The sequence below is a fragment of the Gossypium hirsutum genome, chromosome D08 (assembly GCF_007990345.1).
Source record: "Gossypium hirsutum isolate 1008001.06 chromosome D08, Gossypium_hirsutum_v2.1, whole genome shotgun sequence".
Classification (NCBI taxonomy): Eukaryota; Viridiplantae; Streptophyta; class Magnoliopsida; order Malvales; family Malvaceae; genus Gossypium; species Gossypium hirsutum.
The window spans coordinates 4,188,320-4,289,621 of record NC_053444.1 but is presented as its reverse complement, the minus strand read 5'-3'; the positions used below and the strand labels follow the sequence as shown (position 1 = coordinate 4,289,621).

Sequence of the window (101,302 nt, the reverse complement as noted above, 5' to 3'; positions counted from 1 at the left end):
AGATTATGTTTCCATATGCATCAAGCTTGTAGATAGACCTTCAACCTTTTCAAGTAATGAGCCATCCCGATCGGGCCAAATGATATAATTTTGGACTTTTTTTTTATTATTTTGGGTTTATTATTTTTTATGAGCCCGGGCTAAATTGGTCTATTACATTCATTATAGGTTCTGATTATATTTGTTCTTTTTGACACAATGCCTATAACTACCTATAGCCCCTTCTTAACCCATAAATACACTACACCAAAACAGGCTTTTAGCGGCGCTTTTTTAGGCCTTTAGCGGCGCTTTTTAGCGCCGCAGAAACCTTTAGCGGCGCTTTGCTAAGCGCCGCAACAGAAGCTGCTAAAGATTGCGCCGCTAAAGGTGTTGGTCTATAGCGGCGCTTATATCAAAAACGCCGCTGAAGAATAGGAGCTTTTGCGGCGCTTTAGTAGAAGCGCCGCTGAAGACTAATACATTTAGCGGCGTTTTTGGTAAAAGCGCCGCTATAGATCAAGGTCTTTAGTGGCGTTTTTGCGCTAAGCGCCGCTATAGATCAGGGTCTTTAGCGGCGTTTTTGGTAAAAGCGCCGCTATAGATCAAGGTCTTTAGTGGCATTTTTGCGCTAAGCGCCGCTATAGATCAGGGTCTTTAGCAGCGTTTTTGGTAAAAGTGCCGCTATAGATCAGGGTCTTTAGTGGCGTTTTTGCGCAAAGCGCCGCTATAGATCAGGGTCTTTATCGGCGCTTTTACTAAAAACGCCGCAATAGACCATGATCTATAGCGGCGCTTCGGTCACAAACGCCACTAAAGACCCTGATCTATAGCGGCGCTTTTTACCAAAAACGCCGCTAAAGACCAACACCTTTAGTGGCGTTTTTTTAAAAATGCCACTAAATTTGGCAGATTTGTAAAATAAATTTTTATATATTTTCAGCCCTCCTGTAAAAAAACAAATCAGAAGAAATCATATCTAAACCAGCCAAAAGTAATAAATCTATATATTAAACAAATAATATAATAAATATCAATAAATATAATAAAATTCGTATTATTCTTACAAAAATGTTAAAACTTAAAATGATAATTCAAAGTCAAAATTGAAGTATATTTACACGATAGTCTAAGACGGCAGCGGTTGCGACTGCTGAAACATCTTCATCATACTCTGGAGCTGCTGCTGGAGTTCATCGAACTTTTGACGTTACTCTGCTTCCCTCGCTGCAGCCTCTACTTCCCTCGCTTTAGCCTCTGCTTCTCTCGCTGCAGCCTGTACTTCTCTCGCTGCCGCCTCTGCTTCTCTTGCTGCCGCATCTGCTCTAAGCTGCTGCTGGAGTTCTTCATACTTTCGTTGAACCTCAGCTTCTCTCGCTGCTGCATCCGCTTTAAGTTGTAGCTGGAGTTCTTCATATCTTCTTTGAACATCAGCTTCTCTCGATGTTGCCTCCGCTTTAAGTTGTGTAATTTGCTCAGCTGTTGTCGCTTGCATCTGAGCCATCTGGTCTCTTAACCTCTGAACTTCAGCTTCAGCTCGACTCCCCAAAGGCATATATTGTTGCGAGCTAGATCCAAAATATTGGGATGGGTTAACAAAAGATCCTTGAAATCGAACCCGACCATACCTTTCAGGACCCAAAACTTCAGTGATAATCCGGTTATCAATGTCGTCAATATGAACAGAACTATCACTGGAAGCAATCGCTTCGTACTCCGCCTTTTTATCCTTCAATTTTTCCTAAAAAATAAATCATATAGTTAGGAACGCAATATATATTAAAAAACTGAATGCAACATAACTTAACAATATTTGCATTACAATAAATGAAATAAATAATTAGAAAGTAAACACTATAAATAATTAAAACAAGTGAAATTGTATTAAGCAAACGTACCATAATTTCTGCAGCTTCAGGAGTCATAGGGTTTCCATCTTTCTTCCTATGTGTAATGTCAAAAAGTTGAAGTCGTCCAACTTTTTGACCGGACGACAGTTCCTACAATACAATAGTAAAAATATTAATTGATAGAAAGTAATAAATATCTGCCAATATTAAAAATTTAAAATACCTCTGCATGAGCTACACACGCAAAACTTTTCGACCCAGCTGTGTGAGTGAATTTTTGTTGCTGCCTACTTTGTTTTCCAACTTGTTCACGATCCTACATTATGAAATTATTAGTACGTTAATTAGGAAATACTATACACCAAAATAATTACAAAATTTTATAAGGGACACATACCTCTCCTTTCTTCGAAGTCCAAAATCTAACGACCTCTTCCCACTGGTACCTCAACATTCCCAGCGGGACATTTTGTAATCTCTCGTCGAGTGTTGTTTTTGTCTTAAAATATGCTTTCTTTAAAGTGCTCTTATGGTCTCTCCATCTTTTCCCCAATGCCTTCTTTACATAAGCATCGGAGACCTCTAGAGCAAATCTCGCCTACAAAAAACACAACTTAAGAAATTAATCGTAAACGAAACTTAAACCCAAGTTTTATAAATGACATAATACACGTTTTGTTACCTTAATGTTATCGAGAGCTTGGTTCTTGTTATTCTCGGGCACTTTATGCCATGACTCGAAGTTAATTGGCAACATATTTGCATTCCGTGCTAGAATGCCCATGTATCCTGCTAAAAGGCGGGCTTCTGATCCAACAGGCTGACCAAAGCTATTACTGGATACTTGGACACGCTCGACTGGATCTAGGTCGTATAAATCGCTCAGTACTGTACGTCCGCGAACTCTCCACGTCCCACCAGTTTCATCTGAAAAATAAAAGTATTGTAATATACGAAATTACAAAAAAACAAACAAGAATTCAACACACGTGTAAATTAAATGTTAAATTACTTTGATCTTCTATAGGTTCCTCAGGTGTAACCGGAACATTCGAAGATCCAATAGCAGTCTGTTGTTCAGTGCTGTTTGTTTTCGCCGAGTTTGGAGTACCTTGAACAATGCGGTGCGATCGTACTTTTCTTCTAGGCATTTTATCTGCAATACAAATAAATTAGTTCAAAACTTAGTATACAATTGCAACAATAATGTCACATATAAAATAGTTGAAATATCATCATTCGTAAATATATACATACATATTCGTAAAAACTTACTACATTATAAATCGTAAATATCTTCATCCGTATCCTGGCGGACCCATCCAAATTGTGTACTAGTACTAGGGATGTTTTCGTATAAGTTCTGTTCTGGAAATGGTAAAGTTTGTGTTCTGTCGTCAATGTCATCTCTACTTCCACTGCCCATGTCAAACAAGTTTCTAGGGATGTTACGGAGTACAACGTACCAACCCTCATCAGTTGGATCTTTTGAGTAAAAAACTTGTTTGACTTGAGAAGGAAATACATACGGCTCATCAATCAGTTATTGTCCTGTGTAAATCAATCGAGTGAAGTTTACCATTGTGAAACCAAATTGATCTTGCTTGATTCCACGTGCAGTATTAACATCTGCCCAATCACCTCGAAATAAGACAACTTTCCATTTGTCGTAGTAATCCAACTCAACTATGTCAGTAAGAAGTCCAAAATATTCCACATTTCCCTCAACAGGATTATTGTCCCTAGCACTAACATAACTTGTAATTGAGGAATTAACAACTATTCCACAATTTTGCGTTCTCCTCAATCTCTCGCGATATTTTGTATGAAATCTAAATCCGTTTATGAGGAATGCACTATATCTTTTAACCACCCGATTTGGACCTTGGGAAAGCCATTTAACTTCGTCGGTGACGTTCTTCCCACTCCAAACCTATTGAATGGAAAGTAAACTGAGTAATTAAAATTGTGAGTACTCAAATATTATTATTTTTCGGTGAAAGAGGCCATTTACATACCGTTTGGCTTAACCATTCATGAAAAGATTCTGTAAACAACTTATTGATATCTCGATGTTGTGTTCTTCGGGAGCGCGAACGAGATCTCAATATTTGTTTGTACTCACTATGTTAAAAAAATGTTCAGTTTGTTAGACTATAAACAATTTTTAAATGATGAATATTTACCAAATTTCTAGAACTTACTTGCGTAAAGGTTCCATTGATTCGTGGTGAAACAGAACATATCGATGTGCTTGTACCCACGATAAATCATCTAATTCTGTAATTTCAACTTTACCGATTGGTTCTCCAAAACTTTGGAACAAATAATTGTCCGCAAAGTTATGATCCGTGAGTCCAACATTTCTATTTGGTCTGTTCAACCGTGTTTCAACATCTTCCAAATATCTTGAACAGAAGGTCATACATTCTTCTGCCAAGTAGCCTTCAGCAATCGATCCTTCCGGATAACGCTTGTTGCGGCAATAAGACTTTAATTTGGATAGGAACCTAAACACGATATACAACATTATCAAAAGTTGTAACTAAAGGCATATAGGTGAATTAAGGAAAATTTTAAAAATTGTAATTAACACCTTTCTATGGGATACATTCATCGATAGAAAATGGGTCTGCCAAGAATTGCTTCACGCGGGAGTTGGATTATCAAGTGAACCATAATAGTGAAGAATGAAGGTGGGAAGATTTTCTCCATGTTGCATAAAGTTAAAGCGGCTCGATCATGTACCTTCTGAAGTTCTTGAACATCCAAAACTTTGCCACAAATGGCTTTCATTATATTGGATAGTTCAATTATAGAAGACGTCACCTTCTTCGAAATACAACATCGTAGAGCAACTGGAAGTAAATCTTGCATCAAGATGTAATAGTCATGTGATTTTAGCGAATATAGTCTTCGATCTTTAACACTAACGCATCGAGATATATTTGATGCATACGCATCTGGAACCTTTATATCCTTCAACACCATGCAGAACACTTCTTTCTCTGTCTTCGACATTGAGAAAATAGAAGGCGGCAACCGATATTTACCATTCGGAAGTGGATTCGGATGAAGATCAGGTCGAATTCCCATCTGAACTAAATCAAGTCGACTCTGAAGATTGTCTTTTGATTTTCCGTCTACATTCAAAATTGTACAGACAATGTTCTCGCAGACATTTTTCTCAATATGCATAACATCAAGATTGTGTCGTAAAAGGTGGTGCTCCCAATAAGGCAACTCAAAAAAATACTTCTTTTCTTCCACAAGTCCGCCTCATTAGGATCATCCTCTTCATCGGAGTTATCATCAGCTTCATCATTTGATCTTCTATTTCTCTGCGTGTTTGCCGGTTGATTCATCTTCCCATAACTGAAATTCATATCTTCCAATATTAACAAGATTTCAGATCCACTTGTCTGCGAAGGAGCTTCTCTGAACTCTTCAGTACCGTCAAATGCCGAACTCTGAAATCTAAATCTATAATTTTTCGGTAACCACCGACGATGCCCCATGTAAGAGAACTTCTTCCCATTGTATAACCATTGCGAACATGTTTGTGCAGCACAACAAGGGCACGCATAACGACCCTTGGTACTCCAACCGGATAAATTGGCATAAGCGGGGAAGTCATTAATGGTCCACATCAAAGCTGCACGTAAATTGAAGTTCTCCTTTCTCAGCACATCGTATGTCTCGACACCAGCCCATAATTGTTTTAACTCTTCAATAAGTGGCTGTAAATAAATGTCGATATCATTCCCGGGCCCTTTCTCTCCAGGGATAATCATAGACAAGATAAGGGAAGATTGCTTCATGCAAATCCACGGAGGCAGATTGTAAGGAACAAGCACTACTGGCCAAGTACTGTATGCAGTACTCATGATCTTGTAAGGATTAAATCCATCAGATGCTAGGCCAAGCCTCACACTCCTTGGATCACTTGCAAAGCTTGAAAATTTATTGTCAAATGATTTCCAAGCCAAAGAATCTACCGGATGCCTTAATAGTCCATCATCGGTTCGTCCTTTATGGTGCCACGTCATTGACTTCGCTGTCTTCGATGACATGAAAAGCCTTTGAAGCCTTGGTATCAGCGGAAAATACCGCAAAATCTTGACCGGCTTCTTTCTTGGCTGTGCATCATTTTTATCGTCGTTCCCATCTTCTGTGTTTCTATTTATCCAACGGGATTCGTCGCATACATGACAGCACTGTTGGTTTCTCCGATCGCCCCAATACAACATGCAATCATTCGGGCAACTATGGATTTTGTTGTACCCAAGACCTAAGTCTTTTATAATTTTCTTCATATCTTTGCAAGATTGAGGGATTTTTGCAAACGAAAACATTTCTCTCAAAAACTCTAACAGCATTGTCAATGAGTTCCCGGTCCACCCTCCCAAACATTTTAACTGGAAAAGACGAATGCAGAATGACATTTTTGAAAATTTCGATCCCTCATATAGTTCTTCGTTCATCTCATTAAGTAGGGCGTAGAACTTTGCCGCTTCTCCATTCGGCTCTTCATGATGCACACTTCTTCCGGGTTGGGCACCAGCATTTCGAACGAGATTACAATCATCAGATGGCAGAAAGTCGGGTGGGAACGACTGTAAACCATGACTCTAAATATTAAATGCTTCACGCAACATCCCTTCCATGTCATCCCCTCTAACAGACTGATGGTAGGCACTACTATCATAAGATACATCCATCCTTGAAGAGGAAGTACTAGGCGGGTATTCTCCATGAAAAAACCATTGTTTATAACCACGAACAAACCCATCAACAATTAGATGCTCGTATACAACTTCACGATAATGCCAGTTTATGTTGACACACTTCTTACACGGGCAAAGAATCATGTTCTCTTGGCTTGCATATTGAAATGCAAAATCTAGAAAAGTTTGTACTCCATTTCGGTAACCGTCGCTTACCCTTGACAAATTCATCCAAGACCGGTCCATTTCTTATTTCTTGAAGCCTAATCTTGAGAATAAATTGCACGGGTTTAGGATTTAGGAATAAGTATAACTAAGCTACGTAAGCTATGTATTTTGTAAGTTATTTATTATGAAAATTATGTAAGTTGTGTATTAGTCAAATTATGCTATGTAAGTTATGTAAGTTGTAAGTTATGTAAGTTATTTATTATGAAAATTAAGTAAGTTATGTAATTTACGAATAATTAAAAAATTGTAAGTTATGTAAGTTGTAAGTTATGTAAGTTATGTATAACATTAATTAACTAAGTTATGTAATTTATGTATAATACTGAGTAATTAATTAAGTTATGTAATTTATGTATATTAACTAATTAAGTTATGTAATTTATGAATAATTAAAAAAATGTAAGTTTAGTAAGTTATTTAAGTTGTAAGTTATGTAAGTTGTAAGTTATATGTATAATATTAATTGCAATTTTTTGTAATTTATGTATCATATTAATGTAAGTTATGTAAGTTATGTATATTAATTAATTAAGTTATGTAACTTATGTATATTAATTAACTAAGTTATGTAACTTATGTATATTAATTAATTAAGTTATGTAATTTATGTATCATATTAATGTAAGTTATGTAAGTTATGTATATTAATTAATTAAGTTATGTAACTTATGTATATTAATTAACTAAGTTATGTAACTTATGTATATTAATTAATTAAGTTATGTAATTTATGTATCATATTAATGTAATTTATGTATATTAATTAATTAATGTAACTTATGTATATTAATTAATTAAGTTATGTAACTTATGTATATTAATTAACTAAGTTATGTAACTTATGTATATTAATTAATTAAGTTATGTAATTTATGTATCATATTAATGTAGTTTATGTATTATGTATTATGTAAGTTATTTAAATTATTTAAGTTGTGTAAGTTGTGTAAGATATTTAAGTTATGTAAGTTTTGTATTATGTAAGTTATGTATGCTATGTATAATGTAAGTCCATATGTTATTATGTAAGTTATGAAAGTTTAAATATAAGCTTGTAGATAACGTATGTAAGTTAATATGTAAGCAATGTATTATGTAAGTTTATATAAAAATTTTATATAAATTATGTATTATGTAAGGAAATGCAATATAAGTTTGAGTAAGTTATGAATGTAAGTTATTTAAATTATTTAAGTTGTGTATGATATAAGTCATGTAGGCTATGTGTTATGTATGTAAATTATGATTTATAAACGCTTTGAATTTTTCAAATATATCAATATAATTTTAATTATTCATTATGTAAGTTAAGATCGATAATTAATCATTATGTAAGTTAAGATCGATAATTATTCATTAATTTGAAGTAAAATTTATAATTGCAACACAATATCGGAAATCGATGATTTATAAACGCTAAACCGATAAAACGATTCGCCCATAATTTATTCAATTACTGAAATATATAAATTTGTTTAAGAGTTGTATTCCAAATTTTAATAGTTTAAAACAAAGTGATCTTTGCCGAATATCTTGAGCAGAAAATTTAGACATCAAAAAATGTAATAAGATGCAAAGTAAAATGCAAATTTAGCTAAAATGGTAATTAAAACTCCCATACAAAAATGAAATATAATAATTAAACTATACAACTAAAATATAATAACATATAAAACTTAGTATACAATTTGACTTTTTTTATAAGAAACCTAAATAGAGAAAAATAGGAATAAATACCTTAAATCCACTCAATTCCGAAGCAAATCCTGGAAAAAAAAAGACAGAAATACATTAGTACATACCGAAAAAACATAAGTAATTAAAGCCAAAAAACTTAAAAAACCGAAAAAATATATATGAAGATATGTTGAAACATGACAGTGAATTAGATGATATTAGAGGTTTAAAAGTGAACATATATATATGTTCCCAAAATAACATGACAGAAAAACAATCCATTAAATCCATTAAACTAACAGCAATAGTCTACCTACTTGTCTAATGATTCCCCATCATCTAATGATTCCTACATTGATACTACATTATAATCAAATTAGAATCAACCTTGTCTTCCATGTCGTCCATGTGTTGAAATGCCTCAATTAATCTGCATTTTTGGTGTGGAAGTTTTATTAACCAAGTTTTTCGATTTGCAGATAAAGGGAAAAGCACTAAAGTTATTGTTATTACAGCAGTAATTGTGGGTATATATAGTAACCATTATGATTATTATGCTATTCTTATGATGTTGGATGGCTAAAAGAAGAGGTAATATCTCTATCTTTTTTTATTGGTTATTAAGATATTCAAACTCAACTCCATTACTCTGTTTGAAAATGATTGAACATGTTTGAGATTTTGCTTTTTAATTAGGTAACTCTGAATTCAGTGTATCTCTAATTTAGCAATTTGCATCTCAGGAAGGAAACAAAAACAGAAACAAATCAAACAACAACTCAATAAAGGAAATGCAATGACAAAATTTTCTAGTGAAAATGTGGGAGAAAAATCAATGGGAGTTAAACTCCAGCAGCTGCGGCTATTCAAATTCGAAGAACTCGCCATTGCGACGAGCAACTTCGATCACTCAAAAAAGCTAGGGCAGGGTGGTTTCGGTCCAGTTTATAGGGTAATTAATAATGGCGATTTCCAGCTAATCCAGAGTCAGTGAAATGACATTTTTCTTTTTGCAATCAAGTCTTGTGAGCTGAATATTGTGTGCAGGGAATACTACATTTATATCATATCACCCCATCTTTAAAAAGAAATAAGTCACAGCAAACAGCAAATTATTTGGCAATTGGGTGATGAGAAATCATTACTGGGTTAAAACAGGTCAAATTCACACCAAAGAAATAAAACACGTCAAATTCACACCAAAATCTAACCATCATATTCTTCACCTGAAATCATTAGTGGGTTAAAACCATTCTAATTAAATCTGGAAAAGAAAACGGAGGCAATTGGGTGATGAGAAATAATTAATTTGGCATTTTGTAGCCTTTTATAAACCAAAAATACAAATTGAGTTTTGGCAGAAAGAACTGTAAATCAAAGTCTAAAACTTGTTAATCACTCTATTATTCTCCTTCACTCTTATACTTATTTGTCTAGCTATTGAGAATGCATGTCTCATTCATGTATTCGACAATGTTTTCAATACAACATGGACAGATTCAATTCAAGCCATCGACAACATTGCCTTACCTTTGCCTTGCCTTGTTCTTGTTCTTGTTCTTGCCTTGTTCCAGTTCAAACAAATTCCGCTTTTTTCTTCTGTAAAAGAGAAAGAAGGGATGGCGAAGACATGAGTAAAAATCAGGAACATTCAAACACAGTTCCAAGACGACAGACGGCTTACCTATTCCCCATCATCTAATGATTCCCCAGAAATTATGTTGTTTAATCGAAACCCTAAAACCCCAAATAACTTAGACTGACCTAAAACCCCAAAAATTTAATCGAAACAGAACTGGATGTGCTTACCTATTCAATCGACAAATCTCGCAGCTGTGCCCACCGTCTTTCAAGATCGACTCCGACCACCTTTCTTCCCTTTCTATTTTTCATGATAAGTTTTTACACACTTCTCTCTGTAATTTCGACACTTAGAAAATTTTGTTAAGGGTTACTGTAACTGGAGGACGGAGGCAGAGATGTAAGTGAATTTGTCCGCTGACGAAATGGCGTCGTTTAAGTTAAGTTATAAGTTTTGCGGCGCTTCCCTATAAAACGCCACAATAGAATCTGATTCCCTAATTCACAGAACGACGCCGTATATTGTAATAATTGTGGCGTTTTTGACTAAAACGCCGGTAAAGGATACCTTTTGCGGCATTTTTATATAGAAACTCCGCTAAAACTCTCATTTTCTTTTTGTCTTACTTTTAAATAATTAATTACCAATTTATTTAACAAATAAATAATTACTAACTTATTTATTTGTTTATTTATTTATACCAATTTTAGTTTGGTCCTATATTTACAAATTAAATATTTAATAACTATATATATATATCCATATATATTCATATATATCCATATATAAGTAAAAATATATACAATGGACGTTAATTTGGGTTAAATGTTTTGCCAGTTATAACTATTATTAATTATTAGTTATATTAACAAGTCTCAAATTATAAATTAACCTTGTAATCTTCATATTAACCATTCAATTTATATATGTAGCTACGTACATGCATAAAGTGATCATCTTATACCTATTATACTCAAAACTTATCTTAATATTAAATTTATTCTGGATATATATTTTACAAATATATAAGAACATATATATTTACCTCCAAAATTAATCAATCTAATATTAACCTATTAAGAAACCCTAAACCCCGGCCAAACCCCTAAAACATCTATAACCCTCAGTAAACCCTAAACCCTAATAATTAACCCTATACCCCTAAATTCACATAACCCCTAAAGCATAACCTAGCCCCTAAACCCTAAACTATAAATACCAAACCTTAAATTCATATATACCGGCCCGTACTCCTTAGAATACCATGCATCGACCAAAAAATTCCCTAAATATTCTTTAATAATAAAAAAATATAGTGAAAATCTATTAAAATATAATAACTTATATTTATATAGTTAAAAATATTGTATAAAGTTGAAATAAGGAAGCAATATTATCTTTATGACAAATTTTCGTATGAAGCTTCGAATGTCCTCTTAACAAATGGATGAAATTTGTTATAATAAACTTGGTACAACAAATTTTGTCTCTTTGTATAAAAAACAATTTTTTATTATAAAATTTGGTATAGAAAATGCATTTTTTTCGATAATAAGTTCGTAAAGGATGAGGACACGGGTTAAATGGCCTTTAAAGAAACGGCGCCGCTTAAATTAATTTTAGGTCACATTTGCGGCGTTTGGCGTAAAAACGCCGCTATTGCATGCCTTTTGCGGCGCTACCGGAAAAAACGCCACTAACTTTTCAATTACAGAAAGAAACGGTGACGTTTTCACAAAATTGTAGACATATTTGCGGCGTTTTACCTTAAAACGCCACTAAATTTTCAATTACAGAAAGAAACGGTGATGTTTTCACAAAATTGTAGACATATTTGCGGCGTTTTCCCTTAAAACGCCACTAATAGAGTACACATTCAACTGAAACGACGCCGTTCTGACACAGTTTCAAGAATATTAGCGGCGCTTCCCTATAAAACGCCATAAGAGAAACTGATCCCTAACACGTAACGACGTCGTATTGATCCATATAAAACACGAACTTTAGCGGCGCTTAGCAAAAAATGTCGCTAAAGAACAGAGAATTAGTGGCGCTCAGATACAAACGCCACTAATGATACGAGCATTAGCGGCGCTTAGACAAAAACGCCGCTAAAGAACAGAGAATTAGTGGCGCTCAGATAAAAACACCACTAATGATACGAGCATTAGCGGCGCTTAGACAAAAACGCCGCTAAAGGTTTAAAAAATCGCAAAAACGACGTCGTTGGTTTTAGCCTTTTTGTGGCGCTTTACATAAAACGCCGCTAATACCTATTATTGGCGGCACTTGTTGGAAATCGCCGCTAATGCTCGATTTTTTGCGGCGCTTTTCTTTCAAACGCCGCTAAAAGTGTCGCTAAAGGCTTATTCTGGTGTAGTGATAGGAGGATAATGCGCTTCAACACACTCAAACTCATGTGCTCCTACATTGACAACAATACTCATACCAATCAAGTTATAACTCAATCGACCCCTTTTACAACTATTTGTTAAAAAGGAAAAAGACTCAAAACATTAATCAATCAATTCATTAATAAAAGAAGATATTGTAAATGAAAAGATAACTTCACTCTATAAACAAAATAATAATTAGAAAAATTTTTAAAAATCAAATTAATTAATTAAGATTTTTGAGAGTAAAGTATCATAGAGACCCTTGTACTAATATTTAAATTACATTTTGTCCATTCAATTTCAAATGGATAATTTAATCATTATACATTAGATCATAAAGCAAACAGGTTATTCCTTTAAAAATTCTATCCATTTCTACTTTTGAAAAACTGGTCCCTATATATCAGCATCAAGTACACGTAATTGTCTAGTTATTTCGGTAGTCATAACGGTTTTTAGTAGTAAGAATGGATAAAAATTTTAACAGAAATGACCAATTTACTATTTGATCTATCGTATAGAGACTAATTTTTCCATTTTTAAGTAAAAAGATATAAAATACAATTTGAATCTTAATATAAAGGACTTTATAATATTTTTACTGATTTTAGAATTAAAATTTTAAAATTAAAACACCTTTTGCATGGTTTCCTTAGCAGATTAAGGCCAGGTCTTCATTGCTTAAAAAAAGCACTTTTGACTCCAAAAACACTTTTGGAAGAAAAGCTGTGCAGAACAAGCTGTTTTTGGCTGAAATTTTTAGCTTTTCAGAAGTGCTTTTGAAAAGTACTTCTGAAAAGGAGAAACTAAAAATTTTAGTTTTTCCTCTCCCAAAAGCACTTTTGGTGCTTAATTACTTTTTCACCCCTCCAATAACATATTGCTTTCCTTTTGTTTTTCTTGGTGCTTAATTACAAATATGTTAAAATCATTAATTAAAAATAAAAAAATATTTTTTAAAATACTAATTATAAATATTTAATGGTTATATTTAAATATTTAAAATATAGTTTATATATTCTAATTAAATTTTATAAATAATTAATATTTATTGCTTAAAAATATTTAAAATTTATATTTCATATATTAAAATATTAACAACAAGTTATAATAATTTTTTTATATTTTTACTAAAATATAATAATATTAACTAATTTAAATATTATTTAAATGCATATTTGTTACTTGATAATAACATGTCTAAAATGGATATTTTATTTCTCAAAAGTACTTTTTGACAGCAATGCTAAACACTTAAATTTTAAACCAAACTTTTCAAAAGCACTTCTCAAAAGCATTTTTCCACAACACTTTTCAAAAGTAATGAAGAACTGGCCTTAAGCGGCATTGGCTGCCCTATCCATTACGCCACTAGCTTTTTCCTTAAACAATTAATAATAATAACTACATTAGTCACTTAATTATATTTTTTATCACACAACTATGAAAAGTTACAAATTAGTCATTTAACTATTATTCAATTGTCTTTTTTTAGTCATCTGTCGGCTAACATAAAAATAGAATCATTGTAAAATTCAAGATAGTTGGGTGATTAAGAAAGACAAAATTGAATAATTAAGAAACCAATTTATAACTTTGCATAATTAGATGACAAAAAAAGAAGAAGAAACAAAGCATAGTTAAGTAACTATTAATGTAGTTTAATCCTATAATTATATTGGGAATTAACTAAATAATTGAAGGAGAAAATGAAATGAGACTTTGGCTTGGCAGGTTGTTTGATCAGCTTGGTGGCAGTGGCGAATCCAGAGAACTTGCAGGGCCTAGCCCTTTTAAAATGATTGTTTTTATTTAGGCTCATTTATAGTTTATAAAATTTTAAATTGGTAATGCTAAAATTACACTTTGGCCCCTCAAAATGATAAAAATTTTATTTAATCCTTTAAAAATTATAAAGATATGTTATTAAAATAATAAAATTATATTTTTACTATCGTAAAAATATACAATTTAATTGAGCTTTCGTAAGCTAGATTAAGTCTCGGAAAAGATTGTATAACTTACTTATGAAATTTTTTTTTTATTATGAATGCTTGTATTATGGTGTAAATTGATTATTAAATGTTGTAATTGTTCTAGTATCGACTGTAGCATCCCGTAACTCGGACCCGGTGATCGGGTTGGGCGGGGGGTGTTACATCTACTTGGGTGAATACTCATTTCCACATCTGTTATGCTTTCATATCTCCTAATGGTGTGTAATCATCATTATAAATTTTCGATTACTTATTTCCGCATCCCTTTAACTATTACAAACTTTCCAATTTGAAGATCCTATTATTTAAGACCCTAAGAAGCCTGAATCTTTAAATTATTGGGTTTAATAATTCTTGGGTTTTGAATTTTTAATATAATTTTTTAGGTTCTGAACAAGAACTCCATGAGTTTTGAAATTTTAGAAAATAATGTTTTAAATTTATGGAAAGAGATAAAATATAAAAAGTAAAATTGTAATTTAAAATATGTTGGGAATCAACCCGATTAAGCAACGAACAAGTAAAAATAGCGAAATAAATTGAGAAATTGAACACGCAAATTTAACGTGGAAAAATACCTCCAAAGAGGATAAAAAACCAATGGTAAAGATAATTTTACTATAATGACAAAAGAACGAATCTACAAAGATGGAGATAAAAACTAAACCTCGAAACCCGAAAAAAAATCCTCAAAACGTAAATACAAAATTTTCTAGAAGTGTTATGAGTTCTAATCTCTAATTAGTGTCTTTTCTAAGGCTGTAAAAGAGTTCATTTATAGGCTAAATTCATAGGTCAAACAATAATAAAATAATATAAACTAATTAAAATTTGATTGAAACAAATAAACACAGTTTAACTGGAAGGTTATTTCTCAAATTTGACTAATATAGAAGTCATACTCAACAAATCTCCACATTGACTCATATTTTCACGTCATCTTTGTCAAAACCAGCCGCAAGCTTATCTTGAACTATATAGGAAATTAACTGAGTCGAATTTGTGTTTAGAAACTGGAAAAACTTCTAGCCTTCGACTTGTACATTGTCAAATCAAAACTAACCCGGATCTGATTTTCACAAACATAGTGTCCTAACTTTTCAAAACATCCAAAAGAGAAATCTCTTTAACAACGCGATCATACATTTTTCCCTCCTATGACCAAGTTGTCTCCGCTCCAAACGAGTAGACTTCGACTCCGTAACAGATGAGGGACGTCCGATTTCATCAGTCACTGTAGAACCTTCTAGAATATAAAGACTGTCGGTTCTTTTACTTTTTAACAAAATGAGAACCCCACGAGACACCTTAATGTCGCTCGACTCGATGTTGATTCTGCATCGAGTCTAAAATACTTAAGGTGATGAGATTCTTTCGTAAATCAGGTACATACCTGACATTTGAGAGTGTCCTAATCATCCCATCGTGCATCCTAATTTAACAGTACCAATACCAATTACCTTACTGGATGAATCGTTTCTCATGAGTACAAATCCACCTTCAACCGAATTGTATGTGGAGAACCATTCTTTATTGGGACACATGTGGAAAGAACATCCTGAATCTAGGATCCACTCGGATGTAAGCTCGGAGCTTTCGTTCGTTGACACTAACAAAAATCATCACTGCTTTCATCGACCAAATTAGCACCAACTGCATCTTTCTCGTTACTCTCAGTAGCCATTTTATTTCGTAGTTTATAACAATCTGCTTTGACGTGACCTAACTTCTTACAATAGCGACACCTTTTGTCTCGCTTCCTTGATGCTACCAAAACGGAAGTTTGCCTATCTGCCTTGCTATCCGAACCAAACTCATTGTCGAGTTTGTCTTTACTCAATAAATGACCCTTCACATCCTCGAACGAGAGTTTGCCTCTGTCATAAATCAATGTTTCCCTGAAAGACCTGTATAAAAGGGGTAAATAACAAAATAATAGCATAGCCTGATCTTCATCGTCAATATGAACCTTAATGTTATTTAAATCATTTAAAAGGGTAATGAATTGACTGATGTGATCTCTAAGAAGCTCATTTTCGTTCATGTGAAACATAAATAGACGTTGTTTCAACACTAAACGGTTAGCCACAGACTTAGTAGCATAAAGAGTTTCTAACCTTTTCCACAAGGCGGATGAGGTCTTCTTTATCAATATCTCCTATAATACCCTATTCGCGAGGTACAACTGGATTACAAACAATGTCTTTTCATCAATCTCTTCCCATTCTGATTGATTTAGATTCTCAGGTTTTTTTCCCGGTAATGACCTTTTTCAAGCTAGTCTGAATTAAAATTGCCATCATTCAAACTTGCCATATATTGAAATTTGTGACACCATCGAACTTTTTAATGTCAAACCTTATTGTTACTATCTCTGAACGAGCTGATCTACGAAAATTAAACTAGCTCTGATACCACTTGTTGGGGACAGACCTGATTAAACAACGAATAAGTAAAAATAGCGAAATAAATTGAGAAATTGAACATACAAAATTAAAATTGAAAAACATCTCCAAAGGGGATAAAAAACCACAGGTAAAGATAATTTTACTATAATGGCAAATGAACGAATAGTATAAAGATGGAAATAAAAACTAAATCCCAAAACCCGAAAAAACAAAGAATCTTCAAAACGTAAACAAAAAATTCTCCAAAAGTGTTATGAGTTCTAATCTCTAATGGGTGTCTTTTATAAGGTTGTAAAAGAGCCTATTTATAGGTTAAATTCATAGGTCAAATAATAATAAAATAATCTAGACTAATTAAAGTTTGATTGAAACAAATAAACACAATTTAATTGGAAGATTATTTCTCAAATTTGACTGAAATAGGAGTTCTACTCAACAAAATAAAACTCCAAAGCCATCAACACATCTCCAAAGGTGGAGAAGCAGCAAAAGGAGCTCATTGTCTTCACCTTTTTCTTCGTTGCCAAAGAGAGGTGCAAAATCAAAAGGCTTTGTTTACTGTAAATGTGTTGCTTCTTTTGTTTGATTGTATTCAACAGTTATAAAACCATGATTTTATTGAAATGGGTGATTCTAAAATTACATTGGAGAGCGTTTTCAACAAGTAAGGTTAGTTCCTCATTGCATTAGATAGTTCTTATCAAATCGAGAATTTTATTGAAAAATGGAAATGACTCCCATTATTGAATGAGAGTTCAATTTTTCAAAAAGAAAAAAAAAACACAATGATTCACCAACAAAGAGCTTCTTTGAATGTGAATTTTGGCTTTTATAAAACTTGGTTTGATTTTGTTTTAATGGAAACCTAACTTTGATTTTTAAAGGGACAGTTTGTTTAAAAAAAGAACTAAAATGACAAATTTTATAAACATTGACGACTAAATTTGTGGAATTTTTAACATAATTTTTAATACTTTTAATATGATTTTAATAATTTAGATTTATTTTTCAGATTTTTTTAATTTTTTAGAATTATTGTTAATTTAAAAAAACCAAAATGATATCTTATCTATAATCTAGATATCAAATTAGTAATTAATCATTTAAATTAACATTCCACTGATCATTAGAAAAAATTTAACAGATGAACTAATTTGCACATTTCAAAATATAAAGACTAACTGAAGAGCCAAAATGCAATCCACCCCTAATTACAGGGGCTTCCTTGGTATTTTCCCAGAAAATGCTACAGTAACAACAATCCCACAATTTATTCTAGTCCCATTTGCCACTCAATATCACTGATAATTACATTTATTCAAAGATAAAACAACACAGACAAATATTATTAAAAACAAAACATAATTTCAGTTCAACATCCTTATCCTTCTGGTCCCTCACCTTTAAAGCTTTAAAGCCAGTGCAATTCTCTTTTTCCAGAAACAGATTCAATCCAAAGCTATAGAGCACTCAAATGGTATGGAGCAGGCCTAACCCCAACACTTTGCTCATCCTCATTCCAGCTGCATGATTTCAGAATTGACCTAGGGGACACACACATGTCACCCCCAACAAAGCTGTAGTACATGACCGAACCCCCATTCCCGAGCTGTTCAAAGCTCCTTTTTTCGCAACAGTATCCATTCACGTAAGATGGCATCCTACACCTGAGGTCATCTCGGGTCATGTTAACATGCAGAGATACAGAGAACTCAGTTGGTTTGAAACAAGCCAAAACCCTCTCGATCAGTTTATTCGAATTCAGAGTTTCAAAATCATAACCAGATGCCTCGAAACTAGCATAACTGAAACCATCTTCTGGAGTGACATGGATTGTTGAGATTGCACCCTTTTCAATCGAATTCATGGAGTAACCGCAAGGGTCGAACTCGAAATCGCATATTTGCGAGTGTGGAAGAATCTTTCGGATTCCTGAATGCTCGGTCATTGAAGCTGCTGAACTTGCATGAGTTTTGTAAAAGATAGAGGCTTTCTTCCTGTCCAAACCGGTCATGCACATTTCTAAAGTATACACCGGATTTGAATGACTACTCATTCGTGCAGAAGCTGAATAAACATGCCATGTCTTTGTTTTATCAGAACCACCCATAATATAAGCCTTTCTATGAGAACCAAGCTTAAGAAAATAGCGATCAAGGATCGCTACTTCCTCACAGAAGTTACGGTGTGGAAATGGTTGAGCCCCAGGAAATATGAAGCTCCCACGAGTGTACCTCACAGACTGTACAGAAAGTGAAAGGCTGTTGGCCAGTTTCAGAATAGCAGGGATCGAAAAGAGCAATTTCGTAGTGCCACAAGTCTTTATGATGATTTTGTATGGGTAGACAAAGAGGCTTGATTCAGAAAGAACATATGAATCGACATGATTGTTTGATAGTGAAGAAACAATTGTGCATTCAGCCGGTTTTAGGATTTCATCCAATTGTGCTTTGGATAAGGAACGGAGGCCCATCCCTCGAGGATCAACAGAAAAACCAGGGTCAAAAAACGAAATCTCAAGTCTTTTTTCATAGCCTTCATATCCGATTGCAGAGACAGGGAAGGCCATCTTGGATTAAAATAAACAAGCATACAAAGAAGGAAGAACTAGAGAATAAGGAAGCAAGCAAGTAAACAAACAAACTAGATATAATTGCAGTGTGGTTGAGGCTTTGGGACTATCTATGAATCTCGCAAATCTCATGATGGCTTTCGGACGCACTGCAAAAACAATAAAAAGCATCAGAAGATGTCAGTCAAAAGATTCTATCAGTATATTTACGATGACCACAAAATCCAAGTAAAAAACTCACGTTGGAATAAGCAGCAGATCGGAACTTCTTGATTCCACCGTGAGGTCGAACGTCTTCAATGCTGTAACCTAAAGGAGCTTCATAGAAAAAGGATTTACTACTACTATTGGACTTAGTCTTTTTCCCACCCTTGGTCTCCATTAGATCATTCAGTCTTTCCTGATAAAGCCACCCAAACACAAAATTAAGCACTAAAACAACTTTAAATAATCAAATATACACCCAAATACATAATATGCAAACAATGAACCAATCAAATATGATACTCAAAGAGAAATTCAAACAATTGAAGATCCACCAACCAACATTCAACAATACAATGAAACAAACAAAGAAGAGCCTCGGACATCAGCTCAATTTCCAAAACCCGTCATTGAACAAGATAATTAACAGGATAACATTCCGTTTCCTTGTAACGGTTTAATCCATGGTTTACATTAAAAAAAAAAAAAACTTATTCATCATCATCACGATTCCAGGTCTGTTTGGAAGTATCATTATTTTCTTTATGATTTTTTGGACTTCATTAATTTGTACTAGAATTTACAGACAGATATATATATATGATTTCAAAATTTCAAATCAAAAATTTAATTCAAGCTTCAATTTCTCTTTCCTTTTTACTCATAAATTCCTTTTCTGTTCCTGATAATTAGTCAACTATATGAATATATACTCAGTATTAAGAAGCTTCAGAAAGGACTTTTCCAATATTAATATGAAATATATATACATATAATCTTCTAATTAACTTTTATTAACTTCATTGCAAAAAATTTTCCAGGCTCTTCAGTTCAATAACACAATACATAAACATATCCAGTCAACAACGATTAATCCATCAAAAAGAAATAGTAACATAAAGAAAAAAAAAAGTTTAAAGGCTTAAAAGAACATAGGAATCTCAATTTGACAAATAAATATAAATAATAATGAGCGAAAGGTAACACTCACAATGTAAATACCCCTCCTTTTGAACCTTTTAGATAAAACCTGAAAATCAAAAAAGAAAATCAATTAATCTACCAAAAAATGCAGCAAAATTTAAACAAAAAAATTAGACAAGAATTCTCTTTAACTTACCAGTTTAAATTCAAATCTAAGGAAGTGTAGAAAACCTAAAAAGAATCAGAAAAAAGATCAACAAAATACCCAAAAGGAAGCTCAGAAATTTTCTTGTTCTTTCCTTTTTGTTTTCTATTTTGAGGTTTTGCGAAGAAAACGTCAAGGGCATGAAGAACAAACCAAGACGGATTGTTTTTACATACTTCCCCTTAGTCTTGCTTTAAATTACGGTCATACCCTTTGCTTCGGTTCATGGATTTCTTCGAAAGATAAGTTTGATAATAACTTTTTTTTATTGAGGACAAAAAATTAATTTATAATTTCACTATATATTAATATATAATTTCTTCCTTTTGGAAGGGATAAAAAGAGTAATTTCTTATTTTTTGAGAGGCAAGGTCCTTGTCCCTATTGATACACGATGCCAACAGAGGTCAAGATAGAGAGGAATGGTGTTCTGGTTTAGAACCCTCAAATGAATTGCCTGAGGTTACTTAAACTATAGGTGTTTTGGGTTAGAACCCTCAAATGAATTGCCTGAGATTACTTAAATTATATTTTTATAATTGTATAACAATTTGTCCCCTCTCTTGTCGAAAAAGAGTTATAAATTGACTCTTCTGAAACAAGTTTACAGTTATGATATGTGTAATTTGGGGCTTAATTCTTGTACCACACTATCGAACAACAAAATTTGCTCAATAAAGTTTGAGGTTAAAACATATATAATAAGCCCCAAATTACACACATCATAAGTATAAGCTTATCTCAGAAGAGTTACTTTATAACTCTTCTTCGACAAGAGGGAAGATAAATTACTATACAACTAAAATATATATATAAGAACCCGACTCGAGATCTGACTCGAAATACCCATAGTTTAAGTAACCCAGACAATTCATTTGAGGAAGTTTCTTCTTTATTTTTTGGACCAGAACACCATCCCTTCCATCTTGACCTCTATTGATATCATGTATTAACACCCCTAAATGCCCTTAGATACAAAAAGCTTTTAAGAAAAAATGAAAGAAAAAGAAAAGCCAATTGAGCTCATACACTAAATTCTCATCAATTAAGCTCCGGTCTTTAATAAAAAAAATCAATTAAATCATCTCATTAATAATTTTCATCATTGACCAATTGCTAAAATTAATTGATAGATGAATTAAATAATTATAAAGTTTGGATTTTGTTTTCATCTTATCATATAAATTATTGAGAATGACATGTGATGCCTTTGAGGGCAGTTGAGTCAATTGGAAAACAATATTAATAGTAAAAGGAAAAGGAAAAAAAATAAAAAGCAACTTTGAATTATAAATAAATGACAAATTGGGTCCTTTAAAGAGGGAATAAAAACAAATAAAATTCTTTTTTGGGTATAAAAATAATAAATAAAAGTGGGTAAATGGTGAGGGTCCAATAATGATATGTGGGCAAGTTGGAAGCTTTGGTGGATAAGAATTAAGAAAGGATCACAATCTCCACTCACCCGCCCCTATCAACTTTATTTCTAAAGTTCATCCATTCGACTTTAATTTGTTACAATTTGATCATCATATTTTACAGAAAATCGAAAAGTTAAATCTAATTAGTAATATTATTCAATTATTGATATAAAAATCGACGGTTCAACAATTTGTATGTAATAAATTAATAAGAATCAATAAGTTAATGATTTATGTAATAATTTAAAAAAAATCGACAAATCAAATTTATGTGTTAACCAACTGTATTCGCTTTTTAATTTTTTCTTAATAATGCTTGTGAATTAAATTTTGATAAATTAAAGTAGAAACTAGAAAGATGAGTTTTTTTACCTAAATAATATAACAAAATTAAATAACAGGTACATTATTTATGAATATAGGTAGATTGCATAGTGAACTCATGGTGCTACCTAACCAATTGGCTGCACTAAGTTAGCCTGTCACCAATGATTGTGTTGGTGATTTGTAGTGTAAAGAATAATAACTTTTCTTTGGTGTAGCTTGAGCAATTGGCAATATCGGTATTGTATTGGTCCCCTATATTTGTGTTGTATCAAGTAAAAAATATATTTTTTAATGGTGTCGTTGACGTGTCAGGAGGTATCGAAATAATTTAATATATATAAATTCTTTTTTTATTAAACTTAAAAAAAAGCTGAAAAACCCGGTTTGAGAGTCGAACCCGTGATTGACCGATCACGTCGCTGGCAAGCCGTCAGGCCAGTGCCGCCGACAACTAGATGGCACCGGCCTGACAACCTACCACCGACGTGACTGATCAATCATGGGTTCGGCTCCCAAACCAAGTTTTAGCTCTTTTTTAATTTTTTTAAAAAAATATTAATTAATTTCGGTGCCACCTGACATATCGGCGATACCATTAAAAAATATTTTTTTCGGTCTACTAATATAAAATACAAGTATATATTTTGTGATAAATACATACCAGTGTTGCCGATTGCTCAGGAGATTTTTTTCTTTCGATCATATTCCAATTGTTAATACGATATATAAGGACCACTACTACAAATAATACTACACCCTTGATCGTGAAATATCTATTGCTTGTTGAACCCTATGAATTGCGTGAAAATTGGATACTCCAAATTCAGGGGTCCAAGAGTTCTATAAACGTTCTTGGTGGAAAAAAAATGTGAATGAAAGATTCCACTGAATTGAATTGGGTCCATGAATCTAAGAAATAGTGAGGACTCTTGATCTCTCTCAATTCGAAAATCCAGGATTTGAACTGATGTCCTTTCATTGATTCCTCCTAAATTGCATTGATTTATTCTAAATATTTCATTTCAATTGGAATTTAGTTATTCACCATGTACGAGGATCCCCGCTAAGCATCTATGGCTGAATAGTTAAAACGCCCAACTCATAATTGGAGAATTCATAGGTTTAATTCCTATTGGATGCACGCCAATGGGACCCTCCAATAAGTCTATTGGAATTAACTTTGTATCAATGGAATCTCATCATCTATAGATAATGATTTGGTGTGGTATATTCATATCATAACATATGAACAACAACGAATTGCTAGCACCATAAAAAAATTTATGATTTTTTTAAATTCTAATCAACAACGTAAAAAACCCTAGTGAAAATATAAAACTCATAATTACACTAAATAAGGATAATTGCATATTTGGCCCTTATACTTTATTAAATCTTTTAATATGGTACTTTTACTTTGAAAATATCTATTTTGGTACCAAAATAAACATTTTCAAAGTAGAGATATTGTATTAGAAGATTTGACAAAATACATAAAGTCAAATTTGCTATTTTCCTACTTAAATAAATACAAAATTATCTTAAAATAAAAAAAAATTAAGAAGGTATCGAAATAATAATTTTAAAAAATACTAATGATTAGTATAAGATACTTTCAATATAACGTGAAAATGACCTTTAAACAACTATTTCGATAAGAATAATGACAAGACATGAACGTACTTTCCACTCTGCAGTTTTCCAAAGATATGATCCTTCTAGGATGGTCCAATTGGGTTAAATTGCATATTTAATTTTTAGATTTGCATCAATACTTTTTGGGTAAACTATATTATTTGTCCCTAAATTTTAATTAAAATTTCATTTCGATCACTCACTTTTTAAATCGTACAAAACTGTCATTAATATTATCAGGTCGTTATAAGATGATCACTTAACTGTTAAGCGTTTTTAATGGAATAACGTTTATCTAACGTAGCACTTTAAATATGAAAATTATTTCCCATCTCTTTTTTTAGCATTAAACTATACTTCTAGTTTTTTATTTATTTATTTATTTTTTCTTTATTTTTTTTTGAGATAAAAAAATCAAATTGATAAAAAAATTTAAACATTAAGTGCTAAATTTCACATTATGCCTTAAGCTTCTTTTTTTTTTTTAATCTCAATTTATCTCATAATTTACATTCATTATTATCATTATTGGAATGCCACTATAAATTCATTTACATAAAATATTTTAATAATAAATACTTAATATAATTAAAATCAAATTTAATGCACTCTAACATGATTCCAACAAGATGAGCATTCATTTGACAAAACTTGTTAACAATAGAATGGCATATGTTTGTTTTAAGTGCATATCCTAATCTAAGCATAAAATTTAAAAGTAAAGAATCATGGAACCTATCACTTTCTGAGAGATCAAATCAGTTTCTCGAAAGTACCGTGTCGCAGTTTGAGTTGATTCTTCAGCGTCTCTCTGAACCGTTCCATTCCCTCTGCAACATATCCGGCATCAACCTATCGGCAGAAGATGCTCCTAGCCTTTCGAAACTTCCCCATCAATGCAAAAGGCTTGAATCAAACACCCAACAGTCACAACATCAATATCGACCCCAACACCAGGTTCTACCATATCCTGATATAATTTCCACATAAGATCATTCCTACCAACCTTAAGACAAGCCAATAATGCTAAATTCCACGTCTCTATTGATGGACAATAACCAATCTCAGTCAAGATGGAGAACACATCTACACCTTCTTCAACTGATTTGTTTTCACAAAGACATCTTAAGTAGCGTTCTAAAGAACCTGGCTTGGGTTCAAAATTGGTCTGATGAAAAAAAATTCTTTCTGATATGCAACTCAAAGTCCGGAGAAAACTCGTATTCCGACCACAGCCAATGAAAGAAACGCAGAGCGAAAACCACATTCTCTTGCTGCCTCAAAATCTCTCAAAAAAACCAGGTCCCGAAAAATTAAAAGAGGGGAAATGTGAAACCAAGAGTTCTAAACAAAGATGTGATGACATGAGAATTCTCACAAACCAAAGAAGTGCATTGGGGTATTAATATGGAAAAATATATGGTTCCATCATTTAACAACAATTTACAGAGCAAACTAAGCTAAATGTCAGGTCCCAAACCTCCATAGTTCTTGCAATTAGGATGCAATAAGAAGTGACAAGCTTGATTGTTCATAACCTCATGTTTTCCAAACTCGAACAGTGCCATCCACGGAGGAGGTTATCATACAGTTGTCTTTCGGGTGGTAACTCACACTTGTTACCACTGATGAATGAGCTCGAAATTTTGAAACCACAGATGCATCTACTAAATCCCAGAAGAAAATCGAGCCATCCTCAGATCCACCAGTTACATGCGCATCACTGTTGGTTAGGCAGCAATCCATTTTGTAGGACTTGCAAGCATGTCCTTTATATTCTTGCAATAGTTCACCTGTGGACCTATCTAAAAGTCGTAAAGTTGAATCCAAGCAATTAGCTAATATGCAGTTATTGTCATTTGACAATGAGATACAGTTGACAGGTTGCCCTAAGTCATCTGATATTTCTCGACCGATACGAATATCAAATGTTCGAACAGTTCCATCAACACTCCCACCAATAATTTCGGTCTTGGTTAAACATACAGACATAACAGTGTCCAAAAACGAGTCAATTATCTGTATGGGTTCAGTGCTGTGAGACCTACAGTCCCAAGCACGCAACGATCTATCATAACCAGCAGATACTACCACAGATGCATACTCGTTAAACTTCACCGCGTTTACCTCACCGTCATGGCCACGAAACTTGCGAATAACACGACCGGTGGAAACATCCCAATAGAAAATCTGTCTGTCTCCACCACAAGAACACAGCTTAGAGTTATCCAGGGTGACATGGACGTCGCGTACTTCGCGGCCGTGAGATTTGTAGGTTTTGATGTGGATGCCACGGTGGGGGTTCCAAAGACGGATGGTGCGGTCTTTGCCGCAGCTGAGGCAATAATTGCCATCGCTGTTGAATCTGGCCGCTAAAACTGCACCTTCGTGGCCTTTTAGGACATTGGCTTCTTTCCTTGGCAGCTCCGATGTGCTCATTTTTCTCTCTTCTTTTTCCCTTTCTACAAATTCCATAACCATAAAACTAGTTAGTTTTTTTTTTTTATTCTATAGTGAGATTTCTGATTTGGGTATTAGGGTTTTGGCCAGTTCTAGGGTTTAGCTTAACATAAATGATGAAGCTTTAGCCATGGGATATCAGTTCTAGGCACTGTCTAGTAATCTTGCAAACTTGTTTAACAATGTCTAAATTTGATTGGCTTACGGAATCATTCAACTGTTCTTCACATTGCTTTTGATTCTCTACAAGTTCCTTAACCATAAAACTAGTTAGTTTTTTCTATTCCATAGTGAGATTTCTGATTTGGGTATTAGGGTTTTGGCCCGTTCTAGGGTTTAGCCTAAGGAAATTTAGGATAAACGACGAAGCTTTAAACATGGGATATCAGCTTTATTATCTAATTTCATCAACAATAGAGGATTTAAGCTCAAAAACTGAAAATAAAATGGATTAAAACTTACTGAGAAATGAGATTCGGAATTCCTTGGAACCCTAATTGAATTACTTTGTGAAGATTGAGATTGCAGCAGCTCTTACCTTTCTCGTTATTATAAAGACGCTAAGTAGATTTTCTTTTCTAAAACATAGAAGGGAAGGGAAGGACCATTAGGATAAATTTTACTTATTAAGAAGGGTAAACTATTCTTAGTAACTTTACATTTCGATCACTTAACTTTTTAAAAATTATAAAATGATTATTAAACTATCCAAAAATTTTCATTTAAGTTATTAAACTATTAGAAAGTTTTTTATTTAATTCATTCAATTGTTAAGTTTATTTAAAAAAAAAAGGTTCAAACTAGCGAGTTATAAGTGACAATTCGACGATTATTATGGTAGATCAATACCCATCGACGAGTAAAAAATATAACTTAGATTCAAGTGGATCTAACGGTTAATGTCAAATACCGGAAAAGAAATTTTTTTTTTTAAATTTTGATTTAGTTGAAGTTAAGTTGGTTTAATTTTTTTTTCTTGATTTCCTATTTATGTTAAATCTTTTCATCTTTACATAATATAACTATATAAGTACCTAAATCTAAAAATATTAATTTTTTTAAAAGCTTTTTATAATATGGTATTTTTAAATATATTTTATATATTAAAATCACCAAAAAGATATTAAACTAATTTATTATAAAACGTGGCATATTATAAGTTAGTATATTGATATTTAAAACAATTAGTATAATGAATTTGAAATTTAACCTAAAAATACATTATAATTTATATTATGTAAAAACATAAATATAGATGTAGTCAATAAAATTTAAATAAAAAATTCAAGGAAAAAAAAGAATTTTTAGCCCTAGTCCATTCCGAATCAGCCTAAACTTTCTTTTTTGTTGTTATTTTGTTGCCATTTTACTATTATATTACTATTATTTTGTTGTTATTATGACTCTTGTTTTATTGTTCATTTTTTTATTATTTTAGAAGTATTTGTTTGCTAATTTGTAAGTATTTTTAGTGTATTTAGCGCTTTATATTTTTTAAATTTCTTTTTTATAAAAAAATAACCTAAAAAGTTAATACGGACGGGCCAAGTGAAGCCCGAATTTAACATTTTTAATCTGGACCGAGCTTGAGCAAAAATGTAAACCCATTTTCGGGCCAAATCAAGCTTGGACTTAAAAAACAAGCCTAAAATTTTACATCAATTCAACCCGACTCATGATCAGGTCTAATTGTACTATGAGTACAATTATATTCTCTAATTGGATTATTCTAAATCTTTATATTTTTTCGAATTTTGAAATTTCAAATTTGATGCAATTGATAGTCGTTAATTTCATTAAACAAAATTGAGTAATATGAAAATAACGAATTAACATGGCATTACACATATAATTATCACATCAGGTTTTGAAATTAACAAAATGGATTTAAAGGTTATACAGTTTGGTGAATGACTGAAATTTTAAAAATTAAGCAAGCAGAATAAAAAGATCAAATTATAATACATGGATTAAATCCACAATTTTGGTAAAATACAAGAACTGATAGCAGAATTTAACTTTTTTCTTTTTACAATTTTATGCATATCATCTCATTAAAAAGAAAAAAAAAGAAAAGAACACCATGTTTAAGTAACTAAATAGGTCTATAAAGAGGTCTGTATATGCTTCTTCTTATAACACAATATAAAAGCAAAAGAACAACTGAGAATAAGAATGTACAGGCAGAATGGTTGCTTAGATGGACAACCTTCAATGCACTTGTTTATGCTTCAATCTTTGGCTTTCTATTTTGCTTCTCGTACTCGATTTTCGATTCTGCTAAGCTCCGGGATACCTAATCACCATTCAAACATAAATATAAGAGTACTTAATTCAAACTCATTACTAGAAAACATTGATAAAAGTATCATGGAGGTCTCTGTACTAGGAGTCGGATTGCATTTTGCCCTTCTACTAAATATGGGCAAATTAATCCTTTTAAATTAGATCAAGGAGCAAATTGATCTTTTTATTAAAAATTTCATCTATTTTTACCATTAAAAACTGATCTTTGTACTTCAACATGAGGTACAGGTGACATGCCATGTGTCATTATCCGGTTATTCCATAAGCCACACTAGTTTTTAATAGTACAGATGGATAAAATTTTTAGCAGAAACGATCAATTTTCTCTTTGGTCTAACATACAGGGACTAATTTGCCCATTTTTTTAGTAGAGGGGGCAAAATATAATCTGAATCCTAATACAGAGACCTCAATGATACTTTGACCTAAAACATTTAAGTCGCGACGTTAATTTGTTTTTACCACAAGAAACCGTTAGCAAGGTTCTCACTTCTCATTGTTTACAACATACACTTGAGCAAATTAACCAATAGCCTTTTGAGCAAAAATTATATTAACTAATCAACAGGTGATTCAAGATCAGAAAGTTCAAGCACATTACATACATTCCAGAGCAGCTCAGGCACCTGCTATTCGTAAAACCAATATAGATCAAGTACATAGCTCAAATAAGTGTTCATGGCTAAAGACCATCATGCCATAAGAAAAGGTGCATGCGGATCTTAAAAATGAATGGACATGAGAAATTTTAAAGTACTTAATGCCATAAAAACTTGGGTTGAGAGAGACAGAACCTTGATTGAATAAGCCATGGGCAGCAATATATCAGGATTCATTGCATCCTCCGGGAAGTTACGCAAAGCATGAATGAGTTTCTCAAAGGATAAATTTATCTGATGAACAATGTAACAATGTATCAATGCAAGATAAAATGGTTTGTTGGATCTCGAGAAAATAAAGAGGTCTTGAACTAATTACCAAATCATCATGGCAGTACTTCAAAAGGGCCAAACCAACTTTAAAGACAATCTTAACACCCTGAAAAATAAAATAAATTATTTTGTTTGTCTTTTTCTTTTACTGCAAACCAATTTCCAGGCCATGTAATTAATTCAACAGCTTGAACCGATATCATATTTCCAACCACTAACCTCAAAGAGAAATACATCCCAAATTCGAAGAGCCAAAGGAAATGGGAAAGAGTATGAGAATACAGTTATGAACCACTGGCTAGCATACATGCTTGGATTTATCATCTCCCGGCTAAAATGCTCACCCAGCTTTGGCAAGTGCTCCCTCACTAAGTGCTCAAACTGAAACAGGTATTGCTGTACAAGAGGCAGCCCCACCTATCAAGCGCATACAAATTTTCAGAGAAATGAAACAATATATATTTGATTGAATGCCTCAAGAAAAATGCATCAAACGCCAGGGATAATATATTCCAAGGAAGTTGTGTTACAATCAATTATGAAAAACAAAGGACGGGACCAGCCAGTTCAACCAGGAACAGTTGAGTCTCTGGAAGCGGAAGGAAATGACAACAACAGTTGAGACTTTTGATGTGTAACAGTTTCAATGGGTTTTAGTCTTCGCTAGATGTTTCAATAATTTGGGCTAAAAACCACATTTGCACAGAAGCTTGGATTGTCATTGAAATATAAGACGATTTAACCTAAGGAATACATTGATGCCTCTCTATCTTTTTTTCTTTTTTTTTATATTCTTTTTATCTTCTTTCTTTGCTGGACAATGATAGCCAAACCAAGAAAGAAATGATTCACAGTAGTGCCTCGTCCTCTTTCGATCACTGGCATCCCAGTGCCATTCTAAAGAGATACATTTAGTATTGCTGTCCTGCTTTCTTTTGAGCAATCAGTTGGATCTTGTCCCACTGTACCAAAAAAAGGAATAAAAAAGCCAACACTCCAATTTTAATGGGTTATTTCCAAGTTAACTGGTTCCCTCTTGCTAGTTTAAACTGGATGGCAAAATTTCCAGTTATATTAATATGATTGAACCAAGGACCAGCCGATTCCTGATTGAACCAGCCAATCTGGTCTGATTCAAAGATCTAAGTTCTCATCACTTAATGTTCAAAGCCGGTTGTGTAAGTTAGCATTATGTCTCTACTATGGGCAAGTTATATGTTCGTAATTGGCTACTCGGCAGTATTCTTATCTTTGTATTTGTACCTTGTATTGGATTTCTATGCTAGTTGTATAATTTTTTTTTGTATATTTTATTATTTTATGAAGCTTTCCAAGTTTTCAGGTTTTTTCTTTTTCTACTTTTTAATTTTTAGATCTAGTTAATATTCGTCTTTAGATTTTATTGAACTGGTTGGTTCAAATAGTTGAACCGAAAACCGCAGGTCTCTCATTGCTTACCTCTGGTTCGGTTTTTTGTTCTTTGGTAGCATTTATTCCATCAAGACGCTGTTGAGATTACTATCCTAGAGTAGAATGCCAAATGTGCTAAATTACCAACCAAACAGCAATATGCCTATACCAACATGAGAGGAGATTACACTGGAAGAAGCTGAAGCGTGGAGCGTAGTTCTTAAATTTTAGACCGCTACAACTTGTATCATTTCAACAAAATGCTCTGTTCACCAAGAATGCCTAGATATATGCACTATAAGCATGCTATGGGATCAAATAAAGATGTAAATCTATAGATTCAATTTATAATCTAAATATAAAAGTTCCCTTGCAAATTAATCTAGGAAAAGTTCATGATTCAGTCAGAGAACCCATAATAAAATCAACATATGAATTTAAAGCCTAACCCCAGAAGCTAATATAAGCTGCTATAAAGCCATATGTCAATGCCTGAGTAAGAGATAGTGGTATCACAATCTTTTCTAAGTCCTTAATGAACCATTAACAACATAAAATAGTCAATTCAGCATTGTAGATAGTAAAAATAGGTTTTAAATACAATAATACCTGATATAATCCTTCCATAGGAGCATGAACAGCTCCTTTTAGTAATGCAACCAATAACCAAAATGCATCCTCTTCACTCATATAAAGAAGTAAAAGACCTGCTAAAAAGCCCATTCCCTGCATTTTCAACAAAAACCGAGAGCACAATTAACCTAGACATATAATAATATGAGGCTCCCCAATGACATGAGACAAACCTGGACATAGCCAACAGCTCTGTCGAAGACAGAGTATGCCTTCAAAACATTGTAAAGGGACCTCTGACCAGGTCCATGTCTCTGCTGAAAGAAAACATGCGTCGGAAAGGTGCGGGATATATCTCGGATTATATCTAGTTCTGAAGCAGATGTCTCATATATTACAAGTTGCTGCAACAACATAAACATGTGCAACGAGAACATTTTCATTATAAAAGAAAAAATCTGAAAAAAAAAACGAAAGAAAAGAACCCGTTAAGCTAAGGAACAGTTTGAGTCCAAATAAGAAAAACATTCTCCCTAAAGAAATCAAATGAGAGAAGAACTTTTCCAGCAATTCAAATCCTGATCATCAAAACAACATTACATTAATCATGCTCCCTTGACCAATGAGCAAGGATAAATATGAGGACAAAAATCCGATTTTATTAACCCAAAAGTTATATAAATGACACCAAACATAATGCCAACAGTCAATTCATAAGCATTTCACGATGAAGTTAGAATTGTCAATATTGATTTTTACATTCACTCAATAAAGTTATACGATATTAATGTCAAGGCTGGCGTCCATAATGATTCAAAATAAACAAGAACATTACTAAAAATACTAAAAACAACAGGGAAACTGAAAACTATTCTCAGATCTTCAGAAGTCCATTCTCTCATGGTCACCCTGCAGAAAAATAATACCCTTGTTCCCAAACCTTCTTAACAAGCCTTTTGTTTTAAACCACAACAATTTTATAACCCCAAAATGAGCACTTGGAAACTGTTTTTGGTTCACCACCTAGGTGCTGAAAGATGTCTGGATGGGTTTGGTCCAGACAGTTGAACTTCAACTCTACCACTGAAATCCAAATTGGATTCAACCAGAGTATTTCTCAAACAAAATGGCATGTTATACAAGGGATAGAGCTCCAACCATAATGATTTCATTCATGGTATTGTTCAAATCAAGAATATTTTGGTGGACTAGATAGAATCGCTACTTAAATATTTAAACCTCATCCTCATGAAATGATTGAGAGAAACCTGCTTAAAAGACTTAAGATGAAACTGATCAACTGGTTTAGGCAAATTTCAGAATACTGTGATATATTATCCCATCAGACCCATCCTTCTATAGGAACTTCCAAATATACCCAATACGATCATATTAAAAACTTGGTAGAAGTTTTCCTTCTAATTTATATTATAAGTTCCGCTGCCATCAGTTCCAATAAACTCAAACACAGGCATTAAAACCAGTTCTGTTACAAATTGGAAGCAATGCTAAAATTCACTAGTGCTCAGGTTATTGGGTGCATTTTAGCAAATAAAATAACACAAGTCTCCAGTTGGGGATCAAGTCAAAAGAAAATAGTATCCATGAGGTTAGAATTAAGCACCTAAAGGTTGCATTTGGGATAGAAAACAGAGTGTAAAATATAGGATAAACAAAAATTAATAACGAGGCAGGAAGAAGACCATTTTTTTTTTTCAATTCCTGTTAGAGAACTTAGCAGAAATAAGTAATATTGCATGTTAAGACGGAAAGGAAAGTCAAGCGAAGGCTATAGCATTCAGAATAATATACAGTTTGTTAACGAAACAATGCTAAACCCTACAATAAATAAAAAGAAGTACCTCATAGACCCCCGGGTTCATCAGCAAAAGGTCTCGGCTTCCAGAGATCAACTGCCAAACAAGACCCCTTAAACAATCGGGAATTCCTTTCCTTATACGCCTTTTAACAACATGAGGCTTTCTCCTTACATAATGTTTCCAATCACTCCCACCAACCCCAATCATTTTCCTCCATTTCCTAACTCTTCTAGCTTCCCTGGAAATTTATAATCACCATAAAACACAATCAAAATTAATGTTTGTTAGCACTAAGTATAAAATCATAAAGACAGCTACACTCATATCACCTTACAGAGCTTGATAGACGATAATTAAAGAAAAAGATAACCTCTCGCATTTGAAAACTAACCTACTCTTTCCTAAGCCTTCTGCAGCACTACTATTACTAACATTCTGCTTTATAAACCCATATCTGTCCACACGGCTTTCTGAAGGAACCGGTCCGGGTTCATAGTCGTTGATTCCTCTACTCCTGTCCATTTCACTAATTCAAGCATGCCAAGAGGCAAACCAGCTAACTCTCTTCTAACCTTTGAGAAGGAACAATCTGAAAACAGTCAAAAGAAATCAATGATGAAGCTTACAACCACAATTAACCAAGAAAAAAGTAAGTTAACTTTGAAAGGGAAACTCTATTTATCACAAAGGAGACAATCTAAAACGATGAAAGTATCGAATCAACAGACCTTGCTAGCAGGCTGAAGCTATTAAAAATGATATCTACAGCATAATACGAGAGCTTTGGTTTCTGAAAAAAGATTATGAGCATATACCATAAAATAATAGTTATTATTAAAATAATAATCATAATCAATAAGAAAATATGCCAAATTCATTACAGACAACACAAGAAAAGTATAATCCAGCAAAGGAAAAAAAGGCTATAAAAAAAAAGATGATAAATTTGAACATTCGTTCATCATCAAAGCAAATAAATGCAAACAAGAAGATCACGAGGAGAAAATCAAAACCCCACCAATATTTCACAATAATATGAAACGGGTAAATCCCAGAATTGCCAAATCAATCAATGAATCACGATTGAAAGAAAGAAAAAAGAAAAACAAAAAAACCCATATAAGAAAATATTAAAAAATTCAATAAACCTGGGAGTTTTTGGAGGAATTTGAGGAGTAGATCGAAGAAGAGTTGATCAATTGTGCAAAAATCGATGGATTAGTAATAGAATAATTTAAAAAGAAAAACTAAGAATGGTGGTTTAGTTAAGGGTTTCTTTCTGTTGCCATTGTTTCACCAAACGAAACGGAGCTCAACTAGACCGTACATGTAGAACGGGCTAATCCCATCAAGCATGAAGCTCTTCCCATCCTAGTATCATAATTAACAGTGCTTTGAGATAAATGTTTTTTAGTTATAAATAGGAGACGATAGCATCCAATTATTATTTTTTTAAACTATTATACATGTGAATATTGTTATTAATAATTTATTTTTCGAATTTTGGAAATTGGAAGTTAAATGATCTAATTTTGTTAATATAGTGTTGTTATTTATGGCAAATGCAACAATAAATTGATACATCTATATTATATATATAATATGATTAATTGAGTTTGATTTAATAAATTTAATCACAATAATTTAATCCATTCCCAACAAAATTGAAAAACATAAAAATAAGAATACAAATGTTATTGTTTGAGTCTTACCTTGATTGACATGAACATTGTTGCCAATATAGTATGATGTAGGTTCGAGTGCATTGAAGCACATTATCCTCCTATTTATAGATTGGGGGCTATATGCAGTTATATGCATTGTCTCCAAAAGAGTTTATCAGAACCTATAATGACCTAATCATGAGTTAGATCACCTATCCAGACCCAAAGGCTAGCTCGAAAAGTGGAAGGGTTTGAAGAAAATTATAGGCCCAAAAAATGAGCTTATACAAAAAATAGGCCCGAATCAACCTAAACTTTCTTTTTTACTGTTGTTTTGCTGCCATTTTGTTGTCATTTCGTTGTTATATTGCTACTATTTTATTATTATTTTGTTCGGATATTGTATAATATTGTTAAGTTTGCTACTATTTTAAAGGCATTTTGCTTACTAAGTTGCAACGATTTTAGTGTTATTTAAGTATAAAACCTTTTTTTAATGTATTTTCAATTTGTTGGGAACATTTATTTTAATGTTTTTAGTGTATTTGATATATTATATTTTTTTAAATTTATTTTTATATAAAAATAATAATCTCAAAAAATTTTAATACAAGCGGTCTGAGTCAAGTTCGGGTTTAGCATTTTTGTAACAGCCCAATTTTCAGTAGTGTCAGAACAATGATTTGAGATCACTAAATTCGATGAAAAAGTTAGAAAAAAAATATTAATTAATAATTATAAGTTAAGTGTGATTTTAGAAATATTTTTGAATTAGTGAATTTTGTGATTTAAAAGAAATTATTAGGTAAATTGGGTCAAAAACGAGGTATCGAGACCTCGATATTATAAACTGAGTCGTAAATATTTTTATAAATATTTACGGAGTGTCATTAGGGTAGTATTAAAGTTTCGTTAAGAAATTTTAACATTTCGATGGTTAATTGATTAAAAAGGATAAAATTGAAAAAAAAATATTCCCGAGACTCCATTTCGGTAAATTGGACTCGTAAATATTTATCATAAATATTTACGAAGTTAGTTGTGTAGTTAATTAGGTTTTAATTAAGTGAATTTGTCTAAATTGAGGTTAATTATGAAAAAGGATTAAATTGCAATAGAGATAAAAGTTTAATTATAGATTAAAGAAAAGTTAAAAGGACCAAATAGGAAATTATGCCTTTTTCTAAAGTTGAGGCGGCATAATTAATATTTTATTTAAAAATCTAAAGTTAAAATATATTATAATATTATAATAATATTACTTAAAAGTTAAGTATATATATTATATTATATTATATTATATTATATTATATTATATTATATTATATAATAAAAAGAAACAATGAAATAAAAGAGAGAAAAAGAGAATAGAAACATAATAGCAAAACGAAAACAGGGGAGAAAGGAAAGAAAAAGAAAAAGGGAAGGAAAGAAAGAAAATTTGGGATTTTAAGGTTTAAGGTTTGATTGGTAAGCTAATTTAGTCCATTTTCCTATAATTTTGATGTTTTTAGAATTCTAGAACAAAATACTACTTGATTTAAGTTGAAATTTTGAAAGTTAGTAAATTTTTAGATGTTGTTCATGTTGAATTAATTGATGAATTAGGGGTTAAATTGATTGAATTTCAAGTTAGAAGTTAGTAAAAGGTTGATTTGCAAAATAAATTATACGCTTTGAATTAACAGGGACTAAATTGAGAGAATTTCAAGATTAGGGATTTATGGTGAAAATGAAGAGTTAAAATGAGTTTATAGTAAGAATTAAGAGAGAATATGGAGTTAGATTGTGACAATAAAATTAGTATTGATAAGGGATTAAATTAGAATTTAGGTAAAGTTTAGGTATAAATGGAAATATTTTGATGAAATTGTGTATTATTGATTTTTAATTGTTTAATTACGTAGCTAATGTCGTGCAAGAGTCATTGTCCGAGAAAGGAAATGAGAAGGTGGAGAAGGAGTGATTCGAGAAAAATTTTGGTTAGTATTACCATAATTCGAATTTAATTATTAATTGTTAAAAATTTAAATTAATATACATGATAAGCAAATTGAGGTAAGTATCACGATTGAATTGAATGATAAATACGTATTGGTATTGAATTTATTAATAGCAATTGTTGAATCTTGAATAATATGTTTAATAAATAAAAATAATGTGAATATTGATATTGAATTAAATGATATTGAATTGTTTGTGAATTGAAATAATAGATGTTTTGAATTGATTGAATATTTGAAATTGTTGTGGAAATGAATTCGAAATTGGAAAAGTAAAATAATACCCTATTAACTTATCGGACTAGATTGGATACATATGGCATGCCATAGGATTTGTGATGTGATAAGGAGATTTGTAGTTTGGCCGAGAAGATGATTCTGTTATTATATGTTTCGGTTTATCCGTAGAGGCATCTAATGCCTTATTGGTGTGTTAGGGAGGATATGATATACTGGTGTGTTAAGGAGGATTTATATTATTCCGGGTATGTTAGGTTGGATATTCTGGTGTGTTTGGTTGGATCTATGTATCCGTCAAGGTCCGAGTCTTGTTAATAGGGGTAAATAATTAAAATGAGAAAATTTTAAATAAGTGTGGTTGATTGAGCTATGAAAAGAAATGAGAAAGTGAAATTGTAAATTGATAAGTGAATTGGAAATCGAGATATGAGATTTGAAGATATAAACCCAAAGTTCATGATGTGATTAAGAATAAATTTTTGTTATATGGTATTAGTGAGTACAAATTGCAATAGAATTGATATTGAATATAGTGATAAGTTGAATGAATTGTATATGAATTGAAATGAACTATTGGAATGAGATGTGAAAAATTTAATGGAATTGAGATACTGAAATAAGGTATGAATACAATTAAATACAAGATTTGAAATATTGTTTATTGTTATTAATTATCAAGTTGATTTAAAGTATGAGATAATTAATGAATAATTGTAGACATAAATTATATGTATATAATTTATCGATTAATGTTATTAATTTGAATTATGGTAATACCATTGAGTATACCTATACTCAGCGTACGGTTGTTTCCGTGTGCAGGTTAGTAGAAAGCCAGTGTCCGGTCCAGCATCCAGAGCAATCCTGACCTCAGAGAAATTTTAGTGATGTACCTTTGATTTGATAATGTGGCATGTACCTAGGTGATGTATAGGTTAAGTATAAGAGTTTTGTGATTGCGGTTGTAGAATGATGTTTAAATTAGTTATAAGTATGAAATGGAACTAAAATGACATAATTTATACAAATACGAAATGAAAATGATTAAAGCATGCTATGTCTGTTATTTATTTGTGAATAGTTATAAGTTATTAGATATGTCTGGAAATGCTTCATAACCCTATTTTGATGACAGTTTGAGGTTAGGGGGTGTTACAATTTTTAAATTGGCTTGGGCAGAATTTTAGGCCTATTTTCTAGGTTAGACTTGAGCCTAGAAAACGGGCCTAAATTTTTACATCGGCTCGACCTAGCCTGATCCATGATCAGGTCTATTCCCAGCTCAATTGTAAAAATACCAAAATTTTATTATTTTATAAGACAATAAATATTATTTTAAGAGTATTTTATTTTATAAAATAATAAATATTATTTTAAGAATATTACTATTAAAAATTGTTATTTTCACATCATAAAGTGAGTTCTATTAATTTTAGTTATTATAAAACCTCTAAATGAGTTAATCTCCACACCAACCCAATTACAAAAGTATTAAAATTTTGTTATAATACACTTGAATTCAATAGAATAATTTAATAGTTCTAAATATTTTAAAATTTGAAAAAAAAATAAAAGAACTAAATTTCTAAAAATAAAAATAACAAAATTTCCAATGAGTCTTCTGCCCGATAATAAGGTTGAGGTTATCAAAACTTTAAGATCTAGGTTTGAGTCACGCTTTATATAAATGTGTGGGTTTTTTTCAAATTTATTCTAATTAAGTAGTTACGGTTGAGTTAGTTATTTAGTAGAAATTGTTAAAAAGTTGACAAATGAATAGTGTGCACTACTAGTGGTTCTACGAAATTAATAGAATTCATGAAAATTTTAGGATCGATGGTGTTTAAGAAAACTTTAGGCAATCAATTTCTTATTATTTTTAGAAGGATGAGACTAGGATTAAAATGAACGAACTGAGTGATCTCAGTTGAAAGAATAATTTATTAACATTGATGAATGGTTGACATCCTCTACCATGTAAAATCGGGTGATTTGATGGACTTGGACAAATAACCTGACCAATGAACATGTTTAATATAGTCTATATATTTTAGTTGTCTAGCTTATCAAACTATCTTCTTCTTCTTGTTTTTATTCAATAAATTATTTGATTTTTTTGAGAAAAAAAGAGTATAATGATAAATTTAGTCATTAACATTTGTATTTTTTGTCAATTTGATTATTATTATTATTTTTGAGTTAAATTTGATCATAATATTTCAAAAATAGTCAAGTCGTTTTTTTAACAAAAATGATGGCTGAACTACTAAATTTTTAAGGATATTGACATGATAACCCGTGTGACAGTCTATGTGTACTTTATATTGACATAGTACTATTTCTTTTTCTTTTTTTCTCATGAAAGATAATAAAATTTCATTAGAACCAGAAAAAAGATGCAACAATTGAAACAAAAATATGAAATCAACCATCACCTAAAAACAAAGAAATTAAGTGTCGATTGAGTCTTAGCTCGATTGGGGCATTGTTGCCAATGCAGGTAGATGTGATTCGAGTGCGCTGAAGCACATTATCCTCCTATTTGTAAATTGGGAAAGGACTATGAGTAATTCTAGACATTGTGTCAAAAAGAACAACTATATTAAAAACACCCAAGGCAAGATTGTAGATCCCAAGCCAATTCAAAAACTTACCACAATTTACATGAACAAACAAGCAATGTTGAATCTCCATCCAAACCCTTGCAAACATAACACAAATTCAATCAAAATCTTAGCGCAGTAAATCATCGTCATTACTCCCAAAAAAATTAACTCAAACATTCATTATTTGTCCTATTCGAAGAATAGAAAATATCCAAAAAAAAGTTTTGATTGTCATTTTGAATGGAAATGCTGATTAAAACATTTTCTTTGACAATGTTAATATGGCAATCTGTGTGACAGTCCACGTATCATGTGGAAATCATATTGTTTATCTTATATGACACGACAACAAATAATTTAAAATTCTAAAATTATTTTTAAAATAAATTTTAAAAAAGTTCATAAAAATTCAAAAAAAAATTAACAAGAGTACATGTGGATTACCATGCAGGCTGTTATGTTTAACATTTTAACATTTTAGTAAGTAGCAGTGATAACGGTTCAATTCAATTAGGGTTTTTTAGATTTTTTTAACTATCCATCATAATTCGGTTGGCTTGGTTCAGTTATTGGTTTTTCCATATTATTTTTGTTTTATTTTTTAGACTTATTTTGATAAAATGAGCTTTGTTTTATGACTTTAGAATATTATTCGACAAATTTTCAAAGTTTTTTTATAGATATTTCTGAAAAACAAAAAAAAAATTCAAAAATTTTAAATTTATTTTCAGTATTTTAAATATAAAATATTTTTTATATCATAAAAATTAAATTAATTATATATTAAATAAAAAATTGGATTCGATTTTGGGCAACTGTGCTTTTTGAACTTGCATTCCATAAATCGTCTAAATTTCTCGGTTTGGTTATTTTTTTTCTTACAGTATTTTCATTACAATTTAATTGTTTTTTGAAAGGTTGATTGATGGTCAAATTTCATTCTTTTAAAAAGGTTGAGAGCTAAATTTGACATTATGCCATTTATTTTATATGTCATGTCAACGGAAAATTAAAAAATTATAAAAAAAATTAATTTTTTTATAAATTAAAAAAAATGAAGTACACGTGAATTATCACGGGAGTTACCATACTTGAGGAGTGTTTCAGTAGTATTTTTGTTAAAAAAAACAATTCAACTCTTTTTAAAAAATCGAGAGCCAACTTTAGCTCAAAAAAAAGAATAAAGATCAAATTGATAAAAGATATAAACGTTAAAAGTTAAATTTATATTATACCAAAAAAAATATTATACATTATTTATCTTTAAATTATACTTGTTTTCTTATTTTAATAATTAAATTTTTATTTTATTTTTTAACACTTAAATTATCCTTTTGCTTGTACAAAATTAGATGATTTTCAAACAATATTTTAATAATTTTAATATTATTATTTATAGTATTCATTGTATTTCATGATTTTCAAACAATATGCAATAATTTTAATTTTATTAATTAAATATAGTAAAATTATATTTTTATAAATATAATTTAATATATTTAATAGTCATTTTGCTTTCTCATTATGATTTGTCTCACGTTGTTTGCATCTAAACACATATCCTAACATAAATTTTAATCTCACCGTTACACTATTTAATCTCACTATAGTATTAGTAATTAACCTCATACTACAACAAAACAGGTCAACAATGACATGCCGAGAACTCTAAAAAGACAGGAAATGGTGTCATTATAGAGTTAATATAAGTATATCTTATTAGGGTTGGCGATGCAAAAACTCACACATCTCTATAACTTAGTCAGTGGAGATGCATCCATTTTGTACCTCTACCATTAAAACTTTTTACCATCTCAATATTTCTATTAATATATAATTATAATTATAATTATAATTATATTAAAATATGTATTTATAAAATAAAATAATAAAATGAATATAATAATATTTTGTATTATTTATTTTCAATGGATTAGATTAGTTACAATAATAGGTTACATTTATTAAATTATTATTAATAAAATAATTAGTTATATTTATATTAAAAAGATTTAATTTTTAAATATAAAATATATTTAAAAAATAGGTTTAAATATTCATTTAGCCTTTGAATTTGTCACTTTATCTCAAGTTAGTACTTATGTTTTTTTTTTGTCCCAACCTAATACTAAAATTAATTTTCCGTCCATCATTTTGTTACTTTTCTGTAACAACGTAAGTTTTTGATGATGTGGCAATTCGACCCAATAAATAAATATAATATAGTAGATAAAATTTAAAAAACCTTAATAATTAATTGTCATGTCATTAAAAACTAACACCGTTACAAAAAGGTACTAATATAGTAGGCGGAATAAAAATTTAAATATCAATTTAGGACAAAAAAAATCATAAATACCAAATAGAGAAAAAATGATAAATTTAGGAGCTAAATGGGTATTTAAATTGAAAATTTAATATGCAAAATACTTCCATGTACTATTATATATAGGAGGATAATGCACTTCAGAGTATTCAAACTTATATCTTCTTACATTGATAATAATGTTCATACCAATGTAATTAAGACTTAAACGACTCCATCGGCAAAAGCTTTAAATATGTACTATTATAAATAAAACAAAATAAAATAAAATTAAAGGCTGAAATTGCCATCCCCGCAACTAAAGCTACTGTCCTGTCACCTCGCTAAAAGCTTTTCATTTTACTGTGTGCCCATTCTACCTTCATGCAACTCTTTGGTGGCACATAATTAAATTAATCTTGCACAAATAAATCATGAAAAGTTAGAAGAGTGAAGAGACTTGAATATGAAGAGTGAAGAGACTTGAATATGAAAAGTTACACACAAGCATGAATAGCCACAACTCCTAGCATTTAGTGATATAGATGAATAGTCACTTACAACTCCTATATAAAGAGTTGTATGTGATGAAGATTTTTTGTGTGATTGAAATAAAAAAGTTTATTAGAAAGAATTTTATTTCTTCCATACAAAATTTATTTCTCTTCTCTATTATATTCTTTATCATTTTCTTTGTTTTATTTCTCTAAATTTTAATCAATCTTCTACAAATTGGTATCAGAGCCTTGTTCGATCGAAATAAACAATTCTATTCCTCTCTCTTCCGTTCCCCAATTAACCAAAGAAAATTATGGCAAATGGAGTATCCAAATGAAGGCTTTTCTTGGATCTCTAGAAGTTTGGGAGATTGTTGAAAAATGTTATAATGAAGTTGAGGCTGAAGAGGAGGAAGGATTATCACAAGTTCAAAAAGAGAGTTTAAGAAAATCAAGGAAGAAAAATCAACAAGCCTTATTTTGGATATATCAAGGAGTTCAATCATATGAAGCGGCATGGGAAAAAATAGCTTGTGCCACCACGGCAAAACAAGCATGGGAGATTTTACAAAATTCTTTCAAATGAGATGAAAAGGTGAAAAGAGTTCGGTTGCAAACTCTTCGAGGGGAGTTTGAAAGATTGCAAAAAATAGAGTCAGAATCAGTTTCTGATTACTGTTCACGGGTTTTGTCTATAGTCAACCAATTAAAAAGAAATGGTGAAATTATGGATGATATTCGTGGTGTTGAGAAAATCCTCTGTTCTTTGGATTCCAGATTTGACTACATTGTGGTAGCCATTGAAGAATCAAAGGACTTGAGTACCATGACTATTGATGAACTCACAGGTTCGTTGCAAGCCCATGAAGAAAGATTAAACAACAAGAAGAAGGAAGTAGATCTAAATCAAGCACTCCAGTCAAAGTTGTCTCTAAATGAGAAGAAGTGAGATTTTAAAAATCAAAGAGGGAGAGATTGTGGTCGTGGAAGAGGCTCAAATGCTCGTGAAAGAGGTGAAGATGCAAGGAGAATGGATGGAAAGAAGCCAACCAAAGTCAGAATTTTAGAGGATCACAAAGAGGACGTAGACGTGGCAATTAAAGAGGAAGAGGTCGTGGCTATTTTGAATGTTATCATTGTGGCAAACCTGGTCATTTGGAAAGTGAATGCTGGTACAAGAAAGAAGAGAAAAATGAAGCTAATGTAGTACAAAATAATCAAGAGCAAAAGTAAGAAACTTTGTTGCTCGTGTCTCATGGTGGAGAGATTGATGATGTCTGGTACATAGACAGTGGTGCTAGCAAGCATATGACAGGTAACAAAAATTTATTTTTGAAGTTCTTTGAATCTAATTGTGGAGAAGTAAAAGTAGGAGATGGCAAGACTTACAAAGTTAGCGGTGTTGGTGAGTTGGAGTTTAAAACAAAGCAATGAAGGGTAGAGAAAATATCTGAAGTTTATTTTGTTCTTGGTCTTAAAAATAATCTACTTAGCGTTGGGCATCTTTTGAAGAAGGGGTATGATATTCATTTTCGTGACATGGCTTGCTATTTATCAAGGAAAAATCAGGTTGTTGCTAGAGTTTAGCGGTGTTGGTGTGTTGGAGTTCAAAACAAAGCAATGAAGGGTAGAGAAAATGTCTGAAGTTTATTTTGTTCCTGGTCTTAAAAATAATCTACTTAGCGTTGGGCATCTTTTGAAGAAGGGGTATGATATTCATTTTCGTGACATGGCTTGCTATTTATCAAGGAAAAATCAGGTTGTTGCTAGAGTTGGAGTGGCATCAAATAATCTTTTCTCTCTCTCCCTTCAAAATCAAAATATGTCTTGTTTTATTGGTGCTCATAAATGAGTTTCAAAGTTATGGCATGATAGATATGGACATTTGAACTATGGAAATTTGGAGATGCTTTCAAGGAAGATGATGGTCAGAGGTTTACCAAAAATCAATCGGCTTGATGATATTTGTGAAGCATGTCAACTTGGAAAGCAACACAAAATTACTTTTCCTTCTCAACCCTCGTGGAAAGCAAGAAGACCATTGCAACTTATTCACTCGGATCTCTGTGGTCCAATGACAGTTTCATCTTTGGGAGGTAATCGTTACTTTATCTCTTTCATTGATGATTACTCAAGAAAGTTATGGGTGTATTGTGTAAAAGAAAAATCAGAGGCTTTTCAGAGATTCAAAGATTTCAAGGTAGAAGTGGAGAACTTTACTGGGCTGAAAATTAACACCTTACGGACAGATCGTGGAGGTGAATATTTTTTAAAAGAATTTGAGAAATATTGCCGAGATAGTGGCATCCGGCATGAAATGACATTCCGCCATACACCTCAGCAAAATGGTGTGTGTGAAAGAAAGAATAGAACAATTATGGAAATGGCTAGATGTCTTATTAAGAAGAAGAGGTTATCAAAAAGATTTTGGGCTGAAGCTATTTTCTGTGCAGTTTATCTTATCAACAGATCGCCGACAAGAAGCTTAGAGAATTGCACACCACATGAGGCGTGGTATGGTACAAAGCCTAGTGTTCGACATCTTATAGTATTTGAGAGTGTTGCTTACTCTCATATTCTAGATGCAATGAGAAGCAAGTTAGATGACAAGTTAGAGAAATGCATTTTCATTGGCTATAGTGAAAGAAGTAAAGCATACAAGTTGTACAATCCGATGACAAAGAAGATTGTGATAAGCCGAGATGTTCGGTTTGATGAAAATTCCATGTTTGAATATATAGAAGTTGAAAAGAAAAATTTGCCAATTTTTCCTTTTGAACTTGAAGAAGAAGAAGAAGAGGCAGTAATTGAGAATGTTGAAGATGATGCTCAAGCAGGAAATCCTCCTGCTTCCCCAAGTTCTTCATCAAATTCTTTTTCATCCAGCCCGATCCAGAAAACGAGAAGCATCCAAGAGTTATATGATGTAACTGATGAAGTTGTGCAAAATGATGTTGTATTCTTTGCCTTCTTTGCAGAAGAAGATCCAATTTCTTTTGATGATGCATATCAAGAAGAAATATGGAGGAAAGCCATGAAAGAAGATATTTGCTCAATTGAAAACAATGATACATGGGAGCTTACAGATTTGCCGCCGCACAAGAATTCAATTGGAGTCAAATGGGTGTACAAGACAAAGATGAATCAGAATGGCTCTATCAACAAGTACAAGGCAAGACTGGTTACAAAAGGATACAAGCAAAAGGAATGAGAAGATTTTACAGAGGTATTTGCTCCAGTTTCAAGACTTGAGACTTATTTCTCTTGCTGCCCAAAACAATTGGAAAATGTTCCAAATGGACATAAAATCCGTGTTTTTGAATGGTGTTCTCAAAGAAGAAGTCTATATTGATCAACCACCATGGTTTGTCAAAAAAAGAGAAGAAGAAAAAGTTTACAAGTTGAAGAAAGCTTTGTACTGGTTGAAGCAATCACCCCGAGCTTGGTACAGCCGCATTGATTCTTATTTTTAGAAGTGTGGATTCCAGAAATGTCCATATGAGCATACTCTCTACATCAAAGACAATTCTCAAGGAAGATTCATGGTTGTAAGTCTCTACGTTGATGATCTTATTTTCACAGGAAATGATGTGAAGATGTTGAAAGAATTTTAACACTCAATGATGGCAGAATTTAATATGAAAGATTTGGGAGAGCTTCATCATTTTCTTGGCATTGAAGTTCATCAATCCGAGAAAGGAATTTTTATTTCACAAGAGAGCTACGTAAATGAAGTTATAAAAAGGTTCAAGATGGAAAATATGAATCCAGTCTCTACTCCATGCATTACAGGTCTGAAGTTATCTAAAGAGGGTGAAGGAAAGCTAGTCAATTCCACCATATTCAGAAGTTTGGTTGGAAAGTTGATGTATCTGACTTCGACAATGCCTGACATCGTGTATGCTGTTAGCTTGGTGAGTAGATTCATGGAGAAACCTTACTCCAATCACTGGGAGGCTGCCAAGAGAATATTGAGATATGTGAAGGGAACCATTGATTATGGAATTTTCTATAAAGCTAATACATTAGTTGATCTCATTGGTTATACGGATAGTGATTTAGCAAGAAGCATTGATGACAGCAGAAGTACTTCTAGTTATGTTTTTCACCTTGGTAGTGGTGCAGTTTCATGGAGCTCAAAGAAACAATTAGTTGTGGCGCTTTCGACTACAGAAGTTGAATATATCGCTGCATCTTATGCATGATGTCAATTGATTTGGTTACGTGGAATTTTGGAGAGTCTTAAGCAGAAGCAGAGCAAGTCAACAATTTTGTTTTGTGACAATAGTTCTACTATTTCGGTCACAAAAGATCCAATTCATCATAGAAGGACAAAACACATTCGCATTCGATATCACTTCTTGAGGGAACTAGTGAATAATGGTGATGTTCAAGTTGAATATTGCAAGACGGAAGATCAGATGGCTGATATCTTCACAAAGCCGTTAAGTGGACAAGTCTTCAAGAAAAATGTTGAAAGGTTGGGAGTTCAAAGCAAGTTTAATTTAAGGGAGGCATTGTTGGCACATAATTAAATTAATCATGCACAAATAAATTATGAAAAGTTAGAAGAGTGAAGAGACTTGAATATGAAGAGTGAAGAGACTTGAAGATGAAAAGTTACACACATTATGAAGAGTGAAGAGACTTGAATATGAAAAGTTTCACACATGCATGAATAGTCACAACTCCTAGCATTTAGTGATATAGATGAATAGTCATTTACAACTCCTATATAAAGAGTTGTATGTGATGAAGTTTTTTTGTGTGATTGAAATAAAAAGTTTATTAGAAAGAATTTTATTTCTTCCATACAAAATTTATTTCTCTTCTCCATTATATTCTTTATCATTTTCTTTGTTTTATTTCTCCAAATTTTAATCAATCTTCTACACTCTTCCCCCTCATCTCTACTTACCAAATTCCAGGCTCTTTATTCTTCTCTTCAGCTCTTTCCTGCACAAACAAATCCATGGTGTCTCAATAAACATCACATCACACTTTACTCTTCTATTAAAAACCCTAATTAGCTGCTGAAGTAGTTACAAGTAAGATTAATTTATCATTGAAGTTGAAAAATGCTTCAAAAAAATTTGACAGTGTTTAACGTTGCTGGAAGTTGATTTTAGATTTAATGTTATAAAGTAAGAAGTATGTTAGACTTTCTTTTAGCAAAACTGTTGCAAATTGACACTATAAACCAAGGTTCAAACCATTTGCATCCCATCTGCATGGATTTTGGAATCCGATCAGACTGATCGGTCGAACTAGTTGTACAAAAATTGGTTGTAATATCGGAACAAGAGGTTAGACTGGTTAGCCCACCAACCAATATTTTAAAATCTGATTGAAAGAAATCCTAATTATCTCTTACCACATGAGTACTCTATCAATATTTGAAGTAGATAGCAATCCTCTATTCTCTTCAGCCCTCCTTAAAAGATAAGGCATTACCATATCCACAGGTCCATATGGCAAATACTTGCTTACTTGAAAGCCTGCATTTCTCAACCCAAACGAAAGTGCTTCCGACATTCCATATAACTGTGCAAATTCAAGCCTCCGATTCCCTTTCTGAATCCCCAAATTTCTTGCTCTACATGCCGCCAGCTTCCCTGTTTGATACACACACCATTTGTTTATTTTTCAAGAACCCCCCACGCCACTAAAATTGAAAAGGACAACTTAATTTAGTACCTGAATCGATATTATGAGTTGCAAAGACGACTGCATCATTGCCATTAGCAATCCTTTTTAGCAGGAAACCAGCATAATCGTTGTAACATGCATGAGTCTCGTCGATGCTATTATGAATAGGGGAATCATAGCCTAACGAAGAAGCCGATTCAGTTTCGCTCGACATGTAAGCGCCTCTTACTAGCTTGAACCCCATCGGAACTCCTAGTTTTTCAGCAGCTTTGGATGCCATAAACAACCTCTCTTTCGCATCTTTCAAGTAAGCTTGGACCGTGCCGTAAACGATAGGGTTACCGTCTTGGTTGTGCTTGATGGCCGAAGAGTAAGTGAAGTAATCGATGGCGGGTTGCAAGGACGTGTACTCGGCATCGATTAATAGAGGTACGCTTTCTTGTACGCATTTTTGGCAGAGTTTTTGGAGTCTTCGGTGAGCCAGTTCGAGGTCAAGCTCTTCTTCTGGAGTTAGTGGTGGAGGCTTCTGAAGAGTGTGGTAAAGAGGACTTGAAGTGGAGAAAATTGGGAGAGTGTGGAGCTTCCATGGAAGGTTGAAAGAAGGGTCTTTGTATTGCCATCTCAGCAAGTCGCTAACTCTTCTAAGAAGGCCGATGGGACATATTGCTGTAATCTTTGCAATGAGGAAACTTACCTGTTGTCACGGATTAATAGGATAGTTAAAAAAATAACGTAAAAAATGCATTGACAACATTGTATTAATAGTACAAGATAAATATATCTATATCCTAGAATCCGACCCGTACAATGCACAATAGATGATTAATCGAAAAAATTTAGACTAATACAAAAAGAGCTAGACAAAATTCACATAAGGGAAGAAAACTCACACATCATAATTGCTGATGATGAGATTTGAACTTAGGGTTGAAGATTCAAATTACTTATTAATTGTTGAAATTATAATGAAAGTTTTTAAAAACAATTAGGATAAACTACAAAAATAGTCATTTTTGTTTGTCTCAGATTACATTTTAGTCACTTATCGTTTTGTTACTTCCCTAACAACAATCTTACGTGGCAGTACAAATGTGTTTTAAATGCCAACTTTAGTATCCAATTGCTAGGATGAAAATAGGTTTTTAATTAAATAAATTTAATTTGGACTGCCACGTAGGACATCCAAATTAACATTTAAAACCCATTTAGACTGCCACATAGGTCTGCGGTTAGGGAGGTAACGAAGCTTAACAATATAGTGACCACTTCGTAACAAAATGATAACGTGTCTAAAACGTAACATTTCAAATATAAATGACTAAAATGTAATCTGAAACAAATAAAAGTGAATATTTTTATAGTTTACCCAAAACAATGTAATTATTATGGATGATTTATACAATTAATTAGTTTATTGCCAACCAGCTAAAATGATACCAACTCAACTATTCAATTTATAAAAAAATTAATGTATAAAATATTAAAACCATATGATAAACATGGCTAAATATTAATACAATTCTAAAAGGTGCCTTGTATAATTAATTTAATTAGAAAAGGAATTAAATATAATTACCTTTTTGGCCATTTATAAAGAAGGGGACCAAGGAAAGGTTATTGAAAACTAGTGGCTAAATTGACAAATATAATAATTTTAACAAATATAAAATTACAATATTTATTTTTTAATTACAGAAAAAGTAAACAATCACTAAAAATACTAAAAAAAAAAGAATAAATTACTTTATCATCATCCTAAAAAATATAGTTTTTAGGCACCAATAAAATAGTGCTACGTCATTAAAATTTAAAGATAACAAAGTATAATTATACACTCATCTATATCTAATATCTTCTCCTACTTAATTTAACTTTAATTAAATTACTTAAAATAATTATTTTTTTAAATTATAAATAAATTTATTTATTTATTTTTACAAATTTTAATCATTTTGTTTTTTTCCATAAGTTAATATTTTTTTTATTTTTGTGCAACAAATTTTAAAAAAAAATTAGTAATTTTTGTTTAATTTTTTCCATGTCATTGACACATAATTTTGGTAATTATTTCACCCTGAACCTTAAACCACAACCTCAAGGTTCGAGGTTTGGGTTTGAGATTTAAGGTTCATTGCTCGAGTTTGGATTTTGGGTTCGAGGTTCAAAGGTTCGGTGTTACAGGTTTTGCGCTTGGGGTTCGAAATTCTAAATTTAGGGTTCAAAGTTAGAGGTTAGGGTTAGAATTCAAGGTAAAAAAATTAACAAAATTCTGTGTCAATGACATGGAAAAAATGATTGATATGTTATGAAATAATTGAAAATAGACCATGAATAATGTGGTGGGAAAGGTCCATAAAATAATTTCTCTATAGATAAGTGTATAATAATAATTTTATGTGATGATGTGGTAAAATTTTATTGGTGCCCAAAAAATAATCCTAAGTTATTAGAAAAACAACTACCCACGTTTAATCTATTATTATTTTTACAATGAAGTACTTAAAAAGTAAATATTAAAAAAAACTTGATTTACATCACAATATTTTTATTTAGGTGATTAAATAAAAAATTAATGGTTCAGTATTGAAGCAAATAAAAATGAAAAAAAGAACACTTACAGAAGAAGGTGGGAGGGACTTGGAGAATTCAACACAACGAAGAAACCCTTCCAAATTCCGATCACAACCGGTGTTATCACCGGTGTGTTCGACGGCGTATACAAGCATCCCTCTTAGGCCAGCGTCGTGGATTTTCCTCACGCATTCCCCCGCCTCCTCCGTCGTCTCGCCGGCGCAAAAATGTTCGAACATCGTGTGTTTCACGGTCTTCAATATAACATCACGTACCAAACTGGTTTCCATAAGCCTAGAATTCATAACCCACATTCCGAAATCAACGAACGTCTCGTTAGAGGCCAACCCAAGGTTGATCGATGAACGTAGCAGCTTCGACGTCGAAACCGAAGCGAAAAGCTTCCGGTGATCATCGAGGTTGACGATCGTCAAAGCTGCTGGTTCGGGTTTTAGGGTCTGTAAAACGGTAGCCGTGGAGACGGTGGAGTTAAAACGCCTGTTGAAGAGGCGGAGGGTGGTCGCCGGCAGCAGCCTTCTGTCCATGGAAAGGGATGGCTAATTCTACTAAGAAAAAGATAAATAATTATATGATGAAATGTTTGAAAAAAAATGGGGGAACACTAAATATAGGCGAAAATGTACGTAAAATCATAAATTTACTATAAACACCGACAAAATTGGATTAAAAAACGAGATTGACGGCTTTTAGACATGTTGATGACTGGAAAACAAAGCAAAAATCTTTGTCTTAGTTAAGGTTTCCAAAACTTGTAAAGATTTTTTTTTGGACCGTTGACTTTCGTTGAAACTATGTGTTGTTTGAGAATGATACACATGTTGGATGATGAGAGTTTCATGGAATTTTGGAAATAAATTTGACTTAATGATTCTTATTAAGAAGCGAAAATTTTGGAAATTTTGGATTTAGTTTGATATAGTTGATACTCAATTTAACCCTACTTTTCGATTTCTATAATTATTGTTAATTTACTTGATGTACTTAAGTTGAGCTAAGTAGGGTTTGGATTTTGAATAAGGTTCTGTTTGTTTCACTGAAACTGATTTTTAAAAAATAACTTATTTTTCTAGAAAAAGATAATATTTTTTGGTGTTTGGATGAATCTGTGTAAAATATTTTCTGTTGTTTGGCAAATTTCTTGAAAATATTTCATAAATGTTGTTTTCGATGAAACAAACATATATTTAAGCTTTTATTATTTTTTCATTGTTTGAGCTTATTTCATAAAGCTCATTTATATTTTAATTAATCATGTTTTAGTTTTAATTAATCTTAATTTACTTAATTAAGCTTAATTGTTAATTTCATAAATTAGAGAATATAAATTATGTTTAATTAAGTTGAGAGTGGTAAATATTTATTTTGAATATTATTTGGATGAATAAGTTGAAAAATGATTTAATTTGATAAAAAATTGAAGGACCAAATTGAAGTAAGGGTTTGAGTAATGAAATCTGAAACATTGATGTAGTAACTAAATTATATGATTATGAAATATGAAAATTTGAGCATAAAATAGTAAAGTTTGAAACTCTAGGGGTTAAATTGTAAAGATTTCAAAACTTGAGTTTTAGGACTAATTTACATTATTTTTGAATTTACAAATTTGAAAAATAGAATATGAAAGTTTAACTGTTCAAATATCAAGGACTAATTTTTTAAAATTTTGACAATTTTAGTTATAAGGACTAAATTATCAAATCTGGAAATTTTAGAAAAGGGTCTATTCTACAAAACTATACAAAACAAGGTTTAGGACTGAACTGTAAAATAAAAAAAATCTATTTTTGAGGAATTATATTGTAGACTAGTAAAAATTTAGATTTCAGGGACTAAATCGTAAAAAGTATAGAATTTGAATATAAGGATCTGTTTTCTTCGACAGTGAAGATAGTGTGAACAGAGCCTTATCAGTTTGGAAAGCATCTTCCGGAAAAAAATTTGGTAAGACATTTTCCTTAAAAGAACTTTGATTTTACCTTCTTTTTTTTTTTTAGAATGATTTCCTTTGGTAATTCATTTTCCACCAAACAAACACAGTAAAATAATGAAAATATTTTACATGCAAACAAACGGACCCTAAAATGATAAATGTTAATTTTTTTAACATTATTCTTATTATAGGTTCTTATCATATCCACTTTTAAATAGGAAAATAATGCGCTTAATCGCACTCGAACCCATGTCCTCTTGCACTGACAACAATTACTACACCAAAACAGGTTTTTAGTGGCGCTTTGATAAGCGCCGGAAAAAATACCGCTAAAAACCAGGACCTTTAGCGGCACTTTTTCCACAAACGCCACTAAAGACCAGAACTTTTAGCGACGCTTTTCCCACAAACGCTGCTAAAGAACAGAACCTTTAGCGGCGCTTTTTCGAAAACGCCACTAAAAGCATAGCTTTTAAAAAAATTTATTAAATAATATTTATTTCTATAATAAATATTTTATTTTATTTTATTTTTGAAATTTAAACTTTAAACTATATAATTTTAAGGATAAAAAAATTAATTAAATTAAATTTTCTATTAAAATTTTAACTTTAAAGATAAATATAAAAATTAATGAATTTAAATTTAGAATTAAAATATTATGTTTAAATAAATCAGCAATCTACCTCACAGCTCATCTGATCTATATTAACTCGGCCAAATATAAAAGAAGCTCCAAAACACGTAATAATTAACAATCATGATTAAAGAAGCTAGTACACAAGGTAGCTACAAAACCCTGTTTCAATAACACCTAATTCAAGTTCTGACTAAGATAAACGACCATGGAATACAACATTAAATAACACTCTACTTTGAAAAAGTGCTAAGCCTTGGCTTTTCCAGCTTGAAGAGATTGAATCCACCACACCTTCAATATCTAAAGGATGCAAAACCAAATGATCAAATAAGCCAACCAACTTGGTAAACAATAGAGATGTTTAAAATGAAAAATATATATAGCCATTAAGGCTCAAAAAAAAATATATAACAAACAATTATGTGCAGCTTTAGTTGCAGGTTGAACTATACTAACAAACAATCTCAATCATAGCTCTTCCATGTGTTACAAATAGGCATTCTTTCTAATGATCGTCTAAACTATTTAATTTTTTAACAAGGAACAATAGTATTAATTTGCAAAAAGCAAAACAGAAACATGCTAACTGCACTACTGTTGTTTAACGTTATATAGAAATGTCTTATATAGCATAAAAGAGAACTAAGGCACAGGAAAAAGAAGAACACTATAATAATTAAATTGATCATTGATATATTCAATTTTTCCAATACAGGTATATTCAATTTTTCCAAGTTTTTCCATGAATCTGAAGGGTCATAACTCTATACCCATCATGTCCAAACACGATTCAAACATGGGTGCTAGACTCAGGTATTTCAAGAAAAATAAAAAATCGCAGCAACATTTGCCAACAGAAGGGATTACGTATACCTTGGTCAAGCAGTATATCGCCGCTCGTCTTGTCAGCCAACATAGCAAGTGGAGCCAGTGTGTTGCCTTCCTCATCAAAGACAACCCTTGTCCACACAGGCCTATGAACATTGATCTTCAGCTTTTTTTTTTTCTTCAAGATCCGTGTTGCTGACCTGAAAATAAGAAAACTAGCTCAAAAACTGATTTCAAGTAATGGACTACAAATAAAACAAATCATTAAGGTAAAACTACCCAGGGGCATACATAATTGACTAATGTAAAACGATCTACCTATTCCCAGAAAAAGAAAAACTAGAATCTGTGCAAGTTACCACGTAACCAGGTAGCTTACGAGCCAAAGCAGCTATATAAAAGAATTTACCATTTAACCTACTAGTACACAAATGAAATTATTTTTTCATTATTGCAACTAATATAACCATAAATAATTTAAGAAAACAACTAAAAAACAACTCTTATCTACCTAAAGCATAAGAATTCAAAATCTTTTAGATTATTTGATAAATAAAATATTTTATCTTTCTTGCCAATAAAATAAAATAAAATAAAAAACAAGAATCAAATTAGTTCAACCCCAAGTCCTTAGTCAAATTTAATTAAACCTCAAGTTCTTTGTCAAAAGAAAAGAATTTATATATAAAACCAAGAAAACACATACCTAGAAGATGAAAAGAGATAGACCTTGAAGAGTTTTTGCAAGCAAATTGATTAAACTTCTTCTATGTTCGAATTTTTTTATATTTGATTCTTTTTTTATTTTATTTTCATGTGGCATATTATTTTTTGAAGTACAAAATGTTTTCAGGCAGTACAGAGAAACCCTTATCTACCTAAAGCATAAGAATTCAAACAAAGGAACTGAGCTTCACTAATTATGTATAATTTTTTCATAAATCAAAATATAAGTCTATTATGTATTAATTTATAATTTCATTATTTCATTCCGTAGGTGAAAGAAACAGAATAAGCATGTCAAATCTTGGAACCTTTTGCTTGACACCGAACCTCTGCATAAACATAGAAACAACAAAATCAAGCATCTCTCTGCCAAATGGGCACAACTTGTATTAGCTAAAAGTACAAGAGATCATTGCAAGGAATTCAGTTAGTACAAATTCTAACACACAGTGTTCCCTAGACCATTTAATATCTACAACCATGAATTGATGATGGTGCTAATTCCAGCATGGCTATAAGCTTTCATTACTTTCCCTTGACTGAAAGATTGTAGAGGAGGTTAAATCATAATCATCAACTCTAATATGAAAACAATATAATTTTTTTCTTTTTAAGAAAATGAAATCTGTCCCACATTAGAAAGAAATATGAAAAATGCTCAAATAACTCAATGTGAAACTGAAAACTGAGAGCTAAAGCTAATCTTATAAAACATATATATAATATAAGAAGTTAAGAAAGAGAGTAATTTTGTACAAAAGAAAAGTTTGGATCAAAAAAGGGAAAGAAACTTTGAGTAATTTAATTACATAAAATAATTAAAAACAAAGATTAAATTGGAAAAAGGATTTGTTTTTCCATAATGAAAAGGAGCAAAACAATGTTCAAACTTCAAAGAAAATTATGTGAAAAAGACTTAACAAAGACAATATTGATAACATGTTTTTTTATTTCTTAGAAAATGGTAAGAAACACATACAAACTTTGAATCCAAAACTGGAATTTGGCAAATACATAACACAGGTAGAATCAATCTTATGTTCAAAAGCAAATATGCTTACCCGCCCCCCAACCCACACCTCCCCCAAAAAAAACTATCAAAATAAATATTAAAAGTCAATGTTGTTAATAAAATAATTAAAAAAAAAAAGAAACTTTGATTCTAAAAATGAAATTACAGGGAAAAAATTAGTTTAGAACTTTGAATAAGAAACAAAAGCAAATATCTTTACAAAGGGGGAAAAACAAAAATGTGAAATGAATATTAATGCAGACATTATAAGCAAAACCCAGAAAACATAACAAATTACAAATAAAAAAACACAGAAAAATAACAAATTACAAATAAACAAATTCCAGCATGGCTATAATGTAGACCTTTAGTTTGCATTGCAAGTGACACAGAAAAGTCGAGCAATTATGAAAATGCTTTATAGAAAGTTCATGGTTCCATTACAGGTCACCTGTCAACAAATATCCATGGTGGACAAGGGCAGCAGAAGCCATTAAATTACTTCAAAGACTTCATGAAATAATTATTCTAAAAAAATATATGTTTGAAGCTTAAACTTGTTTATATATACAAAAACCTTATAAAGTGGTTGATTCATAACATTAAGCATTACAAAATTTTCGTTGAAGTTTTCAAATCACAAGCATATAACCTTCCACCAAAAAATGGAACCTTTAATTATATGTTTTCCCCTAGTTGAACAGATATATATATACATAAGCATGAGCATACATATCAGCAAGAAAACTAGGAAATATAGCACATTTAGCAGAAACCCAACAACAAAAAAGGAACCTTTAAACCCGCCCCCCCAAAAAAAAAACTAAATAATTGAACAGTCAATTATATGAAATTAAACAAACATCTAAGAAGCACAAATAAAACCCATGTCACGAACCAAACCCCAGTAAATTTAAAAAAAAAGGCATAAAATTTAAAATTAAAAAAAAATAACATACATATCAGCAGATTCTTGAACCTCTTCTGCTGCAGAAAAGAAGGCATCTTTTTTCCACAAATCATAACTATTTGCAACCGTCATCTTCTTCACCGTTCAACAGCTTAAAACCCAAAAATAATTCGCTTTTTTTGAACGCGCGCGCACACACACACACGCACCAAAAAAAAAAACTAACAAGAGATTTGAATTTTTTGGTGGGTTCTCATTTGTTTACTTTGATTTCTTTGCTTTCTCTTCTTTGCTAAGGAAATTATAGAGAAAGCAGAGACATGGCTAAGCCAAAGAAGAGAAAGAAAGACAGACAGAGAAGAGAAGAGACGTACAAACGATTCTTCTTCTTTTTTAGTCAATATCGGAGTCATCAAAATCGTCTTCGAAGTTGTTGAAGAAATCGGCATAGGCGAGCTTGTTGTCGGAAGCGATGACGCCTTCGCCGAAGATCTCCGGTGTGTCAACACCGTCGACTTCCATGGCTGAACCTTGGTCGTCTGCGTCCCTCACGAATTCCATCGGTGTCGGCCTCGGCCTCATCTTCCCCCCTTTTCTTTAGGCTTCTAGGGATTTCTTTGGTTGATTTCATTTTAATTGTTTTGTTTCAATATCTTCCCCCCTCATCTTTCCCCCATTTTCTTTACAATTGATTATGGGTTTTGCGGACGCCACTAAAAAAATTAAATTTCTGTGGTATCTTTTGAAAAAATTTAATACATACTTGTGACTTTTTTTTTTTTTCTTAAACGCCGCTATTGCTTACCTTTTGCGGCATTTTTCTCATAAATGCCGTTAATGATTAATTTTTTGCAATTTTATATTTAATTATTATATAATTCATATCAATTTTAAATAAATAGATTTTAAAAATTTAAGTAATATTTAAAAGAATTAGATAAATTTTAAAATTTTTATATAATTTTTTATGTAAGAAAACAAAAACTAAAACAAAAAATTTTAAAGCAAAGAGAAAAAAAAAACTTTAAAAAACTATATTAATGATAATTTTAATAAATTAAAATTCATATTATCTCTTTTACAATTATATAATAAATTGTTTAATATATAAATTAAAAAACCTAATCAGTCATATACCCAAAACACTTTAAAATTATTTTAAATAATATTATTTTAATTTTTTTTCCATTTTTAACATATATTTTTCTATGTTTTTACTTTCAAATATTCTTTACGTATCATTTAACAAATATCAAGTAAACGTTAAATCTTAAACCATTTAATATATATAAAGTTTATCTATTATCTCTTAAATAATTTAAACTATAATCATAATTTTAATATATTAAAATTAATATTATCTCTTTTACAATTATATAAGAAATTATTTAATATATAAATTAAAAAATACTAATTAATCTAAACCCTAAACCCCTAACCCTTATCTCCTAAACCGTAAATCATAAAACATAAACTCTAAACCCCTATCCCCTAATCCCTAACCCCTAAACCCCAACCCTTAAACCATAATAATCCCTAATTATTTAAATACTATAAGAATAAAATTTTAATTATTTTAAAAAAAGAAAATCAAGAATTGTAGATTTAATGTTGATATTATAAATTACTGGTAAATTCAAATAAAAATCTATCTTATCTAAACATTTTAAAATATATATATTGAAATTGTTAAATTTCAGTCCTATATAAATGAATCACCATCCTCTTTCAACATTCGGCTTTCGAAATTTTAAAGGAGTTTACAGAAAATATTTTGTTAGTTTATTTAATAATTGGGTGTTTTTGTGAGATAATAAGTAAGAATGGTGTCGTTGAAGCATTTCATAAGGTTCATCCACATTTACAATCTAAAACTGCACTTACTGTAAAACTTCATCGAACCGGGTATCACTTTCAGCCTCCTATGAACTAGATTAACGGTAATGTTTTTCTTTTATTTTTATTTTTTTGGAGGAGATGGAATTAAATTGTATATTTTAGGATAGTTAAAAATTAATTTTACCATTTTAATTATATTTTTATAAGGATTAAATAAAATTTTTATCATTTTTATGGGATTAACATGTAATTTTACCATTATTAATTTAAAAGTGTATAAGTTATAAAAACGCTTAGATGAAAATTGTTTTCATTTCAGGGCCTTTGGCTTCCATATTTAGTAAGTTAATAAAGAATAATTTTTCCCATCTATTTTGAGCTGATTTAATAAATAATATAAATTTAAGGGTTAAAAAGATAAAAATTAAATAAAGGATTGAAATAATTTTTTTGTAAAGTTAGAAAGATAAATAAATCATTATGTCTATTTTATTTATATAAATTTTTAAATAATAATTGAATTAGTTTAACACGTGATGCCGCCTTTTATTCCATATATAAGGTTATGCCATATATTTTGTTTAAAAGAACTTATAGTATTTTAATTTTTCCATTTTTAACAAATATTTTAGATTATATTAAATCCCTGAGCATTAGCGGCGCTTTTTAAAAAACGCCACTAAAAATAGAGAATTAACGACGCTTCTTTAAAAAAGTAGCTAAAGCACTAAGTATTAGCGGCGCTTCTTCAAAAACGCCGCTAAAGCCCTGAGTATTAGCGGCGCTTCTTCAAAAATGCCGCTAAAGCCCTAAGTATTAGCGGCGCTTCTTCAAAAACGACGCTAAAGCCCTCAGTATTAGTGTCGCTTTCCCAAAAACGCCTCTAAAGCCCTGATCATTAGCGGCGCTTTCCCAAAAATGCCGCTAAAGCCCTGATCATTAGCGGCGCTTTCCAAAAAATGCCGCTAAATCTCTGATCATTAGCGGCGCTTTCCCAAAAACGCTGCTAAAGCCTTGAACATTAGCGGCGCTTTCTCAAAAAACACCGCTAAAATCCCGAAAGCTCAGAAAACTGCGTCGTTGGGCATAGGTTTTTTGCGGCGCTTTCTGGAAAACGCCGCTAATGCTTATTTTTAGTGGTTTTTTCCGTAAAGCGCCTCTAATGCTCGATCTTTAGCGGCGTTTTTATCCAAACGCCGCTAAAAGCCTATTTTGGTGTAGTGTGGCAACCAATTATGAGCGGTGTGTTCGATTCAAGGACGACCTCAGGGATAGTCTGAGAGTTTTGATAGCTTCACAGAGGGAGCAAGACTTTGCCACACTAGTGGGCAAGGCGAAGATCGTTGAGGAGGTGAAGCGTATTAAGCGTCTGAATAGAGAAAATAGTAGGAATAAGAGAGATTCTGAGCCCTAGAGTTCCGCTCAGAGGCTGAACAAAAAAGCTAGAATGGATGGGTAGGTCAGAGTTGGGGCCCCTATTGCTGCTACTGGACAGCAGATATGTGTTGACTGTGGTAGATGCCATTATGGCGAGTGCTGGAAAAGGATTGGAGCATGTTTGAGGTACGGATCATTAGAGCACCATATCAGAGATTGTCTACGGAGACCTGAGCAGATACAAGCTTCAGGTCGGGGTATTATTCAACTGCCGAGAGGTGTTCAGCAGCCACCGAAAGGCCGTGGTCAGGCCAAAGATGGAAATGGTATTTGTCGTGGTCGTGGAGCACTGGGCAGAGGTGCTGGTCATACTGAGGCGAGGCAGCCAGCTCTGGTTTATGCTCAACGTCCCCGAAGGATGGAGACACCCCATATATTATTACTGGTACGTTCTTTATCTATAATGTACCTTATACTGCACTGATTGATGTTGGGTCTACACATTCATATATAGCATGCTCGGTGTCTGAGACTTTGGGTATAATGGTTGAAACCACTGCGAGTGAAATTATTGTGTTAAGTCCTTTAGCGCAGTCAGTTAGGGTGAACAGATTGTTCAGAGATGTACCGTTGGAGGTTCAAGGAACCATCTTTTTGGCGGACCTAATGGAACTTTCTTTTGGAGAATTCGATTTAATACTGGGTATGGATTGGCTGGTTAAGCATCAAGTGAATTTGGACTGTGCTACTAAATGGGTGGTACTAAAAACTGTGAAGGGGGATGAGGTGGTGCTAATAGGGGAGTGTCGAAATTATCTATCAAATGTGATTTCTGCTCTGAGGGTCGAGAAGTTGGTTCGTAAGGGTTGTGAGGCGTATGAGATGGGAGAGAATTGAAGAAAGAGCTGTAAATTTAACCCACATTTTGAGGTTGTATAATTTGAAGGAAAGGAAACCCAAAAGAAAGAAGTGGGAACTTATTATTCTAGATTTTTCATGGCGGCGAAGAGGTGGGGAATTGAGTTGGAGAAAGAGTCAAAGAGCGCCCATTAAAGTAAAAGGTCTTGAAGGTTTTAAAAGTCAGACGAAACTTGGTCTGTAATGCCTTAGTCTCTCACCTGCGTCTAGTTAATGGAAAATATTCTTTTAATTGAGAAATTAAACTATTTTATTTTATTTTAAGTTGATTTAAGTGTAATTACATATAAATTTTTATCTGATTCAATTCTTGTAAATTATTAACACAATTATTGATATAACATTATTTTATATTTATATACTGCATACATAAATAATTATATTTATCCAATATAAAAATAAATTGATGTATTTATTTCTTTAAATATGTATGATTAAATTTCTACTATACATTTGAACCATAATTTGAGTTTCACGTATATAATTGTACCAAGTTAAAATTCATGTATACAATTACACATTAAATCAAAGTTCATATATAATTTTAAGATTTATCCCTTTTAAGTTTGTATATTATTATTAATTTCAAATTATTTGTTGCATTATTACATATATTTTAAATAAGTAGTTTACAAAAGTATATGTGTAGTACAATTGGAATACATTTATCATTCTAAATAACAAGTATTTAACCATTTAATTTTTTTATTTATATTTAAACTTATTTATTTTAATTTCACACGTATTGCATATATGTTTAGTATTAATTTCAAACTAGACATTTCATTATTTAATAAATGTTATTTTCACTATACTTACTTTTGTTCTAAATACATTCTATGTGCATACATATGTGATAAAATTACTAATGAATATAATTATCCTATTAATATAATTTGTTTTTAGTAGACATTATCCCACTTCACAAGTTATCAAATAAAAAAATGTAGAATGCAGTGTAGAGCTGCTCATGGGCCGGGTGGCCTGGCCCGGCCCGACGGCCTGCCCGAAATATGGGAGGGTTTGGGTAAAAATATAGGCCCGAAATATGGGCTTGGGCAAAAAAATGAGGCCCGATTAAAAAACGGGACGGGCCTCGGGCACCACTTTTTTGGCCCGGGCCCGGCCCGGCCCGAATTTAATAATAAATATTTTATTTTTTATTTTTTTTAATTTTAAAATACTTTTAAAATACTTTTAAAATACTTTTTTAAATTTTTTTAATTTAAAAATATTTTTAAAATAATTTTTTTAATTTTTAAAATAATTTTTTGGTATTTATTTAAAAAAACGGGCCGGGCCGGGCTCGGGCTTATGAATTTTTTCCCGGGCCGGGCTTGGACAAAATTCTAGGCCCATATTTCGGGCCGGGCAGGGCCCGGGCCTAGGACCCGGGCCAAATTTTTTTTATGGGCCCGGCCCGAACCCGGCCCGGCCCATGAGCACCTCTAATGCAGTGTTATATAACATAAAATCTTAAATATTTTTATTAATAATGTTTAATATTTAGAGTTATTTAAATTATAAAAGTATTTACTTTTCTAAACTTTCTAGGTTTTCACATTTTAAATCTACATTTATTTTATTATTTAAGTATTTTTTTAATAACTTATTCAAAAAAAAAAACATTGATTAATTGAAAGTTAATATTTTCAAAATAGTTTAATCTTTTAGATGTCCTCGCTCGTTTTGGTGCTGAAAATGGTACTACTATTGGAGGTGGATGATAATGAAGCCCTAGGGGGTCTCCCACAAAATTTTGAAAATTCTTTTTAGACATTAAAAATATAATAAATTAGAGTTAGGCCCCTTCAAAAAATTTGAAAATTTTCATTAAGTCTTTCAAAAAATTTAAAATTTTTAATTAGATCCCTTAATTTTTTTTTGTTGGTTCTCATTAAGCCTTTAAAAGTTTTAATTTAACCTACCAAAATTTTTAAATATTCTCATTAAATCCTCCAATTTTTTTAAAAAAAATTTAATTAAACCCTAAACTTTTAATATAAAAATCCAACACTGACTATCAGCGGCAATGGAATGATTTTTCTACTGTTCTCACTATTTTTGAAGTTCCTTTGGTTTCATTGTTCATACTATAGGCCAGTTTTTCAGAATCATTGAGCTAGTTAATACTTAATACGGTAGATTGTGATGGGAATCCAGCCCCTACTTTGCATATGGAAGGCATTGATAATTTGATTTTATTTGAACCACATATAGGATGATGGTTTTCAGAATATTCAAACCTTATCGAGGAAGTACGCCCGAAATTGAAACCTCATTTTGGAGGTTGGGCTTTGGAATCACCAGAGCTACTAATTGTGTATTACCATTTTGTAATGAGATACTTCCATGTTTCTTCCTTTAGGAGGTTGAAGTTGAGAGATAATAAAGTCCAAGGAACTTGTCTTTCGGGTTTTCTTTTTTGACTTGGTCGAAATCAAAGTCTACCTTGAGCGTAGCAAAGTGGTGAAATTAATTGTATCCAAGAAAAATGAAACGAAACTTGTACCTTCTCATCCATACTCGTTGAAAAGTCAGTTTGGAACAAATAGACTCGTTTTTGCTGCTCTGTCTTCGGTAATGGAATGATTTTCCCACCGTTCCCACCTTGGATTTGAAAAGTCAGCTTCATACCAATTTTTCATACCCCTTTGTCATTTTTTTACATATATATCAAAGATCAATACAGAAAACTCGGACGAACATCTCCCTGTGTTTTGCTGGAATGTTGCAGAACATTTAGCTAAAAGAGCGGCTTAACAAAATTTTTAGAATCTATCATATCTTGTAATAGTGAAAAAATTGTAGATGGGAATGACTAATCAATCACCGAGGTGACATGTTTGAAATCGTAACTTCATTAACAGAACATATTTTATCACTTGAATTGGGTTGAACTGATTCTGCAATAAAACGTCCAACATAAAATGCAGGTTTCGCTGGTAGAGGAACTGTTATGGTGTCGCTTCCTAACATTGCAACCACTGTTGACATAGTTGGTCTGTCTGCCGGATCTGATTGCACGCACAATAACCCAATTTGGATGCATTTAAGGACCTCATTGGGCACACTCGACTCAACAAGATGCTTATCCAGTAACTCCATTCCTTCTCCTTTGGACCATAGTTTCCACGCCTACAATTCTTACTTAGAATTAGCGTAGTATACATAACATGGTATTAATCTATTATTTAAATTTTGATAGGATAAGAAAACATACAAAAGTCAGGAGGCTTTCACCGCATTCTGAAAGATGAAACCCATTATTCCTTTTTCCACTTATAATCTCCAGCAAAAGGACACCGAAACTGAAAACATCAGATTTGACAGAAAAAAGTCCTTCCATAGCATACTCAGGTGCCATGTATCCACTGTTGTAGTTTATTAGAAACAATGAAGAAAAACTAAATCAAAATTAGATAATCATAAGAAACTTTACAAACATGAACTGATTTTCAATGTATATCAATCACATATCAGATACTCTCAGTAACAAAACCAAGTTTTGTTTCTAATCACTAACCATGAAACATACTAAGATTCATTACTTGCATGGGGTCCTTCTAGTTTATATGATATTGATGTAGAGGACATATTTCTCAGAACTGGTCGATGAATATGGATAAGTTGAAGTTGGCAACAACTAATGGTGAAGAAAATAAGTAGATGTAACCCTGTAAGCTTATGAGTTAAATAAGTTGGGAAGAACCAATTAATAGACTTACTATGTTCCGACTACTCTATTTGTATTTGCTTCATTCTGATCTCGGCCAAAAATTTTTGCCATACCAAAGTCCGAAATTTTCGGATTCATCTCATGGTCAAGTAAAACATTACTTGCTTTAAGGTCTCTGTGGATAATTCTAAGACGAGAATCCTCATGCAGATACATGATACCTCGGGCAGTTCCTTTAATAATATTGAATCGTTTTTGCCAAACTAGTTGGGCAGGCAAACTCGAATCTGACAAATGCTCAAGAAGGAGAGAAAAAGAAATGACAAGTCAAATATTCAAATTTATTTTGTGTATGTATAAGATAATGTTGTTATTTCAAGGTTGAAGGATCAAACCGAATAGGAACATGTCAAGGCTTTTGTTGGGCATGAATTCATATACAAGCAACTTTTCGTTTTTCTCTAAGCAGCATCCTAACAGCCTCACAAGATTCCTATGCTGTAATTTGGCAATTAACATGACCTCATTCTTGAACTCAAGCAGCCCTTGACCAGAAGTTCTTGAGAGCCTTTTAACTGCAATTTCTTTTCCATCCGCTAGTGTGCCCTACAAATTAACATATGAACATGCATTTTTTCTTAACTACGTTATTTTAGTTCCTAACCATAGTTACCTTGTATACAGGGCCAAATCCACCTTGTCCTAGCTTATTTTCATCACAAAAATTATTGGTTGCTGCTTGTAAAATATTCAATTGAATTGAAGGAAACTCCTGCGACCTTCCTATATTTTGTAGATCAAAATTTTCGCTTGAGTTCCCACGAGGAACACTTCCCATTACCAAGTCAAGTAATCGAACTTCTTGGCCTTTATCCTCTGTAATAAAACAAAATGTGATTGGCTATAAGATTATAACATAAATTTGTAAATGCCAGCATGATCTAATAGTGCATACCTTGACCGTTTCTCCTTCTCCAGATAAAGAAACCACAAGCAGAAAACAGAGCTAGTCCTAGAGTAGCTGATAAGCTTCCCCCAAGTGGTATCCATATTGGTTTGTTTTGTTTCGTTTCATCTGATAATTTTTCCCCAGAAAAAAGAGATCTTATCATCAACTCGTGGAAGGACACGTAACAAGAAACACAAAAACTCAACTAGCCTTAAGAAGCAAGAGAGCAAAGCTTGCAACTCATATAGTGGAAGATTGTTTAGACTAGATACTAAGTGTGCTGGCAACCATATCTACTTAGGCTGAAATGAATACAAAAGAAGGTGGCTAACTTAATCCAATCAAAGGAGCAGATCCTTTTATTGATTGGCTAACCACTTACTCAACAGTCGAATTGACTATTCTTTTGTTACAACAAATGATCTTGCAATTTTTTTGTTTGAATCAAATATAATCAGAGATGAAGAAGATGAGAAGGATTGAGAAAAGGAGCTGTGGTTAAGTCGTTGGCTATGAGGAATGCTGGATTCAGAAAAGAAGGCTCTCAAACCATATTAGAGATTGAATGAATAGATGGTTTCCATGTTCCAATTTGGTAATTTTTATTACATCAATTTACTTACGAGTCATCTAGCCATACTTACCTTTTGTAAATGTATTGTCAGGTCCTAGTGCATAGAAGGGATGCAAATCCCAGAGGAAATAACAGTTTGGCTTCTGAACAAAACCACCTTGCTTCGCACGGCAACAATCATTATGGGTTTCTGTGGCTCGCTTTAGGCAGGTCCAACAATTTTCCTGTGATAAATCTGGGGTGCATTGCATTAGTGCATATATAGTTTGAGATTCTGTAAATTTTGCTTCCTCAGTTGCATACTTAAACTTAGAAGAGCCGTTGGAAGCATTTCTCCTCAAACTGACCACCAAACCATCCCAAGCCATTTCAAATTTTGTTAGTACGTCCGATTTGATGCTTTCATTGTTATGAGCTGCATCCGTGGGTTCTACCTCCAAGTTTCCAAAAAATGTGCGATTTGCATAGTGTACAATACAAGGTCGTAAAACTGCCAATGAAACGGCTTCTTTCCAGTGAAAACACTTAACTCTGAGATCATTAACCGAGGAACTGACACAACGATAACAGTCACCTTTACTTAAGTCTCCTCTGCACATCCCAAGAGCGTAAGCTTTGTTGGAGTCTTGGCCACCAATGGCTTCATAGAAACCACCATTTTCAGAGACGTTGTGTGGGAGAGAATCGAGAATATGGTCAAGGTTTTTTCCATATGTACTGCTGGTTGTGAAACTACCCGAGTCATTATAGCACCTAAAGCTTTGGTAGGTTAGATTGATGCCTGCAAAATTTTCCATATGAAAGCTTTCGTTAAGGGGTTTTTCTTTTATAAATTGGCTAACCACTTAGTCAGAAGTGGAACTGACTTTCTTTGTTCCAACAAATGAAAAACATAGGAAAGCCTCAAATTTTTTGTTTGAATCAAATGCAATCAGAGACGAAGAAGAGTGCTGGATTGAGAAAAGAAGGCTCTCAAATTGGATGAATATTTGGACAAATTTTGTAAATTTGCAAGTCTAGGATATCAGATAACTACGAGAAATAATTACAAATTAGATAACAATAACAGTAAGTTTTGGTTGCTTATAGACGTTAAGCTCTTTTCAAATTTTCAAAATTATGATAGTCTTGGTATACATTGTGTGAGATCGATGAACAAAAAGACTACTGTATGAGATATTAGAGCTTAAAAGTCCTATTCCAGGAAAATGGTGATGGCCAATTTTTACACTTTATGTGAAATTATGTGATGGGATATTAGAGACTTTAGAAAGCATGTAATTGAAGTTTTGCAATTGAGCCTAACTCAATGAATTTTTTATAAATGGGAGTTTGCGAATTTATTAATTAGAGGAAGATAGTTGTTTCTTGATGCACTATTCATTACATTTGACCATGGAAGTTGTGGGAAATAGTTAAAGGAACAAATTTATTATGGTATGGAGTTTGCTATATATGTTTATTGAGGTGAAGATTATGGCGGAGTTGATGTGGAAAAATCAAATTGTAATAGTTTAAACAAAGGGCAACCCTTTAAACATTCAAACAATACATAGCTAGCCAACAAAATTCAAACTTTAATTACCTACTATGAAAAGGCAGAAATAAAGGTTCAAAATCCTTTAGGCTATAACCTTATCCAACCTATGTGCGTTAGTGTTGATGACCTTTATAGCATTTTTACTGATATAATTATTTTATTTTAATATATAATATATTTGCTTATAGATGTCGAGCCCTTTTAGAATGATACCTACTAGAATTCCTTTTCTTTGAAAAGATGCTTATTTATTCTAATTTTAATTTAATTCAATTTACTCATGAGTCATGTAGAAGATGCCTACATACCTTTTATATCTGGGGAAGGAGATGGGGTTGTTATAGAATAGAAAGGATACAAATCCCAGCGGAAATAACAGCTAGGCCTCGTAACATAACCTCCTTGCTTCCCATGGCAACAGCTTTCATAGTTACTCACGGATTGCCTTAGGCAGGAATCACAATCCTCGTGTGATAAATCTGGAGTGCACTGCATTAGCGCATATATCTTTTGGAATACTGTAAAGTCTGCTTCCCCGGTTGCATACTTAAGAGTAGAAGAGCCGTTGGAAGCGTTTCTCACCACTGTGTCCATCAAACTCTCCCAAATCGTATCAAATTCTGTTAAGTTAGATTTGATGTCGCCCGTATTATAGCCTGCCTCAGGGTTTCCTAACTCCTCCAGGGTTCCATAAAACGAGCGATCTGCATAGTGTACATGACATGGTTGCCCTTCCCATGAAAGGGCTTCCTTCTGGTTGGGACAGTTAGCTTTGAGGTCGTGGATTGTAGAATTGACACATTTATAACAATCGTCACGACTAGAGTCTCCTCTGCACATACCAAGAGCATAAACTTTGTAGGCGTTTTGGCCAACATTGGCAGTGAAGAAACCACCTTTTGCAGAGACATTCGGTGGGAGAGAAGCAAGAATAAGGTCCCGATTTTTACCATAGGTACTATTTATGGTGAAATTACCAGTGTCGTAGCATCTTATGAATGCCTCAACAAGACTGATGCTGAGAAGCAGATGGGAGAGAATTGAAGAAAGAGCTGTAAATTTAACCCACATTTTGAGGTTGTATAATTTGAAGGAAACGAAACCCAAAAGAAAGAAGTGGGAACTTATTATTCCAGATTTTTCATGGCAAAGAAGAGATGGGGGATTGAGTTGGAGAAAGAGTCAAAGACCGCTCATTAAAGCAAAAGTCTTGAAGCTTTTAAAAGTCAAACGAAACTTGGTCTTTAATTCCTCAGTCATACCTAATATGAGAAGGAAAGGTTTGTTCAGTGGACAATCTTCTTTTGGATTCCTTACTGTTGGTGCTGGAACAGAAGCAGACAAGCTCAGCTTGTGTCTTGTGCAACAAGCCTTGATACTTGCTGAGCAAACAAACAAATTCGAGCAAAAGAAAGAAGAAAAGTTAAGGAAAAATGGAGAGTATTTGATGAACAAAATCTGATTCATTCATTGAATAAACAATGACATGATGCCAATACATAAATCAAGCACTAAGCTTGTCAAAAACGGCAAGTAATCACCTAAACATTACCTCCCTCTACTAATTACATGGAAACTTGAAATTTTAACTTGTAAACCTATACAAAGCTGCGTTTACAGCTCATACATTAGCCAATTACATCAATCAAATACTTAACTTAGTTAGAAATGAACTAAGACTCATTTCATGAACTAAAGTTTACAAAAGGAACAAAAAACAACTTGTTGCAGCAGCTCCTGCATAGCTTGGCTGCATGCTGACCAACTTCATCACTTACTAATTTAATGTAATGTTGCTGCAGTCAGGAAAATAGAGTGGTGTTTTTTTGGCCTATAGCGGGGCTTATAAGCGCCGCGAACTATATGTTGCATTTTTATAACCGCCACAAAAACGTCGCTAAATTTTACAGCGTCTATGTGAAAAAGTGACGCTATAGAATATGATCTTTAGCGGCGTTTCTCACAAAAACACCGCTATAGAACATGACCTTTAGCGGCGCTTTTCTCACGCCAACATAACCTTTAACAATGCTTTTTCTACAAACACCGCTAAGAACATAACCTTCGAGGGTTTTAAATGTTTTTTAGCGGCGCTCTTCTTAATAACGCTGCTAAAGGTCATGTTCTTTAATGGTGTTTTTAGTAAAAGCGCCGCTAAAAGTCATGTTCTTTAACGGCGTTTGTGGAAAAAGCACCACTAACTTTAGCATATTTTTAACATCCAATTTTCATTCATATAGAACCCGAATTGTCAACATAATTTCCTATAACATCAAATCCAACCAATAACTGCAAATCTAAATTATACTTCAAATCCAAGGAAGAAAATATGTATATGATCTAAATTAATAAATGAAATAATAAAATTTATTATTTTCAAAAGTTACAATGTTAAAATATTCTTAAAATATTTTTAAATATTCTCATTAAATCCTCCAAATTTTTTTAAAAATTTTAATTAAACCCTAAACTTTTAATAAAAAAATCCAACACTGACTATCAGCGGCAATGGAATGATTTTTCTACTGTTCTCACTATTTTTGAAGTTCCTTTGGTTTCATTGTTCATACAATACTACGTGCCTGTTATAGGCCAGTTTTTCAGAATCATTGAGCTAGTTAATACTTAATACGGTAGATTGTAATGGGACTTCAGCCCCTACTTTGCATATGGAAAGCATTGATAATTTGATTTTATTTGAACCACATATAGGATGATGGTTTTCAGAATATTCAAACCTTATCGAGGAAGTATGCCCGAAATTGAAACCTCATTTTGGAGGTTGTGCTCTGGAATCACCAGAGCTACTAATTGTGTATTACCATTTTGTAATGAGATAATTCCATGTTTCTTCCTTTAGGAGGTTGAAGTTGACAGATAATAAAGTCCAAGGACTTTTCTTTCGGGTTTTATTTTTTGACTTGGTCGAAATCAAAGTCTACCTTGAGCTTAGCAAAGTGGTGAAATTAATTGTATCCAAGAAAAATGAAACGAAAATTGTACCTTCTCATCCATACTCGTTGAAAAGTCAGTTTTGAACAAATAGACTCGTTTTTGCTGCTCTGTCTTCGGTAATGGAATGATTTTCCCACCGTTCCCACTTTGGATTTGAAAAGTCAGCTTCATACCAATTTTTCATACCCCTTTGTCATTTTTTACATATATATCAAAGATCAATACAGAAAACTCGGAAGAACATCTCCCTGTGTTTTGCTGGAATGTTGCAGAACATTTAGCTAAAAGAGCGGCTTAACAAAATTTTTAGAATCTATCATATCTTGTAATAGTGAAAAAATTGAAGATGGAATGACTAATCAATCACCGAGGTGACATGTTTGAAATCGTAACTTCATTAACAGAACATATTTTATCACTTGAATTGGGTTGAACTGATTCTGCAATAAAACGTCCAACATAAAATGCAGGTTTCGCTGGTAGAGGAACTGTTATGGTGTCGCTTCCTAACATTGCAACCACTGTTGACATAGTCGGTCTGTCTGCCGGATCTGATTGCACGCACAATAACCCAATTTGGATGCATTTAAGCACCTCTGTTGAGGTTAGTTCCCATGCCAGGTGCTGATCAACAAAGGTGGCCATGCAAGAGGAAAGTCAGCATGCAGTCGAGCCATGGTGTGCAGCAGCTGAAGCTCAAAGTTCTGATCTAGTTGCCACATTTAGTTGTTCCTTAATCCTTTTGTAATCTACTTCATTTTGAACTTAGTAGGTAGATGTTTTGATGTTGATTGACTAAAAATCAGTAAAGCTATTATGCAAGCTAATCTTGTAAGTTTCAATGCATATTAGTGGTGTTCGGTAGTTGATTAGGTGATAACTTGTTTGTTTTACAAGTTAGCTGGTATATGTAATGGCTTAAGGCCTTATTCTCAAGTTAATGAAAAATTTCAGGTTGTTTTTCATTCAAATTCTCTCTTTTCTTTTCTGCTTTCCACTCGCAAGCTTCTTTTCTGTTTTCTTTCTGCGTTTGTTTCTTCTGCAAGCCTTGAGGCTTGCTGTCCAAGCAAGATCAAAGCAGCTTGCTGCTGCCCTTAAACACCAACAACCTCATTGGGCACACTCGACTCAACAAGATGCTTATCCAGTAACTCCATTCCTTCTCCTTTGGACCATAGTTTCCACGCCTACGATTCTTACTTAGAATTAGCGTAGTATACATAACATGGTATTAATCTATTATTTAAATTTTGATAGGATAAGAAAACATACAAAAGTCAGGAGGCTTTCACCGTATTCTGAAAGATGAAACCCATTATTCCTTTTTCCACTTATAACCTCCACCAAAAGGACACCGAAACTGAAAACATCAGATTTGACAGAAAAAAGTCCTTCCATAGCATACTCGGGTGCCATGTATCCACTGTTGTAGTTTATAAGAAACAATGAAGAAAAACTAAATCAAAATTAGATAATCATAAGAAACTTTACAAACATGAACTGATTTTCAGTGTATATCAATCACATATCAGATAATCTCAGTAACAAAACCAAGTTCTGTTTCTAATCACTAACCATGAAACATACTAAGATTCATTGCTTGCATGGGGTCCTTCTAGTTTATATGATATTGATGTAGAGGACATATTTCTCAGAACTGGTCGATGAATATGGATAAGTTGAAGTTGGCAACAACTAATGGTGAAGAAAGTAAGTAGATGTAACCCTGTAAGCTTATGAGTTAATAAGTTGGGAAGAACCAATTAATAGACTTACTATGTTCCGACTACTCTATTTGTATTTGCTTCATTCTGATCTCGGCCAAAAATTTTTGCCATACCAAAGTCCGAAATTTTCGGATTCATCTCATGGTCAAGTAAAACATTACTTGCTTTAAGGTCTCTGTGGATAATTCTAAGACGAGAATCCTCATGCAGATACATGATACCTCGGGCAGTTCCTTTAATAATATTGAATCGTTTTTGCCAAACTAGTTGGGCAGGCAAACTCGAATCTGACAAATGCTCAAGAAGGAGAGAAAAAGAAATGACAAGTTAAATATTCAAATTTATTTTGTGTATGTATAAGATAATGTTGTTATTTCAAGGTTGAAGGATCAAACCGAATAGGAACACGTCAAGGCTTTTGTTGGGCATGAATTCATATACAAGCAACTTTTCGTTTTTCTCTAAGCAGCATCCTAACAGCCTCACAAGATTCCTATGCTGTAATTTGGCAATTAACATGACCTCATTCTTGAACTCAAGCAGCCCTTGACCAGAAGTTCTTGAGAGCCTTTTAACTGCAATTTCTTTTCCATCCGCTAGTGTGCCCTACAAATTAACATATGAACATGCATTTTTTCTTAACCACGTTATTTTAGTTCCTAACCATAATTACCTTGTATACAGGGCCAAACCCACCTTGTCCTAGCTTATTTTCATCACAAAAATTATTGGTTGCTGCTTGTAAAATATTCAATTGAATTGAAGGAAACTCCTGCGACCTTCCTACATTTTGTAGATCAAAATTTTCGCTTGAGTTCCCACGAGGAACACTTCCCATTACCAAGTCAAGTAATCGAACTTCTTGGCCTTTATCCTCTGTAATAAAACAAAATGTGATTGGCTATAAGATTATAACATAAATTTGTAAATGCCAGCATGATCTAATAGTGCATACCTTGAACGTTTCTCCTTCTCCAGATAAAGAAACCACAAGCAGAAAACAGAGCTAGTCCTAGAGTAGCTGATAAGCTTGCACCAAGTGGGATCCATATTGATTTGCTTTGTTTCGTTTCATCTGATAATTTTTTCCCAGAAAAAAGAGATCTTATCATCAACTCGTGGAAGGACACGTAACAAGAAACACAAAAACTCCACTAGCCTTAAGGAGCAAGAGAGCAAAGCTTGCAACTCATATAGTGGAAGATTGTTTAGACTAGATACTAAGTGTGCTGGCAACCATATCTACTTAGGCTGAAATGAATACAAAAGAAGATGGCTAACTAAATCCAATCAAAGGAGCAGATCCTTTTTTTGATTGGCTAACCACTTACTCAACAGTCGAATTGACTATTCTTTTGTTACAACAAATGATAAAGGGAGGAATGCAATGAGACTTTGTGTGGGAGAGAATGGAGAACATGGTCAAAGTTTTGGCATATGTACTGCTGGTTGTGAAACTACCCGAGTCTAGCACCTAAAGCTTTTGTTAAGAGTAGCAGAATGAATTGAAAACATTTTATATAATCTAATTGAATTATAATAGAAAGCCATATTGTATTGTCATTTATAAATAATTTGTCACTAAAGATCCAGCCAAGATGATTCAAGAATGTTTTCCAAAGATATGATCAAATAAATAAGTATTTCCATACAAAACAAATTAATTGCTAAAGAAGAAAGAAGAGAATAAACGGAAGAGGGGTGTATTCATTTTTTAACACAAGTTTGGAATACAAACATAGAGGAGGCATAGAAGATTAGTAAACTCATGGCTTTATTTGCAAAACATCTTATTCATCTTCAAACCTTTGCTTAGGATTTAAGGTTATTATAAAAAGCCTTAATGATAATTTCTCAAAATTTTAGGGTTGAAGGTCTCCTAGCTCCTATAAGATCCCCTTTGGATTTAATGTTGGATTGCAAAAACATAAGGTTCTATAAATAAATAATGAAGTTAAGTTGAATGTTTGATTATTTCCCTTTAGATCTTTGCTTCATAGGGATTAAAAAATACAAAATTTTGTATTTATAAAGATTTTGAGTTCAGCTTTTGTGATAGTTGGTGGAGTTAGGGTTAATCATTAATTAAGGTAAAAACATATTTATAATTATTTGAATATTATTAAGTGTTATTAAAATTATGATAATTTGTGTATACATTGTGTGAGATTAGTGAGCAGAATGATTTCGTATGAGATATTGAAATTTAAAAGACCTATTCAAGGGAATTGGTGATGACCAATTTATATATTTTATGTGAAATTAATGAATAAAAAACTATATGATTGTTGTTTAAACTAACGGATTGGAAAAAAAAACATGGGATGGACAGTTTCGCAATTGAGCCTAACTCGATACATTCGAACAATACATAGCTAGCCGAAATTCAGCCAGCAAAATTGAAACTTTAATAATCAAAGGCGATCCTCAACAAATTACCACTACACCAAAACAGGCTTTTAGCGGCGCTTTTTTAGGCCTTTAAGCGCCGCTAAAAACGCTGGTATTGAACGCGTCGCTAACTTTTGCGGTGCTTTTAGAAATAAACGCCGCTATAGACCACGACCTCACAAACACCGCTATAGAACAAACCTTTAGCGACGCTTCTCGCAAAAACGCCGCTAAAAACATATCATGCAAAAAAATTATTTTAATCAAATAATATTTATTTTTATGATAAATATTATATTTTAATTTATTTTTTAAATTTGAACTTTAAATATACTTTTAAGGATAAATAAAAAATATTATTTAAATTAAATTTTCTATGAAAATGATAAAAAAAGGCAAATAAAGGAAGCTTAAATAATAATAAAAATTAATAAACATGAGAAAATGTAAATAATTAATAAAAATTAAAAATTGTAAACCTCGAAATTTAGGTAAAATCAACACCAATGCAATGCAAGCCATTGTTGAGTCTAATACAACTGAAGAAACTAAGATCCTAAGAAGAGAATCCCATTTTACTAACAGCAGTAAAATATCCATACTTTGTCCAGTATTTATATCGAAAAATCAGATCAGAAGAAGCAATCTCTTTGCACACCATTTCAATTCCTAGTAAGGCCTTCGAAAGTAGTTGATGAAAGCCGGCATACACATCCGATCAATCACACAAAACTTCAACAAAATATCTCTGTGCAGCTGCATTTTGTTCCGCAAATCTACAAGCATCTTCTGTTTCCTTTTGATCTTGCTCAAATCACATTAAGATCTATGAAATATTTAACAAACATCATTATCATAAAGACATACATATGGATAGAAGAAAATAATCTTCAAACTGCTAAGAAAACTAGCAACTTCCAATTCATGATTCATGAAAACCAGAAACACGGGTTTTTTAGCAAGTTCTGGTAATGCAAATTTCATGAAGAAGCCTAAGGTGCCAGGTAAAAGCAAGCAAAATGATTTGCATGATAGGAATTACATAGTTTTATAATTATCTTTAAAAACAAGTCGGCAATTGACTGTAAATTTTGGCAAATTGAATAACATATTCCAGTTTACCCTAGCTTAACCATCTCCATCAATGCTGTCTCCAGTTCATCAAATCTAATACAAGTGAGGAATTCAATGTCACAATTCTAAAATAAATAACAGATAAGTTCCTCCTTAAAATGCAAAGATTAAATAGTCACTTATATCCAATTTATAAAACATTATGACATGTAACCAAGAAAATAAATTACATTTCCTCTACGGTCTATAGAGAACTGACAATCGAAGAACCAAAAGTAATAGACATAATATAAATTATTAACCTGAGAACAGCTGATCTTTTCTCTTTTGTACCATGATTTTATTTTAAAAATATTAGAATAATAACGATGGTGATTTTTATTTTCTTTAATGTTTTTTTTACATTCAAAATTATATTTATTTGATTAAAATAGTACAAATTAAAACTCAAAAAAAATATTAACATTTAAAATAAAAAAAGTTTAAAAGAAGAATAATGTAGACAAACCTAACAATTTTATGTGGATATAATGAATTCCTATTAATATATATAAAGAAATAAAGTTGTCCTAAACCACACAGTTTATCACCTGTCTTTCCAGGTTATTAATAACTTGTAAGAAACCATTCTTTAATACCTTGGTCAGGTGTTCGTTCTACCTATTTGACTGCAAATTCCCACTTGGAGAATTTATATTTCCAATATCAATTTCAACAATCTTTAATCCTTGCAAAGGTAATGAGGTGAATAATACATACATATACATATATCAGGTCTCAATGTATCATGCCTTAACACATAATCAAACATATATGCCTGAAGAATGGAATAAGAAATAAAAGAAGTAGCAAATCCAGAAAAGCAATCTAAGTTTCAAATTTAAACCCAGAAAAGAACGACAAAAGAAAAGAACCCCAAATAGAAATAAAAACCTAGAAAAGAAGCTAACTAACCTCCAAAAGAAAGAAGCTAGAAAACATCCATTGGGAAAAAGCAAAGAAAATGCAGTGAAGTTATCTTTGGAAACAAACAGACCCACCAACAATATAGAACAAGATATAGTCTTGGTTTAGCCAAAATAGAAAGCTCGGATCTGTTTAGGCTTAGGCTGGTGGTGTTGTTTCTTTTGTTCTGAAAGACAAGATAAACATGTTTGGTGGAATGGGTGGGGACTCGTATTTGTCAGTTAGCCATTGGAGAGCAGAAGGAGAAGGGGAAGTAGAGAAAACGATGAAGAAAGAGTTTAAAACATCGTCGTCTGGTAGCGAGATGGAAAGCTGGGTTCCTTTGATAGGGTCAGAGGGAGAGGGTAAAGGGTAATAGGAGAAAGGACTTCGTGAATGGAAAGGGAACGGGTATCAAAAGAAGTTCAAAACATTGTCAGCCCTGGGAAGATTAGGGATTTCATAGGGGAAGTTTTTTTTGTAAAATGACGCGATTTCTAAAAGTAAAATGTTTTTTTTATAAAATCGTCGCTATTGCTTATTTTTTCGGCATTTATCATAAAAATGCCATGAAAATTTATTTTATTTTGAACAAAACGATGTTGTTTTGCTCTACTAAAAATCTTTTATTTTGCTAACTAAAATATAGCTATTTTGCTGCATGTTCAATATGGAATGATTTTAGTTTTTGTATTTCATTTTTATTTGTTATAAATTGGTCCTATCCAAAATAGATACTTACTTATCCATATGATCAATCTGTTACATGAATTTATTTATTTATCAATTTTTTTAAATCTAATATTTAAATATATCAAATGGTTTAAACCATTTAATCTAAATTTAGATTAAATATTTTTAAATATAAAAACATTAATTAATTGTATAAAATTTCATCATTTAACAAATCTAAAGTAAACCTTAAATCCTAAACCATTTAATATATATATATATAATTGATCTATTATCTCTTAAATAATTTAAACTATAATCATAATTTTAATGTATTAAAATAAATATTATCTTTTTTACAATTATATAAGAAATTATTTAATATATAAATTAAAAAACACCGATTAATCTAAACCCTAAATCCTTAACCCCTATCTCTTAAGCCCTAAATCATAAACATAAACCCTAAAACCCCTAACCCCTCTTTTACAATTATATAAGAACTTAATTAATATATAAATTAAAAAATACTAATTAATCTAAACAAAACCTTAACCCAGCCCCGAATCCCTAAACCTTAAATCACTAATTCTTAACCTCTAAGCTCTAAGCTCTAACCCCTAACCACAAACCCCTAACCCCTAACTACTGACCCCTAAACCTTATTTAATATATAAATTAAAAAATACTAATTAATCTAAACTCTAAACCCTAACTCGAATCCCTACCCCTAACCCCTAAACCTTATGTAATATAAATTAAAGCACACTAATTAATCTAAACCCTAAATCCTAACCTAACACTAAATTTATAAACCCTAAATCTCTAACTCTTAATCTCTAACCCTAACCCCTAAATCACAACCCTTAAACTAGAACCTCTAATCCATAATCCCTAATTCCATAATCTATAAACCTTAAAATTGTAACTCCTAAACCGGCCTTAAGTCCTAAATTAACCATATACCCTAAATAATATATATTAAACCCTAAACTATAATGATAATTAATTAAATATTTTAAAATTAATACTATCGTATCTTTTACAATTATATATGAAATTATTTAATACATAAATTAAAAATCAATTAGTCATGTACCCAAAAAATTTTAAAATTATTTTAAATAATAATATTTTAAATTTTCCATTTTTAACAAATATTTTTCTATGTTTTTATTTCAATTTATTTATATGTGTCATTATTTGAAATTTATCCATTTTTAACAAATATTCAATTAAAAATAAATTGAATTTTAATTAATATAAATAAACAATTTAAATAGTAATTAGACAGATAAAATGTTTTTGCGGTACTTTTTCAAAAACGCTGCTAAAGCCATGAGCATTAGTGGCGTTTCTCTAAAAGCGCCGCTAAAGCCTTGTGCATTAGCGGCGCTTCTCCAAAAACGCCGCTAAAGCCCTGAGCATTAGCGGCACTTCTCTAAAAACACCGCTAAAGCCCGGAGCATTAGCGACACTTCTCTAAAAACACCGCTAAAGCCCGGAGCATTAGCGGCTCTTCTCAAAAAACGCCACTCAAGCCCGGAGCATTAGCGGCGCTTCTCAAAAAACGCCGCTAATGCCCGGAGCATTAGCCGCGCTTCTCTAAAAATGCCGTTAAAGCCCCGAAAGGTCAAAAAATGATGTCGTTGGTCTTAGGTTTTTGCGGCATTTTCTCAAAAAAGGCCGCTAATTCTCATTTTTAGCGGCGCTTTAAGGTGCCGCTAATGCTAGATCTTTAGCGGCATTTTTTGTAAAGCGCCGCTAATGCTTGATTTTTAGCGGCGTTTTTTATCCAAACGCCATTAAAAGCGCCGCTAAAAGCCTATTTTGGTGTAGTGAATACTAATGTCAATCAAACTAAGACTCAATCGACAATAAATATTAATATTAAGTGTTATATTTTTATTATTTAATTATTTACAGATAAAATTATTAGAATATATTTGAAAATAAATCAGTTTGGTATTTAATGAGTTGTGACTCAATGGTATATATTATTTTTTGGTGTTGAATTGAGTTAGAATATCATGTAGAAGATGAAATATACTCAGATGCTTGGTGAAGTTTGTGTTCAGAATGCTTTTAAATGCTTAAGTTAGTATCAAGAAAAATATACTTTCAAAAAATCATTTAGAGGTTAGAATATTGATTTATTGACGATTGACACCAGCATTATTGTTAGTGTTAGAGATTGTGTGACCCAAATTCCGTCACTTGTTGAAGAAATAAATACAATAACAAAATAAGAGGATTTGTGTGGACAAAAGGCCGAGGGCCGTCGGATATTTGACCTATAAAAAGGATTAAGAAAATAAAATTGTAAATGTATTTCAAAAGACACATGTCATTCATTATCTATAAAAAAAAAGTTAAATTTTAAAACCACACATGAACTTTGTTGCAATCATGCGCATGGATATTTGGTCGTGGTTCGGATGTATACATAAAATTTTTATTTTGATTCAATCACATACATTTAAATAAATACATCAATTTATTTATATATTAGATAAATATAATTATTTGCGTATGCAACATGTAACCATAAAATGGTTTTATAATTAATATTGACAATTGTGTTAGTGATTCGTGAAAATTGAATCAAAATGAAAATTTCATTTACAAAATTACACAAAATCAAAGTTCATGCATAAGATTACTCATTTGACCAAAATTAATGTATAATTTTGAGATTTATTCCATAAAAAAATAAAATAAATTCAAACAATATTTATTAAAATCGGAATATATTATTGACAAAAGTAAAAAAAAATTCAATAAAATAAATATTTGCAAATTAACCATCGCATCAACTTTAACTTTAAATCCTTTAAAAATAATAATTAAATATTTAAATTTATAATATACGAATTTATACAAATGAAATGAAATATCTATACATAATAATTCATTCGCATATGGTGTCAATGCATGTGAAAGCATTGTGAGCCTGCCATTGCCATATCCATGTTTCCTACAACCATTCCCAATTATTAGAACACCACTTGCCAAACGGGTTAATTTGGTAGTAGGTATCGTTATGGGATTTTGGATTTTATTTCATTCTATTTTATAAATTATTTTGAGTTTTAAAAAATAATAGATATCAATGAGTTGTTGGTTTAATAATAGTATTGAGGTCACAGGAGTTACCGGACTTAAAGTCTTTGTAACATCCTCGAAAACCCCTTGATCATAACAATATAATTTTAAGTCGAAATTATTCTAAACAAATAAAATAAAATTTATAAGTGTTAGTGAAAAAGGAAGTAGAGGTTGGAGAAAATTTAAAAGACTGAAGTAGTAGGAGATATTCCATTGAGATATAGACTAAATTGTAAGGTTTTACAAAGTGTTGGGGTTAAAGTGAGAAATTAAAAGCAAAAAGGATTAAATTAAATTATTGGTAAAATATGTGATGACATGAAGAGTAATTTCACTAAGATCTAGTGGATAATGATGATAGATAGATTTTTTTTAGTTATAATAATATTTTCTTTATTCATCATACTATTATTATAATATTAAATTAAATTATTTTTTATTAAAATATTGGTGATATTTTAAGTAAAAGATGGAGAAAGTTTTATTTTCTCTTCAATTTCATCCTCCATCACCGATAAGGCCATTTCAAGCTAAAAATTATCAAATTCCCATTGAAAACCTTAACTAAATCAAGGTACCCACAACCTAGTAAGCTTAAATTTTTGAATAGAAGTGAACCATTCATACTTGAGGAGAGACAAAATCTAGATAATGTGATGAACTAAAGTTTTAAAAGAAAGAAAAATAAGAAGATGGAAGGGGTGTGACAAGGGGAAACAAGTAAACAAAACTTGAAGGAAGTCTAATTTAGCCAAATTTGTAAGCACTTTAGAATTTTCCTTACCTACTTAGATTTTTGGAAACAATAAAATTAATGAACATGTTATTTTCATTCAATTTAGTATTATTAACTTAATAAATATGTGAACTACCCAAGGAGGTAGTAAGTGGATGTGATACAATTGTGAAAAGAAAAGGACTAAATTATATAATGTTGAAAAGTTATGTGTGATTTTGAAAATATGAAATTTGATTGTACTTGTGATGAATAATGATTTTACGATAATCATAAAGCCCTTTGTAGACAAGTTTTGAAGTTTTAGGATATAGATGACATGTCATTAAGGAGATCATAGCGCGACATTGGTGCTCCTGATTTAGTACTTATTTGCTATTGTAATTGTGATTTTATTCTGTTTATCCTTCTTGTTCACTCGTGATAAAAGTATGGTAAATGAAAAAATGAAGAATGACTTTGTTGTTATTCTTTAACTAAGACTAATTATTGTCATCATGTTAACATGTTTATTTATTTATTAAAATTGTTAATTAAACTCAATGGTAAGGTTTGAATTCTTTAGTACTTACTAAGCTTTCATAAGCTTAATGTTTTGTTTCAAAACACGTAGGTAAATATCGTTTTGAAGGTGGAGTTTGAAGTGGCTCTCCTCATCCTCATCTCATCATCAAGCAAGGAGTGAAGAGTATGAAACTTAAATATTGGCATGTACTTAGGGTTAGAATCATATAAACTTTTGTTGTAAATTCTCATGTGGTTCTAAAACTATACCATAGATGTTAATTATCATTTTGTGTTTAGGAATTGGACTTCTTTAGATGAGTATATTTATGTGTTAGGTGAAGTTTTTGAATGATAATCTAGTATATTTTGAGTTCCTAAAGTGTTTAGATGTGTTATAGGAAGGTTGATGTTAGTTTAAACTTGTTTTTAGATTGTTCAAACATGTTCCAAGTAGTTTGTTTCCGATGTTGCGACATCCAAAGCCCAGTGTTGCAACATCGATCCGATCAATATTGCAAAACCCAACCTTCAGTGTCGTGACATTGGAGTCATTGGAGCATTCTATTTTCAGTGTCATGACATCTAAAGCCCAGTGTCGCGACACCCATTTTCCAGTGTCGCGACATTGACCATGTTTACCCTGTTTTGCCCCGATTAAGCCCCGAATGACCCCAGATTATACCAAAAAATTAAAGTAAGCTTAAAAATGACTTAAATATCTTTAAATGAGTATATATTATGTTAAAGAGAAGTCTTGATATTGATGCTTGAGTTAAATTAGCTTCAGTGTCCAAATGTGATATGTCTTGCTCAAAACGTATCAGTTCATTCCAGGTAAGGGGTGTTATAGTCTTATATGTAAATTTTTAGTCCAAATCTTATTTTAGTTTAAGTCACACTCCTGACCATGATTTGTAATAGTTAATTTTGATGACAATTATTTGAAAGTTTACAATTTTTACTGGTAATTTCTTTTCAAAAAGTTTAGATTATTTTTTGTTCAGATGCTTTCATTAATTGGATTAAGATTTAGGTTTAAATTAATCAGTTTACTTGTGGATTTATGAAGCAATTAGAACAAATCCATGCTCAGTGGAAGGGTGTCAAAATTAACTATTACAAATTACGATTTGTTACTGTTAAAAGACAAGCAAGGAAGACCTCCTGATGCTAATGTTTCTTTGTGATTTGTTTTAAGCAAGGTTGAGATGTAACACCTCTCGCTTGTCTCCGTCACCAAATTAGGGTTACGAGATGTTATGATAATTAACCAGTCAAGAATATGAATTTTTAATTCAATATTTACTTAAAACAGATCTTTATAGACAGTAATTCAATAATCATAGCATTCTTACAAAAATGGGGCTTAAATCAAACCTACAAGACTTTAAAATTAGTTTAGAAACAAATAAGGACTAATTTGAAACAAAAAAAAGTAAGGTAAAAATAAAAAATAGGGGTCAGACAACCATGTTATCAGGCTGTGTGGCAGGTGAATGACGTATGGTGTAAGATATGTGACATAGTCGTGTTGTTCAACCGTGTGTAAGGCCTAAGACCTTGTAGGTGGAGGCATACGATCGTGTCTCCAAATCGTGTAACAGACAGTGGTCGTGTGATCCAATTGACACCTAAATTAAATATAGCATACAGCCGTGCCACATGCCCATGTGAAACACACGACCATGTGTCAAGCCGTGTGGCAGACCGTGTGAACTGAAATGTACCTTCAAATGCAAGTTATACCATTTATACTTACTTAGGCTACAAGTATACTATTAATCAATCATTCAACTTGTTCAAATCACACTAAAAACATACCAAAACATGTCATTTACTTAATTCTAACCAATATGCCATAAGGCACCATCACAAACAACATTCAAGTCTAGCATTCAACTTCAATTTCTACCAAGTTCAAACTTAATTAAATAAGACCATATAAGGTGACAATATACCACAATTAAATCACCAAATAACACTCATTGCCAAAGCATATGCACTACATATTAGCTATCAACAGAAAACCATACACATATACCAATTCATAGAATTAAAAACAACTCCAACCAAAGTATTACCTATTCAAACATTACCTATCACATTTAATTCATTCAAGCAAATATCACATTCAAATCTCTAAACCAAACATGATCCACCACATAATTTGCCATAAACATTCAACTTATATACAAACACAAAATATACCACTTATAAACAAATACAAGATACTCTTATTGCATGCCACATATCCCAAAATAAACATTCTCAAAGTCTACCAAGAGATAGTTGGATAGTATGATCTTCAACTTGATCCGATTGCCTAATTCTACAAAACGATATCTACAAGAAAATAGGAAAAACGACACAAGTAAGCTTCAAGAAGCGTAGTAAGTTCATAGGTTGAAACGATATAACTTACCTTGAAAACATAATTTAATAATTAACAAAATCATTATCTATCATTACAAGAAATATCAAGTGCATATAATCATCATGTCATTGATGAACGATATAAACAGATACGGATACGTGGTTATCCACTCAAGACACGTCAGAATGCTCTACTAAGCCAATCCAACCAAGAACACGCCTGAGCACCAAGTGCCTAGCCCGTAGGCTAACATCCCTCCAGAAACACACCTGGGCACCAAGTTCCAAGCTCGTAGGCTTTACATTCGTCCCAAGAAACACGTCAAGATTACTGTAAATATAACTCAACAATCCATAACAAATGCTGGACTCTGGTATATTTAGTGTATAATAACAAGTCATGAATCATCATTTCATCACAAGTGAATCTTGTATAGCATGCAAAATAACTTATTGACATGTCAATTGTATCCTATCCTATGTTCATCCGGGCTCGATACATATCATCGTATTAACACTTTACAATTCAATTATTTTCTCACCTTGTATAAATTTATAACAATTTAATTATACATATATATTCAATGAACCACAACTCACAATCAATATAGCATTTCAAATTATACAAACTAAACCGTATGAGCTTACTAAGGCAAAACTGTAGAAATAGTAATATTAGGGACTAGTTAGTAATTTTCTCTTTTCCACAATTTTCTACTGGTTCTTGATCTATACAATATTTTTTATTTCAACTATTAGTCCAAAATACTTCATAACAATTCATTTGATGCATATGACTTCTTATTGACATTTTTCACAATTGCCCTAAACTTTTGTATTTTATTCAATTTAGTCCCTAAAGTCGAAACAAGTCTATTTTCACAATTAATCCCTAACCCATATTTTTGAATTTTTAACCATCCATATACAGCCCTCTAATTCTAAAATTTTACAAGAAAACCAAGCAAAATTCAATATTTGATCATTTTAGTACCTAAACTTAAATCTACTCAAAATCACTTTACAAAATAATCCAAATTCATCATCAAGCATCAAACTAAACCATTAACAACTAAAAAGCTTCAATAATATTAATCAAAAGTTTTTAAAACTTTAACAGTTTCACAAAATAGTCCATGGGTAGTTAGATTAAGCTACAACGATATTAAAAACATAAAATTTACGAGAAACGAGCTAGAAAAACATACCATGCATAAGAAATGAAGCTTGGCTGATTTTTCCAAGGTTTCAACCAGGGAGTTTCAGTTGAAAGAACAAAGATGATGAAAGTGACCTTTGTTTTTCTTTTTGTTTTATTATTATAACACTTTAATTATAAAACTTAATAAATCAAATCTAAAATCGGCCACTAACATCAAGAATGGCTAAATTTACATATTAGGCCATTTAAATATGATTTTATATTTAATTTTCACTTTTAAACTCATAGAGACTAACTTTTATAATTTTTATGATTTAGTCCTTTTTCTTTAATTAACTAGCGAAACGTCAAAATTCTTGGACCAAATTTTAATATGATAGTAATGAGCTAATAAATATGAAATAATTAACATTTATGAACTCACACACCAGAATTGTGGTCCTGAAACCACTGGAAAACGAGATGTTACATGAGAGATCCACATTACTTTTTTTTTCAAGGTTGAGATTCACCTTATTTATTTTTTTCCATTATCCATATTTTTTTAGGTACAATTTATCTAGGGGGTATCGTAGGGAGTTGTCCAATTATCATTTTTTCCAATCACAAGTTAATTAGAGGTGGCATAGGACAAATTATCTTCTTGCTTTTACACCAAAAACATGTTTCTCTTGTCGATTTACTAAACTTGAAGATTTTGAGAGTCTTTTAGATCTTGGGTTTGCATCAATAGTGTTACAAATTAGATATTTGATACTAAAAATTCAAAATCAACCAGTGGATATGCTTTCACACTTGGTGGAGGAACAATATCTTGGGAATTCTCTAAGCCAAGTGTATTGCAAAGTCCATGACAAAATCAAAGTTTATTACTCTTGATAAAGTTGGAAGGGAATCTAAATGGCTTCAAAATTTATTAAAGGATATTTCAAGTTGGCCAAAGCTAGAACTAGCTATTTGTGTCTATTGTGACAATCAATCAACAATTGGAAGGATTCAAAGCGACATATATAATGGTAAAACTAGCTAGTCAGATGGAGTTATTTTCATTGATTGTGTAAAGTCAAGGGAAAACATCGTGAATTGACTAGGGATCTCAAGAGTAATGACCTTAAAGCCTTTAAAAGGTAAAAAGAACCGTACTTAATTGACTAGAGATCCTGAAATTTAAGTTGAGAGGAAAAACTTAAGTCCTATTGTGTTGCGCGGAAGCATGTAAAAGAATAAAATTATTGTACTAAAAATCACACTAAATTCAATTCCCAGGAAAGAGAGGTGGATCACGAGGATCACTTAAGTACCAGGTCTTTCCTAGCAAGAATATCCTTCTATCGTAATTTAATAGCACAATAAATCACTACAATCACACTCGCAAAAAATGAAAAATAAACAATAAAGAACACTAGAATTTTAACGAGGTTCAATAAATTTTGCCTACGTCCTTGGGCACTACCAAATATATTTCACTCCAAAATACAAGTGAAAATTTATAAATAAGGAGAGAGAACAATGCCTTAAGTAGAGAATGACATATGTGGGATATTGAAAATGAGAAATAGTTAGGCATATTTATAGTTGAAGTTTAAGGATCAACTTGCAAAGTCCCTATACAATTAAGGACCAAAAATTGCAATTATCCCATGCCAAATTTCAACCCAATTATCGGTGCCTTAAATGCTCAGATTTTCGGTGCCAATTTTCTGAAAGATGGATTTGCCAATATATTGCAACTTTAATAGCACTTAAAATTATTATTTATGGCTATTTATATGGTGAAAAACAAAAGTGTCAGACTACAAAGAAAATAAAAATGAGTTGCGCATCTTGGTTTTCAAGTGGAGGATAAGCATACTTCTCTTTTTGAGATACCATTTATATGAATGAGAAATGTACGTAGTTGCTTTTCTGAGAATTTTTATAAGGCTGAATTTTGTAAAGCATTCCTGATAACATGAATAGTTGAGAGTAATGATTTTATCAAAACTCCCTCATTTTTAATAAATAATAAATATTATTTTGAGGATTATTTTATCTTTTCATAAAAAATCTAGAAGAATACTAACGCATAATGAAATTCGAACCCGAAATATCATGTCATCATCACATCACTATGATTTTTATCATTTAACTTTGTTGCTTCAATCAAAGCCATTTATTACATACATATTTCACTCACATCATGGATTTGACAAAATTTGGTATTACTAATTGGTTTAATATATCATTTAGTTTCTGTGTTTAACACTTTCTTTTTCTAACGTGGTAAGTGTGTTTTTTTTATCTAATATAGTAAAAGTTATATATTTTAGTACTCAAAGATAACATAATTAACTTTTTAGTATTTAATTCGGCCTTTATAATTGATTTGATATTCGATAATTGCTAATATTATTAGTTAATTATGATTTTTCATTAAATCAACCCTAAAACTTAAATTAAAGACAAAAAGATTAACAATGTTACTTTCAAGTACAAAAAATATAGCTTTTGTCAAATACAAGTACCTTGTTGGATAAAGAAACACAAATATTATATTAAAAAAGTAACAAACTCAAATACTAGATAAACGGTGTCATCTATAGAAAAATCCATTATAACACGTATGATTTAGATTGTGAAACGTGAGCTTACCTTTCAACCAATTTAACCGGTTTGAGCACCAAAGAAAGAGAACAATTAATTTTTAGAGAAAAGCAACGCATTTATTTTAGGTTTAACAAGTTTCAGCTCACCAACATAATTTTTTAGTTTCTAACGTGATTTAATCAAACAATTACAATCTCCTCATTTCTGTGTTTTAACTACGGTGATCGATTTGGTTATAATAAACATCAATAATGACAGTAGAACGATCACAAAGCAATAAGAAAAGAAAAATAAGAACACACCAATTTTACGTGGAAATCCTTTTGAGGAAAAAACCACGAGTAAAGCAGAATAAATCCACTAATATTGAAAACCAAGTAATACAAGAGGAATTTCGACTACATTTATTTAAGGATTGAAAAACATTGTTCTAATCAAAGTCAAATAGTAAAAGTGTAGTTCTATACAGACTCAACTTATGCAATATGGCCCGTACCACAGGGGCTCCACCCTCACAACCCCAATCCAATTTTGTGCTTATTAGCAATAATCCTTACGGACTTCAGGTCACACAAACTCAACAATAATCCTTACTAATTTTGTAACAAAAGGAAAACCGGTAGCAGCGCCATCCCAATTCACCCCACAGCCATTCCTCTCATTGTGGTTGGTAATTGCGTGATATAAAAACGTCTCTTCACTTTTTCTCAAATAAAAAACCAAAGCCAAAATGAATAATATCAAATTATCTCTTTGCTAAGCCCTCCCCCAACACACTTTGATTTTGAAAGCTCTTCCCACTTTGATTTTAATACCAACAAAAATTCAACGGTTAAAATATTTAGGAGTCCTTATATTATAGTAATTGAATCAAACTAGTCCCTTTATTATTGAAAAGAATCAATTAAGTACAAATCGGAGTTAAGATTTCTTGTAAAACAAAATATTCTGTTTGGAACTGAACTATAATTGAAAAAAATATTCAAGATACTTTTTAAACAACAAATATTGGCTCTATTCAATTTTGATATGATTTTATTTTTTTAATAATATAAAGATTAAACAAGTCCATTTAATAATAGAGGGACTAATTTGATCAGGCCTCGATAATCTCAAGGGGTCCAAGTTAAATTTATGCATTTAAACATATTGCTTTGCTTTGGTTTTAAGTTGAAGTAGCTTAGAGTCTTGTTTTACCAACCAATCTTTTAACCATTGTCTCTTGTACATATATATAAACTAGACTTAAGACCCTTTCTCTTCCAACAATCAAACAAACAAGCTTTGTTCTCTTATCAATTACTGTCCCCTCTCTTGTTTCTCTTCATTTCATTTGTTTAAGAATGTCTTTTATGGCGGCTGCTAAGGTTTTTGCGTGTCCTTTCGTCCTTGTTGCCCTCTTCAGCATGGTTGCTTCTGATCCTGATCTTCTCCAAGATCTCTGCGTAGCTAATAAAGCTGCTGGTACAACTACTACAACTGTAATCTATATTCTTACCTTTTTTTTTTTTTTTACTTGGGAACTTTTCTTAACTTTGTCTCCAAGACGGAAGGAGGGGCAGGGATCATGCCCCCAAAATTGGAAAATTGCATCTTTTACCCTTTAAAACGTATAAAATTATAAATTAGTAATGGTAAAATTGTACTTTGATCTCCAAAATAATAAGATTTTAATTTAATCCTTTAAAAAATGATAAACATATTAACTAGTACAATGGTGAAATTGCGTTCAAAATTTTATAACTTAATTCAGACCTCCTAAAAAAAGTTATTCAGGCTTCGCTCATGTTAGTCCTTAAAATTTTTTTGTTCATTAGTTTTGGACCTTAACAAATTTTCTCCAGCTTTTATTAAAAAAATTTTAAGTGATGATATGACGCAGTCTCGTAATGTCATCTCATTATATTGGCCAAAATTGAAAAAAAATTGTCAAATTTAGAGAGCAATGCGAACCAAAAAAGAGTTCAAGATTAAATTGTAAAATAATTACTACATTCAGACCTTTTTTGTATTCAACACATTTTCAGTATATAAGTCTATATTCGATGAGTTACAAAAGGTTATTCAATATGCCAGAATGTGATTATATGTGAATCTGCGTATAGTAAAATATTTTCTTTATTTTAATCTTGAAGGAAGTGGCAGAGCCTGAAATTATTTTTAGGGATCGGAATTAAATTATATATTTTTACGATAGTAAAAATACAATTTCATCATTCTAATAGCTTGTATCTTTATAATTTTTAAAGGATTAAATCAAAACTTTATCATTTTTAGAAGTCAAAATGCAATTTTACTATTATAAAGAATCTAAATTAAAATTTAGCATGGAGGCCACTTCGCCAGGGTATTATTTAACCTATTTGTATACTAATTGTATAGGGATAAAGGTTAATGGATTTCCATGCAAGGACGAAGCCAATGTTACCGAAGCTGATTTTTTCTATAGCGGATTAGCCAATCCAGGAGTCATCAACAACTCGGTTGGATCAGTGGCAACAGGAGCCAATGTCGAGAAAATCTCAGGGCTCAACACCCTCGGCGTCTCGCTTGCTCGGATCGACTATGCACCAGGTGGCCTTAACCCTCCTCACACTCACCCACGAGCCACCGAGATCATCTTCGTTCTCGACGGTGAATTAGACGTGGGGTTCATCACTACATCAAACAAGTTGATCTCCAAATCGGTCAAGAAAGGCGACATTTTCGTGTTCCCAAGGGGATTGGTTCATTTCCAGAAGAACAACGGCGACAAATCGGCATCCGTTATAGCAGGATTTAACAGCCAATTGCCTGGAACTCAATCTATTGCCGCAACATTGTTTACATCGACACCGGCTGTCCCAGACAATGTGTTGACAAAGACCTTTCAAATTGGCACCAAAGAAGTTGACAAAATCAAAAACAAGCTAGCCCCGAAGAAAACTTAGAAAATTGGCTTCTGTAATTGAAAATATTATACATATTTCTTTTGGGAATTGAATAATGTAATTTAAGAGCAAAATATTGGTTTTGTATGTGGTAACGTCGCCAATTCAATATATTTTCTTTGAATTATCTACTCATGTTTGTTTTGACATTTGTTTATACTCGTGTTTGTTTATTTAAACAACGTGTTTATGTTTATTTGTTTAAATTGAATGAATCTGTTTATGAACGGGGTAAATCCCAAAATTATACATGAACTATGATTTAATGTGCAATTGTATACATAAATTTTGATTTTGTGTAATTTTATACATGAAACTTTAATTTGATTCAATTCTTATAAATTATTAACACAATTATTGATATAACATTATTTTATGTTTATATATTTCATACATAAATAATTATATTTATTTCTTTAAATGTGTATGATTAAATCAAAATTAAAGTTTCAAGTATATATTTAAACCACAATTAGAGTTTCATGTGTATAATTTCACCAAATTAAAGTTCATGTATACAATTGCACCTTAAATCAAAGTTCATATATAATTTTAATATTTATCCCTTTATGAACTGTAAATGAACATATTCATGAATTCTAATCAAACATGTTTATGAAAAATTAAAAATATATTTAAAAACAATAAACAAATAAATTTAAACAAACTATAAATATATATCTTATTTTTTAGATATAAAATAATCAAACATAATTTTTTTTAATACAATGCTTGGAAGTACCTATAATTTCTCACCCACCCTTAAATAGCAGAATAAACACACTTCAACATGCTTGAACCCATGTCCTCATGCTTTAGCAACAATGCCGATACCAACCAAACTATGATTCAATTCTATGGTACACTCATTATGTGGGCGGAAAAAAATTATATTATCCCAAAATTATATAACAAATATATTTATAAAAAAAATTTATATGGGTTGAAATAGCACAATCTTGCATCTAAAAAATAAAAGGTTGTGAAGTGTTTGTACTATTATAAATAGAGGTGGTTGTTGAACTTTGTTAAATTTTTGGCCTTCTTATTATTTTACTTATCTTTCAATATTTTGTATTATGATATATTCTGCTGAGATTTTGTCTAGAATATTGGATTTTCTAATAAAAATAGTTTACTATTTTTTACCCTATTCGCACAACAATATGAAACTCAAATGAGACTTTGATTGAAATAGTAACTCTGATGCATTAAAGACTTATGTCATATAGGTTCAAATTCTATTATGTACATTACTTTGTAAAAAAAATGAGATTTAGATAATTTCTTAATTGAATTGAGATCAATTGATAGGTGACACCAATTTATAAGCGGATACACCTACACCTATTCGATTCCACTACCCCTCAAACTAATTCAGGTACTTCCTCAACATAGAACATATCCCTAGTGGAAGCAAAACCCTCTTTAGCAATTAAATGAGCTGATTGATTCCCTTCTCTCGGGATGAGCTTGAAAATACACTGCTCAAACCATGTAGGGAGAGCGGGTTTTTTACTAAAATAGGTTAAAAAAAATTGTACTGAAATAGGTCGTCAGAAAGATTATTTGCAAAAATGGTATACTTTTTGCATTGGTGCCTATCTCAGAGGCGCCAATGAATTAAAAACTATGTTTTTAATGGTATTTTATATTAAATTTTTGTATAAAATATAATTAATTTTTTTCCCGGATCAGTATATGACCCGGTATAATACAAAGTAGTGGCGCCTATCTTAGAGGCGCCAATGGTAGTGCCTATCTGAGAGGCGCCATTAGTGGTGCCATGTTGAGAGGCGCCAATGGCCTGATTTTTCCCTAATATACCCCTAAACACAGACATAATTTTTACCAAAGAAACAGAAGAAATAAGAAGGAAGGCAGAAGAAAAAAAAAGGAAAAGAAGAAGAATGATAAGGTATTTAGGTTTATTTCTTTTTAAATAGAATGTAGAGTCTTGTTAGTAATTTTATTATTTGAAAGTTATTTTGTTAGGTTATTAATTTTGTTAGCTTCTGAATGAAAAATTTTGCATTAAAAATTTTATGTAATTTTTTTACATTTCGAAACTGTTTTAAGAAATTTGAAATTCTTTTTAACAGATCTAGTATTGAAGATGGAGAATCAGTTTTTTGTATGTGTTTATTTCAATGGAGAAATTTTGACAACAACCGTGGGATGTATATTTGAATGTCGCAAACAAGTAGCAATGAGATTTAATAGAAATATCTCGTTTGATGATATGAAGGAAAAAATTAGTGAAAAAATTTATAGACGTTGTGGGAGAAGGATATCAAAAGTTTTCTACAAGTTTCCAGTTTCGACAGATCTAATAAAATTTACTGAAATGGAACTTGTAGACGATGAAGACGTGGAGACAATGGTTGCTCTTTATTGTGGGACTCAGAGTAACAAAAATGCACCGATTCAGTTATTTGCTGAGTTAGCCGGTGTGGAGGCAACTGAAGATCCCACTCCATTAGGTGAATAAGATGGAGTTCAAGCGCCGTGTATGGTGGTTCCGGTATCGTATGTTAATAGTCAGTCAACTATACACGGGATCGATATTGATCTTAATGCTGCAGCCGAGACTGAAGTGGTTGGTGATGATGTATACTATAGTAGTGATCCTGTTGATTACGAAGTGGATAGTGAGAGTGATCCCGATGTGGACGAGGTCCCAGATGATATTAACGACGAAGGCATGAATGAGGATGGAAATGTTAACGCGTCTTTAGTTGGAAACCAGATTCGTCGTATTGTGATACACAATAATCCTGGGGCACACATGTCTCGGATAGACCCCGATGCGGAACAGGCAACCGAGTTTCCAGAGTACCTTGAAATACTACCTGCTAACCGAATTGGCTTATATTCTGATCCAAAGGAGTTGTGCGTGGGCCAGAGATTTGAAAGTAAGGAAGAATGCATATTTTCCATTAAGTGGTATAGCATGAATATATCAGTAGATTACAAAGTCATCGTATCTAAACCAACATTATATATTTGAGAGTGTTGGAGGTCAGCAGAAGGCTGCAATTGGCGGATACGAGCTGCATTTATCCAGAAGTCGCAGATGTGGGATATACGAAAATTGGTCGGGCCTCACACATGCACTTCAACACGTATGACAGAAGATCATCGAAAACTTGACTCCAAAACTATCTATACGTGCATCATGCCAATGGTGAAAGACATGCCGACCATTAAAGTTTCGGTACTGATTGCCGAAATACAAGCACGATTCTAGTATCGAGTATCATACCGGAAGGCATGGATAGCTAAACAGATGGCAATGGAGCAATTGTACAGAGATTTTGATGCATCGTACAATGAGTTACAGGGATGGATAGCCGCTATGAGGGAACACGTACCGGGGACTATAATTGAGTTGTAGACACGATCTTATTACAGTCGGATGACCAACTACAATCGAGGTGGATAACCGCTATGCGGAGTACTGAGATGGATACGAGCCCGCGAAATAGTCATCGCCCCCCAATTCTGGATGATAAGAACTATCCCTAGAATGTAGTTCCATTTCTGGAACTGGCTCTGGCTCTGGCTCTGGTGCATGATGCGGATCTGGAAGGGGTTGCGTAATTTGTGTCGTATGTGGAGGGACTACCATCGCCCGCCCACCAAATAGAAATGGTTTCTCTATCTCATAGTACCATTGTATGTACTCTAACGAGGGCTGCAAATCTGGAGCACGATCAATTTGAGGTACCCTCCCGAACCGGTTGTTCCACATCGTAATATATTCTTCGTGCACTTCTCCCCAATTATCTCCATACCTCCCCCTCTTGCTCATCCTATGGATCTCCCCCAATTGTACTGGCAGTGTCGGGATATACTGTATGCAACCGAACTGCCGGAGTACTCGATTGCCATGATACTACTCCACTACGTTAAAATTTATAATGGGTGCGCTAATGCACCATAGGTTTGAGTGGACGTGTGCAGATGAGGGGATAACTGCCATAATTTCTAGAACAGAATATGGCATCTAAATGAACTGCACAGTTAATAACATTGTTATATTAACGCAGGTCGAATGAGATAAAATAATAAAATTAAGTTTATATTGGAAAAACTTACCCTTTCTCTAACATGATTCTCAATCATTAGACGGTATATCAAAACTGTGTATGACCTCCCGATACCCGGATTAGTACTCCATCTACAAAAACAAATTGTTAGAATAATATAATATAAAAAAAGTCAACTACTTAATATAACGAGTAAAAATTCATCACCTATTAACGAGTGGAAATATATATGATTGATGACTAATGGATGCCAAGAATGGCATCCGGTAAAGTGCCCACGACTGCAGCAGTATGAGGCATCCGCCTATGTCAACCGCAGAAGGATCTGTCGTCCAAAAAAGTTCGCGATACAGCATGGCTAAAACTACAGACCCCCAACTATATGAACGAGTGTTATGCAAATTGGATAATAGGGGTAAGTACATCAAGTGGACCTTACTGCTGTTTGCATCCGGCATGAGTACACCCCCTATAAGGTGCATAATGTAAGCTCGAACGGCCTGCATCACCTCCCATTCATTAGCAGTACTTGGAAAATGCTTAAAATTGGCCTTTAGCCATGAAAATCTCAAACTGGTAAATTTCCCCTCACTTGGCGAGCGTCCAAGTAATTCATAGCAAAGGGTAGTCGGCCTAGAGATTGAACTTACGCCCGTGACCGCATTCCCGTCTTTGAGAAGCCAGAGCTGTACTGCAACATCCTCTAGAGTGACGGTACACTCTCCGTACGACAAATGAAATGTGTGGGTCTCCGAACGCCATCGCTCGACTAAAGCGGAAATCAAGTCGTATCGCAGATCAAAAGTCCGGATCAATGCCGCTGATCCGAACCCGGCTAACTCTAAGTATGGTATTAGGCGTTCATCTGGCTGAAACCCTACACTATTAACACGGCCCCTCAATACGCGGTACGAACCCTGACATTATTAAATTAGCAAAATAGTTAATACAATATAATTTAATTCAGCAAATAACATGAGTATCAAATAAAAATTTTATTACTAGTACTTGATATGTGATTATTATTATTAATCAGAGAACCCATTTCCTGCAAATCTACAATTAAAAAAATGAATTAATTTAATTTGTTTAAAAAAATCAATAAATACTGTTAAATAAATACAAAATCAAATAAAATTACATTATATAAATGTTACATTATATAAAAATTAAATGAGTTAACAACAACTATATGATTAAAAAAGTCAGTTATAATTAAACTTTTAATAAAATGATTTTTAATTTTTTATAAACTTATATGTTAAACTCACCAAATACTAAACTAAACACAACAATTTATAGCTTAATCCTAAATTACTAATAAATTAAATTTTAAATAATTACAAACACAAAAATTTATAACATAATCCTAAATTACTAACAAATTAATTATAAAATAATTACAATATTCATACAAAAAATTACAATATTACAATATTCATACAAAATACTAATCCAAAACTATAAATACAAAATTAATTATAAAATAATTACAATATTCATACAAAATACTAATCCAAAACTATAAATACAAAATTAATTATAAAATAATTACAATACTCATACAAAAAATTACAATATTCATACAAAATACTAATCCAAACTATAACCACTAAACATAAATAATTTATAATTAATAATTAATAACAAAAAATTCGCAATATCTTAATTAAAGTCTTTAAATTATAAATAAAATTATTTACTAAAATAATACATTACCTTTTTCTTTCTTTCTTTCTTTCTTCTTCTTCTTCTTCTTCTCTTCGTCTTCTTCTCTTCTTCTCCTTTCTCTCTGTTTTTTTTCTCTATCGTCCATTGCATGCTTGGGGACCATTTACTTATAGGCTAAAAATTATGGTGTTGAAGGGACAACACCATGCTGCTCTTGCAGCGGTGCAGCGGTGGGTAGAAGGCCACCCATTGGCGCCTCCCTATGAGGCATTTTCAATAGCGCCTCTCTATGAGGAACAATTAGTGGCGCCTACCTGACAGGCGCCACCCGACCCGACCCGTTAACCGTATTTTGACTCGTATTTTTATTTAAATTTTTTTCAAAAAGATAAAAAAAAATATTTTATTCAAAAAAATTAATAGTTTTTAATTCATTGGCGCTTCTAAGATAGGCACCAATGAAAAAAGTATACCATTTTATTAAATAATCTTTCTGACAATCTATTTCAGTACAATTTTTTTTTGCCTATTTCAGTAAAAAACCCTAGGGAGAGCTGTTCCATCCTCAATAATTACACTGATGCTTGATCTGTCCAGCTGCTTTCCAGAAAGTTTCCTGATAACCGAACGGGAATCTCCTTCGATTTCGATGTAGGAGAACCTCATGTCAGTCGCGAATCTTAGACCACGAATTGCTGCCCTAGCTTTGGCGTTAAATAGGTCAGGAACGATATCATTCCTAATAGTGTAAGACCCCATAACTAAGTCATCATGGTTGCGAATAATTATACATGAGCTTTGGACCAGGTAACTAACTCCTGACTACTTTGACGAACCCCCTCATGTACTAATTTGTTCCTTGACCACAACATAGCACCCACCACAACTGAGATTAATTGTCGAATGGCTGTATCATTATACTCAAACATGTAATTCAACCACTCCCTTAAACTTCTTGTTATCTAATGTAGCAGGCTAGTGAATCCCCAACAGAGTCCAAATCACCATAGCAAATAGACACTTCAATATGACATATTGTATAGTCTCCCTGCCATTGGCGCATCTAGGACATATGGCATCCTTTTTAATTCTTTTTAACTTTTAACTGTGTAAAGTAGGAACAAACTTATGATACAAAGTTGATGGCAACCTATAAGCTTGTCAACGAGAACCTGGTTGGAGTGATAGGCCAAGCCTGAAGCAAGCAATTTGTACCCACTTCTCATAGAGTATAAGCTAAAGTAATCAGGCTACCAGACCAGTATATCCAGAACGGGAGCATAGGCAATGGGCACACAGAGAATCTTTCGAACCTCGTCAGCATTACTATTAGGTAGAAACAATTCAGAGACATAAGAGACGCCACTAATTCTGGGAGATTAAATTTTACAGGGACTAGTATCGGATAGCCAGCGATCCTCCCAAATCAAAAGAGAGGTACCATCCCCCACTCTTCACTTTAATCCTGCATGTAACAACCCTTTTGAACTCCAAATGTTTTTCCACATAAGAGAATGATGACTCCCTAACCCACCGAAGGAAATCAATATGTGGAAAACACTTGGCCTTCTAAAACCTACCGACTAAAGAGTGTGGGTTGGTGATGAGCCTCCAACCCTGCTTTGCTAATAGAGAAATACTAAATTTCACCAAATCTATGAATCCAAGGCCCCCTTTCTCTTTGGCCACAGAAGGCACGACCACGACCATGAATGTATACTACGTTTTTGACGAGATTTTTGTCACTAGTGTCACGGGCCAAAGTGCAAAACCCGTGACCATGGCACAAGAAGCGCCCCATAGAGGTCTATCGATTAGATAGGGAACATTTAGCCCACGAGAACTGGCCCGATTTAGAGAACTATTGAAGAAGCCTGTCAGATTGAAGCCTGGTTGGCCCGATGATGAAGACATGGCAACTTAGGCTAATTTTAGTAACTAATCTTAGAAGATATAGAGAATCATATCTTGTAAAGATTAGATTAGATTAGATTTGATATGGCAAATCTTGTAAATCCCTAAAATCAAGGGATATAGTGAATCTCGTCTGTCGATGTAAATGTATTTTGACTGTCGGATTTGGGGGAGCTCAACTATAAATAGAGAGCCTCCCCATCATTTGTACTCATCCATTGTAAGCTGAATTCTTAAGAGTAATAGAATTCTTGAGCATTTACTCAAACACTTTGTGTGCATTCTTTCTTTGGCTTTCTGTTGTTCACTTGTAGCTTCTTTTGGCACAACCGCTTCCGCTATACAAATTGGTGCCTTGGAGGAGTTCTTAAAAGAATCCTCACTTTTGGGCGTAAAGGCTGACTTAGGCGAGTTGGAGACAAATAGATCGCCTAAGGCCACACAGTTTGCAAGACGAAAGGCTTAGCCCCGTGACACTAGTACTAGCTAATAATGGATTCCAATTCGTTACAAAGCATTTTCGAAAACAAAAAGCAGGGCATATTATAAGTCGGTAGCAACTGTAAGATAAACTTGATAAAAACTTCCTTCTCACCATGCAAGAGCATCCTTGAACTCCAACTATCTACCCACCCTCAGTTTGTCTTTTAGACCTTGAAATGCAGCCCTCTTATTCATCCCAACCGTCGTAGGGAGCCTCAAATATCGTTCGATACTCAAAGTTCTTAGCACCCCAAACAATTGAACAATCTGGTCACAGCAACTTTCGGCTACATTGGAATTAAAGAAAATTTTAGACATCAAAATTCACTTTCTGACCCAAATGCAATTCATACATGTGAATGATAGATTTCATCACTGTCACCCCGTGATCGAAGCCTCTCCAAAAGTAATGTTATCATCGGAAAAAAAACAAATGAGTTAACCCCGATCCCCCTCTACAAATCCGAGTTTCCTTTACAGACCTCTCATTCTTGGCAAGCTTCAACCAGGATGAAAAACTTTCACAACAAATCAGAAACAAATATGGGCTTAAAGGATCACCTTGTCTAAACCCTCTATTTGGCATAATCAACTCAATTCACCTTAATTAAGACCCAACCGACCAAGCATTTCTTCAAGGAAATGTCACTTATTGTCTGATATTTATCTTCCAGACACAAAAGCACTCTCAACTTCATCAATGCACTTATCCAAAACTATTTGGAACCGATTCACAATAACTTGTTAAATAATTTTATACTTGCAAAGATTAATAACATGAAAATGTATCTTGTTTTTACGACTTGGCTTTTAAGGAATAAACACAATATTCGTCTTATTAATACAGTTCGCCTCTATAACCTTATTTAAGACACCAAGACAGTACTAACCAACATCCACTCCCACAATGTGCCAAAAAATTTCTGATAAAAAAGTGTTGGGAATCCATTAATACATGATGCTTTCGTTGGGCTTATGCCTTTGACCGTTTGGAGAATCTCCTCAGCATTAAGAGTAGCATTCATCTCATCAGTGATACAACTTTCAATTCTTAATAATAAATAAGGACCGGTAAACAAATCTAAAAATAGTTGTTTTCAATGTCGAACATAGCATCAATATTACCAGGTCGATTCCTCAACTCAATCAAACTATTAAATAGTATAGATATAGAAATTATATTTTTTTTTGGTAGAAAACAACAGCATTAAGCGAGACTCCAACTAGTTACATCTTAATCCGGCATTGATCGAGTTAAATCGGCTAATAGCAAAATTTTCACTGAATCCGGGGGTTCGTCGTATACTTGCAAACTTGGGACTCCAGGAATATAACAGTTAGCCATATGATCGTCCACTTTATTATGAATTCTTGGAATATGATGGATTCTCACTCTCCACCTTCTCAGAATTTGATGCAGCAAACGTAACTCAACCAAATTGCTATTTTCTCCCCCATCAGCTAGAAGTAACTCCCCCAGTAGTGCGTTATCACATTCAACCTCTATCTGTCTAAACCTCTTATCTCAGGCCATGATTAGACCTTCCAATACTGCCCTTGTATCTACTTTAAAGACAGAATCCTTACCAAAAAGTCATCGAGAAACCACCCAACCAGTTAGCATCTGAATCTCTATACACACTTCCAATTGAAGAAAGATTGGTGGTTGAAACCGCACCATCCATATTAAATTTTATCCAACCCCTCTCCGGGCGAGACCAATATAACAATAGGCACATAGGGCTTGGCCTGAAATAGTCTCGAGTCGGATTCTGCATAATTCTTTGCCCAATAATAACTTGTAGTCACAATAGCATAAAGACAACTATGGTTGTTAGAAAAAACAAATGAGTTTCGGTCTTTCCAAAGCAACCAACATATTATAGAAAATAGAGTCT

At 32.3% G+C, this 101,302-nt stretch overlaps 8 protein-coding genes and 2 long non-coding RNA genes across 14 annotated transcripts; 1 reads left to right on the top strand and 9 right to left on the bottom strand.

Annotated features, from left to right (window-relative positions):
- Window positions 1-18,029: 18,029 nt before the first annotated feature.
- Window positions 18,030-19,819, bottom strand: LOC107930457 (S-adenosylmethionine decarboxylase proenzyme). The gene is made up of 2 exons (XM_041099579.1): window positions 19,661-19,819; window positions 18,030-19,568 (listed from the first exon to the last, which is right to left on the bottom strand). Exon 2 carries the CDS (start codon window positions 19,414-19,416, stop codon window positions 18,307-18,309), a length of 1,110 nt encoding a protein of 369 aa, XP_040955513.1. The 5' UTR covers window positions 19,417-19,568; window positions 19,661-19,819; the 3' UTR covers window positions 18,030-18,306.
- A 794-nt stretch (window positions 19,820-20,613) lies between these two features.
- LOC121220209 (uncharacterized) lies at window positions 20,614-21,491 on the bottom strand. Its single transcript, XR_005917382.1, has 2 exons — window positions 20,744-21,491; window positions 20,614-20,653 (listed from the first exon to the last, which is right to left on the bottom strand). It is a non-coding gene; the product is annotated as an uncharacterized lncRNA (long non-coding RNA).
- A 3,232-nt stretch (window positions 21,492-24,723) lies between these two features.
- Window positions 24,724-27,206, bottom strand: LOC107916733 (WD repeat domain-containing protein 83). Its single transcript, XM_016846099.2, has 2 exons — window positions 27,058-27,206; window positions 24,724-26,597 (listed from the first exon to the last, which is right to left on the bottom strand). Exon 2 carries the CDS (start codon window positions 26,572-26,574, stop codon window positions 25,675-25,677), a length of 900 nt encoding a protein of 299 aa, XP_016701588.1. The 5' UTR covers window positions 26,575-26,597; window positions 27,058-27,206; the 3' UTR covers window positions 24,724-25,674.
- A 1,334-nt stretch (window positions 27,207-28,540) lies between these two features.
- Window positions 28,541-35,032, bottom strand: LOC107916727 (EVI5-like protein). 2 transcript variants are annotated; one of them, XM_041099577.1, is made up of 10 exons: window positions 34,786-35,032; window positions 34,366-34,427; window positions 34,029-34,226; window positions 33,680-33,875; window positions 32,051-32,221; window positions 31,854-31,970; window positions 30,054-30,251; window positions 29,881-29,940; window positions 29,697-29,795; window positions 28,541-28,891 (listed from the first exon to the last, which is right to left on the bottom strand). In XM_041099577.1, the coding sequence occupies exons 3-10, from the start codon at window positions 34,157-34,159 to the stop codon at window positions 28,820-28,822; spliced, it is 1,044 nt and encodes a 347-aa protein (XP_040955511.1). In that variant the 5' UTR covers window positions 34,160-34,226; window positions 34,366-34,427; window positions 34,786-35,032; the 3' UTR covers window positions 28,541-28,819. The 2 variants fall into 2 exon arrangements, with proteins under 2 accessions (XP_040955511.1, XP_040955512.1); XM_041099578.1 differs by lacking the exon at window positions 34,366-34,427.
- A 7,539-nt stretch (window positions 35,033-42,571) lies between these two features.
- LOC107916714 (proline dehydrogenase 2, mitochondrial) lies at window positions 42,572-51,767 on the bottom strand. 2 transcript variants are annotated; one of them, XM_016846076.2, is made up of 5 exons: window positions 51,220-51,767; window positions 48,650-49,295; window positions 48,327-48,567; window positions 47,871-47,908; window positions 42,572-42,873 (listed from the first exon to the last, which is right to left on the bottom strand). In XM_016846076.2, the coding sequence occupies exons 1-5, from the start codon at window positions 51,715-51,717 to the stop codon at window positions 42,869-42,871; spliced, it is 1,428 nt and encodes a 475-aa protein (XP_016701565.1). In that variant the 5' UTR covers window positions 51,718-51,767; the 3' UTR covers window positions 42,572-42,868. The 2 variants fall into 2 exon arrangements, with proteins under 2 accessions (XP_016701565.1, XP_016701556.1); XM_016846067.2 differs by lacking the exon at window positions 42,572-42,873 and having other exon boundaries at window positions 47,656-47,908; window positions 51,220-51,766.
- A 2,104-nt stretch (window positions 51,768-53,871) lies between these two features.
- On the bottom strand, window positions 53,872-57,971 carry LOC107916699 (uncharacterized). Its single transcript, XM_016846050.2, has 3 exons — window positions 57,292-57,971; window positions 54,640-54,794; window positions 53,872-54,066 (listed from the first exon to the last, which is right to left on the bottom strand). The coding sequence occupies exons 1-3, from the start codon at window positions 57,372-57,374 to the stop codon at window positions 53,957-53,959; spliced, it is 348 nt and encodes a 115-aa protein (XP_016701539.1). The 5' UTR covers window positions 57,375-57,971; the 3' UTR covers window positions 53,872-53,956.
- A 6,035-nt stretch (window positions 57,972-64,006) lies between these two features.
- Window positions 64,007-69,274, bottom strand: LOC107916692 (cysteine-rich receptor-like protein kinase 10). 3 transcript variants are annotated; one of them, XM_016846045.2, is made up of 8 exons: window positions 68,427-69,274; window positions 66,649-67,359; window positions 66,011-66,130; window positions 65,729-65,931; window positions 65,451-65,661; window positions 65,105-65,342; window positions 64,600-64,750; window positions 64,007-64,522 (listed from the first exon to the last, which is right to left on the bottom strand). In XM_016846045.2, the coding sequence occupies exons 1-8, from the start codon at window positions 69,187-69,189 to the stop codon at window positions 64,349-64,351; spliced, it is 2,571 nt and encodes an 856-aa protein (XP_016701534.2). In that variant the 5' UTR covers window positions 69,190-69,274; the 3' UTR covers window positions 64,007-64,348. The 3 variants fall into 3 exon arrangements, with proteins under 3 accessions (XP_016701534.2, XP_016701524.2, XP_040955509.1); XM_016846035.2 differs by having other exon boundaries at window positions 64,136-64,514; XM_041099575.1 differs by lacking the exons at window positions 66,011-66,130; window positions 66,649-67,359; window positions 68,427-69,274 and having other exon boundaries at window positions 64,136-64,514; window positions 65,451-65,651; window positions 65,729-65,866.
- A 1,965-nt stretch (window positions 69,275-71,239) lies between these two features.
- Window positions 71,240-74,138, bottom strand: LOC107908557 (receptor-like serine/threonine-protein kinase SD1-7). The gene is made up of 7 exons (XM_016835757.2): window positions 73,756-74,138; window positions 73,474-73,676; window positions 73,196-73,406; window positions 72,850-73,087; window positions 72,346-72,496; window positions 72,183-72,260; window positions 71,240-71,667 (listed from the first exon to the last, which is right to left on the bottom strand). Exons 1-7 carry the CDS (start codon window positions 73,910-73,912, stop codon window positions 71,437-71,439), a joined length of 1,269 nt encoding a protein of 422 aa, XP_016691246.2. The 5' UTR covers window positions 73,913-74,138; the 3' UTR covers window positions 71,240-71,436.
- Window positions 74,139-75,655: 1,517 nt separating this feature from the next.
- LOC107916678 (uncharacterized) lies at window positions 75,656-77,708 on the bottom strand. Its single transcript, XR_001689560.2, has 2 exons — window positions 77,220-77,708; window positions 75,656-76,017 (listed from the first exon to the last, which is right to left on the bottom strand). It is a non-coding gene; the product is annotated as an uncharacterized lncRNA (long non-coding RNA).
- An 11,901-nt stretch (window positions 77,709-89,609) lies between these two features.
- On the top strand, window positions 89,610-91,411 carry LOC107916671 (germin-like protein subfamily 2 member 4). The gene is made up of 2 exons (XM_016846003.2): window positions 89,610-89,818; window positions 90,737-91,411. The coding sequence occupies exons 1-2, from the start codon at window positions 89,698-89,700 to the stop codon at window positions 91,282-91,284; spliced, it is 669 nt and encodes a 222-aa protein (XP_016701492.2). The 5' UTR covers window positions 89,610-89,697; the 3' UTR covers window positions 91,285-91,411.
- The last annotated feature ends 9,891 nt before the right edge of the window (window positions 91,412-101,302 follow it).

Bases quoted from the DNA above. Each gene is read 5' to 3' on its own strand.
- LOC107916699 (XM_016846050.2), bottom strand. From the start codon at position 57,374: ATGACGGTTGCAAATAGTTATGATTTGTGGAAAAAAGATGCCTTCTTT. The intron at 54,795-57,291 runs GTATGTTATTTT...TCTTATTTTCAG, and splicing joins GTTCAAGAATCTGCTGATAT to GTCAGCAACACGGATCTTGA. The intron at 54,067-54,639 runs GTATACGTAATC...TGCATCCTTTAG, and splicing joins CGATATACTGCTTGACCAAG to ATATTGAAGGTGTGGTGGAT.
- LOC107916692 (XM_016846035.2), bottom strand. From the start codon at position 69,189: ATGTGGGTTAAATTTACAGCTCTTTCTTCAATTCTCTCCCATCTGCTT. The intron at 65,662-65,728 runs GTAACTATGGTT...GTTAATTTGTAG, and splicing joins GATTTGGCCCTGTATACAAG to GGCACACTAGCGGATGGAAA. The intron at 64,515-64,599 runs GTATGTTTTCTT...TAAGAATTGTAG, and splicing joins GTGAAAGCCTCCTGACTTTT to GCGTGGAAACTATGGTCCAA.
- LOC107916733 (XM_016846099.2), bottom strand. From the start codon at position 26,574: ATGAGCACATCGGAGCTGCCAAGGAAAGAAGCCAATGTCCTAAAAGGC.
- LOC107916727 (XM_041099577.1), bottom strand. From the start codon at position 34,159: ATGGACAGGAGTAGAGGAATCAACGACTATGAACCCGGACCGGTTCCT. The intron at 33,876-34,028 runs GTTAGTTTTCAA...ATAAATTTCCAG, and splicing joins GAAGGCTTAGGAAAGAGTAG to GGAAGCTAGAAGAGTTAGGA. The intron at 29,796-29,880 runs GTAATTAGTTCA...ATTGTTCATCAG, and splicing joins AGTACTGCCATGATGATTTG to ATAAATTTATCCTTTGAGAA.
- LOC107916671 (XM_016846003.2), top strand. From the start codon at position 89,698: ATGTCTTTTATGGCGGCTGCTAAGGTTTTTGCGTGTCCTTTCGTCCTT. The intron at 89,819-90,736 runs GTACAACTACTA...CTAATTGTATAG, and splicing joins CGTAGCTAATAAAGCTGCTG to GGATAAAGGTTAATGGATTT.
- LOC107916714 (XM_016846067.2), bottom strand. From the start codon at position 51,717: ATGGACAGAAGGCTGCTGCCGGCGACCACCCTCCGCCTCTTCAACAGG. The intron at 49,296-51,219 runs GTAAGTGTTCTT...CCGTGACAACAG, and splicing joins AGTCCCTCCCACCTTCTTCT to GTAAGTTTCCTCATTGCAAA. The intron at 48,568-48,649 runs GTACTAAATTAA...TGTATCAAACAG, and splicing joins AACTCATAATATCGATTCAG to GGAAGCTGGCGGCATGTAGA.
- LOC107908557 (XM_016835757.2), bottom strand. From the start codon at position 73,912: ATGATAAGATCTCTTTTTTCTGGGAAAAAATTATCAGATGAAACGAAA. The intron at 72,497-72,849 runs GTAAGTCTATTA...AAACTACAACAG, and splicing joins AATAGAGTAGTCGGAACATA to TGGATACATGGCACCCGAGT. The intron at 71,668-72,182 runs GTTGTTGGTGTT...ACCTCAACAGAG, and splicing joins AGTCGAGTGTGCCCAATGAG to GTGCTTAAATGCATCCAAAT.
- LOC107930457 (XM_041099579.1), bottom strand. From the start codon at position 19,416: ATGGCCTTCCCTGTCTCTGCAATCGGATATGAAGGCTATGAAAAAAGA.